Source organism: Jaculus jaculus, chromosome 13 (assembly GCF_020740685.1).
Source record: "Jaculus jaculus isolate mJacJac1 chromosome 13, mJacJac1.mat.Y.cur, whole genome shotgun sequence".
Lineage (NCBI taxonomy): Eukaryota > Metazoa > Chordata > Mammalia > Rodentia > Dipodidae > Jaculus > Jaculus jaculus.
Genome location: NC_059114.1, coordinates 6,024,322 through 6,162,636, shown reverse-complemented (window position 1 = coordinate 6,162,636; position 138,315 = coordinate 6,024,322). Strand labels below are relative to the sequence as shown.

The 138,315-nt window shown below is 50.6% G+C and overlaps 7 protein-coding genes across 10 annotated transcripts in view; 2 read left to right on the top strand and 5 right to left on the bottom strand.

Moving 5' to 3' along the window:
• Crybb2 (crystallin beta B2) overlaps positions 1-4,496 on the bottom strand; it is a 7,650-nt gene extending 3,154 nt beyond the window's left edge. The window contains exons 1-2 of the mRNA XM_004670941.3: positions 4,443-4,496; positions 1,837-1,955 (exon numbers count right to left, since the gene is read on the bottom strand). Coding sequence (XP_004670998.1) covers positions 1,837-1,955; positions 4,443-4,496 — 173 coding nt within the window. The remainder of the gene's footprint in view (positions 1-1,836; positions 1,956-4,442) is intronic.
• Positions 4,497-11,701: 7,205 nt separating this feature from the next.
• LOC101616897 (sodium/glucose cotransporter 1-like) lies at positions 11,702-44,312 on the bottom strand. Its single transcript, XM_045132852.1, has 14 exons — positions 44,196-44,312; positions 40,335-40,439; positions 39,218-39,277; positions 35,817-35,921; positions 34,273-34,378; positions 32,391-32,471; positions 30,587-30,807; positions 29,231-29,366; positions 26,117-26,224; positions 24,629-24,779; positions 21,849-22,017; positions 18,596-18,811; positions 15,522-15,624; positions 11,702-12,018 (listed from the first exon to the last, which is right to left on the bottom strand). Exons 1-14 carry the CDS (start codon positions 44,310-44,312, stop codon positions 11,702-11,704), a joined length of 1,995 nt encoding a protein of 664 aa, XP_044988787.1.
• Positions 44,313-59,636: 15,324 nt separating this feature from the next.
• Vpreb3 (V-set pre-B cell surrogate light chain 3) lies at positions 59,637-60,821 on the bottom strand. Its single transcript, XM_004670920.2, has 2 exons — positions 60,708-60,821; positions 59,637-60,061 (listed from the first exon to the last, which is right to left on the bottom strand). The coding sequence occupies exons 1-2, from the start codon at positions 60,757-60,759 to the stop codon at positions 59,742-59,744; spliced, it is 372 nt and encodes a 123-aa protein (XP_004670977.2). The 5' UTR covers positions 60,760-60,821; the 3' UTR covers positions 59,637-59,741.
• Positions 60,822-67,156: 6,335 nt separating this feature from the next.
• On the bottom strand, positions 67,157-70,138 carry Chchd10 (coiled-coil-helix-coiled-coil-helix domain containing 10). The gene is made up of 4 exons (XM_004670940.2): positions 70,002-70,138; positions 69,504-69,711; positions 67,430-67,577; positions 67,157-67,318 (listed from the first exon to the last, which is right to left on the bottom strand). Exons 1-4 carry the CDS (start codon positions 70,040-70,042, stop codon positions 67,299-67,301), a joined length of 417 nt encoding a protein of 138 aa, XP_004670997.1. The 5' UTR covers positions 70,043-70,138; the 3' UTR covers positions 67,157-67,298.
• Positions 70,139-72,396: 2,258 nt separating this feature from the next.
• Positions 72,397-85,230, top strand: Mmp11 (matrix metallopeptidase 11). Of its 3 annotated transcripts, none has more exons than XM_045133034.1 (8): positions 72,397-72,449; positions 73,061-73,203; positions 77,468-77,697; positions 79,309-79,452; positions 79,531-79,664; positions 79,799-80,040; positions 80,193-80,409; positions 84,402-85,230. In XM_045133034.1, exons 2-8 carry the CDS (start codon positions 73,096-73,098, stop codon positions 84,533-84,535), a joined length of 1,209 nt encoding a protein of 402 aa, XP_044988969.1. In that variant the 5' UTR covers positions 72,397-72,449; positions 73,061-73,095; the 3' UTR covers positions 84,536-85,230. The 3 variants fall into 3 exon arrangements, with proteins under 3 accessions (XP_044988969.1, XP_004670975.2, XP_044988968.1); XM_004670918.2 differs by lacking the exons at positions 72,397-72,449; positions 73,061-73,203 and adding exons at positions 73,427-73,561; positions 81,521-81,778; XM_045133033.1 differs by lacking the exons at positions 72,397-72,449; positions 73,061-73,203 and adding exons at positions 73,711-73,810; positions 81,494-81,778.
• A 2,369-nt stretch (positions 85,231-87,599) lies between these two features.
• Smarcb1 (SWI/SNF related, matrix associated, actin dependent regulator of chromatin, subfamily b, member 1) lies at positions 87,600-114,733 on the top strand. Of its 2 annotated transcripts, none has more exons than XM_004670939.2 (9): positions 87,600-87,885; positions 93,066-93,177; positions 94,678-94,807; positions 98,964-99,101; positions 100,430-100,557; positions 105,143-105,309; positions 108,500-108,690; positions 113,987-114,118; positions 114,385-114,733. In XM_004670939.2, exons 1-9 carry the CDS (start codon positions 87,607-87,609, stop codon positions 114,422-114,424), a joined length of 1,317 nt encoding a protein of 438 aa, XP_004670996.2. In that variant the 5' UTR covers positions 87,600-87,606; the 3' UTR covers positions 114,425-114,733. The 2 variants fall into 2 exon arrangements, with proteins under 2 accessions (XP_004670996.2, XP_004670995.2); XM_004670938.2 differs by having other exon boundaries at positions 93,066-93,204.
• On the bottom strand, positions 114,501-118,328 carry Derl3 (derlin 3). Its single transcript, XM_004670937.3, has 8 exons — positions 118,217-118,328; positions 118,036-118,101; positions 117,862-117,935; positions 117,655-117,748; positions 117,119-117,314; positions 116,663-116,753; positions 116,472-116,584; positions 114,501-116,389 (listed from the first exon to the last, which is right to left on the bottom strand). The coding sequence occupies exons 1-7, from the start codon at positions 118,307-118,309 to the stop codon at positions 116,491-116,493; spliced, it is 708 nt and encodes a 235-aa protein (XP_004670994.1). The 5' UTR covers positions 118,310-118,328; the 3' UTR covers positions 114,501-116,389; positions 116,472-116,490.
• Positions 118,329-138,315: the final 19,987 nt, after the last annotated feature.

The following is a 138,315-nucleotide window of genomic DNA, read 5'->3' as shown; positions in this document are numbered from 1 at the left end:
GGAGAGATGGCTTGGCGGCTAAGGCCCTTGCCTGCAAAGCCGAAGGACCCAGGTTTGATTCCCCAGAACCCATGTAAGCCAGCTGCACAAGGTGGCGCATGCGTCTGGAGTTTGTTTGCAGTGGCTAGAGGCCGTGGTGCACCCATTCTCTCTCCTTCTCTCTCTCTCGCTGCCTCTTTCTCTCAAATAAATAAATAAAAATGAATGTTTTTAAAAAGCAGTTGGAGGGCTGGAAAAATGGCTTAGCAGTTAAGATGCTTGCCTACAAAGCCAAAGGACCCAGGTTCAATACTCCAGTACCCACGTAAGCCAGATGCACAAGGGGGCTCATGCATCTGGAGTTTGTCTGCAGCAGCTGGAGACCCTGATGTGCCCATTTTCTCCCCCTCCCCCCCCCTCTCTAATAAATAAAACATTAAAAAACTTTTAAGCAGTTGGACATGAATGTCACCAGGTGAGCTGGCTTAAGTCAGATTAGATTGCCAGCTCCAAACCCAGGAGACCCTGTATTTGGAAGTGTCTCCCTTCTGCGGCTTAGATGCATATGGACCCCAAAGATCTCTGAAAGATGCCAATGCACAAAATGCTATTTAGTGACATGGGATGAACCCATGCTATCCCCGGAAAGTACTAGAAACAAGTTATCAAACACTGGACCTAACAAGATCCAATTCTGATTTCTCAGAGCCCTACAAATATATACACACAGAAAAATATAGATTTATGCCAGAATACAAACAGTGGCTATTCGTAGTGGAAAAGTTAGAGTAAAATACAGGGTTGTTTTGTTTGTTTGCTTGTTTGTTTGTTTTTCTAAATTTTATCTTCTGGGCTGGAGAGATGGCTCAGCAGTTAAGGCGCTTGCTTGCAAAGTCTGATAGCCTGGGTTCAATTCCCCAGTACCCACATAAAGCCAGATGCACAAAGTAGTGCATGGGTCTGGAGTTTACTTGTAGCAGCAAGAAGCCCTGGTATGCCCATTCTCTCTCCCTTTCTTTCTCTCTCTCTCTCTCTATCTCCAAATAAATAAAGTATTTTTTTAATAAATACATCTTAGCTGGGCATGGTGGCACACTCCTTTAACCCCAGCACTCAGGAGGCAGAGGTAGGAGAATCACCATGAGTTCAAGGCCACCCTGAGACTACATAGTGAATTCCAGGACAGCGTGGGCTAGACTAAAACCCTACCTCAAAAAAATAAATAAAATCTTATCTTCTTAATCTTAAACACACATTTTAAACAATGAACATTAATTATTTTTTCCTGTGATCCCAATACTAAATATGTTCTGAAAGGCCAAGGATGTAGCTCAGTGGTAGGTAACTTCCCTTGCATATGTGAGGCCCTGGGCCCCACCCTCAGGACCACAAAAACAAACAAACCCATGCTAACCAAATATGCAAAAAATGAAAAAAAAACTGCTTAAAAATGTGTCTGGGAGATTCTTATAAATAAAATCAGAAGTGGCCCAGAGAAGGTCACTTGGGTTTCACAAAAGGCTTAGTTAAGGAGTCCCTGAGCACTGTTCTAGAAAGGTCCAAGACCCTGCATTCAGGAAGCAGCTGGCCTCTAGGTCAAACATTACCTGTGCTGTCTCTCCCTTCACCCTCAAGTGGCACAGACACCCTCAATCTATGAGGAGGAACCTGAGGCTCGGAGTAAAGTCCCTTTTCAGATGCCACACGGCCCAGAAGTGGCAGAACTGGGATTTGAACTCAGCACTACCTGACTCCCAAGCACAAAACTTCTCTCAGTGTGTCTGACCCGGCCCCTTAATCACAGTGCATGAGCCCAAAAAGGGCAGGTTCCCCTATTTCAGCACCCTTGGTACGTACGGTCCAGCCTGCACCAAGACGGAGCCCGCCTTCTCCACGCCGGTCTCCTTCAGGTTGGGGCAGGGCCCGCTGAGCTCATGCGAATGGCCCTGGAAGTTCTCCTGTTCGAAGATGATAATCTGGAAGAGGAGGAGAGAGAGTCGGGCCCCGCCGTGGGAAGTGGGGAAGGCCTGCAGTGGTCTCAGCTTCCGGGGAGGCTCCGGCTTTGCTCCTCGGAATCAGGAACCCAACATGAAGGGAGCTCGGAGCTCTGAGTCTCAGCCTCCCCCACTGGTAAAGTGGGGGACAGAAGTGACCTCATGGGATCATGAGGACTAGGGGCGTAGTGGTCAGCACACGGTATTTGCTCGGTGATGATCTCTCGGGTCTCGTCTGTGCAGGGCTGGGGATGGAACCCAAGGCCTGAAACGGGTCTGGCAGGCACTCGCCCACCAAGCGGCACCCCAGGGTTTCATCGCTATGTAACTGAGGCACGTGCTGCAGATCCCGGCTGGGTTTAGTGGCCCAGTTGACGTTTGAGGCCAGGCTGGTCTGACCCACTGAAACTGAACCAGCCGTTGAAAACTCAGCGTGTGCACCCCGCCCCGGGGTCCTGACAAAGGGTGGTCTCTGGTTCAAGCAAGACCCGGGGAGATGCCGCAGCGTGACCAGAGACCACATAAGGAGATGCAAGATGACCCTCTTGGAGCTGGACTAGCCCCACCATGCATGCCTTCCATGTGCATGCCACCCCTAAAACCTTTTCCTGCAGACTCCACCCTAGGGGTTTCCGGGTCTCCATGTGACCCCCCATCTCAGGATGTTTCTTCAGGGACTCTCGTCCCTTGTTGCCTTACCCAGTCTTCTCAGCAGCCCCAGGCTGGGGGCTCACAGGATGCCATCAGAGAACCCGAAACTCTAAAGTGAAGGACCCCACCCAACGCCTTGCAGCAACGTGCTAGGTGTGGCCAGGTGCCATCTTTCATAACCACACTTGAGAACTGGGGTGCTGAGCCCTATGTCCCTGGGGAGCTGCCACTGGATACAGGGGAGGGGGGACGTGGGGAGATCGAGCGGGGGAGCGAGCTAGCTGCAGAATCCGCCTGGTCAGCACTGGCTGGGTAAACACATTTTTGGTTCCCAAGCTAGGGATTAACCACATAAAGGAAGGGATGAGAGCCGCCAATCCGTGCTCAGTGAGTCAGACTCCACGGGCTTCAACTCAACCTTTATGGTCACTGAGCAGATGGGGGGCAGCAGACATGGACCCCGAGGTCTCCCGTTACTGTGCGACCCTAGAGACGGCGCGACTTCTCTGAGCCTAGACGTTCCGCTCTGCCCGCGGGAAGACCACGTTTGCGCAGCGGAGACTGTGGAAGTCAGTGGATGGAAGGGCTGGCTGAGGGGCCAGCGTGGAATGTGGGGTTCTTCATGCTTTTTTTTGCGGGGGGAAGCAGCCTCAGGCCCTGGGCCCTTCATATTGCTGTAACTGTTGCTGACATGAGTCCTACTTGAGTTTAAATGCCACCGTCATCATGTCGGGCCTTTTGAATCTGGACTGCCTGAGGCACTTGCTGGGGACACCTGGCTACTACTGACACGTGTGGGTTGGTCCAAATCAAGTGTCCCCACGTGGAGAGGCTGAGGTGGAGCTTTGAAGGCAGGGAGAGGCGAGCCATGATTGCCCTCACAGCGCTCTCACGGATTACACCAGCAAGTGCGTAGGCTCTGGATATCCCGGGTCTCGTGAAATAGAATGTGAATTTTTTTTTCATCTTTTTACTAGCTTTAGGGGTGGAAGATTTGAAATTTATGTACGTGACTCACAGCATCGAAGAGTGACGTTTTACCCTGTCACGTCCCTGTGCCTCAGACTCTCCCAGCTCGTTGGCAACCTCAAGGCCTTTGCCCACGCCCGCCCCTGGGCCTGGGTAGTCTCACCCAGTCCAGCCCCCAGTTCTCACATGGTGGTGGTTCTCTTGCTTCGCCCAAGCCACCTCCTCACGGAGAGCCACGCCCTAACCACTGAGCTACACAGCCTTTCCTGGCAGACCCCGACTCTTGGGAATAGCCAGTCTTCCTCTCTCTCCCGGAGGTCACACGGCCACTGCCTGGTTGTTGGTCACAGGCAGCTCTAGAGAGTGACTGTCACGGGGACAGGACCAGCGGGTGAAGGTTGAGCTGAATTGGGTGTGACAAGCTGTAACACTTGGGGTGGGGGTGAGAAAACAGAACAAGCCCTTCTGAGCTGGCATCAGGGGCCGCACACCTTGGGCTAGGTGAGGGCGGAGGGGCCGCTTTACAACCACCCTGTGCCTGAGTCCTCTCTCCCCGTTTTACAGGGAACGCAGGCTCCAAGCAGAACATCTCCATCTGGGGACCAGTCTTGCGCCCGGAGCCCCATGTACCACAGGGCATGGGGCAGCAGGTAAGGCAGAAAAACTTAAGTCTCCAAGGACTGAAGCTGATGTTGGGAATCCTGGTGAGGAGGGACTGGGGGGTGCGTTGGGAATCAGCCCCAGGGAAGGGGCGGGGAACGGACAAGAAGCCAAGCCCATTTTAGACAAGACGATGAACTGAGTCTGGGGGATAGATTCTTCGACCTCTCCCTTGGGCAGGGCACCTACCTTGGGGTTGAGGGGCTGCGGCTTGCCCGCCTGGGTCTGGTGGTCTGAGGCCATGGTAGACTGTCCCTGTAGCAGGAGACATGGGAAAGCGGCCCTTAGGGCTTGGCTGGCTCTTGGCTGCGTGTCGCCACAGGACCTCAGAGCCGGCCCGCTCCAGCCCTCGGCCCGCTTCGTGGTTCTGGAGCCCGGGGCTCTGAGAGAGCAGCTGCCCGGTCTTCATTCTCTGGAGCCCAGGTCAGCTCCACGCAGAGGGGACAAATGAAGCCCCCTAAACATGCGGTGACAAATCGGAAAGTGAAGTGACGTTCCTGAGGGCCAACTGCACTCAACTCCAGACCAGGGAGCGTCATGGAAGGCGGTCGTGTCCACGTGTTGAGCCAACCCGGCCGGGACGCCGACTGGGGCTGGCCATGCCGGGCTCCCAGTGTGGGGACCCAGAACCCTGCCTTCATTCCCCTGCCCTTCTCCCTCACCTGCTCCTGGGAACTCCTCACCCCCAGAACCCCTAACCTCTCCTCCCCTGTCACTGAGCCCTTCTGTCATGGAGTCTCGCCAGCCAAGAAGGCAAGGGTGAGGGCAGAGCTGAGCCCCGCAAGGGACCCCATGTGGGAACAGACCAGCCAGGCCCTTCTCCTGCAGCCCAGCCAGGCTCCAACCCTGAGGGATCCTCAGGGAACCGGCCTCCACTTCCACAAGTTATATCCAACTTCTAGAACCCGCTTCCACAGATGGGACCAGGGCTATCCGTCCTCTGCAAAGACTAAAGTCATCAAGACCTGAGGCTCTCTCCCCAGATTCCTGCCTTCAGAGGCTACCTTGGGGCCCACGTCCCACTGTTAAAATCCCAAGTCACTGAATCTGCCTTCTAAAGATATCCAGGTGACGCCTCCATCCCCAGCAGCTAGAACACCCCACACGGTTCACACCCTCTCCCTGCGCCTCGGTCTCCTGCTCTGTAGACTGGGGGCAATAAAGGCTCCTAATCGTATCTGTGAGCGGGTTGTGAAGACTCAGTACAACCGTGGGCTCCAGCAGGACTCCAGAACATTCTCAGCACTTAGCGGTAGCAGAGGCGGCATTCTGTGGCTCATTCCCAGCAAGCTTTAGGGGCACTGAAGCCACAGTGTGCTCTGCGGGAGCTGCCACTGAGGCCTGTCCCCTGTCCACATTTCCTCCTAAGCTGGGTCAGCGAGGACCTCCCAAACGATCGTGGGCATGAAGAGAGATGCCTTCCCAACCCAGGCAGTCAAGGCTGGGCCGCCACTAGTTGGCAAACCTAGTTGCATTTTTCCCATCCAGTTGCAGGTGAGACAAAGATACCAGCAAGATGATTAACGTTAAAACCAACCACCACAGGAGCTGCTGTGCACCAGGCCTATGTTGTCCCCAAGGCCCATGACAACGTGCGGCTGATGACCCCCTCTCCCCATTTGACAGAAGAGCAAACTGAGGCTGAGAGCTGATGCCTCTGCCCCAGGTCTCCTGTGCTTTCCAACAGAGATCAGAGAAGGGGGAGGGAAAGGGAGGGCAAAGTAAGCAAGAGAGGTTTTCTTACCAGATGGCCAGCCCCCGCGAGTGCCGTGAAGCCTGGCTGGCGGGCAGTGGCATTTATACCTTCCCCAGGAGGGCCGGTGCCAAGATGGGTGACCGCTGTGTCCCTGCAGAAAGCAGGGTGAGAATGCTGGATTAAGCCCTCACCAAAGCCCAGGTCAGCAAATGCCCACAGACATTGTGTCTCCACACAATAATGTCATTAGCTTTCAGATTTGGCTGCGCCAGGGCGTCAGGCGGCTGGGCAAGGAGATGCCCACTTTGCATGCATCAGCCCTCCAGCTGCCAGGACGGGGCCATGCCAGGTTCACGGGCAGTCATCAGGCCCTGGGGCAGGGCAGAGAGGGGGCGACCTCTCAGAGGCCCTGGAGGGGGGAAAAAAAGTCAAGGAAGTGTCTTTGGGTAGAGCCCAACATTTAAGCCATCCATCCACATATCCATGCATCCATACCACAATCTGTCCATCCATACATTTCTTGGCCACCCACCTATCCATCCATGCCCACCTATCCACCCACTTAGTCCCCCATCCAACCACCCATCATCCATCAACCCAGTGTATACATACACACACACATACATACATGCATCTACCCACCCCCCAACCACGCACACATGCATCCACCCACCTATCCATCCACCCAGGTATTCATCTGTCCTTCTGTCTACCCATCCATCCATTCAAGAAATGTTGGCTGGGGCTGGAAAGATGGTTCAGCGGTTACAGCACCTGCCTGCAAAGCCTAATGACCTGGGTCGGATCCCCCAGTGCTCATGTGAAGCCAGATGCACCAGGTGGCACACGCATCTGGAGTTCATTTAGAGTAGTGCCCATTCTCTCTCTTCTTCCCTCCCTCTCTCTCTCTCAAACAAATAAAATATTTTCTAAAATTACAATGAAGGGCTGGTGAAATGGCTTAGCGGTTAAGGTGCTTGCCTGCAAAGCCAAAGGACCATGGTTCAATTCCCCAGGACCCATGTAATCCAGATGCACAAGGTGGCAAATGCATCTGGAGTTTGTCTGCAGCAGCCGGAGGCCCTGGCATGCCCATTGTCTCTCTCTCTTTCTCTCTCTCTCTCTCCCTCTCTCTCAAATAAATAAAAATAAAAATATTTTAAAATTAGAATGAAAATCTTATAGCTCTTGTGTAGGCCACAGTCAGCTGGGCTCCTCAGCTTTTCCTTCAACGGCAGCAAATACGATCACTTTGCTTGAGCATTAGGCAGCCAGACTTCTTTACCCCTTGATGCTGGCCTGGGTTACGGCTCTTGGCTGGGGTGTCTGAGACCTTGGCCCTAAGGACCCATCACCCTAGAGCTTTTCCACAACCAGGAGCTGAGCTCTACCTTCTCTGGCTCCTCACAGCGCTTTATCTTCCTCCATGACGGCCCCTCCACCCGCCCTCACTTCCGGTCTCTCCTCTCCTGCTGCCCTTCTTCCTGCCGCCGTCACTCTTGAACTGTCCGGCGGTTTCTTCAGCTGTTGTGAGGCCGGTTGCCCTGCGCTTTCACATTTGGACGGGCATCTCTTGTCACCTGAGGCCTGGTTGAAGCATACTCCTGGGCTGGGGAGATGGCTTAGTGGTTAAAGCGTTTGCCTACAAAGCCAAAGGACCCAGGTTCAATTCCCCGGGACCCACGTAAGCACATGCGTTTGGAGTTCATTTGCAGTGGCTGGAGGCCCTGGCACCCCCATTCTCTCTCGCTCTCTCGCTCTCTAAATTAATTAATTAATTAATTAATTAATTTTTTAAAAAGAAGAGTACTCCCCAGTGAGAACCCTGGAGGACAAACTGGTGAGGGGCAGCTTTCCTGGGAGTTATTTTCTTTCTGGGTTACAAATGTTGCCACAAGGGGCACCCCTTCAAGGGAAAGCACGTGCTTTCGGGATGGGAAGGTCTGCTTTACTCTTACTTCTAGAGTCCCTTGACCTGGCCACTATTTCCCATCATGGGCATAAAGTCCAGAAGAGAACTAGAGTCCTGTCCAGACAGGACAAGCACCATCTGATCCTCACAGTACTTACTGCATCAGAGATGGCCTTGAGAGCGAGGAGACATCTTGTACATAGTGAATCAGTCACTTGCTCAGTGACTTTTTAAATATTTTATTTATTTATTTAAGAGAGACAGAAGCTGGGCGTGGTGGCACACACCTTTAATCCTAGCACTTGGGAGGCAGAGGTAAGAGGATCACGGTGAGTTTGAGGCCAGCCTGAGACTACCTAGTGACTTCCAGGTCAGCCTGGGCTAGAGTCAGTCCCTACCTTGAAAAAGAGAGAAAGATTGGAGGAGGAGGAGGATGGGAATGCCAGGGCCTCTAGCCACTGCAAATGAACTCCAGATGCATGCACTTGTGCATCTGGCTTTATGTGGGTCCTGGGGAACCAAATCCAGACCCTTGGGTTTTGCAGGCAAGTGCTTTAACTGCTAATCCATCTCTCCAGTCCACGCATGGCAGTTTAGACATAGTGTCCCCCATGGCTGCATGTGTTGATGGTTAAGTTTCATGCTCGATCCCCAACTGCTAGAGTCTTGCGGGAGCCAAGGGCAGAGAAGGTAGACGTCGAGGTTTATTAGCCCGGCTCCGAGACCAGTACTGAACGTGCTTCCATCCAGACGGGAGCCAGCTTCCTACGTGCGCCACACTCCCTCCACCTTGAAGAAACGCCCTCTTGAGGCCGTTGGCTGAAACAAACCCTTCTTTCCAATAAGCTGCTTTCACTGGGTTTTGTCCCAGCAACAAGAAGCTAACTGAACAGAAAATCGATACCTGGCAGTGGGGCTGTTGCTGTAGCCAACTTGACTGCATTTTGTTTTTTGTTCATTTTGGAACTAATCTTTAGGAAGCATGTGGAAGGATTTATAACTTGGAACTGAGGTGGCTTGCAGTGCTGTATATAGAGGGGGCGAACCATTCTAGTGAGAGTTTGAAAGACTGAAGTGCAGAGAGAAGTGTGGGCCATGGAGGCTCGGCTTATGGGGGGAGGAACTTTGTAAGGACTGGGCTAGAAGCAGTTTGTGTGAGAGGCCCTATCCCTCTGCTCACACCAGTCGGTTTCTATGCAAAACAGCCCTGCGCAAGTTCTCAGGACATGGGCATAACAGTAAGCCTCTCACACAAACTGCTTCTAGCCCAGTCCAGGCAAAGCTCTCTCTCACCCTCACAAGCCAAACCTCACAGTCCATAGTTCTTACTGCATTCAGGTCAACTCTGACCAGAACAGTCCGCCAAGCTCTACTGATAGTACTGAAAGGCATCTCTTAAGCCAAGGTTTCAAATGTTCCCATATTCCTCTTGAAAATCAGCTGCAAAAGGCCATAGCCACACAGATGGTGATGACTACTGAGAAGACTCGACGCTCATTAAACACTGAGAATCCGTGACTCCGGAGTGCTCGGTGAGAAATGGGACATCCACAGTGCTGGGGGAACAAGGCCAAAGAGGCAACAGAAAGAATGTCAAAGGCGGAGGGTGGGGAGGGGGTGCTGTGAAATGTCGCCTAGACATGACATGGCTATCGTTCATCACTGCACGGCAACCGTCATAACCCGGGGAAGACCCACACAGCACTGGGCACCACCGACATCCATCACAGACGATGGCGGAGGCCGTGAGGCCCACATCCCTACTTGGGGAGTTAGAGGCATTAATGGTGGCTGAGGCAGTGGCAGATATTTTCTGCCAGGGCCTAGACATGAGTAGGACCCACATGCTGTGGCAAATTATGCCCACCCATACCAATGCAGGCAACCCGAATTAATCTCAGTGGGTTACACCCACCAAACAAGAAAGCAAACACCGTTAAAATAGAAGGGGCTAGTTGGGAAGAATGGGTTCAACAGGAGAGGGATGGATGGGGAGGGGGACAAGAGAATGTAGTAGAAGGGAATTACCATCAAAATACAGGGGCTACCCACTATGTAACCAAGGATAATCTTGAACTCCTGATCCTTCTGCCTCTCCCTCCCAAATGCTTGAATTATAGACATGTACGACAGCTTAAAAAAAAAAAAAATACAGGGGCTGGAGAGATAACCTCATGGTTAAGGCACACTTGAAGCCTAAGAATCCAGGTTTGATTCCTTGGTACCTACGTAAGCCAGATGCACATGGTGGCACACGCATCTGCAGTTCGTTTGCAGTGGCTGGAGGCCCTGGTATGCCCGTTTGTTTCTCTCTCTCTCTCTCTCTCTCTCTCTCTCTCTCTCTCTCTCTCTTTCTCTGCCTTTCTCTCAAATAAATAAAAATTAAAAATATTTTAGCCAGGCGTGGTGATGCACGCCTTTAATCCCAGCGCTCAGGAGGCAGAGGTAGGAGGATCACTGTGAGTCTGAGGCTACCATGAGACTACATAGTAAATTCCAGGTCAGCCTGGACTAGAGTGAGACCCTACCTGGAAAAAAAAAAATATATACTACTAATAAAAATATTTTTTAAAATGCATAGGTACATGTATAAAAATTCTCAATAAAACATAACTAAATGCAAAACGAAACCACATTCTACTGGAGGTTATAGCTGTGAAATGAAGAAAGAAAATAAAATGAGAAGGCAACTAGACTAGAAAGAAAGATGATGTGGTAGGTTGAATATATGTCCTCCAGTAGACTCAGATGTATAAAACTTGGATTTTTGGGCCGGAGATGGCATAGCCGTTAAGGCACTTGCCTGTGAAGCCAAAGGACCTAGGTTTGATTTCCCAGAACCCAGGTAAGGCAGATGCACATGGTGGCACATGCATCTGGAGTTCATTTGCAGGGTCTGGAGGCCCTAGCACACCTAGTCTCTCTCTCTCTCTCTCTCTCTCTTAAATAAATAAATATAAATATAAATAATAATAATAACATAAATAACATTTTAAAAATGAAAACTTGGATTTCCAGCCACCTGGCTGGAGGAGGTGTCACTGGGGGAGGGCGGTGGATCAGATTTCTAGCCGCAGAACATCGAAGCTCTGGCGCGGGCTCGGCCCCCACGGTCTGCGCTGGCTTGTGGTGTTGGCCGGCTTGGATCCATCAAAGGACGGCAGCTCCTGCCACCACCCATGGAACTCCCCCTCGGGTTCCGTCAGCTGGAACACACCCCTTCCTTCCATTAATTAAACCTGGTTTGGATGTTCATACCAGCAATATTAAGCTGACTAGAACACGTGGCAACTTTTTAAATTGTTGTTGTTTTGTTTTGTTTTGGGTTTTTTGTTTTGTTTTGTTTTGATTTGCTTTTGAGGTAGGGTCTCACTCTAGCCCAGGCTGACCTGGAATTCACTATGTATTCTCAGGGTGGCCTCGAACTCACAGTGACCCGCCGACCTCTGCCTCCCGAGTGCTGGGATTAAAGGCGGGCGCCACCACACCTGGCTAGATGTCTACTTTTAATTCATAGGTTATATGATCTCGTAAGAAAAAAATCAGACACTCAGGAATTATTAGAGCGAATAAGTTCAGCGATTTTTGTAGAATACAAGGTCAAAATACAAAAGGTAGCTTTCTGCGCATTAGCAGTGAGCCATCCGAAAATGAAACTGAGAAAATCCCGCTCACCGGCCTTGGGGGACGGTGATGTTGACACAGTGTTTGCCTCACAAACATGTCTGGCTCTTGCATGCTTCCAACCGCTGTCTTCTTGAGTGCGATTCCTTGGCCTGGTATCTTGGATCTCCCTGGAGAAAACTCTCGGTGGTGAGGGTCCAACCTCCAGCCCAACTGTCAGGCATAGTAGATGTGGCCGGCGACCACAAGCGCAAACAGCAAGACACTGCTAATGTTCACAACTCTCCGCCAAAAGGGGCTTTCCAGCATGTCACCCTGTGTCTTCTTGTCCACCTCCATGTTTCTTGCTTTCTGCCCCCAAATCAGGACCTTCCTATTTCCCAGAGTGCCACTGTTTTGCATCTGTCTCATGTTCGCCTGCGTCTTCATCTCGGTGACATTTTCAGGGATCAACTTAGAGCCTGGCCGCGGATCAAGGCCACAGAACCAATCCCAGGATTTCCAGAGGCAGGTCGGAGCCTCCACAACCTTATCTGGAAGAGAGGGGACAGGCAGAGTTCAGGGGGTGCACGGATTTCTACTCAGGAGGCAGGTCCCAAGAGCGAGGACCGCCTCAGTGGCATGCCGTACCAAAGATGGTTTTGTCATCCTGGTAGAGATGAGGAACAGAGACCTCGGTCCAAAAGAACCTAGATGTCAACATGCCCTGGAGAGAGACAAGAAGGTGACTCCAGTCAGAACCTTAACCTGCCTCATCACAATGGCAAGTCGGGGTTCCTGACTCTTCCTCCTGTGAGGAAGTTTTCTGGGGGGGTTCCCCGACTGAAAGGCTCATTTTCCCTGATTCACCAACCAACTGATCAAGTTCTCTACAGACATGTAAACTTAACTGATAAAACTCAACCTAAACTCAGTGTCTAATTACATCCCCAAGCTGATCGGAAGAAAACCCTGGTCATCACGGCCACGGACCCCTTGCAACTTGGGGGCTTTTTGCTGTGTCTTCTCTCCATACATCTTTCATGGTTTTTTTAATTATTTATTTATTTATTTGAGAGTGACAGAGAGAGAAAGAGGCAGATAGAGAGAGAGAATGGGCCCACCAGGGCCTTCAGCCACTGCAAACGGACTCCAGATACATGCGCCTCCTTGTTCATCTGGCTTACGTGGGTCCTGGGGAATTGAGCCTCGAACCGGGGTCCTTAGGCTTCACAGACAAGCGCTTAACCACTAAGCCATCTCTCCAGCCCTCTTTCATAAGGTTTTAATGTTTATCTTTTAATTTTATTTATTTATGAGAGAAAGACAATAAATGGGCATGCCAGGGCCTCTAGCCACAGCAAACAAATTTCAGATGCATGTGCCACCTTGTGCATCTGGCTCACATGGGTCCTGGGGAATCGAACCAGGGCCCTTAGGTTTTGCAGGCAAGTAGGGTGTCAGAGTTGGGGGCGTGGTGGGGGTAGATGAGTGCTGCGGAACTCTTAGTAGAGCCCCAGATCCCCTCAACTTGGCACGTGCCTGCTGCGACAGCTGCTGTCTCGCCCGTTCAGACAGCCTCCAAACTAGGGTCACCTGCCTCCTTCCCTGATGCTGGGGCCAGAGAGACATCAGCAATGGTAGCGCCCATCCACCAGAGGTGGAGGAGGGGGGCTTTGTTGCAATGGGAAGGGTAACAGCAGCTAAGGGGTCCCCAAAGCCAGTGACACAGATTTCTAATACTGGATCCAAAAAGTCCTGAGCAGCCACCACAATCTAGCTTGTGTTCTCCAATTCCCAGGTCATTGTACCATCCTGCCGCTTCTAGGACCTCACCACAAACTAAGGGGAAACGTTGAAGCCAATTAAAAAAAAAAAAAAAAGGAAATTCAACCACAGACCAAAGGCACAATTGTTCACTCCTAACAGCCAAGGCCGTGTGATGAGCGAGCAGCCGGGGTCCAGGGCCCGAGAGGTCACACTTGGGGACAGTGCTCACGTTCCAGCTTTTCCTGTGACTACAGAGTGACTCATTGTTCCTATCTCTACTGAGGCTACATGAGTCGTAGGTGGATATTGTTTGACGGCACCTAGCAGGTCGTGGGCACGCAGAAGTAGCCGTCACCCTCTGAGACGTGAAGAGCCATCAACAGGAAGCCAAGTGAAGGGTCCTGCAGCCCCGTGGCCTCCAAGGAGCAGACGGCCATAGGCACAGTCCTTCGCACCTCTCACCCCGCAGAAGTCCATGAGCCATCCCCACCAGGATCGTGTCCTCCAGGTATTGGGAGGGAGCCCCAGGCTTCTCCGAACTTCCCTGACAGTGGTGTAGAGGCGACATCCCTGCTTCTCCCGTCCAGGCACTTCTCTCTCCTCCCGTCCCTGCCCCAGGCTCTCACCCCCACTCTGCCCCGGACTGCCGACTAATGCCACCACACCCTTCATCCCTGCGTGTGTCGGGGCCTCGGCAGGAGACGAGGGTCACCCCGCTCCTGGCCTTCGTGGTCCTGAACACACGTTTTCTGACCCTATCTGTTGAAACTCTTCTCTGACCTTCTACAGGCCTCGGGTCTCACAGCCTGTCCCCGGGACACCCTCTCTCTTCTTCCTTGATCTAAAACTTAGGTCTCCTCCAGACCAGTTTTTGGATTGGAGTGCATTCGTTTTTTTTTAAGTTGGTTTTTTTTTTTTTTTTTTTTTTTTGAGAGTCAGAGACAGACAGACAGACAGAGAGAGAGAATGGGCGCACCAGGGCCTCCAGCCACTGCAAATGAACTCTAGACACATGTGCCCCCTTGTGCATCTGGCTTACGTGGGTCCTGGGCAATCGAACCTGGTAGGTCTTTTGGCTTCACAGGCCTTAACCGCTAAGTCATCCCTCCAGCCCACCAGGTGCTTTCTTTTTTAAAAATTTTATTTTTATTTATTTATTGGAGCAGGGAAGCACCTTAACCACTAAGCCATCTCTCCTGCCTTCAAGGTGCCTTCTTGGATGGACTACTTCCTACCTTTCTAACCCTGTACCCAGCTGACCAGTTGCAAAGTACACACACTCACAGAGCTGAGGAGCCTCTCAGCTCCAACCCTCTCGCCTCCCAGCACCACACTCCCTGCTCTGAGGGTGTAGCAGTTGTCCATGGGGCTGAACCCAAGGGCTGGTTCTGAGAACTTGACCCTTGCCCATCACCACTTGCTGTAAAATGCCACTAGAACACGGGGCACCTCTGATTTTCTGACCCCCTCACCGGGGCCTCCTCACCGCCCGGCCCTCCCAGCACCGGGTCCCCACCCTTTCTCCTTCTTTTCCTCCACCTTGGCCTGCTCTGTGCACCGGGTGTTTCCTCAAACATCCCACACCCCACCTTTTTCTCCTTGGATGTCTCTGGCCTCGTAGGCTCTGCACGCGCTAACAACCCCAGAGAGCACCTTGGGGGAGAGAAAGCAAGGGCCTGGGGGCTGAAGAGATGGCTCAACGGTGGTTAAAGGCACTTGCTTGCAAAGCCTAGAGGCCCGGGTTCAAATCCCCAGGTACCCAGACACTTAAAGCCAGATGCACAAAGTGCCACATGCATCTGGAGTTCATTTACAGTGGCAAGAGGCCTTAGTGCACTCTTCTCTCCCTCTCTCTCTTTTTCTCTCTCTCTCTCTCTCTCTCTCTCTCTCTCTCTGTCTCTCTCTCAGGGCCTTTGCCTGTAAGAACAGTTCTGAAGACAAGGATAAGAAAACAAAAAGGCACTGAGGGCTGGAGAGGTGGCTTAGCAGTTAAGGTGCTTGCCTGTAAAGCCTATGGATCCAGGTTCAATTCTCCAGGTCCCACATCAGCCAGATGCACAAGGTGGCACATGCATCTGGAGTTCATTTGCAGGTTTGCCTTGGTGCGCTCTTTCTCCCTCCCTCTCTCTCTCTCCCTCTCTCTCTCTCTCTTTCTCTCTCTCTCTAATAAATACATTAAAATAAATAAATAAATATTTTTTAAAAGAAAAAAAGGTGCTGAGGCAGAAATCCGGGCCGCATGTCCCTTCAGAGCCTCCTACACAGGACTGCCGATATTGCTTCTCACCTGGCTGGATTCTGAGCTTGGAGAGTGACTTCCACTCCACCTCGGGCCCCAGGCACACCCTCGGCTCTCGGCTGTTGCGTAAACTCCAGCAGAGACCATGGAGCTGGTATGGGGAGAGCAGAGTAGAGGGTGTCACCACAGGACCCTGTCGTGCTCGTGGCGCCATGGCAAACCCATGGCTTGGAGCAGGGTCCTGGTGGACTCGACAAAGAGAACCACCTCTAAAGCTGTAACAAAAGATGCAGCCGGGCGTGGTGGTGGACGCCTTTAATCCCAGCACTTGGTAGGTAGAGGTAAGAGGATCCACTGTGAGTTCAAGACCAGCCTGAGTCTACAGAGTGGATTCCAGGTCAGCCTGAGCTAAAGTAAAACCCTCAAAATACCAAAAATTTTAAAAAAAGATGTAAGTTGGGGAGATGGCAGGACCCAGGGACTCTGGTTTGATCTCTGATTCAGGCACCATATAACTGTGTGACCTTGTCCAAGTGGCACAAACTGTATGAGCCTCAGTGTCCATCAGCCTAAAGATTGAAGATTGGGCTGGGGATGTGGCTTAGTGGTTAAAGCGTTTGCCTGTGAAGCCAAAGGACCCAGGTTCAATTCCCCAGGACCCACATTAGCCAGATGCACAAGGGGCCCATGCATCTGGAGTTTGTTTGCAGTGGCTAGCGGCCCTGGCATGCCCATTCTCCCCCTCCTTCCCTCCCTCCCTCCCCCCCCCCCTCTTTCTCTCTCTCTCTCTCTCTGCCTTTCCTCTAAATCTATCTCTCTTGAAAATAAATAACTAATTGTTTTTAATTGAAGATAACAAGTTTGGGACTCCCCCCTGTTTGGAAGATGGCACCTCCTCAGGGCAGGAGAAGCTGCCCATCGCCCACGACATGATTCTTCCAGCCCAGTGAAGGGAATACTGTCATCTTGCTGAGCAGGGCACGGCAGATCAGAGACGATGTCCTTGCAGAAGCCCTCTTTGGGATAGCCAACAGCAGCAAGACTGCCTAGGACAGGAGACGCTCTGCCTGGCCCCGGAACAGAGCCCACCTCCTCCACACGTGTCAGAGAGGCGCTCCCCGTGCTCCTGGCTCGTTTTCTTTCAGTTATTTACTTTACTTACGACTTATTTATTTATTTAAGAGTGAGAGAGAGAATGGGCACACCAGGGCCTCTAGCCACTGACAACAAACTCCGGCTGCTACTTTGAGCACCCGGCTTGCGTGGGTACCGGGGAATCGAACCTGGGTCCCTTGAGGGCAAGCACCTTAACCACTGAGACGTCTCTCCAGCCTTTTATTGACAATTTTTATACATGTATGCAATGATGGATTTTTCTCACGTTACCTTCTCTTGTGTGTTCCCACTCCCACTGAGCCTTCCTCTTCTCGTCGAGTCCCGCTTCGACTTTGACGGTGCGTGTGTGCGTGCGTGTAACCCAGAGTTTAATTAGAACGGGTGGGGCCGTTATTTATCGGAGCACAGGCTATGCCGCCGAAGCAAATGTGCCCCCCCCTTCTGCAGCGCACAGCAGCGATGAACTGTCAACAACTCCTCACGGAGGGATGAGGCCCCCCGAGCTCCTCCGTTGCCCATGGTGGAATACGGGTGGGCTCGGCCTTGTGTAGTAACAGCCACGGTGACAACGGCTGTTCCAGGACCGGAAGACTGGATTCCACAGCACAGCACTCCACCCCACGCTCTGGCTCTTGCTTTCTTTCTGCCCCATCTCCAGCCACGTTCCCTGAGCCGGGGAGATATCGATGCCCCCCATCTAGTGCTGAGTGCTCGACAGTCGCTTGTGCTGAGCACCTGGACAAGTTTTGCTGATGCAAAACTTTTTTTTTTTTTTTCCACTGGGGACTAGGAAGATGGTGCAGCAGTTAAAAGCATTCGCTTGTAAAGTTCAGTTCCCAAGCCACCCATGTAAACTGGATGCCAGAAGCAGCAGGAGCAGCTGGTGAGTCAGATCAAGCTGGGGGGGTCCCTGAGGTTTGCAGCGGTCTCTTCAGCTTCCCTGGGCAGCACAAGCGGACCTGGAACTTGCTATGTACTGCGAGCTGGCCTCACACCTTTTTTTTTTGGTTTTTCAAGGTAGGGTTTCATTCTAGCCCAGGCTGACCTGGAATTCACTATGTAGTCTCAGGGTGACCTCAAACTCATGGCAATCCTCCTACCTCTGCCTCCCGAGTGCTGGGATTAAAGGCGTGCGCCACCACACCCGGCTTTGGCTTCAGACTTTTGACACTTCTGCCTCTGCCCCGAGACTCAAACTTTTGATAACAAGCTGTCCCCTTGGGTCCACACTCTGGGGAAAGTTGTGTACAAGGCACTTGTCTGGATACCCCTTCCCTTCTGAGCTCTTCAAAACTCTAACCTCTTGGGTGCCAGGGAGATGCCCAGGGCTCTCCTTCCTGCTGATGTTTGGAGATGCCAATTTCCTGTCCTGCTGAGGACCAGCGTAGGTTACATGGTAGAGCCAGCTCGCACTGAGAGGCAGGTTGAGGCGCAGGCCCGCCACGTACCGCTGTCATTAGCTCAGACGAGTGACTGAGCTTCCCGGACCGGCGTTCTAGCAACATCTGCAGTGTGCGACGGGCCTCTGCCTCCCGGGAGGTCAGGAGTGGTTTGTGAGGAAAAGGCTGAGAAGCAGCTCCTGGGCCTGCAAGGGGCTCCGGTGATCCCCCCACCCCTTCTGCGTGGCTCAGTTCTTTCCTGGTAGACAATGGCAGCAGGGGGGTCCTGGGCAGGTGCCTTCCTCTGTGTGTGTGTGTGTGTGTGTGTGTGTGTGTTTTGAGGTAGGGTCTCACTCTAGCTCAGGCTGACCTGGAATTCACTATGGAGTCTCAGGGTGGCCTCGAACTCACGGCGATCCTCCTACCTCTGCCTCCCGAGTGCTGGGACTAAAGACATGCACCACCACACTGGCCCTTGCTGTTTTTAAGGCAGGGCCTTGTCTATGCAACTGGCCTATTTCTGACCCACCCAGCCCACAGACCTCCCATGTCCAAAGACAGTGCAGAAACCCAGTGTCTCCTCCATGTCTGACTCTCTGTTCCCTAGAGCGTCCTTACAGCACTCACGTGCTCATCCGGCAAGGCGTCCGTGGCTAAGGAGATGGCCAGGATGGCGAGAGCGCTCACCGGGAGGAGAAGCATGCTAAAGTAGAGGTAGTGCAGGCCGCAGATGATCGCGGGGCACCTGCTGCGCCCCTCGCAAGTCCAGGGTCCGTAGAGAAGCTCAGCCAGCAATCGAATGAGACCAATCACAATCCCGAAAATCATCCCCCAAAAGGCACCCTGAAAAGCAGGAACCCAACAGTCACGTAGGCGGAAGATGGCGGATGAGACCAGCTTGCCGCAGCCTCCCATTCCTGGTGAGCTGGGTCGGAAAATTGGGGGAATGTGGGGATCCCGGACCCCAGGACTCACCCTTGCGTCAACCAGGGAACTGAAGAGACACCTCAGACACTTAACTGAGCCTATGAGTATCTCGAGCTAACTATGACCAAAAAGCCCCCGTGTCCTGGAGCGTGGTCACCAATTCTGTCTTCTGAGGTCAAAACCCAGCAACGCTCTCTGGCACCTTTCTACTTCTCTCTCTCTCTCTCTCTCTCTCTCTCTCTCTCTCTCTCTCTTATTTTTCTTTTCAATTTTATTTATTTATTTGAGAGAGAGAAAGAAGCAGATAGAGAGAATGGGCGTACCAGGGCCTCCAGCCACTGCAAACGAACTCCAGACACATGTACCACCTTGTGCATCTGGCTTTCATAAGTACTGCGGAATCGAACCTGGGCCCTTAGGCTTCACAGGCAAGTGCCTTAACTGCTAAGTCATCTCTCCAGCCGTTCTCTCTCTTTTTTGATTTGTGCGCACGCCCTCACTCGCCTGCAATGGCCACATTGGAACATTGGGTGCCCCGCTCCATTGATCTCCAACACCTTCTTACCTGAGGCAGAGTGTCTTCACTGAGCCCAGAGCTCACCTTCCCCCCACCCCCACCCCAGCAAGCGAACAGCCTTGTCTGCTCAACTCCCATAACCTTGCGCCTTCCATGGTCCTTTCTAATCTTTCAAACAGCACTGTGTTGCCATCAGAAAGACTGGCCGGGTAAGCTGGCATTGTGTGTCTCTCCTAACGGTCCTGTCCACTCCATCAGAGCAAGGAGTAGGGTCTTGGTTGGAGAGTTGTATCTATAGACTGGCTCAGGCCGAGACAGATGTGAGATTGGGGAGTGGTAACGAATGTGGGCAAGCCAGGTGGCCGACCCAGAACCAGATGGAATAGTCACTCCCTGAGGAAGATAAGCAGAAGCCAAAGGACTGCCCTCTCCCAAATGGGCGGGAGAGAGGGCCTGGGCAAGCACTCAAGGTTAGCAAAGGTCCTAAGTCGGACGCGGTGGCGCATGCCTTCAATCCCAGCACTCGGGAGGCTGAGGTAGGAAGATCGCTATGAGTTCGAGGCCACCCTGAGACTATATAGTGAATTCCAGGTCAGCCTGGACTAGAGCGAGACCCTACCTTGGAAAGCCAAAGCAAAACATATATGTGCCCATAACCTTAAGCCAGGAGTTCCATATCCCATCTTCCTTGGGGGGTGCCCAGTGACTGAGGCTGCTGTCATAGGAGAGAAGGAGGAGCAGAGAGGGGAAGCTTGGGAGGCCGGATTGCTGTCCGCATACTGCTGCTGCTAAATTGGGTGGTCATGAGCTGGGCGGACTGGGAGCACGGGAGGTGGTCTGGGGACTGGATAACTGAGGTGAAGCTCGGACAAAACAGTCAAAGGGTGCAGCAGAAACATATTTCGGGGCTGGAGGGATGGCTTAGCGGTTAAGGCATTTGCCTGCAAAGCAGGTTCGATTCCCCAGGACCCACGTTAGCCAGATGCCCAAAGGGGCGTATGCATCTGAAGTTCATTTGCAATGGCTAGAGGCCCTGGCATGACCATTCCTTCTCTTTCTCCCTCTTTCTCTGTCAAATAAATAAATAAAAATAGGGCTGGAGAGATGGCTAAGCAGTTAAGGCACATGCCTGTGAAGCCTAAGGATCCAGGTTTAGTAATCCAGGTCCCATGTAAGCCAGCTGCACATGGTGGCACACGCATCTGGAGTTCGTTTGCAGTGGCTGGAGGCCCTGGTGCATCCGTTCTCTCTCTCCCACTCTCTGTCTCAAATAAACATATAAATAAATAAATAAATCTTTAAAAAATAAAAATAAAATATCATATATAGATATAGATATAGCTAGCAAAGGAAAGGATCAATGCCAATGAAAGGCAGGCCAAAGGAGGCAGAGAGCAGGTGGGCAATCACAAGTCCAGAGTGGCTTGGGCCTGTGGTGTGCACGGGAAGGGCAGGGCCTGAGAGGAGGCACAAGCAGATCACAGAAGGCCTCCTCCGGTGCTGTACTTGGGAAGCTGTACAAGGTCAGGCTACTCAGTACTGTCCGTGGAAACAAGATGGCATGACTAGAAACTTGTTCTTGTCTGTTCGTTTTTGTTTTTCCGAGGTCGGGACTCACTCTTGCCTAGGCTGACCTGACTCTCATTCTGTAGTCCCAGGCTGCTCTCGAACTCACAGTGACCCGCCGACCTGCTCCTCCTAAGTGCTGGGATTAAAGGTATGCACACCTAGCCATGACTAGAGGTTTGTTGGTTTGTTTTGTTTTTTGTTTTTTTTTTCAAGATAGGGTCTCACTCTAGCCCAGGCTGACCAGGAATTCATTATCCAGTCTCAGGCTAGCGTGCAACTCTCAAGGATCTGTTTACCTCTGCCTCCCGAGTGCTGGGATTAAAGGCAAGAGCCACCATGCCAGACCATGATTGGAAAAAAAATTTTTTTTAGAAACAACAAAAGGGCTGGAAAGATAGCTTAGTGGTTAAGGAACTTGCCTGCAAACCCAAAGGACCTAGGTTTGATTCCCCAGGACCCACATAAGCCAGGTGCACAAGGTGGTGCATGCATCTGGAGCAGCTGAAGGTCCTGGCATGCCCATTGTCTCTCTCTCTATCTATCTCTCTCTCTCTATCTCTATCTCTCTCCCTTCTCTCTCTCAAATTAATGAATTAATAACTTAATAAAATTAAAAATAAAAAAGACAGCAAAAAGATAAAACTACCTGGGCAAATTATGCTTTTAGCATATTATTAATGAAAGAAACAAACCATTAATTTGGACCTTGATTTGGTCACAACTGTGGCTGATGTGTTCACCTCCTCAGTGCAGAGAAGGTACAAGAGGGCCCACAATCCCACCCCTGTGAGCATGGCGCTCAGGGGACACATCATGGGCAGAGGTCATGGAGGAACCCCCATGAGTGTGGGTCATGCCAAGACTCACCTTCTCATTGACTCTCTTACAAAACACAGCGAGCAGAAAGACAGCAGAAATAGGTGTGGTCAGGCTGCTCCTCATGACCTGCATGTACTTAAACAGCTGGTCACTGTGAGCCACATCCATGATGGGGACCCAGACAATGGTGAGCGCAAGTAAGATTATAACAAAAAACCTGCAAGTCAAACCAACAGTCGGTAACAACTCGACATTTTTCTTCTGCAAAACCCAAACTTTTTACCATTCCTTTATATGACTATTATTATCGTTGTTGTTATTATTATGGTATTTCTCATGTATGCTGAGCAAGTGCTCCACAACTGAGTTACATCCCCAGCCTTCCCGTTTGGTCTACAGTCAGTGTACATTCATAAACGTGGGGTTAGGGCTGGAGAGATGGCTCCGCGGTTAAGGCGCTTGCCTGAAAAGCCTAAGGACTCAGGTTCCAGTCCCCAGAAACCATGTAAGTGAGATGCACATGGTGGCACATGCATCTGAAGTTCATTTCCAGTGGCTAGAGGCCCCCAAATGCCCATTGTCTCTCTTTTTCCCTCTCTCTCCCTCTCTCTTTCTTTTTTCTCTTCTCTCTGCCTATTTCTCTCATAAATAAGCAAACAAATGTGAAGGAAAAGGAAACAGCCATAACCATGAGCATCAACGGATGTCATAAGGCTGTAGAAAGGAGGTCTTTAACATCTAAACAAGCAGGATTGTCCTTTGACTGTTACTGGATAGTGGGTCTATTCCACCACATGTGGTGGACACGTTTACACAAATTTGGAGGAGCAATCAGTATTAAAATGTATAGATGGCAAGTATTAATTTCTTGAGGAGTAATCTATTTCTAAAGTTTTCAGACATATTATTATGACTCCCGAATTTAAAGATTCCAGCCACCTAAACTGAGAACATTTTATGCAACATTAAATGAGATGCTCTCCAGAATGTGGGATGGTAGCTGGGCGTGGTGGCGCACGCCTTTAATCCCAGCACTTGGGAGGCAGAGGTAGGAGGATCGCCAAGAGTTCGAGGCCACCCTGAGACTACACAGTGAATTCCAGGTCAGCCTGAGCCAGAGTGAGACCCTACCTCGAAAAACCAAACAAACAAACAAACAAACAGAATGTGGGATGGTACATTAGGGGAAAAAAATAAATCAAGAGTGGCGCACGCCTTTAATCCTTGCACTTGGATCGCTGTGAGTTCCAGGCCATCCTGAGAATACACAGTGAATTCCAGGTCAGCCTGAGCTAGAGTGAGACCCTGCCTCAAAAAATAAACAAACAAAAAAAAAAATCAATCAACTTAGGCTACAGTGAGACCCTACCTCAAAAAAAAAAAAAAAAAAAAAAAGGTAGCCGGGCGTGGTGGCACACACATTTCATCCCAGCACTCGGGAGGCAAGGTAGGAGGATCGCCATGAGTTCAAGGCCACCCTGAGACTACATAATGAATTCCAGGTCAGCCTGGACTTAGAGCAAAAGTCTACCTCAAAAAACAAAAACAAAAACAAAAAAAAAAAAAAACAAGAAAACCTCGAAGTTTTAAGCTGGAAAGACGGCTTCGTGGTTAAGGCGCTTGCCCGGGACGTCTAAGGACCCAGTTTCAACTCTCCAGTTCCCACGTAAGCCAGATGCACTAGGAAGCAGCGCATGCATCTGCAGTTCATTTACAGTGGGCGGAGGCCCTAGCATGCCCGTTCTCTCTCTCATCTGCCTCTCTCCTTCTCCCTCTCCCTCTCTCTCTCTCTTTGTCTCCTCTCATTAAAATAAATAAATATTTTTTTAAAAAAATCAAGCAAGTAAAGGGCTTGCCCAGCAAGCAGGAGGCCCTGGCCGGTCCCCAGCAATGCGCGGCAGCAGGTGTGGTGGGAGTGCGCACTTGCAATCCCAGCTGCAGCGTGAGCGTGAGGCCGGCCTGCAACACGAGAGCTTGCCTCACGGAGGAAAACAGACGGCGAACTGCAGAGATGGCTCAGTGGCTAAAGGCACTTGCTCTGCAAAGTCTGACGGCCTCGCTCTGATTCCCCGGGACCCGTGTAAAGCCACAGTGGCGCATGGAGTTCACTTGCAGTGGCGCCAGGCCCTGGTGCGCCCGTTCTCGTACACTTGGGGTTTTTGTTTTGTTGGTGGAGGTAGTGTTGCTTTGTTGTTTTCGCTTTTGGCTTTTTTGGTTTTGATTTTTGTTTTGGGGGCCGGGTTTTCAAGGAAGGGTTTCACTCTAGCCTAGGCTGACCTGGAATTCACTATGTAGTCTCTGGGTGGCCTCGAACTCACAGTGATCCTCCTACCTCTGCCTCCCCAGTGCTGGGATTAAAGGCGTGCGCCATCACGCCCGGCTTTTTTTTTTTTTTTTTTTTTTTTTTTTCTGTTTGTTTTTTGAGGTAGCGTCTCGCTGTAGCTCAGGCTGAACCTGGAATTCACTACGTAGTCACAGGGTGGCCTCGAACTCACGGCCACCACACCCAGCTCCTTTTCTTACTTTATGGAACAACTTGAGAAGCAGTGGCTTCCGTTCTTTTCTAAAGTTCTGACAGAACTTTTGCAGGGAACCTGCCGGGCCCTGGGCTTTGGTGGGGGCTGGGAGGTTAACTGTTACTACTTTAATCTCGTGGCTGGTTACAGATCTTCTTAAGTTGTTCTTCTAATCCTTGTTAAAACCCAGCCAAGAGCCGAGCACTGGCTCTGCTGCTCTCAAAGACACCCCAAAGTCCCATGTCGCAATCACACAACTACAGGCGACGTTTCATTGACAGAACAAGCGACTGCGTTTGAGGCGCACTTCACCTTCCTGCCACCATGAGCTCCTTTTCCGTGGCCACAGGCCGCATCCAGGGGTAAATGTTCATTGTAAAGATAGCGCTGGAACTGTTCAAAACGGAAGTGAGGGAGGACATCACGGCGGCACACAGCACAGACAGCATAAAGCCTTGTAGGCCTGGAAGAAAAGAAAATGTGGGCTGGAGAGAAGGCTCAGCAGTTGAGGCCTTTGCCTGAAAAGCCACAGGACCCTGGTTCAATTCCCCAGAGCCCACGGAAGCCAGAGGCAAAAGGAGGTGCATGTTTCTGGAGTTCTTTTGCAGTGGGTGGAGGCCCTGGCATGTCCCTTTTCTCCCTCTCTCTCTTTCTCTCACAAAAATAAATAAATTTTTTTTCTTCAATTTTTACAAAGAAAGAGCAAACATTTCCTGACCTATCACCTCTCTGACCATGCCAGGAAGACTTGGGCTCTCAAGGAGCCCTGCCAGATGCTAAAGCTTCATGGACAAAACATGCCAGTTTTAGGGCTGGAGAGATGGCTCGGCGTTCAGGTGCTTGCCTGCAAAGACTAATGAGCCGGCTTTGATTCTCCAGTCCTTGCATAAAGCCAGGTGCATAAAGTGGCGCAGAGGTCTGCAGTTCATTTGCAGCAGCCAAAGGCCCTGGTACGCCCATATTCATTCTCTCTCTCTACTTGCAAATAAATCAATAATTTTTTTTTTTGTTTGTAAGCAAGGTGAGAGGGAGGATGAGGTAGAGACAGAGATAGAAAGATAAATGATAGATAGATGTTAGACACATAGATAAATGATAGATGTTAGACACAGATAAATGATAGATAGATAGATAGATTAGATAGATAGATAGATAGATAGATAGATAGATAGATAGATAGATAGATAGAGACAGACAGACAGACAAACTGAAGTGGCCAAAGAAATTATATATGTATATATATATATATATAACTTTCTTTGGCCACTTCAGTGGGGTTTGTGGGAGAGGATGAACTAAACTCAAGGGCTTGCCAACACTTTGCAATGAGTATTGCCTGACTTCTGGAAAACTGCCAGCTCCTTGGCTTCCCCTCTCCCCCGAATTGCATGCTAAGCCCTTTGAAGACAGGACTGTTCTTCCCATGTGTGTGTTCTTAGGGCTGAAAGAGAACCTTGCACCGTGGGGAGCTCATTTTCTGAATGAATGAGAGAAGGCACTCACAGAGCAGCCTTGTGTGTGTGTATGTGTGTGTGTGTGTGTGTGTGCCTTTTTGTGTATGTGTGTGTTCAGGCTGTGTCTCTCCATGAACACATGCACCACCAGTGTGAAAGGGAGAGACAGGGAGGAGGCCCTGCTCCTCCCACTATAGAAAACAAGCCTTATTCCAGTGGTCTCGACCCTCCCACAACACCGCTTGCTCGTACATGCAGAACGATGGGCTGCCTGGGGAGGAAGCCTACCCCTGAAGAACCTCTTCGGCAGGGTCCACAGGCCCTGGCGGGAGGGCCCGGGTCTTACCGGAAGGCATCAGGGCTATCACCAGCATCGGGTAAGCCAGAGGGCTGCAACCGGTCCGGGTGTTGCAGTACTTTTCACATTCTGAAGGCACCACACATGCCACCTGATCTACAGAGAAAAGTGCCAGTCATGGCTTAGCCTAAGGACCCCGGTTCGAGGCTCGACTCCCCAGAACCCAAGTTAGCCAGATGCACAAGGGGGCACACGCATCTGGAGTTCATTTGCAGTGGCTGGAGGCCCTGGTGTGCCCATTCTCTCTCTCTCTCTTTCTCTCTCTGCCTCTTTCCCTCTCTGTCATTCTCAAATAAATAAATAAGCAAAAATAATTTTTTTAAAAAAAAAGCGGCAGTCATGTCAACTGGCCGTTGGCCTCGCAGACCTCAGCTCAGAGGAAGGGACGCAGATGAGAAATCACACAGGCTCGAAGAGAGGTCAGATTCCTGGTCCGTGGGAGTTACCCAATTCGTGGCCCCTCTACATGAGGACAGTGGCTCAGGCTGAAGCACAGCTCTAGGACCCCGGGAGTGGGGGCGTCTTCAAACTCACCGCACCACCCAGGGCAGGTGTGGCACACCCGTAAGCCTTCAAAGCTCCCAGCCGCAGGTCAGGAAAGGCTAGCGTGCTGCTTACCGCGTATTAGCGTGCGAACAACTTGGAACCACGCTCCTGTGGCCCCGAGAACGGCGTTAATTGAGGGCTCAAGGTCTTACAGGAGAACAGGTGGGTCTGTTTGTTTGTTTTGAGGTAGGGTCTCACTGTAGCTCAAGCTGACCTGGAATTCACTATGGAGTCTCAGGCTGGCCTCGAACTCACGGTGATCATCCTACCTCTGCCTCCCGAGTGCTGGGATTAAAGGCGTGAGCCACCACGCCTGGCCCTCTTCCAACATTCTCATGTTTGGCCTTCGGTCATCAAAGCAAAGTTTGTTTGGATTTATGGAGTTAGGAAACAGACCCACTGGGCGTGGTGGCGCAGCCTGGGCTACAGTGAGACCCTACCTCAAAAAAACAAAAAAGAGAAAAAAGAGTAGAAAGAGGCCTGGAGCAATAGCTCAGCCATTAAAAGCACTTGCTTGCAATGATGGTCCAGGGTTCAATTCCCCAGTACCTGTGTAAAGTCAAGATGCCCAAAGTGGTGCGTGTGTCTGGAGTTCGTTTGCAGTGGCAAGAGACTCTAGTAGGCCCACGTGCACCCTCTCAAATATGTAAATGAAAAATCATTTATTTGATAGAGAGAGAGAGAAAGAGGAGGGGGGGAGGGAGAGAATGGGCGCACCAGGGCCTTCAGCCACTGCAAATGAACTCCAGGCGCGTGCGCCCCCTCTTGTGCATCTGGCTTATGTGGGTCCTGGGGAATCGAACATGGGTCCTTTGGCTTTGCAGGCAAGCGCCTTAACCTCTGAGCCATCTCTCCAGCCCCTAAATAAATATTTTTAAATTAAAATGTAAACATATACTAAGGAATACTCCATTTTATTTGGAAGCTATTAAAAAAAAAAAAAACTAGAAAGAAATAGGACAGAAAGAGGTGTGTCTCAGAGGCGGACGGAGGGGCGGGTTAGGGGAGAGGCGTCCAGTTGCGCACACTTGGTCCTCAGCACTCAGAACAGCTCCTCATTTCGTCTGCTCCTGCCCCGCAGCAAGAGAATCCACCGACTCTGCACCTAACTGGGTAAGTGTTCCCCAGTATTTAATGAATAAATAGACTCGTTGCCCAGGGAGACAGGTCAAGCTAGCAGAACTAAGATGGCACGCCGACAGAATGCTAACAGCTCCCTCAGAAATGCGGGGGTGGGGGGTTGTGATTTAACAGCACGTGGTGGAAAGAATGTGGGCCTTCCTCTGAGTCGGGTCCACTTTGGGGACTGCACTGAGCTTCCTCCAAAGTGTCCCATGAGTTCAGTGAAGGCGAGGAAGCTTTGCCTGGGGCTGTGGGGAGGAACAGCGACGGCCTTAGCAGGTCCCCCACGCAGTGCCTGGCACAGTTGGCACCATGATGTCTGTGCCACGTTGAAGCAACGCGACCCTCCTGCAGATGGTCTCAAAGGTGAGGCCTGGCCCTGCTGTGGGGTGGGGCAGGGAGGGGCTGAGGCTCTATGTCAGGGGACAGTCCCTGCATGAACTTAGCATCTTGGCATTTCTAGCTTGCTGAGTCTACCATGTAAGTCTGCTCAGCTCCATTCCAAAGAAGCGCTGGGAGGAACCCCAACAGCCAGTCCACCGGGAGAGACCTGATACTCCACGTCACACCGTCTCGAGATTGTCATGAGAGCGTGGCTGACTGGTGTGAACACATCAGAATCGGGAAGTCACTTGGGGGAAGGGGGTGCTGGGGAGACAAGTCGGTGGATTACAGAGCTTGCTGCACAAGCATGAGGCCCAGAGTTCAGACCCCCAGTACCCACACGGGATACTGTGTGGGTATGGCAGGCCAGTTGCAATCCAAGCACTTGGGAGGCACAGATAAGGGAATCCCTGGAGCTAGACTAGCTGGATTGGTGAGCCCTGGTTTCAAGTGAGAGACCCTGTCTTCGTAAATGGAGTGTTGAGCTACCAAGGAAGACCTAAACATCCTCTAGCTTCCACACGCATGCGCACACATATGCATATGCACACATATGCACCACATACATGCACATACACATACACATGCACATAATAATGTACTGTGTTGGAGAGACAGTTTGGTGGTTAAGGAGCTTGCCTGCGAAGCCCAAGGACCCAGGTTTGATTCCCTAGTACCCACATAAAGCCAGATGAACAATGTGGCACACGCATCTGGAGTTTGTTTGCAGTGGCTGGAGGCCCTGATGTGCCCATTTTTTCTCTCTCTCTCTCGCTCTCTCTCATAAATAAACTAATTTAAAAAAAAAAAAGAGTTGAGCTAGAGGGATTGCTTAGTGGTTACGGTGTTTGCCTCAAAGCCTAATGACCTAGGTTCGATTCCTCAGGACCCACGTAAGCCAGATGCACAAGGGGGCACGTGTGTCTGGAGTTCATTTGCAGTGGCTGGAGGCCCTCACGTGTCCATTCTCTCTCTCTCTTTCTCTCTTTCCCCTCTTTCTCTGTCAAATAAATTAATTAATTGAATTAAATATTTTTAGAAAGCGTTTACCTGGGAACAAGGCACGGCTGGCCATGCCTGGCATCACCATGATGAACATGGGCAGCAGCTTCAGGCAGCCGCATAAGAGGCAGCCCCCCTTCGCGTGCAGCAAGCTCTTCCCCGCCAGACACCGCTGCACAGAAACCTGCCGGGGAGACACGGGTGGGCAAGATGGGGACAGTTCCATCAGCGTGCCAGTGCACACAGGACACTTGGGTCCTGCCACGGCAGCAGGACGTGCCCTCTGGTAGGTGAAACCCTACCTGGAAAAACAAAAGAAACAAAAATAAAAAGCTGATGACTTATATGTCCTTACGTGTTCAAGTCCAAGTTGACACAGCAAGAAATGTCCAGTAAGGTCATGTGTAAGAATGGAAGGGAAACCCAACATGACTTGCAAACGGCATACTATATCTCTACAAAGTCTATATGAAATTAATAGAATTCATGAGGTGACAAAGTGCTTGGATGTATGATGTAGCTAGACCCTCGCTGTGCGTTCAAGGCCACCCTGTGACTACATAGTAAATTCCAGGTCAGCCTGAGCTACAGTGAAACCCTACCTCAAAAAACCAAAAATAATAATAATAATAATAATAAAAAGAAAAAAAAGTAAAGATGAGGCTGGAGATAGCTCAGCAATTAAAGGTGCTTTTTTTTTGTAAAGCCTGAAGGCCTGGGTCCAATTCCCCAGTACTCACATAAAGCCCAAGCACAAACTGGTGCATGCACCTGGAGTTTGTCTGCAGTGGCCCTGGCACACCCATATTCACTTTCTTTGCTTCTCTCTCTTTCTAATAAATAAATAAATAATATTCCAGGGCTAGGGAGATGTTTTAGCAGTTAAGGCACTTACCTGCAAGGCTCAAGGACCCAGGTCCAATTCCCCAAGATCTACGTAAGCCAGATGCACAAAGTGGTGTATGTATTTGGAGTTCACTTGCAGTGACTGGAGGTCCTGGCATGCCCATTCTCTCTCTCTCTCTTTCTTTCTCTCTCTCTCTCTCTCTCTTTCAAATAAATAAATATTTTTTTAATATTTCAAGAAAAAGAAAAGGTAAAGATGGGTTGTTTTACCTAAGGTAATGGCTGCGTTCTGTTTTGGTTTTGTTTGTTTTCAAATAGGTTCTCATGGAGCCCAGGCTAGCCTTGGACTCACCATGTAGCTGAGGATAGCCTTGAACTCTCAGTTCTCTTGCCTCCAACTCTAAGTTGCTTTTAACAAGAATTTCTTACAGTTTTGTTTTTCAGAAAATAATAAAGATTGAGAGCAAACCTGACCACGGACCAGCAGATGGGCCGCAGTGGCCAGTAGCTGCGGAGGTTCTACAGAGCGGTCACCTTGGCGGCAGCACCTGCAATTACCTGGTCAGCACACCCGTAGAACAAGGACACAAACGTGGCCCCAAAGACGAGGCCCGGCCAGGGGACGTCCCCAGAGACGGGGTCCCGGAAGAGGTGGAAAGCATCGCCTCGAGGCAGGTAGCACTCGGCCCTGGCCGTCCAGTTCTCTTTGCTCGTCAGCTGTGGGATGGCTTTGAAATACTTGAGCTTCAGCTCCTGGTATCCGCCCACTTTACCAAAGGCTTGAAAAAGAAAAAGAAAACAGAGACATATTTATCAGTTCCTCGAAGAGCACAGATGAAAAACCAACACTGTGAATAAGAGCCAGTGTGAGGGGCTGGAGAGATGGCTTAGAGGTTAAGGCATTTGCTTGCAAAGCCAAAAGACCCCGGTTTGATTCCCCAGGTCCCATGTAAGCCAGATGCACAGGGGAGCACATGTGTCTGGAGTTCATTTGAAGTCCCTTGTGTGCCCATTCTCTCTCTCTCTCTCTCTCTCTCTCATAAATAAAAATAAAACTAATAATAATAAAAGGGCCAGTGTGATCAGCTGAACCTCATCTGCAAGGGAATAACACACAAGCAAGACCTAATGTGCCGAGAAGAGCACGGCAGGGCTAGGGAGGTTGCTCAGTGGTTAAGGTGCTTGCTTGCAAAGTCTGATGGCCTGGGTTCCATGCCCAAGCGTTGCAGGCATCTGGAGGCCGTTTGCTGTGGCAGGAGGCCCAGCACACCTATTGTCTCTCCTCTCTCTCTCTCTCTCTGCAAATGAACAATAAAATCATTTTAAATTTTTTTTGTTCATTTTTATTTATTTACTTGAGAGTGACAGAGAGAGAAAGAAGCAGATAGGTGGGGGGGGGGGGGAATGGGCACGCCAAGGCTTCCAGCCACTGCAAACGAACTCCAGACGCGTGCGCCCCCTTGTGCATCTGGCTAACGTGGGTCCTGGGGAATCGAGCCTTGAACCGGGGTCCTTAGGCTTCACAGGCAAGCGCTTAACAGCTAAGCCATCTCTCCAGCCCAATAAAACCATTTTAAAGGCTGGGAGAAATAGCTCAGCAGTTAAGGCACTTGCCTACAACGCCTGATGGCCTGAGCTGGATTCCCTAGAACCCATGTAAGCCAGATGCACAAAGTGGTTAGAGTTCAGCTGCGTGGCTAAAGGCCCTGGCGTGCCCATTCTCTCTCTCTCTCTCCTTGCAAATATATATAGACAGAGATAGATGACAAATAAATAAATGATAAGTAGAAGATGATTAGATAGATAGATAGATAGATAGATAGATAGATGATTGATAGAAGAGTGATAAATAGATAGTGGCAGATGGATGGGTGGCAAATGATAGATGGTAATAGATGCATACATAGATGATAGAAAAATGATTGATAGATAGACAGATAGACAGACAGACAGACAGACAATATATGAAAACATTGTAGGTTGTGTGGCAGTGTGAGGCCAGGAAAAGAAGGTGTGTTGATAGGATAATGACAGACCCACTCCGTTAGAGGTGGGTCTGCTGCTGACCTAAGCAGGTGGACTTGACTGAGTGGAAACCAGAGAGAAGCTTCGACTGGAGAACAAGAACCCAGCACTGGGCTGGGGAGGAGCGAGGAGGACCCCACTGCTCCGGAGCCCCTCAGCTCCACAATCCTCAACTTCTCCTTCTCCTGTCACGACAAGAGGTCTGCTCCCACACTTTAAGCACGACTTTGGACAACACGCTTGGGTTCTGGGGGCTTCAGTCACCTCCTCTATGAGATGATGGGCCCAGGCGACCTGGATTCAAACTTGCTGCCCAGTCTCTGTAAGTTTTACTTACCGTAACCTGTTAACACGGCTGATCCTAAAACCAAAATACCAGCTTGGAAGGCCTCCACGTAAGCCACTGCCACCAGACCCCCTGGAGAGTAAGGGGGAGAAACGTGAGCCCCGGGCATCGGCTGCTCTGCTGACAGCAACCTGCCACCCACTCCGCCCCGCCCTGTCCTCCGGGACCTCCCGGGCAGACGGCTGTGACTTTCACGACGGTGAGTCTTTTAATGACTTCATTCAGTCTGTGTATTTCCTGTTTCCTTCCTTTAACATCCTTCATGGCCTTCCTCTCTGCATTCTTTTATTTATTTATTTCTAGGTTTAATCTCTTTTTTTGTTTTGTTTTGTTGTTGTTGTTTGTTTGTCTTTCCAGGTAGGGTCTCACTCTAGCCCAGGCTAACCTGAAATTCACCATGGAGTCTCAGGGTGGCCTTGAACCCACAGTGATCCTCCTACGTGTGCCTCCCGGATACTGGGATTTTAAAGGTGTGTGCCACCACACCCAGCTAGGATTAATCTCTTTTTATCGAAAAGATTTTTTTTTAATTTTTTCTTATAGTTTATTTTTATTCATTTGAAAGAGAGAGAATGGATGTGCCGGGGCCTCTAGCCACTGCAAACAAACTCCAGGCATATATACCATGTTGTGCACCTGGCTTCTGTTGGATCCTGGGGAATGGAACCCTGGATCGTTGGGCTTTGCAGGCATGCTCCTTAACCACTAAGCCATCTCCCCAGCCCCTCTTTTCTCAATTACAAACTTTACTGTTTGAAAAAATTGCACATTGGCCCCTCCTCGGATTCTTCTCTCTGTCCCCATCCCCATCCCACCGAGGGCTCTACTCAGTGGGTTACTAGTATTCACCTCGGGGTTACGAATGCATCAATCAGTCTCTGTGGGCAGGGAGACAATGCCTCGGTGCACTCCTTCCCACCTGTGGCTCTTGTATTCTTTCTGCCTCCTCTTCCGCAATGCTCACTGAATCTTGGCAAGTGTGTTATTTATAAGTCTGCTTGAGTGTTAAGCTCTCTGCAACATCTGGGTTTCTGCTTTGGTGATCTTTGAGTCCCCTCAGTGTCTGTCACCATCTCCCTGCAGCAGGTTGTCAGGCTAGCAGTGAGAGCAGCGCTCATGTTTAAATCACCACTTGATCTGTGGTGACTCCTGGGCCCTGGCAGATGTGCTCACAGTGGCTCATCTCACACTGAGCAGTTGGCTCTCTTGTCATATTGGTGATTCTTAGACTTTTGTGGGATTCCTTTTTCTTTTTTAAGTTAGACTATTGATTTGATTTTTTAATATTTCTTTTAAATAATTTTAAATAGTTTTACTTAAAATTTTAAGTAAAAGTATTTATTAAATATTTTTATTTATTCATATGAGAAAGAGACAGAGAGAGAGAGTAAAGGCATTTGCTAATGACTTGGGATTGATTCCCCAGGACCCACATAAAGCCAGATACACAAAGTGGTACTTGCACCTGAAGTTTGCTGATGCCCAGTCATTCTCATTCTCTCTCTCTCTCTCTCTCTCTCTCTCTCTCTCCTTGAAAATACAGAAGTAAATTATTTAAAATAAATAGGGCTGGAGAGCTGGCTTAGCAGTTAAGGTGCTTGCCTGCAAAGCCTAAGGACCCAAGTTTGAGTCCCCAATACCCCTGTAAGCCACATGCACAAAGTGGTGCATGTGTCTGGAGTACATTTGCAGTGGCTGGAGGCCCTGGTGCACCCATTCTCTCCCTCTCTCTCTGTCTCTCTCTCTCTCTCTCTCTCTCTCTCTCTCACACACACACACACACACACACACACACTCTCCCTCTCTCTCTCAAAGTAAATGAGTAAATAAGTAAGATAAACACACCTCCCTTGCACAGTTAGGACAAGCTCACCTGTGATGGTATAAACCGCAGCAACTATCAGCACAACCAGCGTCATCTGGTAAATATCTATGTCCCAAACAATTTTAAAGAACATGGCGCCAAAGCAAATGTCCAGCTGAAACGGAAGCAAGGTCATCGTCAGCCACACCTTCGTGTCCAGCAGAACCAACCACAACCCCAGAAAGAAATGGACCTTGGAAGCCACGAACACAAGGTGGTCTCTGGATAGCACCCCATCACCAGTGTGCACCGAGAGACCAGTCCAAAATTTTGTGCTCTGTAAGTACAGCCAAGGTCAGTATCTTTAGGGATTAAGTTAAACCAGTTCACCCAGTCAGCTCTCCCGCTGTGAAGCCTCCAGGTGGGGAGCACACTCAGAGTCTGGTTTTCTTGTACTTCTGTGGGTGGAGAAACTTCCATGGCTACAGGCTTGTTTTTTGTTTAGCAAATTTTCCATATAGAACCAGGTGGTTCAGTCTGCAGACACCATGGGCCACACACATCCTCTTTCTGATTTTTACAACTCTTTAAGTTAGCTACAAAAATTAAGCTCTGAAACTGGGCGTGGTGGTGCACGCCCTTAATCCCAGCACTCGGGAGGCAGAGGTAGGTGGAATGCCGTGAGTTCGAGGCCAGAGACTCCATAGTGAATTCCAGGTCAGCCTGGGCTAGAGTGAGACCCTACCTCAAAAAAAAAAAAAAAAATGAAGCTCTGAGCGGGCATGACAGCGCATGCCTTTAATCTCAGTACTTGGGAGGCAGAGGTAGGAGGATTGCCATAAATTCAAGGCCACCCTGAGACTACATAGTGAATGAATTCCAGGTCAGCCTGACCTAGGCCAAGACCCTACCTTAAAAAAAGTGGGGGCTGGAGAGATGGCTTAGCGGTTAAAGTGCATGCCTATGGAGCCTAAGGACCCAGGTTCGATTCTCCAGGTCCCATGTAAGCCAGATGTACAAGGTGGCACATGCGTGTGGAGAGTGCCCATTCTCTCTCTGTCTCTCTAGCTGCCTCTTTCTCTTTCTGTCTCTCTCCAGTAAATAAATAAATAAAATCCTATTCTTGTGTGGATGCAGTTCTTTGAGAATCCACATTAAAAATAAGAAAATATTGGGCTGGAGAGATGGCTTAGTGGTTAAGCGCTTGCCTGTGAAGCCTAAGGATCCCGGTTCAAGGCTCGATTCCCCAGGACCCACGTTAGCCAGATGCACAAGGGGTGCATGTGTCTGGAATTCGTTTGCAATGGCTGGAGGCCCTGGCGCGCCTAGTCTCTCTCTCTCTCTCCCCCCACCCTTTTTCTCTCTCTGTCTCAAATAAATAAATAAAAATGCCATTTAAAAAAATAAGAAAATATTATTAAGCTATTAATGGCAAAATTAGACACAGTCAAGCTACTCTCTTACATAACAGAGGCCAAGAAGTAATTTTCGCAACCCTAATATAAATGGTTGGGATCATATTTCGGAATCCCACAGCCAGCCTACTGGGGCTTGGGGGTTGTATTCCCGTTCTGGAGTGTTGTGTGTCTTGGGGTCGTTCTTCTACAACTCACTGAGATCCTGCTGAAGAAGAAGACGAATAAAAACATGACAGAGAGAAGCCGCTGCATCCGGACGCTGCCAAACCTTTTCAGCACATACTCCGGCAACGTCACCACCTGTGCGGACAGCAAGGCAAGTCACCATCAGACAGCGCGTGCAAAGGGGGGGTCACAGGGACGAGCCCCTCCTCACAAAGCGCCGCCGTCATCGAGACGCCATCAGGTAGTCGGAAACGGCCCAGGAACACAGGACGTGGGGTCACTGCCTTGGGCACGCATCAGGGTGAGAAAAATAAAGGAAGAGAGAGAATGCTGCTACTTCCAGAAACTTGGATTCCAGGCCTGGGATTCCAGGCCCCTGTACAATCTTAGAAGGAAATCCAGGGCTGGAGAGATGGCTTAGTGGTTAAGGCGCTTGCCTGCAAAGCCAAAGGACCCATGTTCAATTCGCCAGGACCCATGTAAGCCAGATGCACAAGGGACACATGTGTCTGGAGTTCGTTTGCAGTGGATACAGGTCCTGGCGCACCCATTCTCTCTCTCTCTCTCCTTGCAAATAAATAAATAAAAGTAAAACTAATTATTTTGAAAAAAAGAAGGAGGGCTGGAGAGATAGCTTAGCAGTTAAGCACTTGCCTGTGAAGTCTAAGGATGCCAGTTCAAGGCTCGATTCCCCAGGACCCACGTAAGCCAGATGCACAAAGGGGCGCATGCGTCTGGAGTTCATTTGCAGTGGTTGAAGGCCCTGATGCGCCCATCCCATCCTCTCTCTCTTGCTCTCTCCCGCTCTGCCTCTTTCTCTGTCTGTCTGTCTATCACTCTTAAATAAATAAATAAATAAATAAATAAATAAATAAATAAATAAATGAAATCCAGCTCCTGGAATAACAATGAGTTACTTGTCTGGGTTCAGAGCAGAGCGAGTGACTGACTCGTCAAACACTGTCTAGACGGGCAGAGTCAAGGGCACGGCTCTCACGTGCCTCTGCGTGAACTCCTCATGTTTCTGCGCGCACTTTTAGCTTCTATCTCTTTGTTAATTTAGCCTGGTCTTCTAGAGGCTTCCCTCACACCTGTGTAGTTTGGTAGCCAACCAAGAATTTGGTCATAATTTATACTCATACTGGGGGGGAGGGGCTAATTCTGTCTTTGGTTCCTTTGTGTGGGGAGCTTTCAGGCTCCTCACAATCCTCAATTTTGACCTCTGACACCCCAACCAAGAAAACTTCTTCCCCACTACCTGCCCTGTGGGGTTGGGGAAGGAACTCATTTGAAATCACAAGAAACAGGAAGATCTCCCTAGTTGCAGTTCTGGCTTTTCAGGCTAGACCTCCTATTAGATCACTCTTTCCTCTGCTTGGGCTCTTATATGTAAGTACACTTTAACAATCGACCAGGTACTAGAGAGGTGCGTATCTGATTTTAAAGGGGTTCTTATTACAAGGACATAGAATATTATTTATTTATCTATTTATTTGAAAGACAGACAGGGGCTGGAGAGATGGCTTAGCGGTTAAGCACTTGCCTGTGAAGCCTAAGGACCCCGGTTCGAGGCTCGGTTCCCCAGGTCCCACGTTAGCCACATGCACAAGGGGGCGCACGCGTCTGGAGTTCGTTTGCAGAGGCTGGAAGCCCTGGCGCGCCCATTCTCTCTCTCTCCCTCTATCTGTCTTTCTCCCTGTGTCTGACGCTCTCAAATAAATAAATAAATAAATAAAAATTTTGAAAGACAGACAGGCAGACAGAGAGAGAGGATGGGCACACCAGGGGCTCCCAGCACTGCAAACAGACTCCAGATGCATGTGCTACTTTGTGCATCTGGCTTTATGTGGGTACTAGGGAATCAAAACTGCCATCAGGCTTTGCAGGCAAGCGCTTTAACTACTGAGCTATTTCTTCAGCCAGGCATAGTGGTGCACGCCTTTAATCCCAGCCCTCAGGAGGCAGGGGTAGGATTGCTGTGAGTTCAAGGTCACCCTAAGACTACATAGTGAATTCCAGATCAGCCTGGACTAGAGTGAGACCCTACTTCAAAAAAACAAAAACAATCGGGCTGGATAAATGGCTTAGTGTTTAAGGCGCTTGCCTGCAAAGCCAAAGGACCCAGGTTCAATTCCCCAGGACCCATGTAAGCCAGATGCAGAAGGGGGAGCACGCATCAGGAGTTCCTTTGCAGCAGCTGGAAGCCCTGACACGCCCATTCTCTCTCTCCCTCTCTTTCCATGTCTATCTCTCTCTCTCTCTCAAATTAATAAAGAAAAGTAAAATATTTCTTTAAAAAATTATATTTGCCTATTCAATGTTTTGAATTTCTCATTTAAATCCTTAATCTTGCCGGGGTGGTGGGGCACGCCTTTGATCCCAGCCCTCGGGAGGCAGAGGTAGGAGGATCGCTGAGAGTTCGAGGCCACCCTGAGACTACATAGTGAGTTCCAGGTCAGCCTGAGCCAGAGTGAGACCCTACCTTGAAAAACCAAAAATAAATAAATAAATAAATATAAATAAAATAAATCCTTAATCTTAAACTACTTTGTGTCACTCAGGGATCCAATTTTATTTAGTTAGTTAGTTATTTGAGAGAGAGAGAAGGAGGAGGGGTGCAGTATGGCCTCCAGCTACTGCAAGCAAACCCCAGATTCATGCGCCCCCTTGTGCATCTTGCATTATGTGGATATTGGGGAATCAAACCTGGAGTTTGGGCTTTGCTGGCAAGTGCCTTAACCACTGAGCCATCTCTCCAGCCCCTAATTTAAGTTTTCATGTAATGATCAACTGGTCTAGTTTTCCTCAGTGATCCACAAAGCCATCAGTGCCATAAGTCAAGTGTGTTCATATATATATATATATATATACACACACACACACACACACACATATATATATATATATATATACATACACATATATGTATGTATGTATATGTATAACTACTATAGTCAGGTTTTCATTACTATGACAAATACCTTGTATAAATCAACTCAAACTAAAGAAAGGGTTGTGTGACTCATGGTTTTATTAGCCCATTGCCTTGGCTCTGTGGCAGTGAGTGCATATGTCAGGAGGTCATAGTTGGGGAACTTATTCCCATCACAAGCAAGAAGAGGGAAGAAGGGCTGGAGAGATGGCTTAGCAGTTGAGGCATTTGCCTGCAAAGCCAAAGGACCCAAGTTCTACTCCCCATGACCCACATAAACCAGAGGCACAAGGTGGTGCATGTGTCTGGAGTTCACTTGCAGTGGCTGGAGGCCCTGGTGCACACATTCTCTCTGTCTCTCTGTCTCTCTCTCTCTCTCTCTCTCTCAAATAAATAAATAAATTTTAAAATCTTAAGTTGTCCTCTCAAGTTGCTTTTAGTACACAGGCAAATTTATGAGGAAAAAATATTGTAAGTAATAAAGCTGACAGACACTTACCCCAGCCTTAGCATAAATGGGAACAAATATCCAACCAAGAATAAAAAGCATAAATATTGTCTGAAACCAAGAAGAAATAGAAAAATTAAGTCAGAGGCTTATGTAGTGTAAGTCAAGTGTTTTAGATTTTGGGGGGGACTTTTTTTGTTTGTTTGTTTGGTTGGTTTTTCAGGGTAGGGTCTCACTCTAGCCCAGGCTTACCTGGAATGCACTATGTAGTCTCAGGGTGGCCTCAAACTCATGGCAATCCTCCTATCTTTACCTCCTGAGTGCTAGGATTCAAGGCATGTGCCACCACACCTGGCTCAAGTTCTTTAAAGAGATGTAAGCTCAAGTCTTCCTTGAGTTTGATAATGTACCACTAATGGGAACTTACAAATAACAGCCCAAAAACACCTTTCAGTATCAAGAATTTAACTTTTAGGCAAACGATCTTTACCTACCAAAGATTATTAATTTGGAGGGTTAATTGAGCCAACTGTCAAGGTGTTCATTTTTAAATGTATTGTGTATTTAAATGTATCACTCATCTGACCCTAAATAGGAATGAAGGTGGCTTATAAATAAACTTAAAAGATACTTTTCAAAAAAAGAAAGAAAGAAAGAAAGAAAGGGCTGGAGAGATGGCTTAGCCATTAAGGCACTTGCCTGCAAAGCCTAAGGACCAAGGTTTGATTCTCCAGGTCCCACGTAAGCCAGATGCATATGGGGGTGCATGCGTCTGGAGTTTGTTTGCAGTTGCTAGAGGCCCTGGTGCGTCCATTCTCTCTCGCTTTCTCTCTCTCTCACTCTCTCTCTCCATCTCTGTCTCTAATAAGTAAATAAAAATAAATTTTAAAAAGAAAGGAAGGAAGTCAGGCATGGTAGCGTATGCCTTTAATCCCAGCCTCCAGGAGGCCGAAGTAGGAGGATTGCTGTAAATTCAAGGCCAGCCTGAAACTATACAGTGAATTCCAGGTCAGCCTGGGCCAGAGTGAGACCCTACCTCAAAATAAAAAGAAAGAAGAAAGGAAGATCCAGGCATGGTGGTGCACGCCTTTAATCCCAGTACTTGGGAGGCAGAGGTAGGAGGATCTCTATGAGTTCAAGGCCACCCTGAGAACGGAGCAGTACTTACGTTCCATTCAAAGGCCCCAGCAACAATTCCTGAAGATGCGCCTTCCCCGGCCAGGCCCATCAAGTGGCCACTGCCGATGTTTGCAGAAAAGAGAGAAGTGCCGATCTGCAAATAGGACGGTGGCGACATTTCAGAATTCCCAGTCTTCCTCCAAGAGTTCTTGTCCACGGGCTGGGGCTGCTGCTCAGCTGGTAAAGGGCTTGCCTAGTGTGCTGGGGTCCGTCCCAGCACCACATCAACCATGTCCGTAAATGTAGACTCCAATAAACTCTACATTCTCTCCAAAGGGATTATTCCCTAGGCAGAATTCCCATCCGTGGTTTTTGGTTTGTTTGTCTTTGTTTTTGTTTTTGTTTTTTAGCCTCCCAAGTGTATAATCATGTAGCCATGTCTGGCTTCATCTTTTTTCAAGACAAACCATCCCCGGGAACATAGTTTTATTTTATTTTATTTAAAAAAAAAAAAGATGGGAGCCAGGCATGGTGGTGCAGCCTTTAATCCCAGTACTCGGGAGGCAGAGGTAGAAGGATCGCTGTGAGTTCAAGGCCTCCCTGAGGCTACAGAGTGACTTCCAGGTTAGCCTGGGCTAGAGTAAGACTCTAACCTTGAAAAAAAAAAAAAAAAAGGTGGGGAGGGGACTAGAGAAATGGCTTAGCCATTGAGGTGAAATCTAAGGACCCAGGTTCGTTCTCCAGGACCCATGTAAGCCAGATGCATAAGGTGGGGCACACTTCTGGAGTTCATTTGCTAGGACTGGAGGCACCTGCTGCACAATCTCTCTCTCTCTCTCTCTCTCTCTCTCCATATATATATATATATCTTCCTCTCAAATAAATGAAATATTTCTAAAAATTAAAAAAAAAAAAGTGCTGGAGAGATGGCTTAGCGGTTAAGGCACTTGCGTGCAAAGCCTAAAGGACCCAGGTTTGATTCCCAGTACCAACGTAAGCCAGATGTACAAGATGGGGCATGCATCTAGAGTTCCTTTGCAGTGGCTAGAGACACTGGTGCATCCATTCTCTCTCTTTCTCTCTCTCTCTCAAATAAATAAATAAAATATTAAGAATTTTAAATGTGTTTACAAAATTTTTTTTGCTTTACCAACTTCAGATTATTTGGGGCATAGAAATATCTAGATTAGGGGCTGGAGAGATGGGGGACCAGTTAAAGCACTTGCCTGCAAAGACTAAACACCCATGTTTAACTCCCCAGATCTCACATAGGCCAGACGCACCACATGGCACACGGCATCTGGAGTTCAATTGCAGTGGCTGGGAGCCCTGGCGTGCCAATTCTCTCCCTCCCTCCCTCCCTCCCTCTCCCTCTCTCCCTCTCTCTCTCTCTCTTAAAAAAAAAAATCTAGATTAATGTAACAAACAAATGCACAGAACCCGCCCCCCCAGGACAGCCAAGAGCAAGTTTTACTTACCAACCACCATGTTAGATTTTGGCCAGCCAGGAAGAACTCTTTTACCGTGGACCGGCTGTGTGCCAAGACAGCCTAAAACAAAAGCAAACAAACGAACAAAAACAGCCAAACTGTTTCAAATACACAGGTCTCCCCGACCGATGACCTTTAACCTTCACTTATTCCCAAACCAACTCTCCTCTTCTTCTTAGTGCAAAGTTCAGGAGTGACCAGGACCACGGGGACCACTCTGAGGCAAAGATGGAAGCTTTCATTTGGGGAAAATACGAGCTGCCGGGACTGACTGTCAAGAGCGGAGCAGTCAACTCTGAGGTGGCTGATGGTGGGCTGTATAGAGCCCTTCAGCTGGGGGCAGGTGAGGAAGGGAAACAGCCAGGGTGTGAGACCAGAACAGTGAGCAGGTGGGAGATAAGGGGGCAGGAGACCTAGACCTGGGGCGCTGTTATGAAGGAAGGGACGATGGCTGGGCGGTTCCCTGAGGAATGTGGATGACCCACTTCCTTATGTCCTCTGTCGTCCTCCTGTTGTCCTCAGTGACTCCATTTTGTCCGGACCTAACACTTAGCAAGAGTTGAATCTTCATCATCATCATCATTATTATTATTATTATTATTATTAGTTGAGAGAGGGAAAGAGGCTAAGAGAGAGAGAAAATGGGTTGCCAGGGCCTCCAGCCACTGCAAACGAACTCCAGATGCATGCACTCCCTTGTGCATCTCTTACATGGGTTCTGGGGAATCAATCCTGAGTCCTTTGGCTTTGCAGGCAAGTGCCTTAACCTCTAAGCCATCCCTCCAGCCCAGTTGGATCTTCAAGGAAGTACAAGACAGTCATGGTTACCTCACTGGCGACCACAGTCTCTTCCACCTATGAGACCACATAGCCATGGCCAGTTCTGTGCACTGTGATGAAAATAAGATTGCTTTATGTGTACACACACACACAAACACACACATACACACACACACACACACACACACACACACACACACACACACACGGTACTTAGCTGGTGCCACAACTTCTTGTAGTCTGGGAAACAAGAAGTATAGTTGGGCTAGAGAGATGACTTAGCAGTTAAGGTGCTTGCCTGCAAAACCAAAAAACCCAGGTTCGATTCCCCAGAACCCACGTTAGCCAGATGCACAAGGTGGGGCATGCATCTGGGAGAGAGGGAAGAAGGAAGAAAGAGGAAGGAAGGAAGGAAGGAAGGAAGGAAGGAAGGAAGGAGGGAGGGAGGGAGGGAGAGAGGGAGGGAGGGAGGGAGGGAGGGAGGGAGGGAGGGAGGGAGGGAGGGAGGGAGGGAGGGAGGAAGGAAGGAAGGAAGGAAAGAAGGAAGGAAATAGAAGTAAAAACCACAGCCACTTTGGGGAATTGCCTTTAGTGATCCCCTAAAATTTTATAGTAAACATACCTTTTGGAGCCAGCAACTTCAAATTTCTGGAACTTACACTACATACTTTGAAAGCAACCACACGTTAAACAAACACAGCAACCAGCCCGCATGCCAATGTGTCGGGAAGAGCTGGGTGGCACACACCTGTGTTGCTATTCTACAGCTAGTGAGACACAGGCTAGATCTATATCTGTTCACATATTTGGATCCTCAAAATATATTGGTAAGGGCTGGAGAGACGGCTTAGCGGTTAAGGCGCCTGCCTGCAAAGCCTAAGGACCCAGGTTCGATTCCCCAGAACCCATGTAAGCTAGATGCACAAGGGAGGGCATGCATCTGGAGTTTGCTTGCAGTGGCTAGAGGCCCTGGTGTGCCCATTCTCTCTCTCTCTCTCTCTCTCAAATAAATAAATAAAAGTAAATATTAAAAATATATATGTTGGTGGAAAACAGCGAACTGTTATGACCACAACCTGGGAAGGTGACAGACAGAACCCCAGCCTACGGGTGGGTGTGTGTCTGTCTAAGGACTGAGGAAGGGGGAGGGACACATGGGCTCTGATTGGTTCAGAAAGATGGCACTAGATTAAGACAGAAGAGTAACTTGTTCGTTGAATCATTAGAAATACTTCCTGTCTCTTTTTTTTTTTTGAAGCAGGGTCTCACTCTAGCCCAGGCTGACCTGGAATTCACTCTGTAGCCCCAGGGTAGCCTGGAACTCAATCCTACCTCAGCCTCCCAAGTGCTGGGATTAAAGGCGCCCGGAAAAAAAAAAAAAATTAAAAATGGAGAAACACTGCGCTGATGCACTTGACCTATTTGGCTATTTGAGGAGGAGGAGGACGGGCCGTGGGGAAGGGGTCATTGATGGCCTGCATAGCTTCGGGGATGATGGAGGGGCGCGCCTCCGCATAAAGGAGCGTGGGGAAGCAGTTCCCCCCACCCCCAGGGATGTGCGCAGATGGCTCCAGGATGCCAGCTGGCTCCCGGGTCTCCGAGGGGCAGCGTCACGCCCAGCGCAGGGTCCCACGCCGTACCCATAGGCCGATGCCCAGGACCAGCACCAGGTACAGAGCCATCACCGCGGCGTCCCCGGTGCCGTGGACACCCAGGCCCACCGCGCTCCGGTTCCAGCTGTAGTAGTGGTGGTCCATGGCGGCGCCTCGGGGCCAGGTGAGTGGACCGAGCAACGGCCCCGGTCCAGTTCCGGCTCAAGCCCACAGAGCATCCTGGGAAGGACACCCCCACCCCCACCGCGGGACAGCCTGGGGCTCCCAGCAGGCGCTGCAGCCCAGCTCTCCAGACTGGAAAGATCTCTATCCCCTAGGCTGTCCCGGTTAGCCCCATAATGAAAAGAAAGATTTTCTTTGGGGGAGACAGTGGGGGGGGTACTGCCAGGCCAGACCCGATGCCGTCTCTTCGTCAGCCACAGTAGATCACCCTCAATTGAAGGCTGGACATGGGTGGGATTCAGGTGGAGTAAATGAAGCCAGTGATCCTCCCTGGATCCTGGGCAGAGGCAGAATCCTGCAATGCCTTAGCTCCTGTCTTTATTTATAGCTTTGATATTTTGTTCCTAAAGGATTTTTGCATTCATCTCTTACATTGTTGCATCCAGGCGTGGTGGTACAATCCTTTAATCCCAGCACTCAGGAGGCTGAGGTAGGAGAATCAGTGTTAAATTCTAGGCCATCCTGAGACTACACAGTGAGTTCCAGGTCAGCCTGGGCTAGAGTGAGACCAAGGTTCAATTCTCCAGGACCCACATAAGCCAGATGCACAAGGGGGCACATGCCAGGGCTTCTAGCCACTGCAAGTGAACTCCAGATGCATGCATCCCCTTGTGCATCTGGCTTACATATATTAATTGAATAATTAACATATATAATATAATAATTAATTGAATAGCACATTAATTGAATAGTGGCTCATATTGTAAGAATCAACTAAAAGTGGGCTACAGGGATGGATCAACAGTTAAAGGCACTTGCTTGAAAAGTCTGATGACCCAGATTTGATTCCCCAGTACCCATGTAAAACCATATGCACAAAGTGATGCATGTGTCTGGAGTTCGTTTGCAGTGGCTAGAGAGGCCCTAGTGTTCCCATCCCCCCCATTCTCCTCAAATAATAAATAAAATATTTTTTTAAAGAATCAAGTAGAGGGCTGGAGAGATGGCTTAGCAGTTAAGTGCTTGCCTGTGAAGCCTAAGGACCCCGGTTCGAGGCTCGGTTCCCCAGGTCCCATGTTAGCCAGATGCACAAGGGGGCGCATGCGTCTGGAGTTCATTTGCAGAGGCTGGAAGCCCTGGCGCGCCCATTCTCTCTCTCTCCCTCTATCTGTCTTTCTCTCTGTGTCTGTCACTCTCAAAAAAAAAAAAAAAGAAGTAAAGCCAGGAATGGCAGCACACACCTTTAATCCCAGCACTTGGGAAGCAGAGGTAGGAGGATCACCATGAGTTCGAGGCCACCCTGAGAATACAGAGTGAATCCCAGGTCAGCCTGGACTAGAGTGAAACCCTACCTAGAAAAAAAAAAAGAACCAGTGAAAAGATACTCAAACTTTTAAATCCATAAAATTTCTATTTTGATTTATTTTGTATATTTTTGTTTTGTCTTGTTTTGTTTTGTTTTGTTTTGTTTTTTCGAGGTAGGGTCTCACTCCAGCTCAGACTGACCTGGAATTCACTATGTAGTCTCAGGGTAGCCTCTTAACTCATGGTGATCCTGTTACCTCTGTCTCCCGAGTGCTGGGATTAAAGGTGTGTGCCACCACACCTGGTTTATCTATTTGAGAAAGGGAGGGCAGATAGAGAAAGAATGGGTGCACCAGGGCCTCTAGCCACTGCAAACGAATTCCAGACATATGCGCAACCTTGTGCAACTGGCTTACATGGGTGCTGGGGAATGGAACCTGGGTCCTTAGCTTTCACAGGCAAGCACCTTAACTGCTAAGCCATCTCTCCAGCCCTAAATCCATAAATTTTTGAATCCATTATGTTTCAGTTAGAAAGGCTTTGCAGTCTATGGACAATTGTTTCGAAATTTCTTCAAAACATCACTGTTTGTAAGAGACATTTTTTTAACATTCTCTCATGATTTTCCTACAAGTTTCCATAACTGAAACAATAACTCCTTTTCTCATCTTTCCATCAGAAGTGCTCCCTACTTCTTGTTGCAAGAAATCCCAGCTGTTTTGATAGTCTAGGCAGCAGCCCCAGGAATCAGACAAGAGCCAGGGTGCTGAAGTGACGGCTCACAGTCTCCCTCTGCTGGAAAACTTCTGGTACCAAATCTGCCAGTTACTTTCTTTGTCTTTTGTCATAGGAAAATATTTTTATTTTTTATTAACAACTATAGACAATAAACCATGATAATTCCCTCTCCCCTCCCACTTTCCCCTGTGAAATTCCACTCTCTGTAATATCCTGTCCCTCTCTCAATTAGTCTCTCTTTTATTTTATTTTATTTTTATTTTTATTTAAGAGCGACAGACATAGAGAGAAAGACAGATAGAGGGAGAGAGAGAATGGGCGCGCCAGGGCTTCCAGCCTCTGCAAACGAACTCCAGACACGTGCGCCCCCTTGTGCATCTGGCTAACGTGGGACCGGGGAACCGAGCCTCAAACCGGGGTTTGTAGGCTTCACAGGCAAGCGCTTAACTGCCAAGCCATCTCTCCAGCCCTCTTTTATTTTTTTAGTATATTTATTTATTTGAGAAAGAGAGAGAGACAGAGAGAGAGAGAATGGGCGTGCCAGGGCCTTCAACCACTACAGACAAACTCCAGATGCTTGCGCCCCCTTGTGCATCTGGCTTACGTGGGTCCTGGAGAGTCAAACCAGGATCCTTTGGCTTTGCAGGCAAACACCTTAGCCACTAAGCCATCTCTCCAGCCCAGTCTCTCTTTTATCTTGATGTAATCATCTTTTCCTCCTATTATGATGGTCCTGTGTAGGCAGTGTCAGGCACTGCGAGGTCAGGGATATCCAGGCCAATTTGTGTCTGGAGGAGCACGTTGTAAGGAGTCCTACCCTTCCTTTGGCTCTTACATTCTTTCCGCCACCTCTTCTGCAATGGACCCTGAGCCTTGAAAGGTGTGATAGAGATGTTTCAGTGCTGAGCACTCCTCTGTCACTTCTCAGCACTATGGTGCCTTCTGAGTCATCCCAAGGCCAAATCTGCCAGTTACTTCTTGTGCTCCTCTCCCTTCCCCATCTCCTGAGTCCTCCCCAGGAGGAAGTAGGGCGCCCCCTGTAGGCGATCAGCGTCGTGGTGCTCCTCTCCTTCCCCATCTCCTGGGTCATCTGAAGCAATGAGGACCCAGGCAGTACTCTGGGTTCTCCACCAGCACCGTCTGTTGGCTTCTGGCTCAAGGACCCTTCACCCTCTCCTCCTGCTTCAGCTTTCCAAGGCCTGGGATTACAGGCAAGTGCTACCTACCATGCCCAGCATGACAACTTCCCATACCCCTTGTTTCTGAGGAGGTCACTGAGTAATCATCTTGTGGTTTGATCTCCACTGTCCCACATCAATGAGATCTGACCTCCAGTGAGACTGATTTAGAGGAAATGCCTGACAAAGATTTCAAAAGAATAATTATAAATATGTACAAAGAAATTAAAGAGGAGATCAAAAGAATCAAAGAAGACACAGGAAACCAATTTAATGAAATAAGGAGATCAATACAAGACATACATAAGACCATCGTAATAGGAGAAAAAGATGATGACATCAAAATAAAAGAGAGACTGATTGAGAGGGGGAAGGGATATGACAGAGTGGAGTTTCAAAGGGAAAAGTTGGGGGAGGGAGGGCATTACCATGGGATATTGTTTACAATCATGGAAGTTGTTAATTATTAAAAAAATTTTAAAAATCACGAGCTGCCAGGACTGACTCTCAAGAGGGTAGCAGTCAGTTTGGGGTTACAGATCATGGGCTATATAGGCTCTTCAGTTGGGGGAAGATGACGAAGGGAAGGAATTTCTTTGTTGGGGCAGTAAATTTCTGTTCTTTACATTAGCTATAGGGTGAGACCAGAAGGGACCTGGTGAGAGATAAGGGGCAGTAAATTGAGACATGGAGCCTTGTTAGGCAGGGGACAGATAATGGCTGGACAATTTCTTGAGGAATGGTGGATGATTCACTTCACCCTCCTGCTCCATTTTGTCCTGACCTAACGGAGTGTCCTCTCTTCTAGACCTTGGCCTTGTGGGTTATGTATGATGCCTGTGTGATGGGGAATCTTCCACTGCATGCACAAAGTTTTGAACAAGGAACTGACAAAAGCTGGGCCATTACTAGTTTTTATTTGATGGGGGATGCCCATGATGGCAAAGGTAGAGAGTGTATGATGTATAAGTGTTTTGGAGTTCTCTTCTGTTTGTGCTGTGGCCCGCGTACAATGGGAGTAAGTATCCACTGTCACAAACGCATTTGTGATGACCGAATTGGGGAATATGAGTGACGTCAGTCTGCCAAAGGGCATTGGTCTTGAGGCTTCGGGGGTTAATGCCCATCGTCTGAAGAGCAGGTGTTGTTATTACTGAGGCACAGGACTGGCATGTTTTTAGTATCCATTGGAGTTGATTTTTGGGAATCAGAGGGAAGCATGATTGTAAACCCTTAAGGTTTATGTGGGAGTTAGCATGAAATTTTTCTGCTTCCTCAAGGATGGCCAGGAAGGTGTCGGTTGGGCCTCCATAGGAGGCTGTCTGGTCTGCTAATGCATTTCCCTTGGTGAGGGGGCCAGGTAAGGGGCTGTGAGATCTTATGTGTTACACAAACAGGGGTCCCTTCTTCTGCAAATGAGGTTGGAGACCTTTATCAGCAGGGGTGAGAGAGGGTTTTCATCTAATTGGATATGTGAGCCAGCAAGCCAGGGGAGTAAATTAACAGTATGGATGCTACCTGAAAAGAGATTAAAGGGGCCTTCCCCTCAAGGAGTGCCAGATAGATGGCATACAGTTCCTTATATTATGGGGATCTATCAGGAAGTTCTTTAAAAATGATGGTGGGAGGTTGATCCCTGGGTGATAAAGAACCCTCTCCCTACCCACCCCCGTAAAAATGGGGAGGGGGCTCCCGGGTTTTTTTTTTTTTTTAAAGAGGTCAGGTGGGATCCATTTAAGAAGGGGTATTGCAGTACACGTGTAAGCCATTTGCACACGGTGACACACGCATCTGGAGTTCACTGGCAGTGGCTGGAGGCCCTGGGGCACCCTTTCTCTCTCTCTCTCAAAGAAATAAATAAAAATTAAAATAAAGAAAGAAGGGGTATTGCAAGAATCCATTTTTTACTAGGGTAGTGGTTGTCAATTTGACCGGGGACTGATGGCAAATCGGGAGTGGTTCCTAAGCAGCCATTGTATGTCAGAGAGGGGGAAGGGAGTTATGATAGTGTCAGGTTCTTTGCCCAAGGTTTGAAGAGCCCGATCTCACCTGGTTTTGATCATGGCCATGAGGGCATCAATCTCTGTTAATATGCATGGGGCACCGCCAATGAAGGTGTGGAGCTATTCCAGGCCTCCTTGGGGTTGGTCTAGCCCTCTCATGACAGTTGGAAGGAGTTAAATATCATAAGCTGAACAGGCTTGTCTGGGCAAGTGCCGTATCAGAAAATATGTTATCAATCTTAGTTAATGCCTGTTTTGCCTCTTGGGTTGGGGGGAATGGGTCCTTATCACCTTTTAACATATCAAATAAGGGTTGTAAATCACTAGTGGCGATAGGAAGCCATGACCAGAGCCAATTGAGGTTCCCCAGAAAGCTCTGAAGCGAGGCCAATGTAAGCTTCTGGGGAGAAGAGAGTGTGGGTTTAAGAGGCCGGGCAGAGGTGAGGGAGAGTTCTGTCCCCAGGAAAGCTATGGGTGGGATAAGTTGGACTTTATTTGGGGTAATTTTGAAGCCTGCTTCAGGGAGGGAAGGTTATTAATTGATCCCTTAGCTCGGCTGGTGAGGTGGAGGAGCCTTTCCATACTAGGATGTCATCCATTTAATGATTGATATTAAGGCCTTGATCTAAATATGGCCTAATGCCAAGACTTGTAGCGTTCGCTGCAAATCACAGGAGTGTTTGAGGGAGTGGGGAACGCCATCCCACTTGGAGACTAGAAACTTGCTCTGGCGGCATGGAAGAAAGGCTGGGATGGAAGTCAGACCCGTGGGGAAGTCCGGGGCGGAGCCTGCAAAGGGATGACTGCAGCCTTCCCTCGAGCAGGCGCAGTCAGTGAGAGGAGGCCCTGTCCCGAAATACCTGGGAGCATGGCTTCGTGAGATCCGTGACCGAGGAGGCCGTGCAGAAGGGGTCCTCTGGTACCTGACTTCACATCAGCAACCCGGACAAAGAGAACAAGACAGGGCTGGAGAGATGGCTTAGCGGGTAAGGCGTTTGCCTGCAAAGCCTCAGGACCCACGTGAGCCAGATGCACAAGGGAGCACATGCCTCTGGAATTCATTTGCAGTGGCTGGAGTCCTGGTACGCCCATTCTCTCTTTCTCACTATCTGCCACTCTCTCTCTCAAATAAATGAATAAATAAATATAAAGAAAAATATTTTTAAAAATAACAGCACATAGAGAGAAGACTGAGGAGCTGCCTCAAAATACAGAGAATGCTGCTGCTGCTGCTGCTGCTGCTGCTGCTGCTGCTCAGGGCATCTGCTACAGGAGCCGCAAGAGGGATGTCCACACTAGGCCTTTCCAGGTTGACCTGCTGATAGGAGAAAAGGCTTCAAGGCTTAAGATGGGCAAGACCCCTGGTTATAAGACCTAGACACAGTCCCACCAACCTTGAACACACCAGTGCCCCTGGCTGTATCCCACTGGGACCTCAGGACAGAGCTCACTTCTGAGGATGTGCATGGTCCTGGGAGCCCAGTCCAGAACCACAGGAGGCATGCATCTCTCCCTCCACCACAAGATGGCATGTGAGGACTAGTTAGGGAACAACACGTTAATGCTTGGATGTCTACAACATCTCTCAGTTTTGGAGTTCCAGGACGTGGAAGGATTAAGTCGTGCAAGGGAGAGACACAGAAGTGTTTCCCAGGCTGGAGAGATGGCTTAGTGGTTAAGCGCTTGCCTGTGAAACCTAAGGACCCCGGTTCAAGGCTCCATTTCGCCAGTACCCATGTAAGCCAGATGCACAAGGTGGCACATGCATCTGGATTCGTTTGCAATGGCTTGAAGGCCCTGGCACACCCATTCTCTCTTTATCTCTTTCTCTGTGTCTGTCGCTCTCAAATAAAGAAATAAAAATAAATAAGTAGGGCTGGAGAGATGGCTTAGCGGTTAAGCACTTGCCTGTGAAGCCTAAGGACCCCGGTTCGAGGCTCGGTTCTCCAGGTCTCACGTTAGCCAGATGCACAAGGGAGTGCACGCATCTGGAGTTCATTTGCAATGGCTGGAGGCCCTGGTGCGCCGATTCTCTCTCCCTCTCTCTATCTTCCTCTTTCTCTGTCACTCTCAAATAAATTAAAAATAAATAAATAAATAAGTAAAACTATGATGGAAGGGCTGGAGAGACGGCTTAGCAGTTTAGGCGTTTGCCTGCAAAGCCAAAGGACCTCGGTTCAATTCCCCAGGACCTACATAAGGAGATGCATAAGGGAGTGCATGCATCTGGAGTTCGTTTGCAGTGGCTGGAGGCCCTGGTGTGCCCATTTTCTCTCTCCTTCTCTCTACCTCTTTCTCTCTCTCAAATAAATAAATAAATAAAAATAAAGTTAAGAAAAAACTATGATGGACTAGCAAAAGTGTCTAAAGGCATGCACAACCTCTTGCCCTTGAGACAATTCTAAATGACTTACAGTCAAGTTTCACTTGAAGAAGACATGCACACATACACACACACACACACACACACACACACACACACACTACACAAACACACACTCAGGATTAAGGACCTCTTCACGGTGTCTACGTTCTCAAGGCTAACAGTGTCCATAAAGATGGGCCAAACCAGGAAGTGCATTCCTTGTGGGAGAAGGAGCAGCCTCCAGATACTGGACAATGTTGGGGTGAGTTCTGTTGGGAAAATGAGACTGTGCTCCCGACACAAGGCCGATCCCAGCCAGAACCCTGAGGGCCAAGGGAGACCTCTCACTCCTCCCCGCCCTTACAGAGACTGCTCAGTTCAATACTCCTCTCTTAACAGGTCCCATGTCCCCAGCTGCTGCCTGTTCCTCTGGATCACGCTCTGCCCGAAACCAGACAACATAAGCCTGAGCACGCCATGATCCTTCCACGGCCCCACGCCTTCATAACGCCCTTACCCGGCCCCCATGAGCCATCTCCCATCCCTGCCACCCCAACAACTCAACAACTTCATGCACTGCCTGGCTTTTCTCCTAAATGTCCCTCCCCTGTCCTCAACTGCGCTCACTTTGTCATTTCCATGCCATCCAAAGATTCCTTCTTCTCTGCACCCTGAACCATTTCATGGACTCCCCCTCACTGAGTTGAGGATGGGGTGAACCCGGACGCAGCCACTCCCAGCAGCAGCCTTCCTGCTCTCTCAAGGCAAGCCCCGCGCCCTCTCCCTGTGGCCTCCGCAAGCTCCCAGCACAAGCCTAATATGCACAGTTGTGCAAACACGCAGAGGGGTGAAAAGCATTTCTAGCTGTGCTACAAGTGAGAGTTCTTTGGTGCCAAAGAACTCTTTATTCAAATCATTGTCTAACACATATGAATAACTAAGACAGACAAAAGCAAAGCTGCTCCAGCAGCAAAAGGGGTGTTTTCAGCAGGAACAGGGAAAGCAAACACCACACTTGGCCTGCCAACCCACTGGGAGGCCCGCCTAATCCTCCTAGTTCCATTGAGAAACGTCTATGGGGGAGAAAAGTGATTCGGAGCAGGCAAGCGTGGTGGCGCCTTTAATCTCAGCACTTGGGAGGCAGAGGTAGAGCTGCTGTGAATTCAAGGCCAGCCTGGGACTACAGAGTGAGTTCCAGGTCAGCTGGGGCTACAGTGAGGCCCTAACTCGGGGAGTGACATGATACCAACAGCGACAACTCGTTCACACTGAACACCTACGGTGCGCCGCACTGTGAACTTTAGCCACACGCCTCTGAACTTCTAAGACCGTCGCCCCAACCTTAGAGAGTAAGTGGCTCAAAAAGAACAAAACCTGGGCTGGAAAGACGGCTCAGCAGTTTAAGGTGCTTGCCCGCAAAACATAAAAAACTCTGGCTTGATTCCCCAGTGCCCAAGTAAGGCCAGATGCACAAGGTAGCACATGTGTCTGGAATTTGTTTGCAGTGGCTAAAGCCCCTGGCGCAACCATTCTCCCTCCCTCCCTCTCTCTCTCTGTAATAAATATATAAATACAATTTTTTTATGAAAGAGAGAGAGAGAATGAGCACACCCGAGCCTCCAGCCTCTGCACTTGAACACCAGACATGTGTGCCACCTTGTGCACATCTGTGACCTTGCATGCTTGTATCACCTTGTGAGTCTGGCTTACATGGGACCTGGAGAGTCTAACATGGGTCCTCAGATTTTGCAGGCAAGCTCCTTAACTGCTAAGCCATCTCTCCAGCCCTAAATAAAATATTTCCTTTAAAAAACTATCCTATATACAAATATTTTATTTAGGGCTGGAGAGATGGCTTAGCATTTAATGTGTCTGCCTACAAAGCCAAAGGACCCAGGTTATATTCCCCAGGACCCACATAAGCCAGATGCAAATGGTGGTGCATGCATCTGGAGTTCATTTGCAGTAGCTGAAGGCCCTGGTGCACCCATTTTCTCAATGTATTTATCTACCTCTTTATCTGTCTCTGTCTCTCTCTCTGTAAAATAAATTTAAAAAATAACTAAAATTATTTTTTTTGTGTTTGTTTTTTTGAGGTAGGGTCTCACTCGAGCCCAGGCTGACCTGGAATTCACTATGGAGTCTCAGGGTGGCCTCGGACTCATGGCGATCCTCCTACCTCTGCCTCCCAAGTGTAAAATTAATTTTAAAACTATCCGAAATTAATAAGAACAGACATGATGGAACTCACCACAATGTGGAAACGATGTGTGTACACGTTGTGTGCAGAGTATTGTGGTGTGTGATGTGGTACGTGTGGCGTATGCCCTGTGGGCAGATCGCACCCCTCAGACACACACACATGCAGTGGCCAGAGGAGAACGCTGGGGATCTCCCCCTAGTGGCTCACCTGCATGTTTCCTTGGGACAGTCTCTCACTTGACCCAGAGCTGCTGTTTGTTCGTTCCGTGAGCCCAGCCATTGTTCCACCTTCGGGCCGCAGGACTGGGGTTACGGACCGCGCGAGCGCGCCTGGCTTTTCCCGTGGGTGCTGTGGAGCCAAGCTTGGGTGGCCTCAGACCCTCGTGCTGGTACTACGAGCACTTCTGCCCACCGTGCCATCTCCCCGGCCCTGTCAGTTATTCTGTGAAACTCTTCAGACAGTAGTAGAAAGGCCAGGTGTGTGTGGTGGTGGAGAGGGGAGCACAAAACCAAGATATTCTTAAAAATTCTTTGATAAGGCTGGGGATGTAGCTCAGTGAACTCGCCTACTATGCAAAAGACCTAGGTTCCAGCCCCAGCACAGAGGGGGTAGGAGGAGCCTTCGATCACCTCGGCTCCCCTTACACTCCAGCAGCCAGCTGTCTCGACACCTCACTCAGCCTGCCCTTAGTGACTTCAGCAAACCCAATAAACTCCCATTTTCACCCAGGCACACATCCTCACTCATGCCCCTACCCCTGCTCTCTCTGGCTCAGACCTTGTCTCCCTAGCAGGTCGAACTACAGTCCCCTTTAACTCTGGTCAGCACCACGTTTCTTATCGTCTCATCCTGAGACAAGCAGCCATTAACTCCCAACTCTTCTTCTAATTCCTCCTAAGATGGTTTTTTAACCACTGAGCCATCTCTCCAGCCATATTTGCAAGCAGAGAGAGAGAATGGGCACGCCAGGTCCTCTAGCCACTACAAACCAACTCCAGATGCAGGCGCCACTTTGGGCGTCTGGCTTTATGTGGGTACTGGGGAATCGAATCCCAGCCATCAAGTTTTGCAAGCACATGCCCTTAATCACTAAGCAATCTCCCCAGCTCCTAAAATTGCTTGTTCTGTTTTGTTTGAGAGAGTCTTACGTATCTCAGGCTGGGCTCAAACTTGCTATGTAGCCAAGGATGACCTTGAACTTCTGATCTTCCTGCCTCCACCTCTTCAGTGCCTGGGATTACAGGCATGCGCCACCACGATGCCCAGTTTATTCTCTCAAGATGGTCAGTGATGTCCAGGAAAAGCATACAATCATGCACAGAACTTCTATGTTGCCAATTTCAGCTGGCACATCAGCTGCCAGCTGTCACCATCAGTTGACTACCTGACGGTCAATCCTTTCTTGGCCTCCCACGCCATCTGGCTTTGCTCACCCACACCTCCTCCCCATGTCACAGCCAGCAAGCTGACAGCCTGGGGGGCTCCTGTCATTCAGAGATAGCCTGTTTGGCTGCCAAAGAGTTCAGGTTTCAGGAGCCAGGGGAGGTGCCTCTGCGGTTAGAGGAGCTTCCTTGCAAAGCCAGCTGGCTCAGGTTCGAGTCCCCAGTACCTATACATAAATCCAGATGCACAAAGTGGTGCATGCAACTGGAATTCATTTGCACTGGCAAGGGGCCCTGGAGAGCTCTCTTATCTCTCTTTTCGAATAAACTTTTAGAATATTTTTTAAAAGAGCTCAACTTTTCCTCACCTGCCAATCTTTTAAAACTAAGTAGGCTACTGGCTTTGTCTTGAAAAGCCGGTAGCTGGGACGTTAAGAGCCCACCCTTTCACTAACCCAGACTGCCTACCTGAGTCCCACCCTCCGTTTTCAAATCCCTTGACCTCTGAAAGTTTTCTTCCCGATGCCTGTAACTTCTGACTCCTCCTCGGTCTCAGTGGACAGCAATTCTTGCTCCATTCACCTGTGAAAATCCTGGCGTTTCTGGCTGGAGAAATGGCTCAGCGGTTAACGGCACTTGCTTGCAAAGCCTGATACCCTAGTTCGATTTCCCAGTACGCAAGTAAAGCCAGATGTACGAAGTGGAACACGCGTCTGGAGCACATCTGCAGAGGCTGAAGGCCCTGGTGCACCCATATTCATTCATTCATGCTCTCTTTCTCTCTCTCTCCCTCTCTCCCTCTCTCTCTCTCTCTCTCTCTCTCTTTCTCTCGTCTTTCAAGTAAATTAAACTAATCCTGATGTTCCAACGTTCTCTTCTCAGGAGGGTTTTCCATTTCCACGCTGAATAAGAAGTTAGCAACCCTTTTATCTGTCCTCAACAATGTGTTAAATGTTTGCAGGGGTCTGGAGTCCCAGATCTCCCCCTCACCCCCAGCTTCTCCTGCATCCGTCGCCCATCACGGCCTGGGCACAGGTCCAGGGTGCTTAGAATTTCCTAGCCGGAGGCCTGAGCGCGGTCACAGACCTCCCCCATTGTTTCGCACACTTGGAGACACCTGCCACCCCGGGACCGGCGGCGCGACAGGGGGTCCGGCGAGCGGACTCTCGGGCCAGGCACGCGCCGCGCAGCTCGCCTTGACCCCGGCCGGGCCGGGCCTGGGGGCGTGGCCTGGCGGGGAGGGGCGTGGCCTGGCGGGGGGCGTGGTCTCGAGGCTGGCGGGGGCGTGGCTCCGCACCCTCCCTTCCCTCTCCCCCTCCCCGCCCGCGGGCACTTCCGGGGCCACTCTAGGCCTGGCGGAGGTCCCGGCGTCTCGGTGTCCTCGGCCTTGCTGAGCCTCCCCTGCCAACTAAACCATAGCAGCTCCCTGGCGGCTGAGGTCAGGGCCGTGGTGCAAACAGCCTGTGCCAGCTGTGGGTGGAGCACGGAAAGGAGAAACTGAGGCCAGGAAAGGCGGGGGCGGTCTTAGAGCTTCAGGTACCCAGAGCCCGGCCTGCACATGCCTTGTCCGCATTCACCTTCCAAGAAGAATCCGGCCGGCCTGCCCTCCTTCCTCGCCCCCACGGAAACCACGTAAAATGAGGGGGTTTGAAAGGATGAAGGACTAAAAGGGAGTTGTAAAGGGGACCCTTGGGCAGGGGAGATGGTTCAGCAGTTAAAGGCACTTGCCTACAAAGCCAACCAAACCAGGGTTCAACTCCCCAGTACTCCGGTAAAGCCAAGATGCACAAAGTGACACATGGATATGGAATTTATCTGTATCAGCAAGAGGCCCTGGTGCACCCACATATATATTCTGTGTGTGTGTAAATAAATAAAATACTTTTGTTGTTTTTGTTTTCGAGGTAGGGTCTTGCTCTAGCCCAGCCTGACCTGGAATTCACGATGTAGTCTCAGGCTGGCCTCAAACTCACAGCAATCCTCCTACCTCTGCCTCCCAAGTGGTTTTAAAGGTGTGAGCCCAGCTTAAAATACGTTTTTTTAAAAATTATTTATTTATTTATTTGAGAGCGACAGACACAGAGAGAAAGACAGATAGAGGGAGGGAGAGAGAATGGGCGCGCCAGGGCTTCCAGCCTCTGCAAACAAACTCCAGACGCATGCGCCCCCTTGTGCATCTGGCTAACGTGGGTCCTGGGGAACCGAGCCTCGAACGGGGGTCCTTAGGCTTCACAGGCAAGCGCTTAACCGCTAAGCCATCTCTCCAGCCCACGTTTATTTTTTTTTTAATAAAGGGGGTATGAGCTGGGCTTGGTGGTGCACGCCTTTAATCCCAGCACTCTGGAGGCAGAGGAAAGAGGGGGAGGCAGAGGTAGGAGGATCACCATGAGTTCGAGGCCATCCTGAGACTACATCGTGAATTCCAGGTCAGTCTGGACTAGAGTGAAACCCTACCTCAAAAAAAAAAAAAAAAAGAGGGAAGGGCTGGAAAGATGGTTCAGTGGTTAAGGCACTTGCCTGCAAAGGTAAGGATGGGCGTTCAAGTCCACAGTACCCACATAAATCTAGATGCACAAAGTGGCACATGCATCTGGAGTTCATTTGCAGTGGCTAGAGTGCCCCCTCTCTCCTTCTTTCTCTCAAATAAATAAAATATTGTTTATTTATTTATTTGAGAGAGAGTGGCAGATAGAGAATGGCACACCAGGGTCTCTAGCCACTGAAAACAAACTCCAGATGTACGTGCCATCTTGTGCATCTGGCTTACGTGGGTCCTGGGGAATTGAAGCTGGACCTTTGGCTTTGCAAAGCCAAACCACTAAGCAGCCTTAACCACTGAGCTGTCTCTCCAGCCCTAAATAATTTTTTATTTTTTATTTTTTTGGTTTTTCGAGGTAGGGTTTCATTCTAGCTCAGGCTGATCTGGAATTGTACTATGTAATCTCAGGGTGGCCTTGAACTCAAGGCAATCCTCTTACCTCTGCCTCCCATGTGCTGGGATTAAAGGCGTGTGCCACCACGCCCAGCCCTAAATAAAATATTTTTTAAGGGACTGGAGAGATGGCTTAGCGGTCAAGCGCTTGCCTGTGAAGCCTAAGAACACCGGTTCGAGGCTCAATTCCCCAGGACCCACGTTAGCCAGATGCACAAGGGGGCGCATGCATCTGGAGTTCATTTGCAGTGGCTGGAGGCCCTGGCGCACCCACTCTCTCTCTGTCTGCCCCTTTCTCTTTCTGTCTGTAGCTCTCAAATAAGTAAATATAAAAAATTTTTAAATATTTTTTTGAAAATGAGAGGACCCTCTCAGGACCCTGGAATCCCTTAGCCGTGCATCTGCATGCTAACCTCCAGACATGAGGCAATTCTTCGGGGTACAGGGAAGAAGCCAGGCATGTTTGGGGTTGGTTTGTTGATGTGGTACCAGGCATTGAACCCAGGGCTCCTATATGCTTGGCAAGTGATTTACATCACCAGCCCAGAGATTTTTTTTTTTTTTTTTTTTAATGCATACAGGCCCCAGTTTCAAACACGCAGCTCTGCTTCTAATGGCAGGAATTGTCCTTCCAGCTGGTGCCCCATCCGTTGGTCCACAGCTGCTCAAGTGTGACTGTCAGTTTGTGTGAAAGCCTCCCAGAGAAGACCCACAGAACACACTGTCCCTGAGGGGAAGAATGCTGCCCCCAGACATTTATGACTCTTTCTTCAGTACCCTCAGTCCTGACCCCTGGGTGCAATGGAATCCCCTCAAGCTTCCAAACCACCACCCACACAGCACCCACACACACACACACACCTCTGCTCACCAAAGATCAGTGAGGACTTGCACAGAGACTCCAGGGGACAAGCAGGGGCTGTCCCTCCCTAAACTCACAACCTGAGCTTTATGGTGACCAGGCAGCCACCTCAGACCTACAAGCGTTGGACTACAGCCAGCCATGCAGAGCTGGGGGTGACGTGCATGAGCTGGTTCCTTTTTTTGTTTTTTCTTTCCCCCTACCTCTAGTGCCTCGGTCACTGGAAGGTCAAATACCAGGCTAAGCCCCTAGAGGATAGGGGCAAGGCTGGGCCACTTGTCCCAAGGGTCTCAGGTGTTTCCTCTTTGCTTACAACCACCAGCATCCAATTGGTCACTTTTATTTTTCAGCCAAGATCTCAGATGAACTATTATTGACATGGTGAATGTTATTAGCGCATTTTAACAGAGGCAAACAGGAGACAAATGGCCCATACCACCACCCTAGGGATCAGAGACATAACCCACGGAACAGAAGTAATGGGCCGCGTCCTCGGGCTGCACAGGACTGATGGTCAGTAGAGAGGCATTGTGGGCCGCGTCCTCGGTAGCAGAGAACCGGTCAGGAACGCCAGCAGGCCGATAATGGGTCTCCTGTGAGTGGTAGTAAAGAAGGAAGGGAGCACTTCCCAGATGCTGCTGGTACCAAGACACACCCAGGTCCCCAATGGAGGCATGCTTGGAGTTGAGCACACAGGACAGTTCAGCCACTTGGCCAGGGAAGACCAGCAGTGCATTTGGCTGGGCCAGAGTCACCTGGGAGACTGAAAGACACAAATCCGCTGAACCCCAGCCTGGGCCCCTTCCTCTCCAGCCTCCCATAAGAGGGGAGACTCCCACTCCAAAAGACTGGCCCTGAATGGGGGATGGAGGGTTCCTGGGTCCATATGATTTCTGAACTCCATTTCCCCTAAATTACCAATAGCGTCATGTTCCCCGAGAATCTATGGTCAATTGAGAGCCTAGTGTTTAAGCTAGGCTCACAGAGGGACTGGCACGCTCTGGGTCCTCCTACTGCCCACCCCTCCTCTCTCGGTGGACCCTTGCCCTTCCATCTGATGCCTTTTCCAAAGGAACCTTCTGGGCTGAGACATCACCTGAGTCTACAGGGGACAGCCCTTTCCAGCTTCTGCTGTGAAAAACTAAGATCAGCTCTAAGTCTCCACCGAGACCCCAAAGCGTCAGAATCTATAGAGACCCCCTACAATCTTACCATTCACTGATGGGGAAACCACGTGACTTGCATCAGCTCAGAGACAGGGCTGTCTGGAGCCAGGGCTCCTTTCTATGTCTGCACTTCTCCTAGGGCCTGTCCCACAGTCCCTATTGGTTTGCTGACTGGCTGAGGACTTCTTGAGCAAGGGCCAGCCCCCACCTCACCCCAAACCACTCATGCCAGAGGAGGCTCACCTGCCAGGAAGGCTCCCACCAGAAGGAGGAGCAGGCAGCCAGGGCAGGCCATGGCCGGAGTCCTTTGGCTGGGCTATGCTCTGTGTGCTGGCACCCGGCCAGCCCGGAGGTCACTGGCCCACAATAGGGCATGCAAATCAGCCCACTAACTGAACAGGAAAGGGGTGTGGCTGGGACCAGTGCCAGGCTGTCTTCCAAATGTTAGAGGCCTGGCTGAGTGGGGTGGCACCACCCCTCTAATCCCAGCATCCAAGAGGTTGAGGTAGGTGGATGGCTGTGAGTTTGAAGCCAGCCCGGGGTTACAGAGTAAATTCCAAGTCAGCCTGGGCTACAGTGAGACCCTACCCCCAGCACCCCTAAACCAGAAATGGTGAGGGTTCCAACTCACACAGTCATGAGAGATCAGAAGCCTAGAAACCCTCAAACGCAGCCACAGCAAGTGCTTGGAAGGAATTTGCTTTTTTTCAACACTGGAGATTGGACTCAAGATCTCAGAGCAGTGCTGCACCATGAAGCTATGTCCCAGCCTTAGAATTTACTTTTTTGTTGTTGTTGTTTGTTTTTGAGTTAGTGTCTCACTCTAGCTCAGGCTGACCTGGAATTCACTATGAAGTTCTCAGGCTAGCCTCGAACTCACAGTGATCCTCCTACCTCTGCCTCCCAAGTGCTGGGATTAAAGATGTGCGCCACCATGCCAGGCAGGATCTGCTTTTTTATTGAGCAACTATAAGAACGTGCATAAACCTTAGATCAGTAAAATGCACACACATACATGTAATTATACATACATAGTCACCCACATGGCCACCAACCAGATCACGAATTTTGTTTGTTTGTTTGTTTTGTTTTTCAAGGTAGGGTCTTCCTCTAGCCCATGCTGACCTGGAATTCACTATGGAGTCTCAGGGTGGCCTCGAACTCATGGCGAGCCTCCTACCTCTGCCTCCCGAGTGCTGGGATTAAAGGCGTGCGCCACCACACCCGGCAAGATTTTTTTTTTAATATTTTATTTATTTGTAAGGAGATAGAGAGGGAGAGAGAATGGGCATGCCAGGGCCTCTTGCCACTACAAATGAACTCCAGACACATGCGACACTTTGTGCATCTGACTTTACATGGGCACTGGGGAATTGAAACTGGGTCCTTAGGCTTTGCAAGCAAGTACCTTAACCATTGAGCCATATCTCCAGCCACCCCCCCAGATCAAGATTTTAAACACTTCATATGCCCAGAAAGGTACCTTCAGTCAGTAAAGCATCCACCCCTGCTACAGTTTGGCTCTAGAATGTTCCCCAAAGGCCCATGTGTCCCTGGCTTGGCACTATTGAGGGGGTCAGATCCTAGAGGAGGCCTTTAGATCAATAAGAATGTACCCCATCTCTGCTGGGCATGGTGGCACACACCTTTCATCCCACTACTCAGGAGGCTGAGGTAGGAGGATCACTGTGAGTTTGAGGCCAGGCTGAGACTAATTCCAGGTCAGCTAGGGTTAAAGTGAGACCCTACCTCAATAAATAAATTAATTGGGGGTGGGGGGAAGATGGCTTAGCACTTAAGGCACTTGCCTGCAAAGCCAAAGGATCCCAGTTCGACCCTCCAGGACCCACGTAAGCCAGATGCACAAGGGAACTCATACATCTGGAGTCTGTTTGCAGTGGCTGGAGGCCCTGGCACGCCCATTCTCTCCCCACCCCCCCTCTCTCTCTGTGCCTCTTTCTCTCTCTCAAATAAATAAAATGTATTTTTAAAATTAATTAAATAAGAGTGCACCCTTGAAGGTGATAGCAGGACCCCAACTCTTGGCCTTGATAGAGCAAAAGGCCTTGCTTACGTTTTGCACCTCACAATATGCAGCTTTGCTGCAGGCCCAAAGGCAATGGAACCAACTGGCCAGGGGCCGTGGAATCCTCCCAAACTGAGGTAAAATAATTCTTTCCTCTTTGTAAGTTGATTGCCTCAGATGTTTGCTACAGTGATAGAAAACTAACATAGCCAGTCATGGTGGCTCACACCTTTAATCCCGGCCCCAGGGAGGCAGAAGTAGGAGGATCGACGTGAGTTCAAGGACACCCTGAAACTACGCAGTGAATTCCAGGTCAGCCTGGGCTAGAGTGAGACCCTACCTTGGAGGAAAAAGAAAAAAAAAAAAAGGGCTGGAGAGATGGCATAGCAGTTAAGGTGCAGGTCTATGAAGCCTAAGGACCCAGGCTCGATTCTCCAGGTCCCACGTAAACCAGATACACAAGGTGGCCCACGCGTCTGGAGTTCGTTTGCAGTGGCTAGAGGCCCTGGCATGCCCATTCTCACTCTTCTCCCTCTGTCTCTAATACATAAATGAATAACAAAGAAGGATTAAAAAAAAAGAAGAACGAACTCCCCAATGAATCATCATTCTGATTTCTAGCACCTCAGATCACTTGCTTGGTCTAGAGACTGTACGTTAACTGAAATGTGGTGCGTGTGTGCGTGCGTGCGTGCGCGTCTTTCTTTTATCCCACAGTGAGCCGTCCATGTGTGTGCAGCCATATATGGCTGATTCTCCTAGCTGTATTGTGCCCATGCATCACAGTAGTTTATAAACAGCTGCAGGCGTTCTAAGCTTTGGCCAGTGAAACATGACCAAACATTGCTGTCAATGTTTGTGTTTTATTGTTTGGAGACGAGGTCTCAATATAGGCCAGGCTGGCCTCGAACTTGCTTGGTAGCCGTGGCTGGCTCGGAACTCGTGACTCTGCCATCTCTACCTCCCAAGCGCTGAGGTGGCAAGTGTATGCTCTCCAGCCCAGTCAGTCAGTGTCTCTGATGCACCTGCATTTTTGCAGGCGGGTTTGTTGGTTTTTTGTTTGGTCTTATTTATTTTTTGTTTGCTTTTGGTTTTTCGAGGTGGGGTTTCACTCTAGCCCAGGACAACCTGACCCTTCCTCACTTTGTAGTTCCAGGCTGGCCTCAAACTCACAGCAATTCTCCCACCTCAGTCTTCCCAGTGCTGAGTTAAAGATGTGCGCCGCCACATCTAGCTACAGTTTGTTCTTTTCTTTCTTTGTTTATTTTGTTTGCTTTTTTGTTTGTTCGAGGTAGGGTCTCACTTTAGCCAAGGCCCTATCTGGAAAAACAAAAACAAAATAACAACAACCAAAAAAAAAAAAAAAAAAAAAAACCACTTCAGGGCTGGAGAGATGGCTTAGTGGTTAAGCGCTTGCCTGTGAAGCCTAAGGACTCCGGTTCGAGGCTCGATTCCCCAGGACCCACGTTAGCCAGATGCACAAGGGGGCGCACGCGTCTGGAGTTCACTTGCAGTGGCTGGAAGCCCTGGCGTACCCATTCTCTATCTCTCTCTGCCTCTTTCTCTCTCTGTCTGTTGCTCTCAAATAAATAAATTAATTAAAAATTTTTTTTTCTTAATACTCGCAATTTTGCATAAGTTTAATATGAAATTTAAAAAGCAACTTTTCCAATCATTCCCCAGACTCCAAGTCATGGGTAACAAGATTCTCCATTGTCTCTAGCCTGTTTCTGACTACATTCTTTCCTCTCTTTTGTATTCTAGGACCATGACCTCTTTATAATTCTAGAACATACCTCAGGCACCCTGTGCTTTCTGGTTTTTAACTCAGTAGCAGAGGCCAGTAAGTTAACAAGGAGACATAAAGGGAAGAGAAAGGAAGGGAGGAGGGTACTTAATAGATTGATATTGTATATATGTAAGTACAATGATTGAGATGGGGAGGTAACATGATGGAGAATGGAATTTCAAAGGGGAAAGTGTGGGGGGGGAGGGAGGGAATTACCATGGGATCTTTTTTTTTAATCATGGAAAATGCTAATAAAAATTTAAATTAAAAATGTAATAAAAAATATAATAACAGTCAAAAAAATTTTAAAAACCCTTCAGCTTACATCTATCTGGCAGAAGGAGGGTCTGCTGAGTTAGGAGGCAGGCCCTGCCCCAGAGGTGGGGTTAGCCTGAAGTGGATGAGAGGATTCAACCTGCCGATCCTCTAGGTGGATGGAGGAATCTCTAGTCAGTTTAAGGGGCAGTTGCTGAGGGCACTGGCCTCAGAGCCCTAGTGGCATCTCTGGGGAAGAGAGGTAGGGAGAGGCAGAAGTCCCCGCCCCTCGTCTGGTTTCTCGTGAACTCCTGGTGGCCCTCACTGTGTACCTGAAACAGAACAGGTTCACCCACCGCCAATGGGGATGAGACCAGGAGGGCCTGGGGAGGAGGGGCCGAGGGCCCCAGGCAGCGGAGATTCTTGCCTGGCCTCCCGCGGTGCCCCCCAGCAACCACTGCCCTCCTGGCTGAGGACGAACACTTGGTGAGGCCGGGTAAGGGCCTGGAAGAAGGGGCCTCCCAGACCTCCTGCATGGGCTGGTCCCTGCTGCAGGAGCAGGGGACCTATGTCCTAGTACAAATAATCAGGAAGGGGAGCTGAAGGTGGCGGGCTGGAGAAATGGCTCAGCAGTTATGGTGCTTGCCTACAAAGCCTAAGAATCCAGGTTTGATTCCCCAGTACCCATGTAAGCCAGGTGCACATAGTGGTGCATGCACCTGGAGTTCATTGGCAGTGGCATCCATTATCTCTCCCTGTCTCTGGCAAATAATAAATAAACAAATGAAATAAAAAAGAATTTAAAGCCAGGCGTGGTGGCGCATGCCTTTCATCTCAGCACTTGGGAGGCAGAGGTAGGAGGATTGCCACAAATTCTAGGCCACCCTGAGACTACACAGGGAATTCCAGGTCAGCCTAGACTAATGAGACCCTACCTCAAAAATAAATAAATAAATAAAATAAAATAGAGAATTTAAGGTGGGGACAGGAAGCCACAGATCACCCAAGGACCTGCCCAACCTGGGCCCTGGCTTATCCTTTCCCAATGCTCTGTCCCAACTTCCAAGCTGAGTCAGCAAATCCAGAGTGACGCGTAGGGTAGAGACCATCAGGCCAGACAGGGAGTCCTTTGTTTCCTTCCCACACTCTTAAAAGGAGAGAACACAGGAAGCCACCCCCACCCCAATCCACCTACTGGACAATGTGAATGACCAGTATCCATAGCCGACAGGTGGGCGTCAGGGTAGAGTGGGGTTGAGACACCTCTCCAAGCCCCTACCAACAGGCTCGCTGGCTTTCCATCCTTCCAGCCATGGGCAGTGGCCAGAAGAGATGCACAGTCTCTTGATGTGGCCACCAGGAGCAACGCCTCTATGGTGGTTTGATTCAGGTGTCCCCCATAAACTTAGGTGTTCTGAATGCTAGGTTCCCAGCTGATGGATATTTGGGAATTAATGCCTCCTGGAGGGAGTGTATTGTTGGGGGCGGGCTCATGGGCTTTATAGCCAGTTTCCCCATGCCACTGTTTGGCACACCCTCCTGTTGCTGTGGTCCACCTTATGTTGGCCAGGGGGTGATGTCCACCCTCTGCTCATGCCATCGTTTTCCCCTGCCATCGTGGAGCTTCCCCTCAAGCCTGTAAGCCAAAATGAATCTCTTTTTCCCAGAAGCTGCTCTTGGTTGGGTGATTTCTACCAGCAATGTGAACTGGACTGCAACAGCCTCCTTTCAAGGGTACCAAAGGGTGACCTGCCTACCATCTAGGACCCACTAGGCAGAGCTAGGCACCCAGGTGAAGAAGGGTGACACAGAGCCCCACATATGCACACCCACACAGCATACCAAGAGACCAGGGACCTTGTTTGCTGGGGCGTCAGCACCCTCCATGCAGGGATGCCTTAGGAAGTTGGTACTTAAGTCTCTCCAACCATGGAATAGGACCTCAAAGCGCAGCTACTGACTGAGCCTGGTGAAGGTAGCAGCAGTGTGTGTCAGAGTCTACCCTGAGTTGGGACAGCCTATTCCTCTGTCCAGCAGGCCCTGTGACCTGGCACAGCACAGCACAGCCAAGTGGACAAGCTGGACTGGATCCAAGGGGCCAGCTCTGTTCACAGCCTTGTGACCAACTGCAAATAGACAGCGATCCAGCAAGACTCCTCCTTGCAGAATCTGTGTGTAAATTACTGAGAAGTTGCATCAGCAAGAGGGACAAGGTCACAGAAGGATGTGCGGCCCCAGCAGAGGCCCTGAGATTTGGGCACAGTGAAAGGGATCCAGGGACAGAAACAAGGGTGAAGGGGAAGGTCTCCCGGTAGACAGAGATAGGTTCGCCCTGGGATTCTAGACCAAAGTCTAATGTCCTTGGGGTCACTTGCAAATGCCTCATCCCTCCCACTTTGGAGTGTCCATAGCAACTGATCATTGGCTAGTCCATAATGGGGATTACAAGAGGGCTCTTCCTGCCCCACCCACAGGTCAAGGACAGCCTGGCCCTGACACATGTGCACGCGCATGCGCGCACACACCACATACAGGAACTCACACTGAAGCTCAGCACCCCAGTGACACATCGATCCCTCTCCCCTGGATCCCACCTCAACAGCCAGGGGGCACACCGTATTCTGTGGTCTAAAATAAACTCTTTAATTGCACATTTGCATCTTGTGTTGTCTGTGGGGTAAGAAACCCGCACCTTCCTCTCCCAGGTACAACAATCTCATCATGTTCCGGCTGTCGGTGAGGGGCTGGGGCCGAGGAGGACTCTTCAAGGCAGGGAGCTCAGACCTGGGGGGGGGGGGGAGTGGGGGAGAACAGCGGCATTAGCTGGTGACCAGACCACAGGCGCGAGGGGGGCTGTCCCTCCCAATCCCCACAGCGGCCAGTCCATCTCCTCACCGTGGTTGTATTTGCACTGCTTTAGGGCCTCGCTGAAGCCCTCACACAGGGTCAGGTCACTCTGAGTGGTGGAGCAGTCCAGGAATTGCTTGATCTCATAAGAGCAGGGCCCCATTTGTAGGGGCTGGGGGGCAGCACGGGCGGGGGCCTGGGAAAGGATACAAGAGGCGACTCGGAGTTGGTATCCTGAGGTAGGTTCCAAAGCCGGAGGTTGCCTGCCCCTTCCACATTCCCATCCCTGGTGTCCCAAAGACAGTCCCAGGCAGGTTAAGTGACCTTAGGGCCAACTTGCCACCATGTAGCCTCAGCTGTTCCATCTCTTGACACAGGCTGAGCCAGTGGTCCCTCCAAAAAGCCAGACTATCCTACTCCAAGTTCTGGCACCTTCCTGGCTTAGCCACACTGACTCTCATGACCCAGGACCCAGCTGTCAATCAGCATTTGAATTTGACTCAAGATGAGAGAGGGCGTGGTGGTGCACGCCTTTAACCCCAGCACTCAAAAAGCAGAGGTAGGGGCTGGAGAGATGGCTTAGCGGTTAAGCGCTTGCCTGTGAAGCCTAAAGACCCCGGTTCGAGGCTCGGTTCCCCAGGTCCCACGTTAGCCTGATGCACAAGGGGGCGCACGCATCTGGAGTTTGTTTGCAGAGGCTGGAAGCCCTGGCGCGCCCATTTTCTCTCTCTCTCTCTCTCCCTCTATCTGTCTTTCTATCTGTGCCTGTCGCTCTCAAATAAATAAATAAATAAATACAAATTTTTTAAAAAAAGCAGAGGTAGGAGAATAACTGTGAGTTTGAGGCCAGCATGAGACTATAAGAGTGAGTTCTAGGTCAGCCTGGGCTACAAGTTAAGGCAGTTAAGGCGTTTGCCTGCAAAGCAAAAAGAACCTCGGTTCGATTCCCCAGGACCCACGTAAACCAGATACACGAGGTGGCATGCATGCATCTGGAGTTTATTTGTAGTGGCTGGAAGCCCTGGCATGCTTATTCTCTCTCTCTCTCAGCCTCTTTCCTGCTCACAAATAAATAAATTAAATAAAATTAAAATAAAAATAAGTAAATAAAAGAATAGGTGTAGAAAGATGACTTAGCGGTTAAGGCACTTGCCTGCAAAGCCAAAGGACCTAGGTTCAATTCCCCAGGACCCACATAAGACAGATGCACAACAAAGTGGCAGGTGCATCTAGAACTCGTTAGCAGTAGCAGGAGACCCTGGTGTGTCCATTCTCTCTCAATCCTTCTGTCTCTCAAATAAAATTTAAAAATGTTATGGCACATAAAAAAAAAAAAAAAAGACAGATGCACAGGGTGGTGCATGTGTCCGGAATTTGTTTGCAACAGCCAGAGGCCCTGGCACACCCATTTTCTCTCCCCCACCCACCTCTCAAATAAACAACTAAAAGTTGTTTTCTTTTTTGTTTTGTTTTGTTTTTTAAATAGGGCTGGAGAGATGGCTCAGCAGTTAAGGCGCTTGCATGCAAAACCTAAGGACCCAGGTTTGATTCCCCAGTACCAACGTAAGCCAGACGCATAAGGTAGCAAATGTATCTGGAGTTTGTTTGCAGTGGCTGGAGGGCCTGGCACATCCATTCTCCCTTTGTGTCTCTCTCTCTCTCTCTCTCGCTCTCTCTCTGTCCCTCTCTCCCTCACACTTTGCCTCTTTCTCTATCTCACTCTCTCAAAAAGTAAAATAAAATAAAGACTGGTGAGGAGTGGTGAGGGAGGAGCAATGGGTGACAGGTCATCAGGTAACAGGAGCCCTGACTGCAGGCTGACCTTTATCCCAGAGTCCAGCAGCTACCATCATGAGCCTGGAGGTGAGAACAGAGACTTGGGAACATCACCCCCAGCTTCAGCAGGGTTAGGTGTCCTCCGACAAGTCTCTGAGAGGCCATCTGCGCCTGGCTTTCCCCTATCTTTAAAGGCCTGGTTGGATTTTGCCCGCAAGTGAGGGGCAGGGAGAGCCAGCCAGAAAATGACAGTGGGCTTAGGGAGTGGGGAGTAGCTCAAAGCCCTGGGCCTGCGGTCTTGAATGAATGGGGGGCGACGGAAGCGGGAGGGGGCCCTGCGGCTCACCTGCTGGGCAGCAGGCTGGGCAGGCTCTGAGCTTCCCCCGCTGAAAGCGCCGGTCAGGGCACTGCCCACGACGTGTCCCACAGCTGAACCCACGGCCACCCCCGCGGCTGTGGACGCCATCTGTGCCATGAGGCCCGGCTGGCCCGAGGGGACAGGAGCCGGGGCGGCCGCAGAGGGCGGTGGGTGCGCGGGAGGATGGGCTGGGCGGCTGCAGGGATAAAGCAAAAAGCAGGGTTAATCCTATCTGGACTGCAGGCCCGGGGGTGATGGGTGGTGGGCTGCAGCTCTGGGACACAAGCCATCCCCCAGCCCACCTCTAGTCCCGGGGAGATGGGCGACCCCCTGTCTTAGACACGTGGTTGCTGCATCCCCCCCCCACTTCCCCATCCCCCCGCCAAGATGGCGCAGTGGCCGCCAAGGTCATCCCGCGGACGCCCCGGGGACGAGTGTCCACGCCGCTCCCCACGGGGGTCCCCTGGCCCCCCGCCCCCATCACACCTGGCTGGCCGGGCGGCCGCACTGCGGCTTCCCCGTGGCATGGCAGCGGCGACGGGACAAAGACAGCAGCTGCTCGAGACGACAGCGGAGGAGGTGAGCGGCGGCTCTGAGGGTGCGCGACCAATCCGCAGCACTTGTCACTTAGGGCGAAAGGGGCGGGTCCTCGTAGACACGCCCCCCCCAGGGGCAGTGTCACCCCCCTCTGAGCCCGCCCCTCATTCCCCAGGTCTCCCCCCCCACCCCCCACGCACCGCCACCACCATCCTTGCCAGCATCCCCCGGGGTTTCCACGCGAGTCTCCGCTAGATAGAGCATCCTTGCGCCCTCCCCGCTCCCAGCCCTGGGGACACCGGCCAGGGTTGCAAGCTTTTAAGCAGGGCCAATAAGGCCAGGCCTAGTAAAAAAAGGACCACCGCAGTGCTCTAGGGATGGAGCCCTGGACGGGGAAGGAGACAGGTAAGGCGATGGGCTGAGGTCAGCCGGGAAGGAAGGGGTCGCGAGGCTCCAGGCCTCCGGCTCCCTGCATCCATCGCCAGGCAGGGTCTGGTGACAGTTGACAATTGCGTAGCACTTTAAGATCTCCGAAGGACTGGAACCCGAAAGGTCTATAGGCTATGTCTCCAGAATATCCACTAGGGGGCTGCCCAACTCCCTCTGCCAACCTTGAGCAGTGCCCACCACCACCCTACGGTCCGCACTGGGTCTTTTATTTTTATTTTTTATTTGTTTAATAGAGAGAGAGAGAAAGAGACAGATAGAGACAGAAAATAGGCGGGCCAGGGCCTCCAGCCGCTGCAAACAAACTTCAGCTGTATGCACCTCCTTGTGCATCTGGCTATGTGGGTCCTGGGTAACTGCACCTGGGTCCTTTGGCTTTGCCAGCAAGCACCTTAATTGCTAAGCCATCTCGCCACCCACCCACCCCCACACACACACTGGGTCTTATCCTACCAAGCCCCTTGGGCTCCTAGACACCGATGGCATTTATGAGACATGTAAGCAATGTGTCCATCCCAAGGGTGACCCAAATGTGCAAAAGTATTTGCAGGTCAGGGTCAAGCCGAGTTCAGGTAATGCGCTCAGGGACTTTATGATTTTAACACTTGGGTTCCAAACCAAGGCGAGAGGCAGGAGACTCAACTTTACTCCCCATCGTTCAAGAACTTACTTTACTCCCCGTCTTTCAAGAACTTGGCTTTTATTGCGTTCTTTCCTGGGTGACTTTGTCCAGGGTCTGGCTGTGATCCTTGGGGGAAGGGGGCCAGGAAGCAAGGTGGTCTCTTCCTCCTTCCCTGCCACTGTTCCATGTGACAGCAGGGGCTCTCTGGCAGCAAGGCATAGCCAAGAGCAAAGGCCTCCAGGAGAAGGGGTCAGAGCTAGTCAGAACCACACGTACAAGTCATGCCCACTCCTGCTTTCTGACACTTGCTTCTTTCAGCAGCCTGTGAAGCAGAGCCCTCCCCAACCTGGCCTTGAGTTTACTTCTCTTTTAAAAGAAATATTTTATGGGCCTGGCATGATGGCAAAGGGAGGAGGATCTCTGTGAGTTCGAGGCCACCCTGAGACTACATAGCGAAGCTTGGCTAGAGCAATACCCTATCCCCCCCAAAAAAAAAAAAAAAAAATTAAGCCGGGTATGGTAGCGCATGCTTTTAATCCCAGCACTCAGGAGGCAGAGGTAGATCGCCGTGAGTTTGAGGCCACCCTGAGACTACAGAGTGAATTCCAGGTCAGCCTGGGCTAGAGTGAGACCCTACCTCGAAAAACCAAAAAAAAAAAAAAAAAAGGCTGGAGTTCTTTTGCAGTGGATGGAGGCCCTGGTGTGTGTACATTTTCTTTCTCTCTCTCTCTCTCTCTTTCTCTATCACTCTCAAATGAATAAATAAAATATTTTAAAAGCTGGGAGTGGTGGCACATGCCTTTAATCCCAGCATTCAGGAGGCAGAGGTAGGAGAATTGCTGTGAATTCGAGGCCACGCCGAGACTACATAATGAATTCCATGTCAGTCTGAGCTAGAAGTGAGACCCTATCTCGAAAAAAAAAAAAAAGTGAGGGTCTGGTTTGGAAGCAGAAAGGGTTTGGCAGGAAGGTGTAGGAGAGAATGGAAAACAATTGGGAGGTGCATTTGATCAAAATATACTATATACATGTATAACAATTGTCAGTAAATCCTTAAGATGATCTGGAAAGGAAAGATAACAAGCCAGCCAGGAAGTGAAACTCACTCTGCCCTACCCCTCCTTGCCCTCTAGGTGTCTCTGTGGAGCCTTCCTGAAGAAGCTGTGAAGGGCGCTGCTGTCTTGACCCAGGCTGGACGCAGTGACTCAGAGCTGGGCCTAGACTGTAGAGCCACTGCCTGGATTTCGGTGAAGTGAAGGGACACCAAAAGGGACAGCCAGCCGGGCGTGGTGGCATACGCCTTTAATCCCAGCACTTGGGAGGCAGAGGTAGGAGGATCGCCGTGAGTTCGAGGCCACCCTGAGACTATATAGTGAATTTCAGGTCAGCCAGAGCTAGAGTGAGACCCTACCTGGGGGAAAAAAAAGGGACGGCCAGCAGGATTGGAGACCTCCCCACAATCAGGGAGGAGACAGGGATCCTTTCCAGCACGGCACACTCCACTTCCTCCTTTGATTCTCTTCCTCTCCATCAAGACTGGAAGACTGACCCTGAGAGGTCAGGAGAGGCCCCTCGGCTAGGACCTGACCCCGGGGGACAGTCTGAGCCCTAGTAGCTTACTCAGACATCCTCCTACGTCCTTCTGCCGGCCCTTACCGTCCAGCTGACCCCTCTGTTTGCCTGCGGGCAGAGTAAAGCCTCAGTTTTCCCACCTATAGATTGCCTCTGGTCTTTTCGGAAGGAAGGAGCGTGCCAAGTTTCTCCTGTATTCTGTGGTTTCTCCAGGGGACACATTTTAGTGTGTGTGTGTGTGTGTGTGTGTGTGTGTGTTAGCGTTTTTGTTTTTTGTTTTTTGTTTTGAGATAGGTTCTCACTCTAGCCCAGGCTGGCCTGGAACTCACCCCCCAGCAGACACATTTTAATCTCTGTCTCCTCACAGAAGCTGTGGTGGTCCCACTCTTCCAGACGCATGCGATGGGTCTCTGCGGACTCCGAGAACTTGACCACCTGTCCCAGGCCAACAGGAGGTCGTCAGGCCACCAGGGACACCAGCCAGATAAAGGAGCCTCCTTCTTTCCAAAGGTGGTGGGGGTTGGGATGGAGATCAGGACGCGTGAAACCTAACTCCTGGTCCCGGGGCTCTCACCAAGCCCCAAACTCCCCGGGCCTGCAGCCTTCCCCCACCCAGACCGCAGGAGTTTCGAACAAAAGGCGGTGTGGGGGGGCGGGCCTGGGGGCGGGGCGAAGGCTATAAGGGGCGGCAGCCCGGAGAGGCCCAGCAGGCCCCAGCAGGCCCCCGGGGCGGATGGCTCGGGCCCCCTGGCTCCGCTGCGCGCCTCCGCGCGCGCTCTTGCTCCCAGCGCCTCCGCTGCTGCTGCTGCTGCTGCTGCTGCTGCTACTGCCGCCGCCACGGCTGCTGATGGCCCGGGCCAGGCCGCCGGTGAGTGCCCGCTGCCGGCCAGCAGCTCCTCCCCGAAGGACGGACGGCTGGGCCCACTGGCCGAGCTGAACCCACTCCACGCTCAGGCTATCCTGGCACAGTTGGTCCCCATAACTCCTTGTGGGTGTGCAGTGGTGAGCTTCCCGATGTCGCTGGCAGTGTGCAAATAGCTGTAGCTGGTGAGGTTCGATTCCAGCATGGACTCACACCCTCTCGCAGCTTGGGGACCCGCTCCAGACGAGGATGCTGGTGCGTGTGTGTGTGTGTGTGTGTGTGTGTGTGTGTGTACCCGCCCCTCGCGCTCCAGCCAGAGATGCTGGGAGGAGATACAGGGTCCCCAGTCCATCATCGCTGGGACGAAGTGGACCAGGTCCCGGGCGCGCGGGTCAGCGCCCAGGTGCGTGGCCCGAGAGCGCGCTCCTCCAGGTGCACAGTGGAGGGAGAATAAAGAAGAAAGCGGGGAGTGGAGGGAGGGAGAGAGGGGACCTAAGCCTGGGAGAGGCGCTTTCCCTGGGCATCTGCTGCGGGCGACTTTGGGAAAGTTGGAGCGCACAGAGCATGCGCCTGAGAGTGACAGTGAGTGGGATCATCGTCAGGTGGCAGAAAGAAAGAGGGCGACGGAAAAGAAACTGGCAGGCAAAGGGACAGGGAGAGAAAGAGAAGGGAGGCCGGGGGAGGGGCCAGAGAGCTCATCAAAGGGGAGAATAGAAGCAGTTGGGGGGGGGTGACTGCGTGTGTCCTGATGGCTTCCTCCTCCTTGGGCTGGGCTCTGAGGCACCTGTCACAGAAGTGACTGGGCTGGGCCAGGGATACAGACCCACAGGTCACCGGGTACCCCATCCTCAGCCACCCAGCCAGCTCTGGTGGAGCCCTTGAACTGGTCCCTATGTCCAGCCACACTGGCTCTTCCCTGGCCAGTCTTGCCCTAGAACTTGGAGCAGACTCCAGAGTTCTGCCCCCAACCTCCAGGGTAGCAGAGAAATACATATGTTGGGGAATTAGAAAGGTCTGGGTTTGAACCATGAAACCCTGAGTGAGCGTTCTTCCAAAAAGTTTTTTTTGGGGGGGGGGGTCCAAGGTACGAAGGGTGTCTCACTCTAGTCCAGGCTAACCTAGAATTCACTCTGAAGTCCCAGGCTGGCCTCGAACTCATGGCGATCCTCCTACCTCTGCCTCCCTAGTGCTGGGCTTAAAGGCGTGTGCACCATCATAATGAAGAAGTGGAGCCATAGAGGACTTGGTGTCTACTATCAGATATTGAAGATGGAATGCGATGCTGCTGGGCACACAGGACAGACAGCATTGTCACTGACGATTGCATCCGGGGTTGGGGGCGAGCCTAGGGTAGGGCCTGAGCTGAACCTTCCACAGTCAGCTCTGTAGACACACAGGGATGTGTTTACTCCCCAGGCTGCCATGTGGGGAGCAGGAAGGGCTCGGTAAATATTTACTCATCGCAGCCCCCAGCTTCCAGGGTTGATGAAAGCCCCTAAAGGCCAGGGCCGCTGCCCTTCCCTCCCTGAGCCGGCGGGGAGAGCTGGGGTAAGCCGCATGGAGCCTGCACACCGACCCACTCGGCCCCTTGGACGGTTTCTTCTTCGACTTTCCTGACTCTCAGATGGGCGTGGCCATGCTCCTGAACAGATTGACTTCCTCTTGAAGTCACCTCCTAGGGACAGTAGTATCATCCCCACTGGAAAAAGCAACTTGAGCAGGGCGTGGTGGCGCACGCCTTTAATCGCTGCACACACAAGACAGAGGTAGGAGGATCGCTGTGAGTTCGAGGCCAGCCTGAGACTACATGGGGAATTCTAGGTGAGCCTGGGTTAGAACTAGGCCCTACCTCAAATAAATAAATAAATAAATGGCAAAGCCAAAGGACTATGGTTCCATTCCCCAAGACCCATGTAAGCCAGTTGCACAAGGTGGCAAATGCATCTGGAGTTCCAGTTTGTAGCAGCTGGAGGCCATGGCATGCTCATTCTCTCTGCCTTTCCCTCTCTCTCACTAATAAATAAATAAATAAATACATAAAAATTTTAAAGAAAAGAAACAAGCAATTTGAGGTCCAGGAGGTGACACCACCAGCCTGACCTTCCCAGTGGCTTCCAAGTCTGGGGTCCTCCCTTATCTGCCTTCCACCAGCTACCCTCCCGGTGGGGATTGGAAGTTGATCCCCGGGGCTGACCTTGGACCTGCAAGCTACGCGGGGAGACTGGGTCAGCCAAGAATCCCTTAAGTGTGTCTGAGACGCTGTGGCTGGGCGGCTGCAAGGGTGGGGCAGAGTGCTGTCCGGCCCCTCCCCCGGGGCTGGCCTAGGGAGGCTGTTGGCTGAGGAAGAAGGAATGCACCAGAAACAGAAATGCTTCTCAGGAATGTCAGGTTTGGAGCAGAGCCAAGGGCAGGAGGGGCGGAGTGGGGTGGGGCTGGGGGAGAGCTCTAGAGAGAGAGACTTGAGCCCCAGGTCTAGGTCCAGCTCTTGCCTGACTTGCTGTGTGACCCTGGACAGAGTCGTTAACCTCTCTGTGCTGTGCTTCATCCTTTGGGATGTGGGGTGATGACTGCTCCCCAAACTCCTCGGGGCCAAGTCCAGATTCCTGCTCAGCCTTCCTCCTCAGTGGATCCCAGCAGTCTTGGAAGGAACAAATATTTGGAAAGAAATTCCCAAGTGTGAGACGTAGAGCCGTAGGGTCAGGGAAGAGCCCTTCTCTGTGTCAGATGCTGCTGCATTTAGCTCTTGCTTATGGCACCTCCCTCTGTTTTTTTGTTGGTTTTTTTTTTCCCTGAGCTAGGGTCTCTCTCTAGCCCAAGCTAACCTGGAATTCACTTTGTAGTCTCAGGGTGGCCTTGAACACACAACAATCCTCCTACCTCTGCCTCCCAAGTGCTGGGATTAAAGGTGTGCGCCACCACGCCTGGCTACCACCTCTGTTTTTAATTTTTTTTTAATTTTTAATTTTTAGTTATTATTATCAACTTCCATGAAATATTTTGTCTTATTTATGAGAGACAATAAGCACGTCAGGGCCTCTAGTCACTGCAAACAAACTCCGACACCTGTGCCACCTTGTGCATCCGTCTTTACATGGGTACTGGAGAATCGAACCTGGATCATTAGACTTTGCAGTAAAGCATCTTAACCACTGAGTCATCTCTCCAGCCACACATACATACATACATACATACATACATACATATATATATATACATATGGACATACATACACATACACATATATATATGGTTATATGTATAATTATATAATATATATATATTTAAAATTTTAATACTTTTAAGTTTTTAAACTTATTTTACTTATATTAAAGAGAGAGAGAGAGAATGGGTGCACCAGGGTTCTAGCCACTGCAAATGAACTCCACACGAATGAGCCACCTTGTGCATCTGGCTTGCTGTGGGTAATAGGGAGTCAAACCTAGGTTCTTTGGCTTTGCAGGTAAGCACCTTAAACTGCTGAGTCATCTCTCCAGCCCCCTAAAAATAAAATATTTTTTAAAAGAAAGAAAATGAGTTTGCTGGAGAGAGGGTTGGGAAGCGAGAGGAGCTTACCTGGTGCCTCCTTGGAAGCTGTCTGGAACCCTTCCTTGGCACAGCTAGGTTCTCATAAGCTCCTGCTTCCCCAGACACAATGTGTCTCCATCCAGCCTGATCACCACGGCTTGGTGACAGACCAGGGGACAAGCTTGATGCCTTAGAACAAGGTGTCAGGAAAGCAGAAGCTCGATCCCAGGCTAACACTCCCTGCCATCTTCCAGTGCCCCTTCCAGTGCCACCCTGTGCCCAGGGACACAGTGGGGCCTTGAGCATGGCTGTATTTGGGCTGTGAGAACCTGAGATCTGACCTGGTGGTTCTGATGTCCTTTTTTATTTTATTTTTTTCTTGCCCAGGACACCCATCACCGCCACCCTGTGAGGAGAGGGCCACAACCCCAGCACCCAGCTCTGCCTGGCGGCCTGGTGCCTGTCCCTGCCTCCCGTCAGGTTTCTAGACCTGCCAGCAGCTCTGGACCGCCGCGGTGTGGCGTGCCTGACCCACCCGATGGCCCCAATGCGCGGAACAGACAGAAGCGCTTCGTGCTGTCAGGAGGGCGCTGGGAAAAGACGGACCTCACCTACAGGTAGGGAGCAGGACTGTGTGTCGGGGGGAGGGGGGGCCTGCTGTCCTCACAACTATGTCTTGAGATGCTTAAGACCACATCCACATACCACACAGACTTTTGTGCCCACTGACCGGCCCCCACCACCAGCCATCCATGGACCTGGAACCTCAGGCTATATATGCACATAGAGACAGTGCCCTCCCCACACCCCCCCCCCAGCCCAGAAGCGCCTGAGCACATGCTTGGGGACAGGGGTTCAGTCACCCAGGCAGGCTTTACGAGGGACCTGTAAGGGCCAGGCCTGGGACTGACGGTGAGTAAGACATAGCCATAGCCTTGGTGGGTGGTTCAAATCTGCCATAACGTTGGGCAGTGGTGGTGCACGCCTTTAATCCCAGCACTTTGGAGGAAGGCAGAGGTAAGAGGATCGCCATGAGTTCAAGGCCAGCCTGAGACTACAAAGTGAATTCCAGGTCAGCTTGGGCTAGAGCGAGACCCTACCTTGAAAAACCAAACAAAAATCTGCCTGCCATCACACCTTGGGCCTTGTGAAAGCAGAAACTGGTGAGTGAAGATAGGAACTCATTCTCACTGAGAAGTCCCTGGCCAACATGATGAGGAATGTGAGACTTAGCCTGAGAGAGGAGAAGGGTCTAGAGAGTCAGTGGCATTGGAGCTGAACTGGAGTAGGAGCAGGCAGGAATTTCCTGGACAGGGATCTAAGGACCATGATGAGTCTTAAAGGGCTAGGGTCTCTCTCTTGGGCTGGAGATGGCTTAGCGGTTAAGCGCTTGCCTGTGAAGCCTAAGGACACCAGTTCGAGGCTCTATTCTGCAGGACCCACATTAGCCAGATGCACAAGAGGGCGCACGTGTCTGGAGATCCTTTGCAGTGGCTGGTGCACCCATATTCTCTCTCTCTCTCTCTGTCACTCTCAAAAAAATGAATAAAAAATAAACAACAAAAATTTAAAGGGCCAGGGTCTCACCACAGCAAGTTGTACTGTGAGGTCTTGAAACTCTTATCTTGTGTTCAGTTTATTTTATTTTATTTTATTATTTGCAAACGGAAGGAGAGAGAATGGGAATGGGCAACGAGTGTACCAAGGCCTCTTGCCACTGCAAATGAACTCCAGATGCACATACCACTTTGTGCCTCTGGCTCTGTGTGCATCCTGGGGAACGGAAGCCAGGCCATTAGGCTTCGCAAGCAAGCACCTTTACCACAGAGCTCTCTCTCCGGCCTCTATCGAGTGTTCTTTCCACCCACTATAGACACTTACATCTGTATCTAAACATACGCAGTCCCACAGAAAGTTGCACCCACCTGGCCCCAGTCCTGGGCACATGTGCTCACTGAACCACTCTTTTCTGTTTGCTTGCTTGTTTGTTTTGTTTTGTTTTTCTGGGGAGGGGGAGTTGAGACGAGTCTCTCTGTACCTCAGGCTGGCCTGGAACTCACTGTGTAGCCCAGACAGGCCCCAAACTCACACCAATCCTCCTGTCTCGGCCTTCTGAGTGTCAGGATGGCAGACATAAGGTACCATGTCCAGCTCCAGGGGCAGCTCTTGGCTCCTCGTTCCTCAGGGGCTTCCTGGCCCCAGGCTCAGGCTCCTCCCCTCCCCCCCAGGATCCTCCGGTTCCCGTGGCAGCTGGTACGAGAGCAGGTGCGGCGGACAGTGGCAGAGGCCCTTCAGGTGTGGAGCGAGGTGACGCCGCTCACCTTCACCGAAGTGCACGAGGGACGTGCCGACATCATGATTGATTTCACCAGGTGAGCCCTGTGGCCCTGGGACCCCCTCAGGGAGCAAATCCCACCATCAGCAATCTCCGACTGTGCCCCCGCCCACAGGTACTGGCACGGGGACAACTTGCCGTTTGATGGGCCTGGTGGCATCTTGGCCCATGCCTTCTTCCCCAAGACCCACCGAGAAGGGGATGTCCACTTTGACTATGACGAGACGTGGACGATTGGGGACAACCAGGGTATGAGCTGGACGCCCATTCTCCAGATGGAGAAAGTAGACAGCAGCGAGAATGGGGACTTGCCACTTACCCGAGCTGGGGTCTGGAGCCCGGGTGGCGGGAGCTGAGGCTGCTGGCAAACTTCCCTTTTCCAGGCACAGACCTGTTGCAAGTGGCAGCTCACGAATTTGGCCACGTGCTGGGGCTGCAACACACCACGGCGGCTAAGGCCCTTATGTCCCCTTTCTACACCTTCCGCTACCCTCCAAGCCTCAGCCCGGATGACCGCAGGGGCATCCAGCATCTCTATGGCAGACCCCGGCCGGCCCCCACCTCCCAGGCCCCAGCCTTGGGCCCCCAATCTGGGATAGACACCAACGAGATTGCACTGCTTGAGGTGAGACTGGGAGAGCGGGGGAAGACCGAAGGTAAGGCCCTGGCCCCTGCCCCCCCTCCCCCACGTACACACCGTGCCCCCCGCCCCTATGCCCCTGCTGGCCTCCATGGCTCTGGCGAGGGCTCTTTTCTGGCTCCTGTCTCCCATCCCAGCCGGAAACCCCACCAGATGCCTGTGAGGCCTCCTTTGATGCAGCTTCCGTCATCCGAGGAGAGCTGTTCTTCTTCAAGGCAGGCTTCGTGTGGAGGCTTCGAGGTGGCCAGCTGCAGCCTGGGTACCCTGCCCTGGCCTCTCGCCACTGGCAGGGACTGCCCAGCACCGTGGACGCGGCCTTTGAGGACGCCCAAGGCCACATCTGGTTCTTCCAAGGTGAGCGGAGGTCAGCAAAGAGAAGTGACAGACAGACAGAAAGCTCCTCCAGGGACACAGCGGGAGGAGCACACGTGCCGCAAGGACCTTGGCCGCCACTGAGCAGCACTCCCTCCTTGGGCCCAGCTGCGAGTCTCCCGGAGGAAGCGGCTCCTGGGCTCCTGGGAGCGGAGTCGCACTACAGCCGAGTGGAAAAGCCACCTGGTGGTGTATGTGGTGGTGGTGGTGGGGGGGGTTCCAGAGGTGTGACCTCAAGCTCCGAGGCAGTACAGTGGCTCACTTAAAGGCAAAGCTTAGAAAAGCAGACCAGGGATTTGATCCAAGCCTAGTGACCCTGAAGCCCGTGTTTTCAACTCACAACTGGCAGAGATGACGGCCTGGAACACTCCAGGTGGCAGGACTTCCTAAACACAGGTGTGAGACATGGAAAACCTACGCGTGGGTTCTGAGGCATACATGTTCCCAGGCGCAGGGGCTGGGACCCCCGAGGGTGGTCAGCAGGCATCTGTGGAGGGGAAGGCAGTCTGCTGCCGAGTACAATAACCCGAGCATGGCTACTTTAGAGAGCCTCCCCTGGCTCATGTCCCTCTCTAGGCTGGGGACACTGAGCCCCCACACTGTTGCACAGCACGTTTTTTTGTTTTTGTTTTGGGGTTTTTCAAGGTAGAGTTTCACTGTAGCCCAGGCTGACCTTGAATTCACTATGGAGTCTCAGGGTGGCCTCGAACTCACAGCGATCCTCCTTCCTCTGCCTCCCGAGTGCTGGGATTAAAGGCGTGCGCCACCGTGCCCGGCTAGCCAGCATGTTTTGTAATGTTTTATTATTTATTTGCATGCAGAGAGAGACAGAGAATGAATAAGCAAGTAACTCCAGATTCATGCGCCACTTTGTACACCTGGCTTTACATGGGAACTAGGGAATTGAACCTGCGCCGTCGGGTTTTGCAAGCAAGTGCTTTCAACCTCTGAGCCATCTTTCCAGCCCAGCCAGCTTGTCTTATAGGCAAAGAAGCAGGTTGGGAGAGTCTCTGACAGAGGCCAAGCAGATAGGCAGTGACTGGGCATGGTGGTGGTTGCTTGGCAGCTCCTGGCAGCCTCCCTTCTCTGGCAGGTGCTCAGTACTGGGTATATGACGGTGAGAAGCCACTCCTAGGCCCTGCGCCCCTCTCTGAGCTGGGCCTGACGGGGTCCCCAGTCCATGCCGCCTTAGTCTGGGGCTCGGAGAAGAACAAGATCTACTTCTTCAGAGGCGGGGACTATTGGCGTTTCTACCCCAGCACTCGACATGTGGAAAATCCTGTACCCCGCCGGGCCACTGACTGGCGAGGGGTGCCGTCTGAGATCGACGCTGCCTTCCAAGATGCTGAGGGTGCGTTGGAGGTGGGGCAGCTGGAGAGAGGCGGGTGATGGCTGAGCCCCCGATACCTAATTCATGCGGTGCAGCTCTTTTACACAGGTCCTTTGTCTTTTAATATTTTAGGCTTATTTTGTTTGAGAGAGATAGAAAGAGACAGATTGAGAGAGAATGGGTGTGCCGGGGCCTCTAGCCACTGCAAACGAACTCCAGATGCATGTGCCACCTTGTGCATCTGGCTTAGCATAGGTACTAGGGAATCGAACCTGGGTTCTGCCAGGCATGGTGATGCACACCTTTAATCCCAGCATTTAGGAGGCAGAGATAGGAGGATCACCATGAGGTTGAGGCCACCTGAGAATAGAGTGAATTCCAGGTCAGCCTGGCCTAGAGTGAGACCCTATGTTGAAAAAAAAGGCCAAAGAAAGAGAGAGAGAGAGAGAGAGAGAGAGAGAGAGAGAGAGAGAGAAGCCAGGCGTGGTGGCTCACACCTTTAATCCCAGCACTCGGGAGGCACAAGTAGGAGGATCACCATGACTTCAAGGCCACTCTGAGACTACATAGCTAATTCCAGATCAACCTGGGCCAGAGTGAGATCCTACCTCGTAAAACTGAAAAGAAAAAAAGAGAAAGAATGAGTCTGGGTCACCTGGGCAGGCAAGCACCTTGACCACTGAGCCATCTCTCCAGCCCCCCACAGGTCCTCTGTCCAGAGCCCTTCTCTGCCCTCTGTTGCAGGAGAGGAGACTGAGGGCCAGAGAGGCTCAAGGCCTTGCCCAGGTCCCTTGGCCACAGGCAATAGGTATAATAACCAGTGTATACCAAGGACAGACGATGCTCTAGGCACAGTGCCAAGCTCCTTACATGTCTCATGCAATCCCCAGAACAGACTTCTCATGTCATAACACCTCGAACTAGCCCAGTTTTCAGAGGGGACGGCAGGTTCAGGTGCCGTATTCCGAATGGTTCTACCTAGGTGGGCAGAGGTGGAGCCAGAGCTCCCGTCTGTTACTCCTAACCACTGGACCATCTGGCCTCGCCCAAGCACACAGGACATTTTCTTTTTCTTCCTTTCTTTTCTTTCTTTCTTTCTTCTTTCTTTCTTTCTTTCTTTCTTTCTTTCTTTCTTTCTTTCTTTCTTTCTTTTTTTTTTTGAGGCAAGTCCAACAGACTGGCCTTTTTTTAATGCAAGAGAGAGAGACAATTGGTGTGCCAGGGCCTGCAGCCACTGCAACCGAACTCCAGACGTATATGCTACCTTCTGTGCATGTGCCACCTTGTGCCCTACACTATCTTGTGCATCTGGCTTATAATGGACCTAGAGAGTTGAACTTGGGTCCTTAGGCTTCAGAGGCAAGCACCTTAACCGCCCATCTCTCCAGCCCCATTTCTTTGTTTTTATTTTATTTGATATAGATAGATAGATAGATAGATAGATAGATAGATAGATAGATAGATATAGATGTATATATTGATGGGGGCAGAGAAAAACGGGTGTTCCAGGGCCTTTAAGCCACTGCAAATGAACTCCAGATGCGTGTGCCACTTTGTGGGTCCTGGGGAATTGAACCTGGGTCCTTTGGCTTTGCAGGCAAGCACTTTAGCTGCTGAGCCATCTCTCCAGCCCCAGAGGACTATTTCTAAGCCAGAACCCAGAGCCCAGTGCTCCCTCACTTGCTGGCCCTATCTTTGCTTCCATGCCCAACCACACTGGGACCCATTATGACAGCTAGCTACTTTGGGTGTCCTTGAGCTCTGAGTCTCTGGGATACCTCTCTACCCTTTGGTGGGTGAGTGTGGAAGGAAGGTAAGGAGGAGGCTGGTGGATGGAGTAGGGCATGCTTTCCTAAGAGGTAATAATTGATCTGAAGCTCCTGGCACCTTCTGAACCAGACTCTAGGATCAGGCAGAAAGGCTCCCAAGAGGGAAAGGAGGTTCTGGTAGGCAAGCCCTAGAGCTTGTATGTTTTTCTTCTTCATTATTATTATTATTAATGGGAAAGAGAGAGAATTGGCACGCCAGAGCCTCCAGACAGTGCAATCAAACTCCAGACACATGCACCATCTTGTGCACGTGGGCAACCTTGCAACTTGCTTCACCATATGCATCTGGCTTACAGAGGATCTGCCGAGTCGAACCTGGGTCCTTGGGCTTTGAAGCCATCTCTCCAGCACAGATATTTCTTTCTTGTATTTTTTTTTTTTTTTTAATTTTTGAGATAGGATCTCATGTAGCCCAAGCTGACCTCCAATGCAATATGTATCCAAGGGCTTTTTTGTTTGTTTTTTTCCAGGTAGGGTCTCACTCTAACCCAGGCTGGCCTGGAACTCACTGCAGACCCATGCTGGCCTCAAACTCACAGTGATCCTCCTACCTCTGCCTCCCAAGTGCTGGGATTAAAGGTGTGCACCACCATGCCTGGCCCAAGAATGGTTTTGAAATACTGGTCCTCCTGCCTCTGCCTCCTCAGTGCTGGGAGAACAGGCATGCACCACCACACTGAGCTTGCAGTTTTCAAAGGCCCCAGCAAGGCCTGTACTTCCAGGCCTTCCCATCTCCGGCCCTAGGCACAGCACAGACTGACAGGCAAACACAAAACTCAGTGTCCAGCTCACCCAGCCTGACCTTCTCTCTTCAGGCTATGCCTACTTCCTGCGTGGCCACCTCTACTGGAAGTTTGACCCCGTGAAGGTGAAAGCTCTGGAGGGATTCCCCCGCCTCGTGGGCCCTGACTTCTTCGGCTGTGCTGAGCCTGCCAATACCTACGGCTGACCATGGCTTGGATGCCTTCGGGGCAGTGACCCCTGCCATACCACTTCTACCAGGGAAAGACCCACAGCCATCATTTTGGCCCTGGGCACCAGGCATGGAACAGACCGACGTCTTCTCAGGGGGCTGGGGTGGGGGCGCAACTGCCATGGCAACCGCAGGGAGGGCCACGCGGGTCGTGGTCACCTACTGGCGACTGTCTCAGACTGGGCAAAGGCTTTGGCATTACTTAAGAGTGAGGGAGGTCTTGGGCCAGCAATACCCCACCTGTAGTCAAACCTGACTTGTCCGAGGCCTCCATTTCTGTCCCTCAGGGTAGAACCTCGACAGGGATGGCGGGGAGGCAGTGTCCTTTCTCTAACCCTTCTGTGAAACATCGAGGCCTTGGGGAGCAGGGCTCCTTCTTGAAATGTCAGCTCAGAAGAGATGCTGTGCCTTCTGGCTAGGGAACCAGAGATCTAAGACCTAGGCCAAAAGGTCCGCAGCCTGCTTCCTCCTGGAGACCCTGAGCCCTGGAGGTCCCAACATACCTCACGGCCTTGTCCCAGGCCAGTTCTTCCTGGGAGCCCCTCATCCTGATACTGGTACCCTCCAAAGCCATGTAAATGTGTGCAGAGTGTACAAAGACTGTGTTGTTTTGTTTTGTTTCTGTTTTTTTTTTTTTTTTTCCTACTGAGGACTGTCATTAAACCTGAGAAGTTTCTAACTCCTTTTCTGGTCTTTGTGTGACTGCAGTCAGGGTGGGAAGGAGTAGGGGGCTTGGATCCCCCCCAGTTCTATGAGCCAGAGTTAAATCCCTCATGCCCCAAGTCTGTTTCCTGGGCTGGACCCAAACCCTTCCTTCTCTCACTCCCTCCCCTACCTGTTCGTCCCCTTTGTTCCCCAAGACAATTTCATTTCCCCTGAGACAAGTTATATATTCACATATGATTCTATGGATCTGTATAAAATCTAAGACTCACATGAGAAAATACCTTAGTCTTTTAAAAACTGACTTAATTTACTTAACATGATTAATCTCTAGTTGCATCTCTTTTCCTGCAAGTGACATATAACTTCTTTAAAAAAAAAAAATTAGGGCTAGAGGGATAGCTTAGTGGTTAAGGCATTTTCCTGCAAAGCTAAAGAACCCAGGTTTGATTCCCTAGGACCCATGTTAGCCAGATGCACAAGGGGGTGCACGCATCTGGAGTTTGTTTGCAGTGGCTGGGGGCCCTGGTGTGCCCATTCTATCTTAAAAAATAAAGTATTAAAAAAATTATTTAGGGCCAGGCATGGTGGCACACACCTTTAATCCCAGCACTCAGGAGGCAAAGGTAGGAGGATTGCTGTGAGTTCAAGGCCACCCTGAGACTCCATAGTGAATTCCAGGTTAGCCTGGGCTAGAGTGAGACCCTACCTCAAAAAACCAAAAAAAAAAAAATTATTTAGGACTGGAGAGATGGCTTAGCAGTTGAGGCGCTTGCCTGGGAAGCCTAAGGACCCAGGTTCAATTCCCCAGGACCCATGTAAGCCAGATGTACCGGGGGGGGGGTTACATGCATCTGGAGTTTGTTTGCAATGGCTATGGCCCTGGTGCGCCCATTCTCTCTCTCTCTCTCCTTGCCTATTTCAGTATCTCTCTCTCTCAAATTAATAAAAATAAAATGTTTTTTTAAAAATTTAGTTAGATGAAAGAGAGGGGAAGGGGAGAGAAAGACTCAGATATATAGATAGAATGGGCACACCACGGGCTCTAGCCACTGCAAGAAAACTCCAAACCATGTGTCAGCTGGTTTACATGGGTCCTGGGGAATTGAACCTGGGTCCTTAGGCTTCCCAGGCAAGCGCCTCAACTGCTAAGTCATCTCTGAAAAGACAATTTCCACCTAGAACACCTAGAATGGTTCCACAGCTGAGCTATTATTGTGACTAGTCCTGCAGTAAACACTGATGTGCAAGTGTCTCTGTGATATGCTGACCTGTGTTTTTATTTATTTATTTATTTATTTATTTGAGAGTGACAGACACAGAGAGAAAGACAGATAGAGGGAGAGAATGGGCGTGCCAGGGCTTCCAGCCTCTGCAAACGAACTCCAGACGCGTGCGCCCCCTTGTGCATCTGGCTAACGTGGGACCTGGGGAACCGAGCCTCGAACCGGGGTCCTTAGGCTTCACAGGCAAGCGCTTAACCGCTAAGCCATCTCTCCAGCCCTGACCTGTGTTTTTGAGTCACTGCATTGTTCAACAGATAAGGGACTGCTGGGCTCTAAGTCCCCAGGGGCAGAGCCACTGGCTAAGATAGGCCCAGTGCTTACAGAGCCAGAGAGAGCATGCAGGTGTCCCTCCCCTCCAGAGCTCTTCTGATGCGCAGGCCAAACCAAACACCACCTGGGCCTTTGATAAGGTCAAACCCTAGAACCTGTGTCCAAGCCAAGCCCCACCGAGAATTGTCATTCTGCCCATCCCCACAGCCTCAGGAACAGCTGTGCGGCTGGAAGAACTGGGGCATCTATTCTTGCCTGCGAAGCCTAAGGACCCGGGTTCTTTTTTTTGAGGTAGGGTCTCGTTGACCTGGAATACACTATGGAGTCTCAGGGTGGCCTTGAACTCACCGCGATCCTCCTACGTCTGCCTCCCGAGTGCTGGGATTAAAGGCGTGCGCCACCAGGCGCAGCTATTGTAGGTGCTCCTTTATCTGTTTGCCCTGTAGTTTTCGGACAGAGAAACCGAGGCGCCAGCCTGGAGTCAAGCAAACATGCTTCCAGATGGAGCCACCCTCTCTTCCCCTTCGGGTCTCATTTCTTGTCTCCACAATTGGGCGGACTGCCAGCCTTAGCCGTGAGACTGGGAAAGCCATCGCTTGAGCCTGAGTCAGGGCCTACCGGGCAGGGCTATTTTTGTCCGTGAGAAGCTTTGCCTTCAAGACCACAGCTGGGAAAGCCGGAGCCTGGGGCGGAAAGCGAAGAGAAAAGAAAAAAAAAGAGAGGAAAAAAAAAAAAAAAACCTGATCCTGTCCCTTTAAGGAACGCACGGGAACGCGCCCGGCCTTTTGTCTAGGGCGGCCGCGCGCACGTCAGCGACGGCGCTCGCGCATGCGCACGGAGGGCGGCCTGGTCCTGGTCTGCGGCGTTACTAGGATTCCCGTCTCCCCCGCCCCCCATCCCATCAGTGGTGTCTTGGCCTTTTGCTTCGCTTCCTCCCGGCCCGGCAGCCCTTGGAGACCCCGCGCCAGCCTTGCTTTTGTTTCTTCAGTCCGGGGTCCGCCGCCCGCCGCCGCCATGATGATGATGGCGCTGAGCAAGACCTTCGGGCAGAAGCCCGTCAAGTTCCAGCTGGAGGACGACGGCGAGTTCTACATGATCGGCTCCGAGGTAGCCCGCGGTGCGGCGCGTTATCGGCTCTCCCCGGCCGCGGCCCCGGGTCCTCATCCCTTTCCCCCCACCCCCACCCCGACAGCCCGGCTGGAACCCCCCACATCACCCCGGGGCGGGTCTCCGCGTCGGGAGCGCGCGCCTCCATTCATCCTGGCCGCGGCGGGCGGGCGCGCGCCCGGAGTGGGCGTGGCCTGGTGGGCGTGGCCTGAGCGAGCGCGCCCTCTTGGACGATCTTGCGTTTTAGGGCGCCGCTGGGGTCCCCTAGCTGAGCTGGTACAACGCCAGCCGCTGCGGAGTGATGGATGCTCCGGTATCCCTTGGGTGATGGGGATGTGGTCGTGGCTGTGCCTCCGTGATTGAACCTTTTTTTTTTTTTTTTTTTTGGCGGGGGTGGGCGTGTGGCCATTGCATCTGCACGCCCCCTCCTACCCCCTTGGCTTTGCAGGGGTCTGGAAATCTCCAGCGTCTGTGAGCCTGAGGCTCGTCCCCTGTGCGTTCCTGGCCTCTTTTTGGGTGGCCCTGTGCTTGAAAGCTAAGTCTTTAAGCCCGTTAGAAGCTGTTGACACTTTGGATATCTGTATTATTTATTACAAGGGAAACATCTTCTGTGTGTAAGCCTTAACCAGGGGTGGAAGCCCTTCGTTGAATCAGCTGATCGACTACTACCGGCCCTGAACATGTTTTTACAGATTGTCTCAAAGTAACCCTTTTTGGTTTAATGGCAACCCCCAGCTAGTTTATACTATTAAAAAAAAAAATGGGTCGTGGCTGGAGGGATGGCTTAGCCGTTAAGGCACTTGCCTGCACAGCCTAAGAACCCAGGTTCTATTCCCCAGTACCCAAATAAAGTCAGATGCACAAGGTGGCACAGGCGTCTGGAGTTACATTTGCAGTGGCTAGAGGCTCTGGTGCACCAATTCTCTCTCTCTGCCTCTCACTCTCTATTTCTCTCCCAAATAAATAAAATACTTTTAAAAATGCAAGGCGTGGTTGTGCGCACCTTTAATCCCAGCACATGGGAGGCTGAGGTAGGAGAATCTCTATAAGTTCACATAGTAAATTCCAGGTCAGCCTGGGCTAGAGCGAGACCCTACCTTAAAAAATTAGAAAATAGATAAAATGAGTATAAAATTCAGATATGCAAATGTCAGTCAAAAGTCTCATATAATGAGGTAAATGCTCATGCACGGAGAGCTGGAGCGGGCTCATAATGCCAAGGGTTACCTCCTTGCAGTTCTCGGTGTCCCATTTCATTGGTGGATTGGTTGGTTAGAGTTATTTGTTGATTTCTGTGTGTGTGTGTGCGTGCGTGCGTGTATGTGTGTGTGTGTGAGAGAGAGAGAGAGAGACAGAGAGAAAAATTTTTAAAGCATGTAGACCTTGAGTTTTTGTTGGTGGTGTTTGTTTCTTTTTTGCCTCTGCAAATAACTCCAGACCACTTTGTGCATCTGGCTTTGCGTGAGTACTGGGAATTGAACCCAGGCCTGCCGCCATTACAAGCAAGTGCCTTTAACCACTGACAGTTTAGCGTTGCAGGGTGTAGGAAGCCCCTGATACACTGTAGACTGATTCTTGTCTTCGCTGGGACCGATGTTGCTGTCAGCATCTGATCCTTAACGTTTCCACTGTGACTGTTGTGCATTAAGCACAAACAACAAGGTGCACCAAAAGGTCCTGGTCATCTCTTAAGCGCTGCTGTCCTAGGCGACTGAAGCGAGGACGTGAGCCAAGGATGTGGAGCCCGGTGCCTGTCTGTCTGTCACAGCTCAGAATGGCCCTTGTTGGCCAGTGGGCATCTGATTGAATGCAGGATACAAAGGGTATTGAGAAGCTTCAGCATGGAACACAAAACTTCTTTTAAAATTTTTATTTATTTATTTACACAGAGAAAGAGAGAACAGGCACGCCAGGGCTTCTAGCCGCTACAAACTCCAGACACACGCGCCACTTTGTGCATCTAGCTTTACATGGGTACTGGGGAATCGAGCCCCAGTTGTTAGGCTTTGTAGGCGAGCACCTTAACCACCGAGACATCTGTCTAACCCAACATAAACATTTTGTTTAAAGAAGCCTTTACCTGATCTAATGAGTGAAAAGGCAGTCTCTGGCGTTAACTCTCTCCGTGGTGGCAGGGACATCTCATGTTGGGGTGAGAATAACCTTGAAGCTCAGTTACTGCCCCACTCTGCCTCCTTAGTCATTTTCTTTTGTCTTTTATTCTTCCTTTGCTTTCTTGTTTCTTGCTGGGAACTGAACCCAAGGCCTTGTGCAGGTTAAGCCTGCACATGCTCTCCCACTGAGCAGTGGTCCCAGCTGTTGGCATTTTTCTCATGTGTATAATAGGATGCATAAACTGGATGGTCTCTTAAGATCTTCTTCCAAACATATTGTAAGTTCTAGAATGCTAACCACAATCTTCTCTTTCAGCCCCTTCACTCTTGGCCCTCAAACAGACGGGTGTTGGCTTTAGGGCTTAAGGAACGCTTCAGGGTCTTTTTGTCTATTGCTCCCAGGACAGTATTGAATAGATGACCCCTAGGCTAGGTGGGCCAGCCCTAGCACCAAAGGCAGTGTCCTGGGCATGCGCAGTGCCAAATTGGAAGGGCATCTGCAATTGCTGTGACTTTGTGCCACTCTCATCCTACCAGCTGCCAAGCCAGAGCCATGGAGCTCAGAAGAAATGCCCAAGCCCACATCTTCATTTTCCAGTCAGGGGACATGACCCGGAGGCTGATTCAGGGAAGCCAGGCAGTCAGGCTTCAGTGTCCTAAGTTCTGAAGGGACTCTGGGAGGGCTCCAGGATGCAGGAGCGGTAGGATCTTCAAGATAGCCGTGGAAGACAGTGTTATGAATTTCTTTTCAAAAAACGTGATCAGCCAGGTGTGGTGGCGCATACATAGTACATAGTAAATTCCAGATTAGCCTGGGCTAGGGTGAGATCCTACCTAGAAAAAAAAAAAAAAAAAAAAAAAAAAAGGATATCCAGGCCATTTTGTGTCTGGAAGATTTCTTTTGGCTCTTACAGTCTCTTTCTCTTGGTTTTTTTGAGGTAGGATCTCACTCTGGTCCAGGCTACTATGTAGTCTCAGGGTGGCCTTGAACTCTCGGCAATCCTTCTACCTCTACCTCCCGAGTGCTGGGATTAAAGGCGTGCGCCACCACGCCTGGCTTCTTTTTTTTAAATTTTATTATTTATTTATTTATTTGAGAGTGACAGACAGAGAAAGAGGCAGATAGATAGAGAATGGTCATGCCAGGGCCTCCAGCCACTGCAAATGAACTCCAGATGCATGTGCCCCCTTGTGCATCTGGCTTACGTGGGACCTGGGGAATCCAGCCTCAAATTGGAGTCCTTAGGCTTCACAGGCAAGCGCTTAACTGTTAAGTCATCTCTCCAGCCCCAGTCTCTCTTTTTAAAAAATTATTTATATATTTATTTGAGAGAGAGAGAATGGCTGTGCCAGGGCCTCCAGCTACTGCAAATGAACTCCAGATGCATATGCCACCATGTGCATCTGGCTTATGTGGGTCCTGGAGAATTGACCTGGGTCCTTTGGCTTTGCAGGCAAATGCCTTAACCACTAAGCCCTCCCTCCAGCCCATGGTTCTTGCATTCTTTCTGCCACCTCTTCTGCAGTGGACCCTGAGCCTTGGAAGATAAGATAGAGATGTGTCAGTGCTGAACACTCTACTGTCACTTCTTCTCAGCACAGTGGTAACTTTTGAGTCATCCCAGTTGTCACCATCATCTGAAAAGAGAAGCTTTAGCCAGAAGTGAGAGTAGCATTAATATATGGTATAAACATTCAGAAAAGTGCCTACAGAGCAGTTCAGGCATAATATATGCATCTAGCTGGACAACAGCAGGCGTTATTTCCTAGGGCTCTTTTTTTTTTTTGGTTTTTCGAGGGTGGTCTCACTCTAGCCCAGGCTGACCTGGAATTCACTTCGGAGTCTCAGGGTAGCCTCGAACTCATGGTGATCCTCCTACCTCTGCCTCCCGAGTGCTGGGATTAAAGGTGTGCGCCACCACGCCTGGCTTCCTAGGGCTCTTTTCAAAAACATAATGAAAAATATACTTGGAAAAAAAAAAAAAAAGCCAGGTGTGATGGTACACACCTTTAATCCCAGCACTTCGGAGGCCAAGGTAGGAGGATTGCCATGAGTTCAAGGGCACCGTGAGACTACAGAGTAAATTCCAGGTCAGCATGGGCTCAAGCAAGACCCTACCTCGAAAAACCACAAGTCATATAGTAACAAGGGGTCTTTGCCATCTGTGTAGCAGGCTGGTCTGCTCTTGGGTTTGTCGACTCTGGATGTTTGTTGATTGTATAAATCTCTCCTCAATGAGAAGTGAGGAGCACACTTTTGCTTGCCTAACGTCCGTTGTGCTTGGTAAGTGCAATGGGAGTGATATTAAAGTGGTCCTCGTGGATCATGAGTGGATGAGCGCTTGACAGATGCGAAAAGAGACTCACAGATGCCGGCAGCACCCAGCACTGCGTCCTGTGGCTGTCTCCCACAGTGGGACTCTGGAGTGGTCATGACCCTGAGAATCTTAGGGCTAGACTTCATGAGCAAAGTCATACTTACAGTACCTGCTATAAACAAACCGAAGCTATTGCTGGTTACTCTGGGGATTGCCAGTAAGTGCTTTTTTGACACTAGGAAATTCCTTTGATGTCCCTGACTTGAGTTTGGTTACTAAGCCTATCAACACAAGCCATGGGGCAAATTACCTTGCATCTGTCTAAAATTAAAAAAAGACCTTTTTGGTGTTTATAACATTGTAAAAATATCAAAGGGCTTCTTAAGATAAAAGAAGGTCACAGAAGCCTTACATTTCTGGAAAGTGCCAGAGCGCCTTGGTTCAGAATCAAAATCACCGTGAACTGCTTACAAAGCTGTGGGGCCTCTCCTGCAGACATCTGGTCAGGCTTTTTGGAACTTGGTTCTCTTGTCAGGATGCCCAGATGTGGGCCAGATGTGCACTGCTCTTGAACCCTTGATGTCAGCATAATGTGTTTTATTGATGCCGAAAACCTGGCGCCTGGGGCCTGGGAGCCTCCTCTGGGCCTGTTTATGTGACACTCGATCTCACAGACTCTCTGTACTGGGACTGTCCCCGTCATGCACAGATATGACCCTCATAATGAGCCTTCTTGCTTTACTCATAGGTGGGCAACTACCTCCGTATGTTCCGAGGTTCTCTGTACAAGAGATACCCCTCACTCTGGAGGCGACTAGCTACTGTGGAAGAGAGGAAGAAAATAGTTGCATCGTCACATGGTAAAAAAACAAAACCTAACACTAAGGGTGCGTCTTCACGAGGGTTTGTAAACCTGTTTCAAAACCACTCGCTTATATCCTGAAGATAAAACGTTTTCACTCCAGTGTCTTCACGGCAGCCTGACCTTAGCTGGGCAGGGAGCACACTCGGGGCGGGCCACTCTGCGTGACGCATGGCTCGGTGACAGTGTGGCTCATTGGTGGTCCATCGTCACTGCTCCCCGCTGCACGAGTAGACATGTGAGGGGCCGGGGCCGGGGCCCGGGCAACAGCAGGTGCTGTGAAGACAAGCTGGTCTCAAAACGTTTTCGGAATGCTGCGATGCCCTGTCATCTGCCGTGAGCGTGTGGCCATAGTCATCCTCCATGTGGCCCTCGTGGTGGGTGGGGCCCCAGCCCCCCACTCCCCTCAGGGGCTTTCACTGCTTACCTCCCAGAGCACATGTGTCCCATAGCATTGTGCATGTCCCCTCTGTGTGGCCCACCATGTGCCTGGGGCTTGCTCCATGAGCCACGGGACGCTAGTGACCCTCGTGCCTGTGCCCAGCAGCTCTGTGCAGGCGGAGGCGCGTTGTGCATTCTGGGGCTCCATTGGGAACACTTGGTTATGGGTGCAGGGCTCCATTTGGTGGGTGACAAAACTGCTTCCCGCTGGGCAGTGGCACCCTGTAGAGAGCTGCCCTGGGCACACGCCTGTAGTCTGTCCCGTTTGGCTTCGTCTGTAGGTGCTGATGTGTTTTTGTCCCCTGTGTGCAAACTGAGGGTTCTTTTAATGCAGGAGCCAAGCTGCTTCTTAGCCATGACTGTGACATCCCCACTCACTTGCCTAAAACAGTTTCCTTGGTGTGTGTGTGTCCCCATCCCCAACCCCCACAAGGAGCACAGTGGCCCCCCACTTTGCTTGCCCCTCTAACTCTCCATGGTCCTTCTGCCTTGTGTGTCAAGACATCCACCTTCCCCACCAGCAAGCGGTTCCCTCAGGGAAGCCGGGCGGCCAGGCCTGTACATAAGGAGCAGCTCTCGACCAAGGTTTCCTAGAAGAACCTGGGTCATGTTGCTGAAAATCTGTCCCGCTTTCAGACCGCACGCCTAGACTGGGTCTGCTCCTTCTACTTCCCCAGGCTCTTGTTTTAAAAGCGGTCTCCATCTTTCATTCTGTCTCCCTTCTTGGCCTCGTGTTCTGGATTGTGGTGGTGTCAGGCCTCTTCCCACTGGGGTGTGACTCTGGAGCCCCCGACAGCCCTCAGGCTTGTGGCTTCTACAAATAAACTTCTCCTCTGTCCCTAAGCCAGTTCCCCAGGGAAGCTTGTCCAAATTCCTCCCATTGGAGACTTTGTCCATCAGACCAAAAGCCCTTTTGGAAGAGGCTAGCACTCAACAGTGATAAGTTGGACACCTTGCTTCCCGCCCTGCATGTGAGGACCTCATGTGCTATATCAGCCTGACTAGCAGCCTTCACGCAGTGCCAACAGGGTGACCACAGCGGGGTCTCTCCTTACAGATCATGGGTACACCACCCTCGCAACCAGTGTGACGCTGTTGAAAGCCTCAGAGGTGGAGGAGATTCTGGATGGCAATGACGAGAAGTACAAGGCAGTGTCCATCAGCACGGAGCCCCCCACCTACCTCAGGTACCCCTTTCTGACCAGGTGTGCTGCAGCGACCTTGTGGGGCTTGTCTCACAGAAGAGCAGAGCGTGATGGGTAGATCTGAAGTCCCCTGAGCGCTTTGCCCACTGCGCTCCGAGTGCCCGCTCAGGTTTCTGCTATATCTTTGGAATTCCTCAGAAACAAGTCTTGAATTCTGGAGAGCAGCTAGGAATGCTTTCAGACAGGGACTCACTTGCCAGAAAAATTGGTAGCTCAAATAAACTCACAAAAGAAACAAGCAATAGGGTAAGTGTATACAACTGAAAATTTTTTTAGTCTTTTTTTTTTTTTTTTTTTTGATGCAAGAGCAATAGACTCCCTTCTTCTTATTATTATTATTTAAATGCAAGAGTGAGAAAGAGAATTGGCGTGCCAGGATATCCAGCCACTGCAGTTGCACTCCAGATGCCTGCGCCTCCTTGTGGCACGTGCGACCGTGAGCACTTGCATCACTGCATCTGGCTTATATGGGACCTGGAGAGTCAAACATGAGTCCTTCGGCTTCCTAGGCAAGTGCCTTAACCACTGAGCCAGCTCTCCAGCCCCTCTTAAGCTTATTTTTCAAAATATTTTATTTATTTATTTACTCATTCATTCATCCATTTATGAGATAGAGAAAGAGGCAGATAGAAAATGGGCATGCCAAGGCCTTCAGCCAGTGCAAACGTACTCGAGACATGTGCCACCTTGTACCTCTGGTTTGTATGGGTACTGAGGAATCAAACCTGGGTCCTTAGGCTTCTCAGGCAGGCTCTTTAACCACTAAGCCATCTCTCTGGCCCTGGTTGTTTGGGTTTTTTTTTTGTTTGTTTTGGGGGGGTTTTTTTGTTTGTTTTTTGGTTTTTTTTGTTTGTTTGTTTTTTGAGGCAAGGTTTCATGTATCCCCACTGACCTGGAACTTGCTAGGATGATGCTAGAACAGTTGAGGATGACCTTGAACTCCTTTGTTTTCACCTCCCAAGTGCTGGGGTTGTAAATGTCCATCATAATGCTCAGTTACTGGGCTGCAGGGGCAGAGGTGGAACTCAGAGTAGAGAGCATGCTGGGCAAACATTCCATCAACGGAGCTATGTCCTGGTCCCAATAAAACTCTTAAAGTATTTATGGTAACAAAATGGCAAGTAATTAGAGACTTACTAAGTTGTATCTAGAGTTTATATACATCCATATTTGTAAGAAAAACTCAAATCCCTAGTAGTTCGTTTGTTTTTTGTTTGTTTCTTGTGGGTTTTTTTTTTTTCCTCCTGAGGTAGGGTCTCACTCTAGCCCAAGCTGACCTGGAACTTGCTCTCTGGCTTCAAGCTGACCAAACTCATAGTGCTCCTCCTACCTCAGCCTCCTGAGTGCTGACACTAAAGGTGCACACCACCATGTTGAGCAGGCAGGTTTCTTTCCAGCCACACGAGAGGCTGAACTCAGGCTCCCAGAGCATGCGCTCTACCCTTGAGCCACATTGCTAGACCCCAGTTTACAGTTAGGGGTAAGCAGACAGGAAGAAGGTGTGTCCTCATGTGTGTAGTTTTTTGTTTCATTTGGCAGGGAAGTTTGGGAGCTGTGGGAATGGAAGCCAGGCCTCTTGCATGCTAAGGCTTTACCACTGAGCTACATTCCCAGCCACTGATACAACTTAAAACATTCAGAGTTTTTAAAAAGCCAGGCACAGAGCCAGGTGTGGTGACATAGCTTGTAATCACAGCACTTAGAAGGTGGAGGCAGGAAGCTCTGGAGTTCAAGGTCATCCTCAGCTACAGAGTGAGTTTGAGGTCATCTTGGGCTACATGAGACCTTGTCTCAAAAAAACAAATCAAAAGAGAGAGAGAGAGAGAGAGAGAGAGAGACACGCAGGCAGGCAGCCAGGCAGTGTATCCCCTACCTTTGATGCTGGCATCAGAGAAGGGAAGGCAAGAAGATCTCTGGTTCGAGGCCTGCCTGTGCCATGTAGGAAGTCCAGGGCAGCCTGGACTACATAGTGAGACCTTATTTCAGAAAGGAAAGAAAAAGAATGCATTTCCACGTGAGAGTCCTGGGAGCACTGGGGAAGGGTTGTAACAGTGATGGCTGTGGAAGCTTGTTCCAGGCTTTCTCAACTTGGCTGTTGGCATGTTTTTCTAGAACCCTAACCCCGAGCAAGGTGGCATGCTTCCAGCCCAGCAAGGCTGTAGACGTGTGCTCTGCAGATTCTCATTCCCCTAAGGGATGTGGTAAGAACGCAGGATGGCTCGACTTTTTGAGAAGTCACAGAAGGAAATGATGCACACATGAACTGCACTTTTAAGTTTGCACATGTCGGCTGGGAATCTTTTATAAGGTGGTAAACAATTTTTTGATGGTGTCATATGAGGACCAGCTGAGGGAGCAGAATCCTGTCAGATGACGGGGCAGGGGTGTCAGGCAATCTAAACAAGCAGCCACACTGCTCATCAGCCTGACAAAGGACCTGGCAGCCTACCCATCCAGTCACTGGACCATGTGGTCAGAGGCGGGTTGTCACCATTGGAAAGACCTTTGAGTGCGAGCAAGACTGGATTTTTTAAAAAATTATATTTTATTGATGAATAAGAGAGAGAGAGAGAGAAAGCAAATGGGCTCACCAGGGCCTCTAGCCACTGCAAACAAACTCTGTCAGACACATGTACTACCTTGTGCATATGGCTTATGTGGGTACTGGGGAATTGAACCCAGGTCCTTAGGCTTCATAGGCAAGCACCTGAACCACTAAGCTATCTCTCCAGCCCCACCTTTGTTTTTAGGCAGGGCCTCACTCTAGCCTTGAACTTACAGTGATCATCCACCCCCGGCCTCCTGAGCGCTGGAACTAAACAAAGGCATGTGCCAACACTCTCAGCAGTGACCAGATTTCTTGACTTAGATCACTGTATTCTGTGTGTGGCTGAGTGTGTTGTTGACACTGTGTCTGTGGTCTCTGACACATGTGCCTTTATACTTGAGAGGCTGGCACAGTGGCCTGGACCTGGGCATAGGAGAAGGCTCCTACCAAGATGGGGCAGGGTTGGGGGAGGGCACAGGCAGGGACAGTATCAGACCCAGGAGAGCAGACAAGGTAGTGAGAACCTGCAGTTTTAAATGTAGGCCCGGCCGTCCTGAAGTTGTTTATGTGGAAGGTACAAGAATGCCAGCCCTCCCAAGAGATGGGCACTCATTTCACTTGGGCAGGGCTCAAGAATTCGCTACTTAAAATTTTGCATTCTTCATAAGCCATTTGCACAGAGAGGCTGAGAGCAGGAGCTGGTCTGTTTCCCGGGCCTTCATTTCCTTATTGTTCCGGATGAAGGCAGGTCACGAGATCATAGGAAGACCTGCAGTGCTGGCCAGACAGTCCTGCCCCTCTCGCCCTGCTCCTCCCTCTCTCAAGGGTGCTCCTGGACCCTAGCACTGCAGGAATTGGGTGACTGGGCCCCAACGCCAGAATAAAAGGCTAAAGAGGCCACTGCCTCTGCCCAAAGGCCTGACTGCACCCCGTCCATGAGGGCACTCCTAGCTAGTCGTCTGACTTCCTCTGGGCTCCAGTGGACGTTACTGTGGGAGCAGTGTGGGCAGTTGCTGGCCTGTCAGTGGTTACAAGCTCCCTGGGGAGCCACACCCGTGGGCACTCCATGCTCTCCCCTGCCTGGCCCAGCACTGCAGCTTCAGGGAAGCAAAGCTGTGGGCACTCGCCAGTAGTAAAAGCAGCCTGCAGTTTGGGACATGGGCTGCTTACATTACTTCGGGTAGCACTGTGTGGAAAATAGGCTGCCATCTGTCTTGCCCACCTCTATGGCTCTGGAAGCTCTGCCTAGTGCACCTCTGAATGCTCAGCGTGCCACACCTGACGTCAGCCAGCCAGGCGCGTAGTCCCAGCTAGTGGAGGGAGGGGCTCAGGTGAGAGGGAGACAGCTTGAGCGCGTGCAGCGCACAGAGCCTGGGTAAGAAGCAGCTTCCACCTGGGCTGTGTTTAGCACCCACCTAGCCCTTCCCCCCAGGTACCTTGAGGTACCAATGTCAGAGGTGCCCAGATGTCTCCATGGGAGCTTGGAGCTCACCAGGGGCACAGCAAGCGTCCACTGAGCACAAGTAGAGGCCTGGTGGGCAGAACTGGACTCCGCATCTGATGGGGGCACTTTCCCCCGTATCTTCCCAGGGAACAGAAGGCCAAGCGGAACAGTCAGTGGGTACCCACCCTGCCCAACAGCTCCCACCATTTAGACGCTGTGCCATGTTCCACCACCATCAACAGGAACCGCATGGGCCGAGACAAGAAGAGAACCTTTCCTCTGTGGTGAGTGATGGCTGTTCCACCCGGCCCCCGCATAGGTCCTTCTTCTCTCCTCCAATGCCTTTTGATCTCCTTCCCAGAGACACTCTGTGGTGACCCAATTGCTACCCTTTTGCTGGCACCTCCTCAAGCTGTCCCCTGACCCCTGGAGAACCGTCCCTTGCTTTCTTTCCCTTCTTGGCTCTGTAGTCTCTGACTTTTTTCCTTGTGAGCTAGGGTCTTACTCCAGCCTAGACTGGCCTCGAACTCATAGCGTTCCTCCTGAGTGCTGAGGTCAAGGGCGTGAGCCACCACACCTGGTTTATGTCACTTTTTTTCTTCACTTCCTTGACACATCAGTTCTTGGGGCGATGGGGCGGGGCACCAGTCCTTAATGCCTCTCCCCTTCCTCCTGTTTCACGAGATCCACTCTAAGGCTACCGGAACAAGCCACCGTGAGCTAGGTGGCTTACAGCAGCACATACTGATTCTGTCATCACTCGAGAAGCCTGGCTTCCACAGGCCCAAACCAGGGTGTGGGCAGGACTGTGCTTCCTCCAGAGGTTCCGGGGCAAACCTGGTACTCACCTCTTCCAGCTCTAGCCTGCCACATCACTCCAGTGTCTGCTACAGTGGTCACATGGGCTCCTCTGTCCATGTGAAGGCTTCCTCTGTGTTTGTTAAGACAATGTGTTATAATTTAGGCCCATCTGCACAACCTCTGCTTGGATCTTTTACTTACATCTGCAGGCTCTTCTTTTGGGCTCTATGAGGCATTGGTCACAGGTTTTAGGGATTAGGACATAGATGTCTGGGGGTAAACATTTCATCCCAGAGGCCCAGACCATACGAGGGATCCCCTCAAGCCCTCAGCCATGTGTTGCCTGTCTGTCTCTCACTGCCCTCACTTAAGCCCAACATTGAGCTGCTCAACTCCTTCCGTTTGCACACCCCAAATCGAGTCTTATCAGACCTCTGTTCAGCCCTCAAGGGTTTCCAGAATTGGGCTGCCCCCTGCCATTATTTGTAGCAGCTCTGCTCACCTCCCCCTGCAGTCTGCACTGGAGCCCTCCCCATGTATCCAGGAAGCACACCGTCTTGTCCTGTGGGAGAATTCACACTGAGTGGCTGAAGCCCAGTGCTTACGGCCCCACCCGCTGCCCTTACAGTGGCCTTGGACTCTGCTGCTCTGTCCCATGCTGCCCCAGCGCCGCGTGACAGTGGGAGATGGCCTTCCCCCTTACCGTGTCTCTGACTGGCGGCGCAGAGGAAAGCTACAGGCTTGAACCTCCGGGGCCCTGGGCACAGGGACCCATGGTCCTGCCTGACTGCTGCTGCTGTTTCACTTTCAGCTTTGATGACCATGACCCAGCTGTCATCCACGAGAACGCATCCCAGCCGGAGGTGCTGGTACCCATCCGGCTGGACATGGAGATAGATGGGCAAAAGCTGCGCGACGCTTTTACCTGGAACATGAATGGTATGTAGGTTGTTGATTTGGGCTGGGCTTAGGAACACACCAGGTCCATTCTGGACTTGCTACTCAGCATCCTGGCTTGGTTCATTAAAGGTGTGGTGAACCCCGGGTCCATCCTGCTTCTACACTGCTCCCTGTTGCTGTGACCAGGCAGGACCTCAGTCTGTTCTCTGTTGCTGACAGAATGTCCGAGACTGAGTAAGTTGTAAAGAAAGGAGATTTATTCTGGTTCATGGTTCTGGAGGGTAGGAAGTTTAAGGTCAGGCCACTGCCTTAGGCTGCCCTCTGGTGAAGCCTCTTGATGTTTCAACTTCCGGAAGTGGACGCAGAAGTGGTACTTGTGATTAAAGGCGAAATGAGGGAGGCCCACTCAATGGCAGCCTGCCTGTGGCAACTGAACCCTCCCACAGGAAGGAGAGCTCACCAGAGAGTACCTCTGCTGACTTGCCTCAGCCTCCAGCCTCAAGAAGAAACTACAGTTCCGGGCCGGAGGGATGGCTGCAAAGCCAAAGGACTCGGGTTCGATTCCCCAGGACCCAAGTAAGCCAGATGCGCAAGGGGGCGCATGCATCTGGAGTTCATTTGCAGTGGCTGGAGGCCCTGCCACACCTATTTACTGTCTCCCCCTCTCTCTGATTCTTTCTCTTAAAAAATAAATATTTTAAAAAAGAAGAAAATGCATTTCCAAAGTCAGACCTCCAGTTCATGGCAGTCTTCCTACCTCAGCTTCCCAGGCATGCGCACCACACCCGTGTCAGTCAGCCTCACTCCAAGTCCAGTCCCAGAGTTGCTCTTGGAACGCGACGTGGACAGGTTAGAGGGACACATGCTCTCAAACCTCGAGAGTCACTCATCTGGGAAAGAAGTTAATGCACACGTTTACTTTTTTCCCTTTTCCTAAGCTTTATCTGTCAGATGTTTTTTCTCTAGCATGGCTGGAGAACCGGAGCCTTGCACGTGCTCTGCAGTGTTCTCCCGCCGAGCTCCTCCCCAGCCAGCTGTCAGGTTTTCAACATCCGCACTGGCATTCCCACTGGCATTCCGCTAGGGAGCAGGGAGCGTCACTTTAAATGGATAAAGCTGGGAGAGGAGCGGCTCACCTGGAGCATGTTCAGGTTTCCTTTTTGTCTTCTGATCTCCTCCATATGCAAATGGAAACACTGTTGTCATTGAAGTACAGCATCAGGTTCTGTGTTTGCATTTCCTCTTACATCAGTGTCTCCCACTGGTTCCACGCAGAGTCCTTCCTCTGCCTCCTGAATTTGGGGAGTACACACACGGGCCACCGCCTCACTGGCTTCCTCATTTCTTTCTTTCTTAACTTTTCTTTATTTATTTGAGAGAGAGAAATAGGCAGGGTGTGAGAGAGAATGGGCACACCAGGGCCTTCAGCTGCTGCAAACGAACTCCAGATGCATGCATCCCCTTGTGTATCTGGCTTATGTGGATCCTGGGGGATTGAACCTGGGTCCTTTGGCTTTGCAGGCAAGCGCCTTAACCACTAAGCCATTTATTTCTCCAGCCTTGCTTTCTCATTTCTTATCTTTATAATTGGTATGGAATTTCTATTGCATTGAAGTGCCTTGCTTTGCTGAACACCCCCCACCCCCCCACCCCACCCCCACGGTGTTTAGGCTTCTGCAGTAGATGACATACTTGCTCCCAGAACTTTTCTCCCTAAGGGGATTTCCTGTGGAGAGTGTAAAGTAGTCAGTGGTGAACTTTCTGGAAAGGTTAGGCTGCTTCCTTTAGTCATCACCAGACATCTGCCATTTCAGGTCTGTGGCCAGCCTTGAGAGCCTAGTGTCTGTCTTCCAGGCCCAGGCGTTAACTGGTACCGAGGACATTCACCAGCAGTCCCTGGAGGTTGTGCTGAGGGCAGGTGGGGGCGGGGTGGCTCCCTAAGCTGGTGCCTGCTGGTGCCTGCGATCCCAGGCCAGGCCGGCCACAAAAGGAGGCGGGGCCGGAAGAATGCAGAGCTCCAGGGCAGCTAGCCTCACTTTGCAGACTGGCATTTTGCGGTGACAGAGGAGACTGTCTCAGTGAAGGCTGAGCACACCTCGTCACTGTCTTCTGAACTACACCGCGCCCCGCATGCGCTCTCACGTACACATACGTAGTGTGAGGGAACACTGCAACAGTGATGGAGCCGGGCCTGGTGGCTCACCCCGTAATCCCAGCACTGGGGAGGCTGAGGTAGGAGGATCGCCATGAACTCAAGGCCAACATAGGCCACAGAGTTTCAGGTCAGGCTAGGCCAGGTTGAGACCCTACCTATAAAGAGGTAGTCACAATATCAAATGCCGGTGAGAGGAGTCCCTCATACACTCTGGTAGGATTGTAACTGTCAGCTGGTTTGGAAAATAGGTGTTTTTTTTTTTTGGTTGTTTTGTTTTTCTTTCAAAAAGAGACAGGGGTTTTCTTCTAAAAATGAGACATGCAGCTGGGTGGTGGCTCACGCCTTTAATCCCAGCACTTGGGAGGCCAAGGTAGAAGGATCACTTTAAGTATGAGGCAGCCTGAGACTAACTCCAGGTCAGCCTGGGCTAGAGTAAGACCCTACCTTGAAAGAAAGAAAGAGAAAGAGAGAGAGAGAAAGAAAGGAAAGAAAGAAAACTAGACATGCAACTACCACATTCCTAATAGTTGCCCTCCAAAGCATGTGTTCAGGAGAAGAGAAGACATCAGCGTACACTGAAACCTGCACACACATGCTCACAGCAGATTTATACGTAATAGCCAGAGCCTGGAACTAGCCTAGATCCCCTTCACCGGGTGATCAGTAAACATATCCCCCCATAGTGTGGAAGGCTTCTTGTTAACATAAAGAAAAGGACATGGCTGGAGAGATGGTTTAACAGTTACGGCACTTGCTGGCAAAGCCAAAGGACCCCAGCTCAATTCCCCAACACCCCTGTAAAGCTGGGTGCCCAAGGTGGTGCATGCATCTGGAGTTTATTTTAGTGGCTAGAGGCACTGGCATGCCCTTTCTCTCTGTATTTGCCTCTTTCTCTGTTTCTCAAATAAATAAAAATAAAATAATTTTAAAAAGAAAAGAGCAGGCCAGGTATGGTGGTGCACACCTTTAATCCCAGCATTGGGAAGGCAGAGGTAGGAGGATCACGGTGAGTCAAGGCCACACTGAGACTACATAGTGAATTCCAGGTCTGCCTGGGCTAGAGTGAGACTCTACCTCAAAAAAAAAAAAAAACCAAAATAAATAAATAAAATAGGGCTGGAGAGATGGCTTAGCGGTTAAGCGCTTGCCTGTGAAGCCTAAGGACCCCGGTTCGAGGCTCAGTTCCCCAGGTCCCACGTTAGCCAGATGCACAAGGGGGCGCACGCGTCTGGAGTTCATTTGCAGAGGCTGGAAGCCCTGGCGCGCCTATTCTCTCTCTCTCCCTCTATCTGTCTTTCTCCCTGTGTCTGTCGCTCTCAAATAAATAAAAAAAATGAACAAAAAAAATATTTAAAAAAATAAATAAATAAAATAAAAAAGAAAAGGACAACCTGAATGAACCTCTGGAGAATATTTCAGCATAGAAAACAGTTAACCAAGCCGGGCGTGGTGGCGCACGCCTTTAATCCCAGCACTTGGGAGGCAGAGGTAGGAGGATCACTGTGAGTTCGAGGCCACCCTGAGACTCCTTAGTGAATTCCAGGTCAGCCTGGGCTAGAGTGAGACCCTAACTCAAAAAACCAAAAAATAAAAAAATAAAAAAATAAAAATGAAAACAGTTAACCACCCAAAAGAGTTGCATAGTAAGTGATTCCATTCTGTTTTTTTCTTTTTTTTTTAATTTTTTAAAATTATTTTATTTTTATTTATTTATTTGACAGAGAAAGAGGGAGGAAAGAAGGGAGAAAGAGAGAGAGAAAGAATGGGCACGCCAGGGCCTGCAGCCACTGCAAACAAACTTCAGATGCGTGTGCCCCCTTGTGCATCTGGCAAACGTGGGTCCTGGGGAATCAAACCTGGGCCCTTTGGCTTTGCAGGCAAATGCCTTAACCCCTAAGCCATCCCTCCAGCCCATGTTTGTTTGTTGTTTTTTTTTTTTTTCTTTTTTTATGAGAGAGCAAGAGAGGTTGAAAGAGAGAATTGGCATTCCAGGGCCTCTAGCCACTGCAGTCAAACTCCAAATGCATGTGCCATCTTGTGCATCTGGCTTACATGGGTTCTGTGGTATCGAACCGGGGTCCTTAGGCTTTGTAGTCAAACGCCTTAACTGCCAAGCCATCACTCCAGCCCACAATTCCATTCTTGAACTGATAAAATGATAGAAAAGGGTATCGAGGGTTGGAGTATGGATGCCAGGGAAGTGGGTGTGGCTGCGAAAGGGCAGTGTCGGCATGGGGACTGCCGTGTCCTGTCTTGATTGCCCAGAGTCCTGGTTGTGAGATCACACCCTGGTAAAGCTGAGGTGTGTTTGCAGGATGTGGCCAGGAGGGAGGGGTTTTTGTCCTCTGCTCCCTGTTCTTGCCATCCCCAGCTGCACGAGGGGGAGGGGAGGTCTGGTGGAGGACTGGGTGAGAGAGCCCTGGCCAGGTATCAGTCCCATGATGGGATGCTCTGTCTCCATGACTGCAGAGAAGCTCATGACCCCAGAGATGTTCTCAGAGATCCTTTGTGACGACCTGGATTTGAACCCGCTGGCATTTGTGCCCGCCATCGCCTCTGCCATCAGACAGCAGATTGAATCCTATCCCACAGACAGCATCCTGGAGGACCAGTCTGACCAGCGGGTCATCATCAAGGTAGGTGCTGAGACGAGCCTCGTGCTATGGGACAGGCCATCTGCCCAGCCCAGACATATCTATTACTAGAATTTTTTTTGTTTTTTTGTTTTTCAAAGTAGGGTCTCACTCTAGCTCACGGTGGCCTCGAACTCATGGTGAGCCTTCTACCTCTGCCTCCCAAGGCTGGGATTAAAGGCATGCACCACCATGCCCGGCTGGAATTTAAATATGCTGTTGAGTGCAGTCTGCTAGTGTTTTGTTTTTGGCTTTATGTTGTTTGGTTTTTGCTTATTCATTTGTTTGTTTGCATGGAGGGGTGGTGAGAGAGAGAGAGAGGGAATGCACACACCACGGCCTCAGGCTGCTTTGTACATTTGGTGTTTTTTGGTTTTTTTTCTTTCATGGGTATTGGGGAATCAAACCAGTGTCATTTCTCTAGCCTTTATTTTATTTATTTGTTTGTTTGTTTTGAGGCAGGGTCTCAGGCTGTGTGGTACTACCTCACTGTGTAGCCCATGCTCTCCTTGAACTCATAGCAGTCCTCCTGTCTCAGCCTCCTGAGTGCTGAGCTTGCACCCGTGAGCCACCATGCCAGGCCGCCTTTTACTTTTTGTTGTTGTTGTTGTTTATGTTTGTTTATTTGAAAGTGACAGAGAGAGGCAGAGAGAGAATGGGCGCACTAGGGCCTCCAGCCATTGCAAACGAACTCCAGACACCTGTGCCCCCTTGTGCATCTGGCTAACATGGGTCCTGGGGAATCAAGCCTCGAACCAGGGTCCTTAGGCTTCACCAGCAAGCGCTTAACCACTAAGCCATCTCTCCAGCCCCGCCTTTTACTTTTTGAGATTGAGTCTCATGTAGCCCACCTCCTGGGCTTTTAGATTTTTGTTGAAGATTTTTGAATGTGTGCTCATGAAGGACGTTGGTGTGTAGTTTTCCTGCCATCAGCTGTGAAATAACTTCCCTCTTCAGTTAGAGTTTGAGAAGTCTTGGTGTTCGTTCCTGGAGGGTTTGGCAGACTCCACAGTGAAGCTACCAGCTTAAAGGTTTTCTTCTCAGGTGTTTTGTTGTTGCGCGCGTGTGCGTGCGTGCATGCATGCATGTGTGCGTGTGTGTGTGTGTGTGTGTGTAGGTCAGCTGTCAGCTGTGGGTGTTGTCCTCAGTCTCCACTTGGTTCTTGTTTTTTGTAGTTTTTCACTACTGTTTTTTTCTTTTTAACTTATTTATTAGAGACAGAGAGAGGGAGAGTCGGTGTGCCAGGGTATTCAGCCACTGCATACAAACTCCAGACACATGCACTTGTGTATCTGGCTTATGTGGGACCTGGAGAATCGAACCTGGTTCCTTAGGTTTCATAGGCAAGTGCCTTAACCACTAAGCCATTTCTCCAGCCCTTTGGTTTTTCGAGGCAATATCTGGTTCTGGCCTAGGATGACCTGTAATTCACCATATAGCTTCAGGCTGGCCTCAAACTCACAGTGATCCTCCTCCCTATGCCTCCCAAATGCTGGGATTGAAACAGGGTTTCTCATTGAACTTGGAGCTCACCAGTTTGGCTAGACTCCCCGGCCCCTGTCTCTCCCTCCTCAGTGCTGGGCATCTGAAGTCGGGGCCTCATGCTTGCGTGGCAAGCACTTTACCCGGTGGGTCAGATGTTTAATTCAGTTTGCTTACTAATTAATGCTTTTGCCAGAAATGTGAGTTTGTTTTCACTAACCAATTTCAATTACATATTATAACCAACTAACAGAAAAAGAACATTATTAAGAAGGAAGACAGCTGGGCGTGGTGTCACACACCTTTAATCCCAGCACTCGGGAGGCAGGGGTAGGAGGATCGCCATGAGTTCGAGGCCACCCTGAGAATACAGAGTGAATCCCAGGTCAGCCTGGGCTAGAGTAAAACCCTACCTCGAAAAACAAACAAAAAAAAAAAAGGAGGAGGAGGAGGAAGAAACCTGGGTATGGTGGCGCAGGCCCTTAATCCCAGCATTTGTGAGGCAGAGGTAGGAGGATCACCATGAGTTGGAGGCCACCTGAGACTCCATAATGCATTCCAGGTCAGCTGAGCTAGAGTGAGACCCTACCTGGGGAGGGGAAGGGGAGAAAGAAGTGTCTAGGGACATGGCTCAGCTATTAAAAGCACTTGCTTGCAAAGTCTGTCAACCTGGTTCAGTTCCCAAGTACCCATGTAAAGCCATATGCACAAAGCAGCACATGCATCTGGAACTCATTTGCACTACAAGGGGCCCTGGAGTGCCCATACTTTCTCTCTCTCCCTCCCTCCCTCCCTCTCTCTCTCTCTCTCTCTGTGTGTGTGTGTGTGTGTGTGTGTGTGTGTGTGTGTGTGTGTGTGTGTGTCTGTCTGTCTCTGTCGCCCTGTGCAAATAAATACTAAAGTAAGTGGAGAAAGGGCTGCAGCGCACACGGGAGTCTCGGGTTCAGAGCTGCACATGGAGCTGGGCCGCGCTGGCTGGGGGATGGTTCAGCTGTCAAAGGCTCTTGCTCGCAGAGCCTGCTGGCCCAGGCTCAATGACCCAGTACCCACGGAAAGTCAGACACACAAAGTGGTGCAGGCATTTGGAGTTTGTTTGCAGTAGTTTGAGGCTCTGGTGTATCCATGCTCTCTTTCATAAATAAAAATATTTTAAAAATAAACAGCGGGGAGCTGGAGAGATGGCTTAGCGGTTAAGCGCTTGCCTGTGAAGCCTAAGGATCCCGGTTTGAGGCTCGATTCTCCAGGACCCACGTTAGCCAGATGCACAAGGGGGCACACGCGTCTGGAATTCGCTTGCAGTGGCTAGAGGCCCTGGCGTGCCCATTCTGTCTCTTTCTATATCTGCCTCTTTCTCTCTCTCTGTCTGTTGCTTTCAAATAAATAAAAATAAACAAAAAACTACATAGTGAATTCCAGGTCAGCCTGGGCTAGAGTGAGACCCTATCTCGAAAAACCAAAAATAAAATGAAAAATAAAAAGAGGTATGATGGATTGTGCCAAGCCCTAAAAGGCAGACCCTCTCGGGACAGCCTGGGAGGTTTGTGGCATCTGTACTGTTTTGCAAAAGGACAAGGGCCAGCCTGAGTTCTCAGCTCATGAGTTATGGTCCATAAGGCCTAGCAGCTCAGAGCGGCATGTCCTCACCTCCTCACAGCCTTCCCGGCTGGGACAGCTCTTCCTGCCCTCACTGTGTGCATTGGCTCTTGCACAGCTGAACATTCATGTGGGAAACATCTCCCTGGTGGACCAGTTTGAGTGGGACATGTCGGAGAAGGAGAACTCACCCGAGAAGTTTGCCCTGAAGCTGTGCTCAGAGCTGGGCCTGGGCGGGGAGTTTGTTACCACCATCGCGTACAGCATCCGGGGACAGCTGAGCTGGCATCAGAAGACCTACGCCTTCAGGTAGGATGATCTGATCGTGTCTGAATACACACACAGGTGCGCTTGTGTGCGCACACACACACTTTTCCCTGTGTTCCTCTGCCAACCCCTGGCCCCTTTGAGAAAGGACTTCTCTGTGGAGCTGTCCGCCTTTAGCAATTCTCTCAAGTTTGGTGGCGACCTGGCTGTTATCTGTCCTCCTCCTGCCTCACGCACCCGGCACAGATTCAGTGCCCACTAGTGAGGCTCTGATGTCCCCGTGTCCCACAGCCACTCTGAGGCCCTCCTTCCTTGGCAAGGTTTCCCCAGTCAACACACAGCTCTACCCTGTTTTGTTTTGTTTTGTTTTGTTTTGTTTTGTTTTGTTTTGTTTTGTTTTGAGGTAGGGTCTCACTCTAGCCCAGGCTGACCTGGAATTCACTATGGAGTCTCAGGGTGACCTCTAACTCATGGCGATCCTCCTACCTCTGTCTCCCAATTGCTGGGATTAAAGGCGTGCGCCACCATGCCTGGCCTCTGTGTTTGCGCTCTTGTCCAGCCTGTTCTGTCAGGGTTCTCCTCACCCCAGATTCTTATCGGTCTTAAATAAGGGCCCTCAGGAGTCCTCCACAGCTCTTACCTTGGATACTTATGTTCAGTCACACCATACTGGTTACCACAGAAGAGGAAGAGGCAGGTCACCCTGACCTCTGCCTACAGCATCAGGCTGGCTAGGTAGGCCGAAGTGACAGAGCCTTCCAGTTCATTTCCCCTCACCCCCAAAGACCCTTCCAGCCAGACCCCTCTGTGCTGGGAGTGGGAGCCCATGGTCTTACCGCTGCTGGGAGCTTTTCTGGTTGAGATGATGTGCGGGGTTGGGTGCCGCCAAGTACCCATGTGTCAAAACAGGGTGCTAGGATTGGTTGTGCCTTAAGACTGCCATAGTCTGGGTGCTGTCTTAGCTCTGAGGACAGCCCAAAGTGCTCAGGAGGGGGAGAACTAAGGTTTTTTGGTTTTTTTGTTTGTTTGTTTTGTTTTGTTTTTTGAGGTAGGGCTTTGCTCTGGTCCAAGCTGACCTAGATTTCACTATGTAGTCTCAGGGTGGCCTTGAACTCAAGGCAGGCTCTCTGCCTCCCAAGTGCTGGGATTAAAGGTGTGTGCCACCACGCCTGGCATCATTTTACAAAGACATTACCATCCACGGAGCCTGCTAGTGGGTTTGTGGCTAAGCTGTGTTTCCCAGACATCCCAAGAACCATCTTCCTTAGACCTTCCTGTAAACCTGAGCAGGCAAGAAAGAGTGAGGCCCACCCACAGAGTGCAGGCCCTGCACACACTCTGAGCCCCAGTACGTACTACGCTAAGCCAGTACATGAGTTGCCTGCCGTGACCCCTCCACCAGCCCACCAGCTAAGCAGCTCTGCTTCCAGCCCTGGGGTCTGGCTCACACTTCACCATCTTGAAGGAAGACTGTCCGTGGCCACAGCCAAGGTGTCCATCCGCCCCGCACAGAGCCAGGGCCAGCAGGCCCGAGTCAGTCTAGGTGGCCTTGCTCCCTGGAGGCAGCTGAGGTTCTGTGACACCTGGAAACACTGTGCAGGTGCTGGACGTAGCTGACTCGGAGCTCCCGTCCCCCGGTGTCAGTCAGTGGGACCCGCTTTCAGGACTTGCACCTGCAGGCAACAGCTTGCTGCTGCCAGCAGCCAGTTGCTGAGGGTCAACCGTCCACTTGCCACTGGTACAGCTGTCGGGGCTAAAGAGATGCAGCGCCAGGCTCGTGACAGTCCTGCTGGCATCTTTGCCCTCAGTGGCCGGTACTTGGCAACATCTGTCTGCTCAGCTATCAGGTGGCCCAAGCCATCAGCTCAATTTCTTGCAAAGCTCTTGGCTGCCTACAGTTCTAAAGTGCCCCTAGAGCCCAGGAAGCCGCTGACAATGTCACATCAGGACCAGGGGCCACTGACTGAATTATAAGTGTAGACCCTCACAGCTTGGACCCCAGTCCTGGTGTGTCTCTGGTGCTTGGTACAAGTTTCAAATGCTTAGGAGTAAAAGTGGGACCATCCTGCTGGGGGCACACGTATGTCCCCTCCACTGTGGTCTGTATGGGTTCCTGGGAGGTGTCCCTAGTATGTATTTTTAGCATGAAGGAGTGCTCGTGTCTCCTCAGCTGACCAAGCCTGGTGAACTCTTTAAGCCTGTCCTGCGTGTCCTGCTGAGTTTGGGAAACTGGGATGTTCCGCACAGGAAGAGACCCGGTAGGGTGACAGCCCGGGAAAGCAAGGTCACAAGCCAGCTCCTCTTAAACTCCACAGTCCAGGGGCAGAAGCCCAGCCCACTGTGTCAGAACTTGTGCCCCTTGGTGCCCCCTGCATTCTTGCCTACAGCACCGCCGCACCCCAGGAACTTGGAATTAGAGACTTCTTAACCACTCTCCCAGGAAGACCTTTGTTATCCTACTGGTCTCTCGTCCCTTCTTGAGGGAAGGAGCCCTGGCCTGGTCTCTGTGCCAAGGACAGAACAGGACAAGTGCTGAGTCACATGGCTCCTTTAAAAGAGTTTTAAGTTATAGACTTCCATTATCTTATGTTAGAAGCACACTAAATTCCATCCAGCCAGTCTGCCAATTCCTGCCCCTTACAGCTTTCCAGAATTCCCATGCCCCACCTCCAGTGCATGGGCATTGGCTGTGCTGATGGTTCAGCCAAGCAAGCCACTGGTCACAGGATATGCATGAGCAAGGCCATGGTGCCCATGCATTTTAAGGGAACCAGAACAAAGAACAGACCATGCCCTTTAACAGTGGGGTCATCAGGTGTGGCACGGGCAGAGGTGGGAAGCACGAGAGAAAAACAGCTAGATTAGTGCCGTAGGGATACAAAGATGAATGATTTTTGCTCTTTTTCTGGGGGGGGGGGTTCCAGGTTGGATCTCACTGTAGCCCAGGCTGAGTCTCAGGGCGGCTCAAACGATGATCCTTCTGCTTCAGTCTCCCAAGCTAGGTAGTAAGTTTGCACCGCCATGCCCAGCTGAATTGTTTCTGTGTTCTACACACGTTCCTCAGTAGGTATGGCTGCCCCATGCCTGCCATTTTCCTCTCCTGACAGAGTTCTTGGCAGCACGGGTTTCATCCTGACACAGGTGTGCGTCAGGTGCTGATTGTTCCGGGTCCCAGCTGAGTCCTCAGTGTGGGAGGTGAACTGTGCAAACGTCACGTGGTGGTGCTTGGCTCTTCTGGCTGAGCAGCCTTGGGCAGGCTCACCATGAGCGTCAGTCCCTGCTCCCATGGTTACCTGACACCCCTTTGGCCTGGATGTCTGTGTCCCCACCTATGCATTTTAGAATAGTAGCAACGTCCAAGGTCCTTACTGGCCTCAAAACCTGTGAGTCAGGATCCCTTTGGAGGAGTGAGAAGTGTCGGACCCCAGCAGCCCCCAACTTGAAACTCATAGTTGTTTGCCTACGCCCCTCTCGACCCAGAGCAGCTGCTTGTGCTGCCTCGGGCTGTCCTGTGGCTGTCTCAGGCCCATCCTCCCATGGCTGTCTCAGGCAGTGCTTATTTTAGAACAAGCCCACAGGAATGGAATATTCCAGAGTCAAGGGGAGGTAAACAAAGGAGCCTCTGGGCTTACTCGGCAGCTCTTGTTTAAATTCAGAAGAAAACATGTTTTGCTTCTCTCTGCCTGGCTTTGGTGTCTTTCATGTCTGCTCTCCCATGGGAGGCAAACTGGAGGTGGCAGATGATGTTTGGGGGAGTCTGTGGCTACACTATTCCTGGATTATCAAACTGCTGAGGAGGGGTCATTCCCAGGACACCACAGGAGTGGGGGCTGACTAGCCCCTCGCTTCTGAGTCACCAGCACATGCCTGGTCTTCCAGTCCGTGAGGGCCCCATCAGTGTGAATGTTGTGGACTGAGCTTCAGTAGTGAAGTCAGGGTTGCCCTGGTCTGTGATGCCAGCCTCAGCCAGCACCCTGGCCTTTCTGGACCATACCCAGCTTCAGCTACTGGTGCAGTGTGTACTGACTTGGTATGGTGATAAGGTGTGGACTCTGCAGTGAGATCTGGTGCAGTGTGTACTGACTTGGTATGGCGATGAGGTGTGGACTCTGCAGTGAGGTCTGGTGCAGTGTGTACTGACTTGGTATGGCGATGAGGTGTGGACTCTGCAGTGGGGTCTGGTGCAGTGTGTACTGACTTGGTATGGCGATGAGGTGTGGACTCTGCAGTGAGATCCAGTGCAGTGTGTACTGACTTGGTATGGTGATAAGGTGTGGACTCTGCAGTGAGGTCTGGTGCAGTGTGTACTGACTTGGTATGCTGATAAGGTGTGGACTCTGCAGTGAGATCCGGTGCAGTGTGTACTGACTTGGCACGGTGAGGTGTGGACTCCAGTGAGGTTCGGTGCAGTGTGCACTGACTTGGTATGGTGATAAGGTGTGGACTCTGCAGTGAGGTTCGGTGCAATGTGTACTGACTTGGTATGGTGAGGTGTGGACTCTGCAGTGAGGTCCATTAGGGGATGCTTCACTGTAGCCCACCATCACACAAGCTTGTAGGCTATGTGAGGAGGCGCCTGGCTCCTAGGAAGCTTCTGAAATGGATGTGTGCTCTCCATGGGTACTTTCCTGCTGCAAGATGGGAAAGCAAGTCTGGAAGAGGTAGTGGGCTCGGCCACACCTCCCCCAGCACGCCTGTGACCAAGCTGACCCACTCCCACCTTGGTGTCCATCTGACCAGAAGAGCAAACTGATGGCCCCCTACAGGGGAGTCAGTCAGGTGGTCTCTGGGCCACAGTGTGGACCCCACAGAATGGGCTTGAGGGTAGCTATGTGCAACCTCGAGCAGGCCAGCCCAGCAGCTTCTTTGAGAAGAGCAAGGCTCTGGGCAGAGTTCTTCTCCCACTCGCTGTTATCTCCCTGATTTGGGTCTTAGCGTGGCCTGCCTGGAGAGGGTGGACAGGCCTCTGCCTTTGGCGGCAGCCCAGCAACAGCGGTCTGGGCCAGTCACCGTTGTGTCATGGGAATGACCTCCAGACAGCAGACACCTCACTTGTCCCTCGAGGCACCAGAGAGGCCCACAAAGGGTCAATTGTTGAAGGTTGGCTTTCAAGGTATGCCCCGGGTCATGGGCAGCAGTCTCTCTCTTGGGGCATGTCCTGGCATACCCAGCAGCTATGTTGAGGCTCAAGAGGAAGGCTGGCTATGGAAATGGGCCTTCCACCATGCCCTGGCTGTCTGCTGAGGGACAGTGGGCCGGAGAGCAGTGGTTTCTGGGGACTTCATTGCTGCTGCTCTGTGAGGTGACCTTTATCCCCTCCCTGTCTCCTGGGCCACAGTGAGAACCCCCTGCCCACGGTGGAGATTGCCATCCGGAACACAGGGGATGCTGACCAGTGGTGCCCCCTGCTGGAGACCTTGACTGACGCGGAGATGGAGAAGAAGATCCGAGACCAGGACCGCAACACAAGGTACCTGCCCACGGGCACTGGCTTCCCGGGGAACCACAGTCCACAGGAAGAACTTAGGCTTCCAGAGGCACCTGGTGGGGAATTGGGGCCCCAGGGTAGCTTTCCCTCTAGAGAACTAAACAAGCCCTGCAGTAGTGTCTATGAGAGCTGGGCAGAGCCTGTGTAGCATACTGGCTAGGGACCATCCCTGCTGGGTAGGCTACTCTGGGGAACCATGCAAGACATGGTTCTGGGACAGTCCCGTCTGACCACCTGTTCTCCTTTAGGCGAATGAGGCGTCTGGCCAACACTGCCCCAGCCTGGTGACCAGGCCACCCATGCTCAGCTCCCACGGAGCAGCTCTGAAGATTGGACTGCCTGTCCTTCTCCTCTGGCAAGAAATGCAAGGGGACAGCCAGTACCAGGCTGAGGGATAGCTGGCACAGGGGCGTTGGTGGGGACCTCCAGGCTGCCTTCCCCCGGCACACAGTCCAGTTGCTGAGCCCCGGTTGCCTCCCACCCCCAGCTCTGCACCCCAGTTTGGATTCAGAAGCTTCATGTTGGGTTATTATGTTTTTGTATAGGAGCCCCAGGCAGGGCTAGCATCACTTTCCAAATAAAAGTCAATGTGTTTAATTTCTTCGGTGTGGTGGCATGAAAGTGAGAGAGGCCAGGCTGGGGGCTGAGCAAGGTCTGTCTAGAGGAAGTGAGGCCAAGGCCAAGGCGCCAAGTCTGGTCCTGGGCTTCAGACTCCCAGGCAGTTAGGCGGGGCTAGTCGGCGGTCTCCAGTCAGGCAGCACAGTGAGGCCCCTGAACCGGAGGCCTGCTCTTGCTCACCTCTGAGCCTTCCAGCTTCCCACAGAGGTTCAGCAAGTCCTTGGAAGGAGGAGTGTGGCTGAGGCTCAGGGTGGGCCCACCTAGCTTTTAGGAACAGCCCACCCCTGCTCCAGCCAGCCCTGCTGCATCCCAAAAGGCCGCCAGCCAGGGGTCTTGCTGCAGTGGGCTTCCCTCAAGAGAGGTGGTCCTGAGTGGACACTGCCTGCACATCACTAGCCTGAACATAGACATCTGTGTGTCCCAGATCCAGCTACACCCCCAAACAGGCACAGGGCCAGCCTCCCCCTCCTGTCTGTTGTGTGGGGAGGGGGCCTAGCCCTTCACTAAACCCTTCCTTCCCCCCAGCCCCTTCCTAGTTTGTGAGGAGGAACAGGTTGAGCTCCATGAAGGGGCAGGTGTCAACTCTGAGCAGAGCACCGCTCGGCAAACTGAAGGCTACTGAAGACAGCGGTCCCTGCTCCTGGCTGTAGCCACCCTCTCGTGGGCAGCTCCTTCCTGCAAGGGCAGGGCTGAGGGCAGAGGCTGCTCTCCTCCCAGGGAGAAAGCTTCCCCCTTGGGGCTCCCAACTGTCTGATGTAGGCAGCCCGCCTCTCTGGCCAGGAAGCCCAACGGTTTGCTCGCAGGACCTCTGCCCATGAGAAATCACGAAGGACTTGACTGGAAGATCCTACACACGAGAGTCCAGGCCAAGCTGGCCTTGGAAACGAACGGCCTCCTTTGCCGAGGGGTGCGCACACTACTCAAGGCAGGCGTGGCAGGTAAGTCACCTGTTTGGGGGGGGTTGGTGCTCTGTCCCGCTGGTTTCTGTTCCCTTTAAGCCCCTCCAGCCTCTACAGCAGCAGAGCTACTGCTTCGGGGTTTCTCCACAAAACTGAGGTCAGACAACAGCAACCATTGTTTGTCAGCCCGGAAGTGACAAGCTGTGGCTGGGACTCCCATGCTGCGGAGTATTGAGAAAGCTCTAGTTTGACAGGCAGGGAGCCAAGAGGAAGCTGGCCATGTCTGATGCTCACAGCTCACAGACCAGGGAACTGCATGTGGGGAGACAGAAAGGCAAAACTCTTCCCAGAGGTCTGCCAGGCACAGGGTACTGCCAGGGCAGAGCTTCTCACAGGAAGAGCAGTGGATCCAGACCTGGTCCTCTGCACCTGAGCCTGAGGCCTCGGGGCCACCTGATGGGAAACAAGGTGAAGACCCACTTGGGGGGGCTGTGGGTTAAGAATACAGGTCAGGTGGACATCACCTTAAAGGCACCCCTAGGCAGGATACTTGTCCGCTGGGCATGGTGTTGGCCCCAGCCTGAGGTCTGTTTGCGTGGTGGGGCACAGAGGCCTGGGGTTGGTAGCACTTGTCCCCGAGGCGCCAGCAGACTGGGGATGAGAGTGGACAGTCTGGCAGAGTTCTGCTGGGCACCATGGACACTGCTGGCCCTCTCTGCGCCCCATGTCCTGCCACCTACAGTCGGACAGAGAAGGCCCGTCAGAGCTAGGGCCATGGACAGCTTCCGTGTTACGGCAGGGGCGAAGGGGAAGCAGACCTGGGCCAGCCACAGCCGTTCACTGCTCTGGGGGTGGCAGATGGGGTCCTGGCTGCTCCTCTGGAAGAGGCTGATAATTGGGGTCCTCCTGAGGGGCATCCAGTAGCAGCTTCCTGTGAGGAGAGGCCCATACTGAGCAGAGGCCACCACAGGATTCCTCCATGGGGTGGGGAGTCACCTCCAGCACTCACAGAAAGCCAGGGGTCAGTAGCAGTCTCTTGCCTCCAGGCTGATTGGGGAAGACATCTTCCAGGAAATAATAGACATGGCCCACAGCAATTCCTGCGAGACAGTCACAGGCTAGCAGAGGCCACCCTCCAACAGCCTGAATATCTTCAATGTCTACCAGGGCCGGCCTTCCTTGAAGGACAGGCTTAGAGGCTGCAGGGACGTAGTGGACTGGGCTTGGGGGCAGAAGACGTGGTGGGTCCTGGGAGCAGAGAAGCAGGCACTGCCAGTAGAGACTAACACTAACATGCCGTCAGCAGGTCACCACCGCACATGCAAATCCTGTGGACCAGCAGACTTTTGGGGGGAGCAAAAGAACAGAAACCAGGACAGGAAGAGGGGGTGGGGTGGAAGAGAGGTCCAGTGCAGGGGCGAAGAGTTCTGCGGGGTAAGTGGAGCGGGCCAGCAGGCAGGCTCACCAAGCAGGTCTGTGAGGACTGAGTTGCCCAGCAGCAGTGAGAAGCCCATGAGAGCCCAAGGCAGGAATGGCGCCTGGAAGTTGAGTAAACCAAAAAAATTGACCCTCACTAGAGGGCTGCGTCGGCTCCACACGTACACCAGCATGGCCATGAGGGCCTGTCCCAGGAAGAAGAGGCTACCCAGGAGTCCCAACAGCTGGGCCGGAGTCAAGGTTCCTGGAGCAAGGCTTAGTCCACAGGGCCTCCCGGACTCCCCTTCGCTCTGTGGCCCTCGGGCCCGTCCCCAGGGCTCCATCACTGTATATGCTTGTGCCTCGGTCTCTTGAAACTACTTGCATTTGGGGGTTCAGCTCTCAGTACCTGACCTGGCTATCTCTGTTGTGTTCTACCTGGGCCCTGAAGCGCTGGCGCCTAGAGCTGAGCACGCATGACTGCTCAACACATCCTAAGCCCTGAACACCTGTCACTCCAGGCCCGGGCCCCCCAGGGGCTAAGACAGCCAGAACGAAGCGTCCCCTGGCCCAGGAGAAGGATACTGTCATAAGGACACCGCCAAAGAAAAACATGAAGACAAAGTCGGCTGTGCGACCCCGGAAGGACCCTTCCTCCAGCATGCGACAGTAGCGGAACCTGCAAGGTTGGTACAGGAAATGCTACTCGGGCGTTGCCTCAGTTTCCCCATTCCCAGGCCACCTACCACCCAGCAACCTCCCCCTCCACGCCCCACCATCCCAGCAGCCTACACAAAGAGCATGTTGAACAAGAAGCCGAATCCCAGGTGACCGAAGAAGAGGAAGCTAGTGACGAGCCTCCAGACCTGTAAAGGAGTGGAGGGGACCAAGGCGGTGGGGTTGGAAGTGGGGAGGGGGTGAAGGCCAAGGCCTACGACAGGTGCTGGGGGGCAGGGGCGGCCTCACCTGGAACTTCCGGAACACCAGGTGGGGGTTGAAGTACAGCTGGAAAGGACTGAGGAGGTCCAGCTGCTGTGGGGCCAGGGGACCGACGGGTCAGGGAGTGTGGCCCCCAGGGCTCCCACCCCAACCCCCCATCACCTCCTTGCACCCCCAGGAGCTGTAACCACAGCGCCGGCCCGCTCACCACGGCGGCTGTAGTGAGCACGCAGGCCGTGGTGTAGGCGCGCGTCACCGCGGGCACCTGCGAGAACTCGGTCGCCAGGCCTCGCCAAGCCATCGAACCTAGCTTCCGCGCCAGCCCCGGGGCACTGCCGGCTCCGAGGGGACCCGCGGCGCGCATCCACTTAACCCACCTCCAAGCCCCGCCTCGCCCCTCGCTCTGTCGGCCAATCCACGCCCGAGATGGCTGAGCGACAGCGGTAGAGGGCGGGGCCCCCGGGCTCAGCCAGCCAATAGCAAGAAGAAGCGGGAATCGGGAGGCGGGCAGAGGGCGAGTGGGCGTGTCCGGACCACGCCGGCCAATAAAGCAGCCCCACGGGTCAGCACGTGTCGGTTGTTGTTTCTCTGGGCGAGGCGTGGGAGGACACGCGGCCAATCAGAAGTGGGGGCGCCTCGCAGCGTCTAGCCGAGGGCCAGTAGCGAGGACCCACGAAGTCATCGCGGGGGCGTGGCCAGGCCACTGGCGGGGGGGGCGGGGCGCAGAGGGGCGGGGGGCAGAGGGGCGGGGGGCAGAGGGGCGGGGCTCAGGGCTCTGAGGTGCAGGTGTCTCTTCCTTGCTGGCTTTGGAGAACCACAGAAAAGGGGAGACTCGGAGAGGGTACCCAAGTTACTTCCAAAAGTCTAGGGTTCAGCTAAGGCGTGTGGGCTTCTGGATGTCTTCCTCGGGGACTAGACCCGACTGCTGACTTCCAGATGGCCCAGCGCAGGCAGCAGCAGGTGGAAAGACTGGAGAGGAGCAAGATTTTTTTAATTAATTTTTTTGCGAGGGTGGGGGATTGAGGTGGGGGTCTCACTCTAGCTCAGGCTGACCTGGAATTCACTATGTAGTCTCAGGGTGCCCTCAAACACATAGCGATCAGCGATCCTCCTACCTCGGACTAGGATTAAAGGCGTGCGCTACCACGCCCGGCTGGAAACTCGATATTTTGATGGAAGAAAACTGCATTTGCTCAACCATTTGTTGAGCACCTATTGTGTGGGAAGCGGTGCCAATTGCAATGGATGAAACAGCCAGCAAAAGACGCCACGGTGCACTGGTGCAGACTACACATAAAATGCACTGATGGAAAATAATGTCAGATGAAGGCTGGGGACCCAGATTGGACCTCCATGCTAGCGTGAGGTGATCTGGGAAGCCTTTGTGCAATGATATTTGATACTTTATTTATTTAGTTAAGAGATAAAGAAAGTGGGTGTGCCAGGGCCTCTTTTCACTGCAAGTGAACTCCAGACGCATGCGCCGCTTGGTTCATTTGGCTTGACGTGGGTACTGGGGAATCGAACATGGGCAGAAGGCTTTCCAAACCAGTGTCTTTAACTGCTAAGCCATCTCCCCAGTTCCTGGTTGTCATTTTTTAAATTTTTTTTTGTTTATTTTTATTTATTTATTTGAAAGTGACAGAAAGAGGCAGATAGAGAGAGAGAAAAAATGGGCGCGCCAGGGCCTCCAGTCACTGCAAACGAACTCCAGACGCGTGCGACCCCTTGGCCCCCTTGTGCACCTGGCTAAAGTGGGTCCTGGAGAATCAAGCCTCGAACCAGCTTCCTTAGGCGTCACAGGCAGGTGCTTAACCGCTAAGCCATCTCTCCAGCCTTCCTTCCTTCCCTCCTTCCTTCCCTCCCTCCCTCCCTCCCTCCTCCCTCCCTCCCTCCCTCCCTCCCTTCCTTCCTTCCTTCCTTCCTTCCTTTTTTCTTTTCTTTTCTTTTCTTTTTCTTTTTTTTTTTTTTTCTGAGAGAGAGAGAGAGGGACACAGAGAGAAAGAGACAGAGCATCTGGGTACACCAGGGCCTCTAGCCACTGCAAACGAATTCCAGACACGTGCCACTTTGGGCATCTGGGGTTACATGGATACTAGGAAATCAAACCTTGGTTGCGGAGCTTTTCAGTAGCATGTTTTTGAAGTATATATTTTAATATACTTATTATATTTAATATAATATGTTTCATACATCTATGTAATTTGTTTGTTTGGTTGGTTGGTTAGTTTTTCGAGGTAGGGTCTCACCCTAGTCCAGGCTGACCTGGAATTCACTATGTAGTCTCACGGTGGCCTCGAACTCATGGTGATCCTTCTACCTCTGCCTCCCTGGTGCTGGGATTAAAGGTATATGCAGCCACGCCCCATTTGTGGTTTGTGTTTGCTTGTTTTGAAAGAGAGAATTGGCACACCCAGGACTCTAGCCACTACATTTCAACTGCAGACGCCTGCACCACCTCGTGCACCTGGCTTACGTGGGCTCTAGGAAGTTGAACGTGGGTGCTTAGGTTTCTCAGGCAAGCACCTTAACCACTCAGCCATCTCTCAAGCCCTAATGTGCTTTTAAAACTAATTAATTATTTTTTTATTGACATAATTATAGACAATAAACCATGAGGCCAGGCCAATTGGCTTGCACACCTGACACAGGTGTGTCAACCTCTTCTGGAGCCCTGCCTTCAAATCTCCTGCCTGGGCTCACAGAAGGGCAGAAGGGAGTTTCCCTGCTCTTTGGCTGCAGGCGTCTCCGCCCCTGGGCTGCCCTCTTGGCTGACCACCTGGGGAAGGATTTTGCTGTTGTTACTATTTTTTTTTAATTTTTATTTTATTTTATTTTTTGAGAGCGACACACACAGAGAGAAAGACAGATAGAGGGAGAGAGAGAGAATGGGCGCGCCAGGCCTTCCAGCCTCTGCAAACGAACTCCAGACGCGTGCGCCCCCTTGTGCATCTGACTAATGTGGGTCCTGGGGAATTGAGCCTCGAACCGGGATCCTTAGGCTTCACAGGCAAGTGCTTAACCGCTAAGCCATCTCTCCAGCCCTGTTGTTACTATTTTTATGACCTTTCAGTTTCTTTGAAAGCACGCACCTTTTTAGAAAAATCCCTTTTCACTATTTTATTTCCAGGGCCCCCATTTGTTCTCTCACATGGGCTTTTAGACCACATGGGTGTATCCATTCTCCCATTTTTGGTTTTCGAACTCTATTCTCAACTCTCCCCAGACCACGTGGGTGCGTCCACTTTCCCTTCCTCCCTTCTTGAACCTTCCTAGTCCCTCATATCCCTGATATTTCCGAATAAAATGTGATGGTTTATAAATTATCCTTCTCAGCCTGGTTTACCCAATTCTTTAGTTAAAAGCAGATACAGACTTGGGTGTGGCAGCGCACACTTTTAATCTCAGCACTCAGGAGGCAGAGGTGGTAGGATCACTGTGAGTTTCAGGCTACCATGAGACTACAGATGAATTCCAGGTCAGCTTGAGCTAGAGTGAAACACTACCTCGAAACCACCCCTCCCCCCCAAAAAAAAGAAAAACAGGGAGCCAGGTTTGGTGGTGCACACCTTTAATCCCAGCACTTTGGAGGCAAAGGTAGGAGGATCGCCGTGAGTTCGAGGCCACCCTGAAACGCCATTGTAAATTCCAGGCAGCCTGGACTAGAGTGAGAGAGTGAGATCCTACCTTGAAAAAAACAAAAAAAAGGGGGGGTTGGGGAGGCAGCTTAGCAGTTAAGGTGCTTGCCTGCAAAGCCAAGGACCCAGCTTCAATTCCCCAGGACCCATGTAAACCAGATGCACAAGGAGGCACATATGTCTGGAGTCCTTTGCAGTGTGGTTGGAGGCCCTGGTGCACCCATTCTCTTTTTCTCTTCTTCTCTCCCCCTCTCTCTGCCTCTCTCTCTCTGTCTCTGTCTCTCTCTGTGTGTCTCTCTCTCTCTCTCAAATAAGTAAATAAATAAATAAAAATATTTTTTAAGAAGAATTTTGAAGTTTAAGAAAAAACACACAAATTCAGGGTTTGGAGTCCAAGGACTTGTCCTGAACCCCTAAGTTCCCATTATGCTGAGATTGGGGACCTATAAAGCAGACACCTTAATCGGGGGCTGAGAAAACTATTCCTGTGGGTCTGGAGCCCAAAGTTGGCCGGGGTGGTCGGTCGGCCTGTCTGGAAAACGTCGGGCAGGCCCTTAGAGGAGCAGCACATGTGCCACTGCGGACTCTTCCTGCTCAGTATCTAAAATAGTCTGAGGTGGAGAAACTGAGGCATAATGGGAGCAGAGCAGGGCATCAGGTAGAACTACATCCTGGGCCCTTTCAGATTGCTCCTGAGCAGGCTTTTCCCATTCTACACCCTCCCGGGCCTGTTCAGGCACCTCTGGAGTTATTTGTGGAAAAGAGTTCTGAGCACAAGCTTTATTATTGTGTTTATCTCTAAAAAAAATTTTTTTTTGTTTTTTTGAGGTAGAGTCTCACTGTAGCCCAGGCTGGTCTTAAACTCATGGCAATCCTCCTACCTGAGCCTTTCAATGCTGGGAATAAAAGCATGTGCCGCCACATCCAGCTATTTATTAATTTGAGAGAGAGAGAACGGTCACACCAGGGCCTCTTGCTACTAAAATAAACTCCAGACATGTGTGCCACTTTGTGTGTCTGGCTTTACATGGTGTGGTGGTTTGAATAGATGACCCCAAATATATTCAGTTTTTTATTTGTTTGTAGTTTGCATCTGCAGCCACCTGGCTGGAGGCGGTGTCACTGAGTGGATCTTAAGGTGTGGTGGTGGGTTTCAGATTTCAATCTAAAGATATGCAAAGTGTGCCTAGCTGGAGTTCCTGAAGTGTGCAGTGTGGCTTTTGGCTTTTGGCTTGTGCTTCGCTCTCTCTGCTTGGGCCTGTGAAGGCAGGCCAGCTTCTTCTGCCATTGTGGAAATTCCCCTGGGTCTGTAAGCTTCAATAAATATCCCTTCCTCCATAACTGTGCCTGGTCTGAAAGTTCATCTCAGCGAACCTGAAGCTGTCTGCTATACATGGGTACTGGGGAATTGAACCCAGGTCATCAGATTTTGCAAGGAAGTGCCTTTAATCACTGAGCCATCTCTCCAGCCCTCTCTTCTATGTTGATTTTGCCATTTTCCCCTCCTATTATGCAGGTCTTGTGCAGGTCGTATCAGGCAAGGCCGTGAGTATCAAGGCCACTTTGTTCTGCAAGATGGTATTGGAAGCTCTCCTCCCTTTCCTTTGCCTATTACATTCTTGTCACCGCCTCTTCCACAATACAATGGCCGTTGAGCCTTGGAGGGTGTGAGAGAGATGTCTCACTCTACTGTCATGCCTTGTCCGCACTGGGGTGAGTTTTGCATCACCCCAGTGGTCACCACCATCTGAAGAAGGAAGCGTCTCTAACCTGGTGTATTTTTAGCACCATGTTCTGAAGCTACACCCTGTCAGAAGACAACCCGCAGCTCAGGCGGCCTGTGTCATGTCGGGCCTGGGCCACAGAGCCAGCTACAGGCCTGGCCCGTCTGGGTCGGGTTGCCGGCCCCACACTCTCCAGGAAGGAGTGGGGTTCAGGTGGGAGTGTAGGCAGAATCAGTCAGACCAAAAGAGGTGGAGCAGCCTTGCAAAGGCCCTGAAGTAATTCGAGGGGTGCAGAGAGAAACTGAAAGGAGGCAGGGCTCTGGGAGAAAGAGGGGTTACATGCAAGGTGAGGGAGAATAGGGGTCCCACAGAGCCGGGTCAGCTAAGGTCTCCGTCTCAAGGGCAGTAGGAAGCCACACAAAGGTTTTGTTATGTTTGTTTTGTATTTGTATTTTTTTTCGAGGTAGGGTGTCACTCTAGATCAGGCTGACCTGGAATTCACTCTATAGTCTCAGGGTGGCCTTGAACTCACAGTGATCCTCCTACCTCTGCCTCCCGAGTGCTGGGATTAAAGGCGTGCACCTCCACACCCAGCTTTACGTTTTAAAAATATTTATTTATTTGCAAGAAGAGGGAGAGAGAGAATGAATAAATGGGTCTCCTGCCACTGCAAACAAACTCCAGATGCATGCACCACTTCATGCATCTGGCTTTTATAAGGGTACTGGGAAATCAAACTCGGGCCATCAAGCTTTGCAAGCAAGTGCCTTTAACGGCTGGACCATACCTCCAGATCTAGAGTAGCTCTTTCTTTTTTTTTTTCTTTTTTTTTTTAATTTAATTTTTTAAAATTTATTTATTTGAGAGCGACAGACACAGAGAGAAAGACAGATAGAGGGAGAGAGAGAGAATGGGCGCGCCAGGGCTTCCAGCCCCTGCAAACGAACTCCAGACGCGTGCACCCCCTTGTGCATCTGGCTAACGTGGAACCTGGGGAACCGAGCCTCGAACCGGGGTCCTTAGGCTTCACAGGCAAGCGCTTAACCGCTAAGCCATCTTTCCAGCCCCAGAGTAGCTCTTTCTAACCACAGCTTGGAAGCAAACCCTTTTTGCCAGTGCGCTGGCTTGGACCTGCCCATTCTCCTCGGGACTGCACCTCTCTCATTGTCTCTGACCCTCCGTGGCTGCTGGGTGGAGTAGAGCCTCTGCCCCTGCTGCCAAGGTCCTCAGCGACTGTCAGGAATGCCCACTTCCTGCTGTGGCCAGTGCTGGAATGTCAACACCACCCACCTCTGGCCGCCCAGAGCCTGGGGGAGAGGGAGCCTTTCTGCTGTTTTGGGCTTCCTGCCACAGGCTGTTTGGGGAGAAGCAGATTGATCGACTTGGCAGTCAACCAAAGGGATGCTCATTCCCAGGACTGAACCCATGACGCACAGTGGAAAGAGCGGGGAGAGGGTGTGAGGGAGGTGATAAGATCAAAGTTCATGATATATGCGAGAATGTCTAACAAAAACTCATCATTTGGGTTGGAGAGATGGCTCAGCCATTAAGGTGCTTGCCTGCAAAGCCAAAGGACCCATGGTTCAATTCCCCAGGACCCACATAATCCAAATGCACAAGGTGGCACATGCATCTAATGTTTGTTTGCAGTGACTAGAGGCCCTGGTGCATCTGCTCCCATTCCTTCTCCTTCCCTCCCTCTCTCTCTCTCAAATAAATAAATCAATCAATAAAATATTTTTAAAGGGGGGGGTAGGGGCCAGAGAGATAGTTCAGCAGTTAAGGAGCTTGCCTGCAAAGCCAAAGGACCCAGGTTTGATCTCCAGGACCCACATAAGCCAGATACACATAGTATTGCATGCATCTTGAGTCCATTTGCAGTGGCTGGAGACCCTGCCGCTCCCATCCATTCTCTCGCTGTCTCTCTGCCTCTCTCTTTCTATCTCTCTCTCTCTCTCTCTCTCTTTCTCTCTCTCAAATAAATAAAAGTAAAAAAGGGAGGATAGCAGAGCGTGGTGGTGCACACCTTTAATCCCAGTTCTTGGGAGGCAGAGATAGGAGGATCACTGTGAGTTTGAGGGTAAAAACAATTCTGAGAAAACTCAATTTCCATCACAGAAGATAGCTTTCTCTTGGAGTTAGAGCAAGGCCAAGGGAGTGAGGGATGGAGATGAAAGGAAGGGCTTTTGAAATCTTTACTACACCTGTTCACACACACAAAGGAAAAATATAAAGTGCCAGGCATGGTGGTGCATGTCTTTAATCCCAGCATTCAGGAGGCAGAGAGGTAGGAGGACTGCCATGAGTTCAAGACCACCCTGAGACTACATAGTGACTTCCAAGTCAACCTGTACTAGAGTGAGACCCTACCTTGAAAAAACAAACAACTATATATGGGTTGGAGAGCTGGCTTAGTGGTTAAGGCACTTGCCTGCAAAGCCAAAGGACCTGGGTTTGATTCTCCAGTACCCACATAAAGCCAGATGCACAAGGTGGCACATTTGTCTGCAGTTCATTTGCAGTGGCTAGAGGCGCTGGTGCATCCATTCTCACTCGCTTGCTCTTTCTCTCTCTCTTTCTGCCTCTTCCTCTTTCTCTCTCAAGTAAATAAATAAATAAAATATATATGATAAATGTGGTGGTTTGATTCAGGTGTCCCCCATAAACTTAGGTGTTCTGAATGCTAGGTTCCCAGCTGATGGAGATTTGGGAATTAACGCCTCCTTGGAGGGAGTGTATTGTTGGGGGCGGGCTTATGGGCTTTATAGCCAGTTTCCCCATGCCAGTGTTTGGCACACCCTCCTGTTGCTGTGGTCCACCTTCTGTTGGCCAGGGGGTGATGTCCACCCTCTGCTGATGCCATCGTTTTCCCCTGCCATCATGGAGCTTCCCCTCGAGCCTGTAAGCCAAAATAAATCTCTTTTTCCCAGAAGCTACTCTTGGTTGGGTGATTTCTACCAGCAATGCTGAACCGGACTGCAACAGTAAATTGAAGAGTTAAAAAAAAAAAAAAAAAGACTTCCAAGTCAGGTGTGGTGGCACACGCCTTTAACCCCAGCACTTGGGAGGCAGATGTAGAGGATTGTCATGAGTTCAAGGCCACTCTGAGACAACATAGTGAATTCCAGGTCAGCCTGGGCTAGAGGGAAACCCCACCTCGAAAAAACAAAATAAAGGGCTGGAGAGATGGCTTAGCAGTTAAGGCGCCTCCTGCAAAGCCAAAGGACTCAGATTCGATTCCCTAGGACCCTATGTAAGCCCGATGCACCAGGTGGAGCATGTGTCTAGAGTTCATTTGTAGCAGCTGAGGGCCCTGGCACACCCATTCGCTATCTGCCTCTCACACACACATAAATAAATAATAAAATAATTTTTTAAAAAAAGGCTGGACAGATGGCTTAGCAGTTAAGATTCTTCCCTGCAAAGCCAAAGGACCCAGGTTCATTCCCCAGGACCCACGTAAGCCAGATGGTCAAGGGAACACATCTGTCTAGAGTTCCTTTGTATTGGCTGGAAGCCCTGGCATGCCTATTCTCTCATTCTCTTTCTCTTTCTTCCTGCTTTATACACACACACACACACACACACACACACACACACACACACATATGTCAAATAAATAAATAAAAATTTATAAAAATAAATAAATAAATAAATAAATAAAATAAAACAAAAAGATTCAGGAAGTAAGTGAAATTTACAAGGATTGGGAAGTAAACCACTCACAAGCCATAGGAAGTTCTTGAAACTTCCAAGACTCTCAAGGCTCCTCCCCAGGGTTATATGAAGAATGAGAACCTCTCCCGTCTGGTAAGCTACCTGCGAGTGGGTACAGTGAGCTCCAGAGATGCAGCCTTGATGAGTCATGGTTACAGTGAGCTCCAGAGATGCAGCCTTGATGAGTCATGGTTACAGTGAGCTCCAGAGATGCAGCCTTGATGAGTCATGGTTACAGTGAGCTCCTGGGATGCAGCCTCCATGAGTCATGGTTACAGTGAGCTCCTGGGATGCAGCCTCCATGAGTCATGGTTACAGTGAGCTCCTGGGATGCAGCCTTGATGAGTCATCACCCATGCTGGGGTGCTGGGTGTGCTTTGGTGATGCGCCTGCCTTTGAGCCATCCATGAGCCTGTAAGCAACCCCAATGAACTCATTAGTTCACTATGCTGGATTTGGATAAGATTTCTTTCTTTCTTCCTTCCTTCCTTCCTTTTTCTTTCTTTCTTTCTTTCTTTTATCTATTTATTTATTTTATTTTTTCTTTTTTTGAGGTAGGGTCTCTCTCCAACTCCGACTGACTTGGAATTCCCTATGCAGTCTCAGGGTGCCTTGTACTCACTCCACCCCTCCTACCTCTGCCTCCTGAGTGTGCTGAGATTAAAGGCATGCACCACCACACCCAGCCCTTTTAAAATTGTATTTGTTTATTTGAGAGAGAATGAAAGAGAGAAAGAGACAGAGAGAGAGAGGGAGGGAGAGAATGTGCATGTCAGGGCCTCCTGCCATTGCAAATGAACTCCAGATGCATGTGCCACTTTGTGCATCTAGCTTTACATGGGTACTGGGAAGTCAAACTCAGATCCTCAGGTTTTGCAGGCAAGCGCCTTAACCACTGAACCATCTCTCCAGCCCATGGATGTGATCATTGCTTAGGTCTGTTGGTGCCCCGTCAAGTGTGAAAAGATGTTTGTGTCTCTTCCAGGAAACGTTAACATAGCACAAATGGTGACTCAATCATCGGCTGGCAGCACCAGGGCTAAGTTGGAGAGGCGTGATTGCATGGCTCCTGCCACGGGCGCAGAGACACAGGACCAAGGCAGGCCCATGTGAGCATGCGGCCCCTGCAGGGGACATCCCGACGTGGCCACCCTTCCCCGTGCGGTACAGGATGGTGCACCTCCTAGCTCCGGTGGTGGTGACATTGATCCCAGAGGAGGGCGAGAGGAACGGCAACCTTGACCAAGTGGAGCATCTTTAGGGAAAATCCCAGGGTGGCCATCTTCCTTGACCTGGTATGACGTGGCATGCCTTCTTGATGAATGGGGTCTGCCTCGTGAGTCCAGGGATGCCCTCAAAACAGTTGGAGGGGGCTGGAGAGATGGCTTAGCAGTCAAGGCTAAGGCTGCAAAGCCTTATGGACCCAGGTTTGATTTCCCAGAACCCACATCAGCCAGATGTAGATGGTGGTGTATGCATCTGGCAGTGGCTACAAGCCCTGGGATGCCAATCCCCTCTCTCTCTCTCTCTTTCGTTGTCTCTAATAAATCAATAAATAACAACAGAACAGTCGATGGATTAGAGGATGTGTTGCAGTCCCTGGAATTAGCACATGGGCATGGGTCAGCGGCAGCTTTGTTGTGGGTGACAAGACATGGGACTGAGGCTCAGCTGTCTTCCCAGAAAGTACTTGCCCTCAGAGGCAAGGAATTACCAGAGGACAAGGGCACGTGGTTACTAGCCTCCACATTCTTCCTCTGGTTTGGCAAGGAAGATGGGAAACAAGGAGGGTGAGGTGGAGGTGTTGGCTTGCAGTTTCTTACAGGCGTGGTAGGGTGCTGCACGCAGCTGACATGTGCTATAGAGGCCTTCCTGGGACCCAAGAAAACATGGAACCCACGGGAAGAATTTTATAGCGAGGAGAAAAGCCAGCTAGACAAAATGATAAAGCCAGGTGGTGGTGCACGTCTTTAATCCCAGCACTCGGGAGGCAGAGGTAGGAGGATCGCCGTGAGTTCGAGGCCACCCTGAGACTCCATAGTGAAGGCCAGGTCAGCCTGGGCCAGAGCAACACCCCACCTTGGAAAAAAAAGAAAAGACAAAATATAGCCCTCTGGGGCTGGAGAGATGGCTTAGCGGTTAAGCGCTTGCCTGTGAAGCCTAAGGACCCCGGTTCGAGGCTCAATTCTCCAGGACCCACGTTAGCCAGATGCACAAGGGGGCGCATGCATCTGGAGTTCGTTTGCAGTGGCTGGAAGCCCTGGCGCGCCCATTCCCTCCCCCTCTCTCTCTCTATCTGCTTCTTTCTGTCTCTGTCACTCTCAAATAAATAAAAATGAAGAAAAAAATTTTTTTAAAAAATATAGCCCTCTGGTCAGCCCTTTAATAGAAATGAAGGGAAAATTCAGGATTCAACATGCAGACAATAGTCTTAATAACATCTCAATACAAGACACTGTGATAATTGGAATATTCAACCCCTGAACTACTTTAACTGGAAAAGACTTAAACATTGAAAAAGCCGGTCACGGCCTGGCTTGTGAGGCTGTGGGACATGGAGGCAGACGAGGTCAGTCTGACTGCCGTAGAAGTGCAGAAACTGAGTCACGTACTCCTCAGCTCTCCTGGAGACAACGGCTGAAATAACCTGAGGTGACCAGAGTCTGAGGGTGACCTGATGGACTGGCGCCTGGGAACCATTAGGGACATTTGGTTATGTGGTGAACCACTACAGCAAAGCAGGGAAGTCTGACCCTTCATTTCATTTCTTTCCTCTTTTCTTTTCCTCCTTCCTTTCTTTCTTTTATTTTTCTTTCTTTCTTTCTTTTTTTTTTAGAGAGAGAGAGGGAGAAAGAGTTAGATAGAGAGGGGAGGAGGGAAAGAGAGAGAGAGAGAATGGGCACACCAGGGCCTCCAGCCACTGCAAACAAACTCCAGATGTGTGCACCACCTAGTGCATTTGGCTCACGTGGGTCCTGGGGAATGGAACCTGAGTCCTTGGGCTTCGCAGGCAAGTACCTTGACCACTAAGCCATCTCTCCAGTCCCAATCTGACATTTCAAATGTCTTTGGTTTGCTGGAAGCTGAGGGTCTGTCTGTACATCCCAGAAGAACTTACCTAATAGTCACCAGGACAGATGTTAGGTGAAACATAGAGGAATGGCTGCTGAGATATTTAATGATAGCCCAAGATAATCGAGCCATAGGCCAGCTCCATTCTAGCTCTCCCCAGTCCCCGCAGTTACCATCAGTCAGACTTGTAGAATCTTTATTCAGTGAAACTTTCCCCTGAGAATTCAGTTCATGTGAGGAAGGTTTTGAGGTTTTTTGTTTGTTTGTTTGGTTTTCAAGGTAGGGCCTCGCTCTAGCCCAGGCTGACCTGGAATTCACTACGGAGTCTCAGGCTGGCCTCGAACTCACGGCGATCCTCCGACCTCTGCCTCCCAAGTGCTGGGATTAATGGCGTGCGCCACCACACCTGGCTGGTTTGTTGCTATTTTAACATTCTTAATTCAAATATCTCTATATCAAAGGAGCATTGTCTCTCTCTGTGTCAGGCAACCTTCGTAGTAAACATGCTAGAATTCTTGAAAGAGACTTCAAGCAGATTCTGTGTTAGGGTCTCCTTTCCCTTCCCATGGCCCCTTAAATCTCCATTTCTATCCTGCCTCAACCCCATAGGGATGTTGTAGACACAGATGTGAGCCCAGAGGGGACCTGCTGAGCTTTCCATGGTCCTGTGTCCCAGAACAATAAATTGGACCTGGAATACATAAGTAGTGATAGAAGTAGGGTGGTTTATTAGAAAATAAAAAGCATGCTCCTGAGGGTGGACGTGGACCAGTGAGGTGGGAAAAGACACACTCCAAGCCAGGCTGAAGAGATGGCTCAGTGGTTGAGGCACTTGCTTGCAAAGCCTGATGACCCAGGTTCAATTCCCTAGTACTCACATGAAGCCAGATGCACAAAGTGGTGCGTGTGCCCTGAATTCATTTGCAGTGGCCCTGGCTTGCCCATTCTCCCTCTCTGTCTCTCAAGTAAACAAACAGTTTTTGTTATTTTTAAAAAGACTCACGCTGTGTGCGTTCTGACTCTATACAGGTTATTTACCTAGTGCCCACCTTCTTCAGAGTTTGTATGTGATGGGTTTTTCTCCTGCATGTTCAAGCACTTACATGTGGCTCTGATGGAAGGTGGTTTCCAATCTTTCTGCCAACTGGTTTCTTTCATATGTTAATCTTGATGTCTTTCTCTCCACATCCTTACTTCCCGGCCACACTGTCACAGGTGGCCCAGGATTGGGGCCGCTGTCCATTTCGGCCTCCCTGGTGAGGGGACTGACCTCCGCCCCTCTCCCAGGATTGCAGACTGCAGGGCCTCAGACAGAAAGGGGCCTAACTGTCACCACACAGTCCCCAGGCTCTGTGCCCCACCCTTCCCCTCCAGATGTGGGCTCCGCTCTATTTTTAGAACAGCCCACCACACAGACATTCTTGCCTTCTAATTAAGATGGTTTCAAATCTAACCTCATTGTTCAGTCTTCAAATATCAAAGGACAGCCAGGAGGTGCCCGTCAGTCAGTAATAGGGCTACGTTTGTTATAATTCTTAAAAAAAAAAAAAAAACCATTAAGTTGCAAATGAGACTCAGAGGCTGAACCAACACGTGTAGCGTGGAACATGATTTGGGGTCCGGAGCTGCTGCAATGCTTGCCCACCTCTGTCCCCAACCTGGGCTGAGGTATCCAGTGAGCCTGTTGGACTGCCCGAGGCCAGAGACTGCCGAGGACAAGTGTGATAGGACCTGGCCTGTGGTCAGCCCTCCAGGAGGCTTTGTGTAGACACGCAGTGCCAGAGGGTATAACATCTATGCCCTGAGGCGGGCAGCTAATGTACTAGTAACGTAATGCCTCCATTTTACAGATGAGCAAATGAAGGCCAGGAACAGAGAGAGAGCCGCCTACCAGAGCTGCAGAAGCCCCCTTGGTGTTGGCTCCAGCCGGGCCTGTGGCCAGCCTGCTATGCATAGGGGAAGCTCCCTGCCTTCCTGGTGCCCTGGTCACTCTCCCACAAGACTTCTGGGGCAGGGCAGAGCTATAACCCAGTGAGGGGAACAAGGAGGACTGCAGGTAGGAGGGCCTCTGAGCACTCTGCACCTGAAGCAACAGGTGACTCTACAAAGTCCACAGGTAGATGAGGGAACTCAGGCCCAAAGGCAGTAGTCCCTCAGACCACCGTGGATGACATGCTAGGAAATTTGAACTTGACTTCCCATTAAGAAGTCTTACCCAGGAGCCGGGCATGGTGGCGCACGCCTTTAATCCCAGCACTCGGGAGGCAGAGATAGGAGGATCACCGTAAATTCAAGGCCACCCTGAGACTACAGAGTGAATTTCAGGTCAGCCTGAGCTAAAGTGAAACCCTACCTCGAAAAAACAACAACAACAACAACAAAAAGAAAAAAGAAAAGAAAAGAAAAGAAAAGAAAAGAAAAGAAAAGAAAAGAAAAGAAAAGAAAAGAAAAGAAAAGAAAAAAAAGAAAGAAGGAAAGAAAAATAAAATAAAAAGTCTTACCCAGGGCTGGAGAGATGGCACAGCAGTTAAGTCACTTGTCTTTAAAGCGTAACGACTGGAGTTTGATTCCCCAGTGCCCACCTAAAGCCAGATAAACAAAGTGGCGCATGTATCTGGAGTTTGTGTGCCCATTTTTTCTCCTTGCAAATAAAATATATTTTTAATATTTTATTTATTGGTTGTGAAGAGAGAGACACAGAAAGAATGAATGGGCATGCCAGGGCCTCCAGACACTGGAAAAGAACTCCAGGTGCACGTGCCACCTTGTGCATTTGGCTTACGTGGGTTCTGGGGAGTTGAACCTGGGTCCTTAGGCTTCAAAGGCAAGTGTCCTAACCGCTAAGCCATATCTCTGGCCCTGAATAAAATATTAGAAGAAATTATATCCAGGTATGGTGGCACAAACCTTTAATCCCAGCACTCAAGAGGCAGAGGTAGGAGAATTGTTTTGAGATTGAGGCCACCCTGAGACTACCTAGTGAATTCCAGGTCAGCCTGGACTAGAGCAAGACCCTATGTCAAAAAACAAAAACAAGCCGAGTATGGTGGTGCATGCCTTTAATCCCAGCACTAGGGAGGCAGAGGTAGGAGGATCACCAAGAGTTCGAGGCCACCCTGAGGCTACATAGTGAATTCCAGGTCAGCCTGAGCCAGAGTGAGACCCTACTTCAAAAAACCAAGGGAAAAAAAAAAAAAAACAAGGGCTGGAGAGATGGCTTAGTGGTTAAGGCACTTGCCTGCAAAGCCTAAGAACCAAGGTTTGATTCTCCAGGTCCCACATAAGCCAGATGCACATGGTGGTACATGTGTCTGAAGTTCTTTGCAGTGGCTAGAGGCCCTGATGTGCCCATTTTCTCTCTCTATCTCTCTCAACCTCTCTCTCTCTGTCTCAAATAAATAAATAAAAATAAATCTTTAAAAAATTTAAAAAAACAAAAATTGAAATGAATTTAATTTAACTTAATTTAAAAAGAAAGACTTCAAGGTATAGCAGTTAGCCATGATTGTAAAAATATCACTTCATATAAGGTTATGGCCATTAAAAAAAATCAAGTGACCAAAGCAACAAACAAAACTAGATTAAGAAAAAATAATTGTTGGGCTGGAGAGATGGCTTAGCAGTTAAGCGCTTGCCTGTGAAGCCTAAGAACCCTGATTGGAGGCTTGGTTCCCCAGGACTCACGTTAGCCAGATGCACAAGAGGGCGCACGCATTTGGAGTTCGTTTGCAATGGCTGGAGGCCCTGGCGCGCCCATTCTCTCCCTCTCCTTCTCCCTCTCTCTCTCTCTCTCTCTCTTTCTCTCTCTCTCTCTCTCTCTCTCTCTCTCTCTCTCTCTATCTGCCTCTTTCTCTCTCTGTCTGTTGCTCTCAAATAAACAAATAAAAATAAACAAAAAAATTAATAATAATTGTTTCAGAAGCTTCAAACATCCAATAACATATCTGATAAAATATGAATGACTATGGGAATGGGAAATTATAGTGAGTCTACTATAAAGACTGATGCAAAATGCGAGCTCTGTCGCCCCCTGGTGACCAGAGCAAGTATCTGCGCCATGGGGGAAATAGCCAGAAGAGAACTGGAGGTGTCTCCCAGGCAGGGCCCTGAACTCCAGACACACACCCCACTTTGCGCATGTGGCTTTATGTGGGTACTTGGGCCATCAGCCTTTGCAAACAAGCGCCTTTATCTGCTGAGCCGTCTGTATGGCTTTAGCCCTAAAAAGAGCAGTTTTTGGATGGGCGTGGTGGCGCATGCCTTTAATCCCAGCACTCAGGAGGCAGAAGTGGTAGGATCACGGTGAGTTCGAGGCCACCCTGAGACTGCTGGGTGAATTCCAGGTCAGCCTGGGCTAGAGTGAGACCCTACCTTCAAAATTAAAAAAAAAAGGGGGGGGGAACTTCCAGTTAAGATGGTGGAATAGGAACCACGACAAAGCAGCCTAGAGGAGAAAAAGCCAAAGAAAACCCAGCAAAATACACACTTTTACTAAAAAGTGAGGTGTATGAGAAATTAAAATGACAGCAGAGAAGTAGGAGAGTCGCAGAGCATCCAGAGCCCACACAGGCAGGCCGGAGCAGCTCTGACCGCGGCGCCCCAGCTCCGGCAGCCGAAGCGGCGGTGGAAGCCGCGCCTCCGGCAGCAACAGCAGCAGCTCCAGCACCGGCAGGCCCAGCAGCGGCGGCTCCAGCAGCGGCAGCAGCATCTTCAGCAGCAGTGGCGGCGGCAGCGGTTCCAGCAGCGGGGGTGCTGATCTGCAGGGCCACAGTTGCCAGGCTCGGTTTGCCCCGCAGGAAAAGCCAGTGTCCAGCTCCAGAAAACAGAACAGCAGTCCACCTACCCAGCCACCCTACTTGACTGAGACCAAAATCATCCAAAAAGGTAACTTGGGATTGCACCAGGGAAGGGTCTCACTTGGTCACAAGCTGACTGGATACACTGCTGAATTTTACCAGACCTTCAAGGAAGAGCTAACACCATTGCTTCTTAAGCTTTTCCAGGAAATAGAAAAAGAAGGAATTCTACCAAACTCCTTCTATGAAGCCAGCATCACTCTAATACCAAAACAAGACAAAGATAAAACAAAAAAAGAAAATTATAGACCAATCCCCCTCATGAACATAGATGCAAAAATTCTCAACAAAATATTGGCAAACAAAATACAAGAATATATCAGAATATACCCTGACCAAGTAGGCTTTATCCCAGAGATGCAGGGATGGTTCAATATATGCAAATCTATAAATGTAATACATCATATAAATGGATTGAAGGACAAAAATCACATGATCATCTCATTAGACACAGAGAAAGCATTTGACAAAATCCAACATCCCTTCATGATAAAAGTCTTACAGAGACTGGGAATAGAAGGAACATATCTCAGTATAATAAAGGCTATTTATGACAAGCCTACAGCCAACATATTACTAAATGGGGAAAAACTGGAAGCTTTCCCACTAAAATCAGGAACAAGACAAGGGTGTCCACTGTCCCCACTTTTATTTAATATAGTTCTGGAAGTCTTAGCCATAGTAATAAGGCAAGAGACACACATAAAATGGATACAAATTGGAAAGGAAGAGATCAAGTTATCATTATTTACAGATGGCATGATTCTATATATAAAGGACCCTATAGACTCTACCAGCAAACTGTTAGAGCTGATAAAAACCTTCAGCCATGTAGCAGGATACAAAATAAATACACAGTAATCAGTAGCCTTCATATATGCTAACAACAAACACACAGAGGATGAAATCAGAGACTCACTCCCATTCACAATTGCATCAAAAAAAAAAATAATAAAGTACCTTAGAATAAACCTAACCAAGGAAATAAAGAATCTCTACAATGACAACTTTAAAACACTCAAGCAAGGAATTGCAGAAAATACTAGGAAATGGAAAAACATCCCTTGTTCCTGGATTGGAAGAATCAATATTGTGAAAATGGCAATCTTACCAAAAGCAATCTACACATTTAATGCAATCCCCATCAAAATTCCAAAGGCATTCTTCATGGAAATAGAAAAAAACAATCCAAAAATTCATTTGGAATCACAAAAACCCTCGAAGATCTAAAATAATACTGAGCAACAAAAATAAGGCTGGTGGTATCACCATACCTGATTTTAACCTATACTACAGAGCCATAGTAACAAAAACAGCATGGTACTGGCAGAAAAACAGACATGTAGATCAGTGGAACAGAATAGAGGACCCAGATGTAAGTCCAGGTAGCTATAGCCACCTGATATTGGATAAAAAATGCCAAAAATAGGGCTGGAGAGATGGCTTAGCGGTTAAGGGCTTGCCCGTGAAGCCTAAGGACCCCGGTTTGAGGCTCGGTTCCCCAGGTCCCACGTTAGCCAGATGCACAAGGGGGCGCATGCGTCTGGAGTTCGTTTGAAGAGGCTGGAAGCCCTGGCGCGCCCATTCTCTCCCTCTATCTGTCTTTCTCTCTCTGTCTGTCGCTCTCAAATAAATAAATAAATAATTTTTTTTTAAAAAAATGCCAAAAATAGGGCTGGAGAGATGGCTTAGCAGTTAAGCGCTTGCCTATGAAGCCTGAGGACCCCGGTTCGAGGCTCGGTTCCCCAGGTCCCACGTTAGCCAGATGCACAAGGGGGCGCACGCGTCTGGAGTTCGTTTGCAATGGCTGGAAGCCCTGGCGCGCCCATTCTCTCTCTCTCCCTCTATCTGTCTTTCTATCTGTGTCTGTCGCTCTCAAATAAATTAAAAAAAAAATTTTTTAAAAATGCCAAAAATACTCATTGGAGAAAACCAGCCTCTTCAGCAAATGGTGTTGGGAAAACTGGATATATATCTGTAGAAGGACGAAAATAGATTCTTCTCTTTATCCATGCACAAGAATTAAGTCCAAATGGATTAAAGACCTGAACATCACACCTGAAACTCTAAAACTGCTAGAGGAAAAAGTAGGGGAAAAGTAGGGGAAACCCTTTTTGGCAAGGACTTTCTGAATACAACCCCAATTGCTCAGGCAATAAAACCACAGATTAACCACTGGGACCTCATGAAATTACAAAGATTTTGCACTGCAAAGGACACTGTGAATAAAGCAAAGAGGTAACCTACAGAATGGTAAAAAATCTTCACCAGCTATATATCTGATAGAGGATTAATATCTAGGATATACAAAGAACTTAAAAAGTTAACTAATAAGGAATCATACAAGCCAATCAAAAAATGGGCTATGGAGCTAAATAGAGAGTTCTCAAAGGAAGAAATACGAATGGCATATAAGCATCTAAAAAATGTTCTACGTCACTAGTCATCAGGGAAATGCAGACTAAAACTACATTGAGATTCCATCTCACTCCTGTCAGATTGGCTACCATCATGAAAACAAATGATCATAAATGTTGGCGGGGATGTGGAAAAAGAGGAACTCTTCTACACTGTTGGTGGGAATGCAATCTGGTCCAGCCATTGTGGAAATCAGTGTGGAGGTTCCTGAAACAGCTAAAGATTGATCTACCATATGACCCAGCTATAGCACTCCTAGGCATATATCCAAAGGACTCATCTCATTTCCTTAGAAGTACATGCTCAACCATGTTTATTGCTGCTCAATTTATAATAGCTGGGAAATGGAACCAGCCTAGATGTCCCTCAACTGATGAGTGGATAATGAAGATGTGGTACATTTATACAATGGAGTTCTACTCAGCGGTAAAGAAGTGAAGTTATGAAATTTGCAGAAAAATGGATGGATCTGGAAAGGATTATACTAAGTGAGGTAACCCAGGCCCAGAAAGCCAAGCACAACATGTTCTCTCTCATATGTGGATCCTAGCTGCAGATGATTGGGCTTCTGCATGAGAAGGAAAATACTTAGTAGCAGAGGCCAGTAAGTTAAAAAGGAGATATAAAGGGAAGAGAAAGGAAGGGAGGAAGTACTTAATAGGTTGGTACATATGTAAGTAGAATGATTGAGATGGGGAGGTAATATGATGGAGAATGGAATTTCAAAGGGGAAAGTAGGGGGTGAGGAGGGAGGGAACTACCATGGGATATTTTTTATAATCATGGAAAATGTTAATACAAATTTGAGGAAAACAGAAGTTGGAAAGTTGTATTTGAAATGTTCAGGGTTTTAGATCTTTGGATTATGGATGGTTAAATGGT

Excerpts from the sequence above, each read along its gene's own strand:
- LOC101616897 (XM_045132852.1), bottom strand. The coding sequence starts at position 44,312 with ATGGACCACCACTACTACAGCTGGAACCGGAGCGCGGTGGGCCTGGGT. Across the intron at positions 40,440-44,195 it reads TCCTGGGCATCGGCCTATGG|ATCGGCACTTCTCTCTTTTC; the intron begins GTACGGCGTGGG and ends TCCTATTTGCAG. Across the intron at positions 15,625-18,595 it reads ACGCCTTGCCGGATGAGCAC|CTCCATGGTCTCTGCTGGAG; the intron begins GTGAGTGCTGTA and ends TCCCCATACCAG.
- Vpreb3 (XM_004670920.2), bottom strand. The coding sequence starts at position 60,759 with ATGGCCTGCCCTGGCTGCCTGCTCCTCCTTCTGGTGGGAGCCTTCCTG. Across the intron at positions 60,062-60,707 it reads GGTGGGAGCCTTCCTGGCAG|TCTCCCAGGTGACTCTGGCC; the intron begins GTGAGCCTCCTC and ends TGTGTCTTTCAG.
- Chchd10 (XM_004670940.2), bottom strand. The coding sequence starts at position 70,042 with ATGCCACGGGGAAGCCGCAGTGCGGCCGCCCGGCCAGCCAG. Across the intron at positions 69,712-70,001 it reads GCGGCCGCCCGGCCAGCCAG|CCGCCCAGCCCATCCTCCCG; the intron begins GTGTGATGGGGG and ends TTATCCCTGCAG. Across the intron at positions 67,578-69,503 it reads CCCAGCCTGCTGCCCAGCAG|GCCCCCGCCCGTGCTGCCCC; the intron begins GTGAGCCGCAGG and ends ATCCTTTCCCAG.
- Mmp11 (XM_004670918.2), top strand. The coding sequence starts at position 73,427 with ATGGCTCGGGCCCCCTGGCTCCGCTGCGCGCCTCCGCGCGCGCTCTTG. Across the intron at positions 79,665-79,798 it reads GACGATTGGGGACAACCAGG|GCACAGACCTGTTGCAAGTG; the intron begins GTATGAGCTGGA and ends TCCCTTTTCCAG. Across the intron at positions 81,779-84,401 it reads TGCCTTCCAAGATGCTGAGG|GCTATGCCTACTTCCTGCGT; the intron begins GTGCGTTGGAGG and ends TTCTCTCTTCAG.
- Smarcb1 (XM_004670938.2), top strand. The coding sequence starts at position 87,607 with ATGCGCACGGAGGGCGGCCTGGTCCTGGTCTGCGGCGTTACTAGGATT. Across the intron at positions 87,886-93,065 it reads TCTACATGATCGGCTCCGAG|GTGGGCAACTACCTCCGTAT; the intron begins GTAGCCCGCGGT and ends CTTTACTCATAG. Across the intron at positions 93,205-94,677 it reads AACAAAACCTAACACTAAGG|ATCATGGGTACACCACCCTC; the intron begins GTGCGTCTTCAC and ends CTCTCCTTACAG.
- Derl3 (XM_004670937.3), bottom strand. The coding sequence starts at position 118,309 with ATGGCTTGGCGAGGCCTGGCGACCGAGTTCTCGCAGGTGCCCGCGGTG. Across the intron at positions 117,936-118,035 it reads TGGTGTTCCGGAAGTTCCAG|GTCTGGAGGCTCGTCACTAG; the intron begins GTGAGGCCGCCC and ends ACTCCTTTACAG. Across the intron at positions 117,315-117,654 it reads TTGGCGGTGTCCTTATGACA|CTGTTGGGACTCCTGGGTAG; the intron begins GTATCCTTCTCC and ends ACTCCGGCCCAG.